General features: G+C 48.7%; 1 protein-coding gene across 3 annotated transcripts; it reads left to right on the plus strand.

Annotated features, from left to right (window-relative positions):
• Window positions 1-32,030: 32,030 nt before the first annotated feature.
• Znf516 (zinc finger protein 516) lies at window positions 32,031-121,486 on the plus strand. 3 transcript variants are annotated; one of them, XM_038329913.1, is made up of 6 exons: window positions 32,031-32,139; window positions 77,598-79,539; window positions 104,683-106,137; window positions 110,394-110,498; window positions 111,726-111,793; window positions 117,458-121,486. In XM_038329913.1, the coding sequence occupies exons 2-6, from the start codon at window positions 77,757-77,759 to the stop codon at window positions 117,515-117,517; spliced, it is 3,471 nt and encodes a 1,156-aa protein (XP_038185841.1). In that variant the 5' UTR covers window positions 32,031-32,139; window positions 77,598-77,756; the 3' UTR covers window positions 117,518-121,486. The 3 variants fall into 3 exon arrangements, with proteins under 3 accessions (XP_038185841.1, XP_038185840.1, XP_038185842.1); XM_038329912.1 differs by lacking the exon at window positions 32,031-32,139 and adding an exon at window positions 35,979-36,077; XM_038329914.1 differs by lacking the exon at window positions 32,031-32,139 and adding an exon at window positions 36,623-36,694.
• Window positions 121,487-124,418: the final 2,932 nt, after the last annotated feature.

The raw sequence follows: 124,418 nt of genomic DNA on the forward strand, positions 1-124,418 counted from the left end.
CAGAGGAGTATGACATGCTTCCTGGGACACCAACAACTCCAGGAACTTGTTCTCAGCCCTGGATTGCAAGGCAATAGCCCACGGGTGAATAGCTGAAAGGATCCTGATGGCTTTTTGCTGTGTCTCAGTCGCTGCTGGATGCTCTCCGGCATCTCTTCAAAGGACTTTCTTTCTTACACACCTCCAAGCCTAATTTATTTGGGGGAACGTTTAATTTGTGTTAAGCCTTGTCTCACATGTTTTAAAAAATGTTAAATCATGTTTTCTCTTGCTTGTAGATCCTAGGTTTTTTATAGATGTGTCTATGTACCACTTCCTCTTCCCTGCCCACTTCTCTCCACAGGACCCTCCCTCTACTCCCAGCGCCCGGGGCAGGACAGCAGTCCAGCTGGAGTGTCTTGAGCCCTGTGGCTGCTGCACATGGGCCACAGAGCTGTCCGGCTTCATGCTGGGCAGAGGTGGGGGAATCCCTGCAGCACTTTGCCCTGGGACAGGTGACACGAACAGGAGCAGTACCTCCTTAGACAGGATGGCTAGATTTCCCAGGCTTCCATACACCTGGAAACTTCCGGAACAGCTCTTTTCCTTGGGGCGTGAAACTGTGCAAATCTGCAACCACTTTGCCTACTGGGGACTCAGGCCTCCTGCAGAGGGCAGGTTTCATCCCCTACCTGCCTGTGTCACTGGGCTTTCCTCAGCCGCAGAGTCCCCTTAAGGTCATCCTTGCAAGGACCACCCGCTAGAGGTTGCTGGTGCATAAAAGCTTCACTGTGAAAGAGCAGAGAATATGATAACAGGGAAGAAAAGTAAGCAAATATTTATAATCTACAATGAGCATCAAAAGGAGGGGGTTATTAGGTGAGGTGTGGATGTCTGGGATGATTGGATCTGGAAAATATTCTGTTGACAGGTTTTGTTGTTGTTGTTGTTTATAATGGCATTTGTAATAAAACTAACCAATGGGTATGAGTATGTATCATCTCATAAACATGTCTACATACTTACATACATCATGCATGCAAACGGACAGAGATTTTGTGTAAGTATATGTACCAAGTTGAACACACAGGGATTTTTAGAGTTTGTTCTTGTTTTAGGGGAGGAATAGCAGCTAACTGAGGAGCTGAAAAGGCTGTTCTGATGACCAGAAAGGGAAGGGCTTGTCTCTGGAATATGAGCATCCACAGCCCTGTTGAGAGAACAGAGTATTGAAGCCCCGAGAGCACTAGGGCTTGGAGGAGGTTCAGGGGATATAACATGGCTGTGTGGGGTAAGCGTGGGGACTAGGTTCAAGGTGAAAGATGGAGGGGCGTGGGGTTTGCACCGGGTGGAAGGTATGGGGATGGAGTGGGATGGGTAGAAGGGTGTTCGAGAGCTGGAGGATGGGAGCAAAGGGTGAAGGGGCAAGGGCAGGCAGGGAGGGGCAGAGTACATAGGACACCAAAGCAGGAGGGGGTCATCATGAGTGCTTTAGTATTTCCATTGCTGCAATGGAACACCATGACCACAGCAAGCTGGGGAGGAAAGGGTTTGTTTGGCTTGCGCTTCCACATCACACTCCATCACTGAAGGAAGTCAGGACAGGAACTCAAACAGGGCAGGCACCGGGAGGCGGGAGCTGATGCAGAGGCCATGGAGGACTACTGCTTACAGGCTTCCTTTCCATAGCTTGCTCAGCCTGCTTCTTAAAGAGCCCAGGACCACCAGCCCAGGGATGGCCCCACCCACCATGGGCTGGGCCCTCTTCCATCCATTACTAATTAAGAAAATGCCCTACAGGCTTGCCTATGGTCCAGTCTTGTAGAGACATTTTCTCAATTGAGGTTCTTTCCTCTCAGATGACTTTAGCTTGTGTCAAATTAACATAAAACTGTCAAGTACAGTGAAGTATGGGGGTCCTATCCTGGGGGACATCAGTCAGGGTGACAGAGCCCTCATAGAACCTGGCTCTGATATTGATTTGCCACAGGCTCATTTCTGGGCAAGTTTTTCAGAATAGGAGGCAGCCCTGGTATTCCTCTGGTCTCCACTGGCCTGTCCCTTCTGTTCTGGGAACTGGAGTCGCCAGCCCAGCTCTGTCTAATGGTGTCGTCTGTTCTCCCTGCTCCTCTTCTCTGAAGTCCCAACTGGTCTTGTCTCTGCACCACCCAGTTCCCACTCTTCCTATCCTAGGCTGTTCCTACCTGGGATTATCTCCATTATTGGAATCCTAAAGTGATCTTCACTGATGCCACATCCTCAGGGCCCAGCCCCAGGGGGTAACAGAGCTGTTCATGCCCACAGAGGACCCCTGCTTCCCATACCATGTCCACATTCCTTGCGGCTCCCAGTTTCCACAAGAATCAGAGAAAATCAGGGTGAAAAGTGTAGCTTTAATCGGCAGCATGACTCACAGCCGCCCGTGAAAACCCTTCACGTGCCCATTAACTGGTGAACTCACGATGGGCTATCACTCAGCCGTGAAGTGAATGAACGAATCACTAATGCACCACACAGAGGGGCCTCGAGAATACCTGCTTAGTGAGAGAAGCCAGGCACAAAGAGCTGCCTATGGTGGGAGCCCATTTGTAGGACAGGTCCAAGGTAGGCAGACCCGCAGAGACAGAAAGCAGGTAGGCGGTTACTAAGGACTGGACGTGGGAGAAGGGATGGCAACTAATGACCGCCAAAGGGGTCTCCTTCACAAACTGTGAAAACGTTTTGAAATTAGGTAGGAGTTATGCTTGTATAGCCATGTTTCACTAAATTTTACTGCACTGCACAATCAAAAAGTATGTTTCTTATTATTTTATGTGCAGGAGTGTTTTGCCTGCATATATGAAAGTGCCCTGTGTGGGTGACTGGTAGCCATGGAAGTCAGAAGAGGGTGCTGAATCCCCTGGAACTTGAGTTATGATGGTTACAAACCTCATGTGGGTACTGCGAACTGAATGTGGGTCTTCTCCTCTGCAGGAGCAGCAAGGGCTCATAACCACCAAGTCTTCCCTCCAGCCCCGAGTTATACACTTTAAAAAGGTTTATTTGGGGGCATGAAGACCTGAGTTTAGGTCTCCAGATTCTACCTTAAAGCCTCCATATGTGACCATGTGAGCCTGTAACCCCAGTTCTGTGGGACGGAAACAGGCGGACCCTACATCACCGGCTGCTGGTCAGTAGTATAGCTGAAAAGAGATCCTGTCTCAAAAAATAAGGGGCAAAGCAACTGAGGAAAACATATCGATTTCAACTTCTGGCCTCTCCATGTGCCTGCACAGGCAAACACACCAACACACACACACACACACACACACACTCACACGCTCATCCATATGGGTTTGTTTGAGGCTGGAGATGTAGCCTGCTTGATTGCCAGCAAGGGGGAAAGGTTTAATTTGGAGTTGTTTGATTTTACTTCAATTAAACAATCAAACAAACAAACAAACAAAAACCCAGACCTGTGGGTAAGAAAGACTTAGTGACTGAAGGATCAGCTTTTAGGTGCAAAGGGATTGGTTAAGACTGGAAACCCGAAAGGTAGTTCTCATGCTAGTGGTATTCTGTAGCTCGCTTGGGCCGCAATCACAAGGATCAACTTAGTTTTGTGAGACAAAGCTGTCCTGTGCCACAAATGGCTTGCTCGTAAGCTGCCTTCTGGGATGTCGTCTTTTGCCTTTGAATTGTTAGGGAAATCCCTGTAATTCAGTCTCTGGAATATAGTTGATCTTTGGTGCTAGTTCTGAATTAATCAATGAAAAGTCTCATAACGGCACTCCTTAGGGAAGTGGAATTCAATGTAATCCATTTGCCCTATTTGTTAGCTCTTCTGGTAGTTGGTTAGATGGGAGAGAAATTTGAAGTTATTGGCTAAATAGAGATTTTGGGATTATCTCTAAAGTTCAACTATCTATGTTTCGCCTGGCCTCTATCAGGAGCGATATCTCAGCTAAATAGAAGTAGGGTCCCCATTGTATCTCTTGGATGGTGGGCTTATTAATTTCTTCAGTAATAGAGACCCCAAACATGAAGCCCCCCTTTCCTCCCCAAACCCTCACGCCCCGCGTCCTAATTTGTCAAATCAATGCCGTGTCAGAGCCCAGTGTAAGTGGGTAGTTCTCAACAGGAAACAAATGTTCTTAATAACGAAACACAGAGAGCCAAGAAGTGAAACTAGAAATTTCCAATATGCATTTGGTAATCTTCACGTTCGTAGCCAGGAGGTATTACAAAACGATTCAGCAATGCAGCCGGCAGTCTTCATTGGTGTTTCCCGGTGATGTGGAGGCCGTCACTGTCTTCATTTACTCCATTTAAATTAAGACAGCTTTTCAAAGTGCTGGTTAATCTTAGCGGTGTGCCCATCTTCAGTTGTGTTACTTCTGTTTACTAGCCACAGTCCACACGCCTTTTAAGGTCTCTTTTCTCGGGCACGTTTGTATTTATATTAAACACAATAAATATCTCCCTTTGCAAGAGCACCCCATGACCCTCTTTGATCTGAAGTCCCCACATCTCTTAACTTGACATATAAATTAGCCGGCCCCTCCCGAGAGGCCAGAGGAGGGTAGGGTTTCATCCTCCCTGGCCCCTCTTGAATCTCCAGCATCCTGTTTTCCCATTGCCATGGAGATGCAGCTATGCACACACTGCAACAAACGCCTGGAATGGGAAAAGTCCAGACCGAGATAGAATTACTAACCAAACAAATGCTGTTAGTAACAGGGTGTTGGGGAGGGAGGGACTCCGGGTCCCCTCCTTCCCCCACAATCAGATTACAGGTAGAAGTGCAGACAGCGAGGCTGAAGGCCCACGTGGCAATTCTCTTAAAGATACCACACATATCTGACACTCATGAGAACAGCACACGGTGCAGAGCAAACGGGCGTGTAAGCTATACTTAGTGGACATGGGGGATGCTCAGCTCATCGACGTCCCCTCTGTGGAAGTGTCCCTGTCCTGAACCTCAGCAAACAGTTTTGTTGTTATAAAAGGAAACACTAGAGCCACCAACCCAGAGGCCAAAGCCAGCGGAGTCACTCCCTGGAAGCCCTAGCTGCCCACCCCCCCCCCCGTGTCACGTGCGCCCCAAGTAACAACATGGCCTAGTCAGTTTCTCTGTGAATTAAAGATCAGATAACACAGAGGACTTGGTTACGATGCCCCGACGAAGAAAGTTGCCTATCCAAGCATCCAAGTTAGCCTGAGTTTTGCTTTTCTTCCACTCCCTTCTGTTTTATGTTTCTAGTGCTTTTTAATGGTGTGTTTGGTTTTGGTGAGAGAGCCCTGACCAGTCTCCAAGGGAGATTAACAAAACAAATGGAAGACATACAGACTTGATAAAGAAATAAATGGTGATTTTCCTCATTTAAAGAGGACAGTGAGATTTTTTAATAGGGAATCGGAGATGTTCTAAGCACAACAGTTACATGGCAAGGAAGTATTAATTAATTTTGTCATCCTGGTAAAGGCAGTGCTCACAGACAGATGCTTGAACTATGGTATTAATTAGGAAATTGCATTTATCCTTTTTACCCAATGTTTGTGACATACCAAAGTTTTCTTACAAAACGGAATGGATTCTGTCACATGAGTGGATTGCTGTGTTTGTACCAACTTTTCAGTGGCTTTCGAAGCTGTCTGGAAGAGCCTGCTGTCCAGGGAACACAGTCACAGCCCAGGAGCTTCATACCAGACTTTCTGTGACTCTGAAAAGTATCAATTTGTTGGTTTTCACAGTTGCTATTTTTTATATTTATGCTGAGTTAGAACTTGCAATGGCTTTAGCAGACAGTATGTCTTTCATCCTGGAGGATCATTCCCTACCTCCACTTTCCTTGGGAGTGGAAAACAAGGGAGCACTTGAGCTTCCCTCAGAAGTTGTTTCCAGGCAACAGAAAGCATGGGGAGAGGGCTGCTCAGTTGGCAGAGTACTTGTCTAGCATGCACAGAGCAAGCCCTGGGTTCAATCCCCAGCACCACATATGCTGGGTGTGTTAATACATGCCTGTAATTCCAGCATTCAGGAGGTGAAGGCAGGGGGATCAGAAGTTCAAGATCATCCTTGGCTACATGGAGAGTTCAAGACCTGTCTAGGATACAAAAAACCCTTGTCTCAAAGAAGAAGAAGAAGAAGAAGAAGAAGAAGAAGAAGAAGAAGAAGAAGAAGAAGAAGAAGAAGAAGAAGAAGAAGAAGAAGAAGAAGAAGAAGAAGAAGAAGAAGAAGAAGAAGATTTTTTTAAAGGAGAGAAGATAAAGAAATCACAAGGAAGAAAGTCCTAAATTCACCTCGTTTCCTATCCTAAATTGAACACACTCAGCGCAGTCTCTCAAGCTTCTCTTTTCAGTAGTGGACTTTGCAGGCCTGCCTACATGGATGTTCAGATAGGTTAATTGTCTGAATTATTGCCAATGTTGTTTATTGTCTTAGAGAAGTGGTCTTTTTGAAGTATGAGGTTCCCAGGGACTGGAGAGTTGTCTCAATGGATACAGCGCTTACTAAGCAAGTGTGAGTTTCTGAGCTGAGATCCCCTAAACCAGGAGTGGCAACCATATGTGTAATCCCAGTGCACTACGGTAAGACAATGGAAGGCAGGGGCAGCTAGGCTGCCGCATGTATAAACACAACACAGCAGCAAACAGCAAAGAGACCCCCTCCTCCTCAAACAGGGTGAATGGTGAGGACCACATTCAAGATTGCCCTCCGTGTGTTCTACATGCTCCCCATGCCACGGCAAGTCACGTATTCACACATATGTATCATAGACACATCATACATATATTATATGCACATACACGCACACAAAACATCTAAGGTTCCTGAGTCACTGTCGGGGACGGGGGGGGGGGGGGGGGGGCGGAGGCAGGCTTGAGGTAGTGTTGAATTGGTGCACCTGGGGCTTCCAGCATAAGATAAAAACACATCCCAAGGCAGACTCCCTGGAAGGCACTGACGTCACAGTGGCAGTGCCTTGTAGAAAGACGCAGGATGGAGGCAAAAGGGGCTGTCAGCAGATACTCATCTCTTCCATATACTATTACTCAACTGAAACACCTGTCTCCTAGCAACCTGCAAGACAAGGAAAAGCCCATGGCTGCTTTGGTTTTCTTCTGTAGGAGATGCACTGCAGAAGACAAGCACATCAATTAAGGAAATGAAGTCTCCTAACTTTGTCAGCGTTTGTCACCAGCACTGCTACGGAAGGATTGCTGGCATTGCTGCAAATCATACCATGTTTAAATGGACTCTGTCACACTGACAAGGATGTCTGGTGAGTTTTTTGTCTATCACAGGCCTCTCGTAGCCAGCCTTTCATGTTCAGCTCTCACAGGCTCCTACGCCTCAGGCTCCATGAACAACACACATTGCTTGCTTTTAAAACCCTGGGAAGCTGTCAGCCTTTGCTCAACCCTCCACTCCTACTTCCTGTTAACAGACACGGAGAACCTTGGCTAATTTAGTCCTTTTTTTTTTTTTAACTAGTTCCTTAAGCTGGTTAAAACCAGGGTGTCGTTTGAAGGTAGCTCAGTGTGCCTTAGCGCTAACAATGTCCGTCATTCTTCCCAATGCTGTCTTCATTTAAACCCCCTTTCGCAAAAATCTCAGCCTCCATCATTAGCCACGGAAATGCCCTAAGAAGAGGATATACGTCGTCAATTCACATGCCGTACAAGTTTCAAAGGGTTTAAACGATATACGGCTTGGGATGATCTGGAGTCGGCGGCATCCGCTGGTGTCGTCATTGTGGTTGACAAACGAAAGGAAATTCCTTGGGACTCACTTAGGAGTCCTTCCCTATTACCAGGGTTTCCTGTGGCCCGTGTGCCCTGATGCCGAGTGACAGGAATGGAGACTGCTCCCCCACACCGTAGAGCCATCAAGCTGCATCATCTCTCTTAGTATGAGGGGCAGAATGGCTCACAATGTGGGGTGCAGCTCACTCAGGTTCAGAACCTGTGTGTCTAGCAACACAGGTGACTCAGACCCAAGAACAATTTGAAACAGCATCAAGATTAAAAATAAAGCTTGCAAAATCGGTCCTTCATGCTACAGTAAATAAACTGGCCAGAGACATGGAAAAGTGCATCACGACAGTAGGAAGGAGGCTGCTTTAAAATTGCAAGCAGTGTTCCATTTTTATTTACCATGTTATCACTGTATGATGTGTAGATGAATTTGAGAGCGTGATGTGATAACTGTGTGGAGGTCAGAGGGCAACTTTCAGAAGGAGGGTCCCTCCTCCCACCCTGTTGTTTATGTCTCTGCTTTCTGCCATTCTGGTTGACCCATGGGCTTCTGGGATGATTCTCCTGCCTTCCCACAGAATGCTGAGGTTTCAGATCTGTGACTCTGTAGCCTACTTTTTGCAAGTGTTTGTGCCAGGGATTGAACTCAGATTATCAGGCTTGCGAGGCAAGTATCTAGACCTGCTGAACCATCTTGCCTACCTCAGCAAATAATTTTGTTAAGGGGGAAAAGAGACTTTGTTTACAAGGAGGGACATTAGCTGAGGAGTCTGTCTTGATAAGGTTGATAAAGCCTTCTGCGAAAGAAATGCCCAAGACAAGCAGCACACCGAAGTTTAGGACATCGGAGTTGAAAGTATTATTTCCAGGTATAAACTGCATAGACATTTAGGTATAAAAGTAGTGTTGATTAAAAAAAAAAAGACAAGCAAACATACAAAAATGAGCAACTGGAGAGATGGCTCAGTGGTTGAAAGCACTGGCTGCTCTTCCAGAGGACCTGAGTTCAATTCCCAGCACCCACATAGCGGCTCACAGCCATCTCTGGCAAAAGCTTATACACACAGATAAAGCACTCATATACATTAAATAAATAAATATCTTTTTTAGAAAAGAAACAAAATAAAAACCTTCTAGATAGGCAGCCTTGGAAAACTAGTATATGATCTCTAAGCTGTGAGGGAAAGGGGCTGACCTGGCCAAGGAGGGCAGCAGTCGGGCTGTGGTTTCCATGGAATGAGCTGCCTTCTCTATTTTCCCATCCTCGCCAGGTTCACCAGGACCTCACAGACCGCTTCTCTGAGCACCCAAGCCCCAGGTTGTCCTGTCCCCATCCCGTTCCCAGTGGACCACACACAACAGCCACAAGGAGGGGGCACTATTCAGGTTTCTTGGCTCATTTCTGCTTTTCTTCTAGGCTGAGATTCAGGCCTGGCAGTTTTAATGCTAATCATTAACTTCCGCAAGACGATGGCATTTCAGTGGGAATACAAATATGTCCTGTTCTTGCTGCGTTCTCTGTTCTCTGCTAAAAGTCTGGGGGTAACCTGTGTACTGTTGGCTGGAGCCCAACTCAGCCTGCACTTACTTCAGTAGATGATTTGGGCTAAATAAGAACAGTGAAGTGAAAGCCGAGCACTCACGTAGAATACTTAATTTACAGTAAACTCTCATCTTAGAGGCCAGGGAAATGCTCAGTTGTTAAGAACACTCTTTGTTCTCACAGAGGACCTGAGCTCGGTTCCCAGCACTCACAGCCAGGTACTCACAATGACTCCAGCTCCAGCTCCAGGGAATAGAGCATCCTCTTCTGCAGTCACCAGAGAGCCCATGTGTACACACACACACACACACACACACACACACACACACACTAAAATAATCTTTGTCCACGTGTGGTGGTGCATACCTTTCATTCTAGCACTCTGGAGGCAGAAGCAGGCAGAGCTCTGTAAGTCTGGGCTCCAGGCCAGCCACGGCTCCATAGTGAGCTGTCTAAAGGGGGTGGGCATTCTTGCCTTGTGGTCTCAGGTCCTCAGTGTTCAGTTACAAATTCTGGAATTAACTCTATGCCATGTGTGCTACAGGGCTTGAAGGAAATGAGGGAAGGACAGGTTTAGGAGTTCAGAGAATCACTACTTTGTTCTCTATTTCTGGGAACATGCAGGAGCAGAGCACAGGCTAACACACAGCAGAACACAGGCTAACACACAGCAGAACACAGGCTAACACACAGGAGAGCACAAGCTAACACACAGCAGAACACAGGCTAACACACATCAGAACACAGGCTAACACACAGCAGAGCACAGGCTAACACGCAGCAGAGCACAGGCTAACATACATCAGAACACAAGCTAACACACAGCAGAGCACAGGCTAACACACAGCAGAGCACAGGCTAACACACAGCAGAACACAGGCTAACATGCATCAGAACACAGGCTAACACACAGCAGAGCACAGGCTAACACGCATCAGAACACAGGCTAACACACAGCAGAGCACAGGCTAACACGCATCAGAACACAGGCTAACACACAGCAGAGCACAGGCTAACACGCATCAGAACACAGGCTAACACACAGCAGAGCACAGGCTAACACACAGCAGAGCACAGGCTAACACACAGCAGAGCACAGGCTAACACACAGCAGAACACAGGCTAACATACATCAGAACACAGGCTAACACACAGCAGAGCACAGGCTAACACGCAGCAGAGCACAGGCTAACACGCAGCAGAGCACAGGCTAACACACAGCAGAACACAGGCTAACATACATCAGAACACAGGCTAACACACAGCAGAGCACAGGCTAACACGCAGCAGAGCACAGGCTAACACACAGCAGAGCACAGGCTAACACACAGCAGAGCACAGGCTAACACACAGCAGAGCACAGGCTAACACGCAGCAGAGCACAGGCTAACACGCATCAGAACACAGGCTAACACACAGCAGAGCACAGGCTAACACGCATCAGAACACAGGCTAACACACAGCAGAGCACAGGCTAACACACAGCAGAGCACAGGCTAACACACAGCAGAACACAGGCTAACATGCATCAGAACACAGGCTAACACGCAGCAGAGCACAGGCTAACACACAGCAGAACACAGGCTAACATACATCAGAACACAGGCTAACACACAGCAGAGCACAGGCTAACACACAGCAGAGCACAGGCTAACACACAGCAGAACACAGGCTAACATACATCAGAACACAGGCTAACATACATCAGAACACAGGCTAACACGCATCAGAACACAGGCTAACACACAGCAGAGCACAGGCTAACACACAGCAGAGCACAGGCTAACACACAGCAGAACACAGGCTAACATGCATCAGAACACAGGCTAACACGCAGCAGAGCACAGGCTAACACGCAGCAGAGCACAGGCTAACACACAGCAGAGCACAGGCTAACACACAGCAGAACACAGGCTAACATACATCAGAACACAGGCTAACACACAGCAGAGCACAGGCTAACACGCAGCAGAGCACAGGCTAACACACAGCAGAGCACAGGCTAACACACAGCAGAGCACAGGCTAACACACAGCAGAGCACAGGCTAACACACAGCAGAGCACAGGCTAACACGCATCAGAACACAGGCTAACACACAGCAGAGCACAGGCTAACACGCATCAGAACACAGGCTAACACACAGCAGAGCACAGGCTAACACACAGCAGAGCACAGGCTAACACACAGCAGAACACAGGCTAACATGCATCAGAACACAGGCTAACACGCAGCAGAGCACAGGCTAACACACAGCAGAACACAGGCTAACATGCATCAGAACACAGGCTAACACACAGCAGAACACAGGCTAACATGCATCAGAACACAGGCTAACACACAGCAGAACACAGGCTAACATGCATCAGAACACAGGCTAACACGCAGCAGAGCACAGGCTAACACGCATCAGAACACAGGCTAACATGCATCAGAACACAGGCTAACACGCAGCAGAGCACAGGCTAACACGCATCAGAACACAGGCTAACACGCAGCAGAACACAGGCTAACACGCAGCAGAGCACAGGCTAACACGCAGCAGAGCACAGGCTAACACGCAGCAGAGCACAGGCTAACACACAGCAGAGCACAGGCTAACACACAGCAGAGCACAGGCTAACACGCAGCAGAGCACAGGCTAACATGCATCAGAACACAGGCTAACACGCAGCAGAGCACAGGCTAACAACACGCAGGAGAACACAAGCGAATATGCTTACACCATATGGTCCTAACTAGGTTTTCTTTTTGTCTTTTTTTCTTTTTTTGAGACAGGGTTTCTCTGTAGCTTTGGAGCCTGTCCTGGAACTAGCTCTTGTAGACCAGGCTGGCCTCGAACTCACAGAGATCCGCCTGCCTCTGCCTCCCGAGTGCTGAGATTAAAGGCGTGCGCCACCACTACCCGGCTCACTAGGTTTTCAATGATTCTCCTAACTCAGTGGACCAGGAAAGCCTTTCCTGAACTCTGAGAAGTCAGGAATTACAGACACCAACGAGCTGGCTTTAGACAAGCTGTAGCGTCTAACTGGAGTGCCTCCTGAATTGGAGCTGTCAGCTTACCAGGCTTTCAAACCATGGTTCAGGGATGCCCCTGGGAAAGGCCAAACAACTGCAGTCCAACCGAGAGGCCATGCTACCCATAAATTAATTATGACTAAGTTTTATTTATATAAATGACCTCTCAAAATGATTTACTCAAAAGTACACCCCTTGCTACCAAAATCACACTCTTCATGTTCTTTCTCAGAGAGGAAAAGCAAATCAAAGCCAGGTACCGGGAATGGGGTGGCGGTGGCAGTGGATTTTGTCTGAAATGTGTTTCATCTCTCTTGTTCTTCATGTGGCTTTTAAATTGTAGTAGGCTGTAGCACGAGTTGTAATTGATCTTAATAATAAAATCCCAGAGTCAAATATAGAGGTAAATGTGGAAGATCAGACAAGCAGAGCAGCCACTAGAGAGTTCTTGCTGAGCACTGGTAGCGATGGTCAGACCGAAGGAGCTGTCTGTCTCTACAAAACCTCAGATGACCGAATCCATCTCCACGAATCCTCAGACTCTCTGCTCTCTCTACGAAACCTCAGACTTCCCTGAGCTCCTGTCTCCTCCCGCCTTGTATTCCTCTCCCGGCCCAGCCATATCACGCCTGTCTCCACCTCCCTAGTGCTGAAATTAAAGATATGTGATCCCAAGTGCTGGGATTACCTTTGTGTGAGCTCTGTTTCTCTTTAAAACTGATTCAATCTCACTTAGCTCAGGGTGGCCTTGAACTCAAAGAGATCTGTCTGCCCAGAGGGCTGGGATTAAAGTTGTATACCATCACCACTTGACCTCTATGGCTGACTAGTGGCTTAGCTCTGCACTCTGATCTCCAGGCAATCTTCATTTGTTAGATTACAAACAAAATATCACAACAGTAGGCCCTAATAAAGTTTGCTAACATACAAATTAGTATGTTATATGCAAACTGCCTATTTGAAGCCAGAGTAGAAAAATGTAATCAGTTCCTCCCAGACATTAGATTTTATATCCTTTTAAATTTTGTCAGAATTTTGAGATCCTGCCTATTTGTTGACTATAATTTTTAAAAAGAAGGTATTGGTCATTTTCTTAGGTGGCTGCTCCAAACTCTGTGTTAAAATGGGTAACATGCCACTATTGTATGGAGTTGTCTACAGAGGTCAGGAATAGAGAGCTGTGGCCCATTTTAGTGTTTAACAGAGGCCATTTTCCAGTCCAGCATGGAAGGGAGAGAGCCCAAGCATTTCCTGCTTGGAGACTTTGTCTTCAACTTCAGCCTGTGAGCAGTGAGCTTGGGGAAGTGGTAGCTGTGAAGGCCCCTTTCCCATCTCCTCCCACCCAGAAGGCCTTTGTTTTCTCTGAGCTGAGCAAAGGGGCTACTGTCCTCTGCACGAGGGAGAGGTCGAGAGCATCACATAAACTTCAGCATGCTGAGGATTTAACATGTTCATCTCATCCCTCAAAGACTGCTTTTCTACATTTCTGCCAGTTGATCTCATGCACACAGTGCTAAGTGAATTTGGGAGCAGCAAATGTGTTTTGTCTGGGGATTTTTCATTTGTTTGTTTTGAGGTAGGGTTTCCTATTGCGGCCCAGAATGGCCTCCAACTCTCACTGATCCTCCTGCCTCAGCCACCTAAGTTCTGGGTTTATAAGGCATGAGCCATCACACCCAGTGTGACTTTAAATCAGTGTTCTTTCAGACCCTTACTTTAGGAGTATGTATGTGCGTGTGCGTGCATGGGTGTGTTTGTGTGTTTGTGTGTGTGTGTGTGTGTGTGTGTGTGTGTGTGTGTAATTTTAAAGCAAACAAGCACACAAATAAACACACCAAAAAAGGGACTCCGAGGAGAGCCATCCTGCCCCTGGCCATGGAAGGAAGGCGCTTTGCTCTGTGTGTTCTCTGGTCCAGCTGTGGAGAAAGGGCACCCACGCTCTCTGGAACAGGGCAGGTGGGAGGCTGGTCTGCAAATGGACCCCTCTCCTATGTGCACAGAGATTCTTACTAGCTTAAAGCCTGGCAGAACTTGGTGGAAATACTGCAACAGGTACTTCCTGTTCAGTTACCGTCTCCTGCTGCTGATCACAAGATTTTTGTATTTTTGAAAGATACATGGAGAATTATCAAAATCTGTTGTTGGGGGGCTGGAGAGATGGCTCAGAGGCTAACAGCCCTGACTGCTCTTCCAGAAGTTCTGAGTTCAATTCCCAGCCACCACATGGCGACTCACAACCATCTGTAATAAAATCTGGTGCCTTCTGCTGGCCTGCAGGCACACACGCAGGTAGAACACTGTATATATAAGTAAATAATTTTTTTTTAAAAAGACATGCTATAGGTCTGAGCAGTAATTATGAACTGTGAAAATCTATGCAGATTGTTTCCGGCTTCTTTTTAACGCATGTGTGGAGACTGGAGAGGGTACGGTGTATACACACATGTGTGTTTAGTGGGGGGGATGAGGAATAGGGTATATACACACATGTGTGTTTAGTGTAGGGGAGAATGAAGGATAGGGTATATACACACGTGTGTTTAGTGTGTGTATGGATGGGTTATAGGGTGTATATGCACATGTATGTTTAGTATGAGGAGGTTGGGGGATAGGGGCTAGGATATGCACATGTATGTTTAGCGTATGGGGGATAGGGGATAGGGTGTACACACACATGTGCGTAGTGTAGGGGTATGGGGGCATAGTGTATACACACGTGTGTTTAGTGATGGGGTTGGGGGATAAGGTGTATAGGGTGTACACACACGTGTGTTTAGTGTGTGTAGGGATAGGGGAATAGTGTATACACACAAGTGTGTTTAATGTGGGGGGGAAATGAGGGATAGGGTATACATACACATGTGTGTTTAGTGGGGTGAATGAGGAATAGGGTATATATATGCATGTGTGTTTAATGGGGGGATGGGTTATAGGGTGTATACATAGATGTGTGTTTACTGTGGGGGTTGGGGTAGGGTGTATACACACATGTGTATGGGGGATGGGTTATAGGGTATACATACATGTGTGTTTAGTGGGAGAGTTGGGGTTTAGGGAATATATCCACATGTATACAAGTGCAAATGCCTGTGCACACATTCAGAAACCAGAGGAAGACATTTTGGCTAGGGTAGCTGGCCAGAGAGCTCCCAGCACCCACCTGTCTCTCCTTCCCTACACTGGAGTTATAGGAGTACTTGGCTTTTGACTTAGGTCTAAGGATTTGAACCTGGATTCTCTTGCTTGCGTAGCGAGCACCTCTAAGCTTTTTCCTTAGACTCTTAGCTCTTTTTGAAGTCCTGAGAATGTTCTTCCCAGAGAACGCAAAACTGAGCTGTAGTTCCCCAAACTGAAATACACATAGCAATCTCCTAACAGGAGCCCATCTGTGTATGTGAAACTCGGTACACTGTTGGGCAAGCTTTTGTGTAACAGGCTTCCTGTCTGCACACTTTCACAACCGGACATTTAAATAACAAAGGCAATAAAGAAGCCATCCAAAGGGAGGTGCTCCTGACCCAACATTTGACACACATTTCTTCCTTCCCCAATCCCATCTATGTACTCTGAACCCCAGAAAACAGCAAGTACAGAAATACCCTAGTCTTGCCAGATAGCTTTCACCAGGTGCACCAGGGTCTGGTCCCGTCCTGCTGCAGGGCAGTTCTCCCCCAGGGTGAAGGACACTTGCCCTCCTCCCCCACCCCCAGTGTCAACCCATCTGGGGTTAGTGAGGACTTCAACCTTAGCGAACAGTCATAGCATGTGTGTGGGTGTCTGATTCCTGCATCAAAACACCTTGGGGCATTAGATCTATAACTGCCTGTTTGTTTATTTATTTATCTGTTTATTTCAGTTTTGAGGTTGGGTCTTACTCTTAGCTCAGATTTCTAATTCATGAGGGTGATCCTTCTGCCTCAGTCTCTTGAGTGCTGGAGTTATAGGAATGTGCCACCCACCAGTTCTATTCACTTCTTTAAAAACACTTTTTACATATTTATTTTGTGTGTATGAGTGTTTCATGTGCATGCACGTATATGCACCATGTGTGTGCCAGATGCTCATGGATATCAGGAGCATCAGAACCCCCCTAGACATGGAATTATGAATGATTTTGAGTCACTACGTGGATGCTGGGATCAAACCCAGGTCCTCTGCAAAAGCAGCTCGTGCTCTTAGCCACTAAGACATCTCTCTGGTCCCTTTATTTACTTTTTCTCCCTGTTTCATTTGGTTTTGCGAGAAGGGGTTTCTTTGTGTAGCTTTGTGCCTGTCCTAGAACTTAGACCAGGCCGGCCTTGAACCCAGAGATCACCTGTCTCTGCCTCCCAAGTGCTGGGATTAAAGGCGTGTGCCACCAGCCGGCTTCTTTTGTTTACTTCTTAAAGCGTACAACTTATAACTTTATTGATATAAATGGCCATGCTGACTATGTACATGTAATAGTCTTTAGTTTAAACAAATCTCATTGCCATCTAATCAAAGTGCTCCCTGCCACCCAGGCCCAGTTTCTTGGTGTGGGCTCCAAACCAAGAAGGACTACTGGCCGCCGGCACAGTAATCAACGGTAGCCTAGTTAGCCACACCTCTCCTCTGTTGCATAGTCAACACCCCAGGTTTTGCTTTTTGAGTATGAAGTCTTATTTCCCCCTTTTCCCTTCTGGGGGCCAGTGTCTTCCTGCTCCCCCACCCCCAGTGTTTATGAAGATCAGATCAGCATTTGTTCCTACATTATATGAATCAAAGCAAAGTGGTCTACGTTCAGTGTGAAAACCAAAACCACTTTTATACATTGCTTAACTTTTTCCAGAAGACTCCCAACTCGAGGAATGCCAGGGGCTTTAAATATCTCTACCTATTGCCCGCGAGCCACTGCTTTTGTTTCCCCTGGCCTTAGCAACCACACCAGAGCCTGCTTCTGCCAGGTTATCACATTTTAATCAATATGGTATAATCTTTTCTTTTCCCCCTTGATGAAAGGCTTTCCCAAGTACAAATTAAAAATGCTTCTTCGGGAAGAACTAAAAAGCACACAAGACAAAAAGTGAACCGCTAATGGCCCCGTCACACAGACAGCCACATTTACACATGGCTGCGTATTTTTAAAAAATAAATAAGCACATGTGTTTTGTTCTCATGGTTAGGCTCATATTTGCACATGAGAGAAGGGAGAGCCATTTAAAATATGGATCAAGGAATTATTATGTGAGGGAATTGTTTAGTTCTGGTCTCTCATTTTTGAGATGAGCTACTGAAGGCCCAGAGAGGTTAATGTAGCCAGTATATGACAGAGTAAGGTAGGAAGACATTCCTTCTAAATCCCCGCCTGTGTAGCCCAGGAAGAGCCATTGGCTTTCAGACCTGTGAGTCTCATTTTTGTGCGAAACTGAGTAAGACCAGTGCTAATGGAAGCAACATTAAAAAAATAACAACATAAGTCACGTACCGTCCACTCATTTAACATGCACAGCTCGGCGACTTTTAGCAAGCACACATTTTCTGCATAACTATCACTTATATCTGGTACCCAAACATTTTCATCCTTGCTACAAAAGAAAAGGAATCCCATATCCATGAGCAGACATCTCCCCAAGTCCAGCAACCCCAGTGTACTTAACAGTTTTTGTCAACTTGACAAACTAGACACCCAGAAAGAGGGGACCTCAGTTGAGGAATTGCCTCCATCATGTTTGCCTGTGAGTATGTCTGTGGGGGTCTTTTCTGGATTAATGGGTGATGTAGAAGGGCCCAGCTCACCATGGGCAGTGCCACCCCTGCACAGCTAGTCCTGGATTATGTAAAAACCAAACTGAGTAAGTTATGAGAAACAAGCCAGTGAGCAGCACCCCTCCATGGCCTTTGCATCAGTCAGCTCCTGCCTCCAGGTTCCTGCCCTGTTTGAGTTCTGTCCTGACTTCCACTGATGATGAATAATGATATGGAAGTATAAGTCAAATGTCTTAGTTGAGGTTTCTGTTGCTGTGATGAGACATACAGTTTCAGAAGTTCAGTCCATTATCATCATGGTGCGTCGTGGTGGCATGCAGGCAGATGCAGTGCTGGAGAGGGGGCCGAGAGCAATCCATCCTGACTCACAGGCAATGGGAAATGTTCTGAGACATAAGACAGTATCTTCAGCATATATGAGACCTCAAAACCCACCACCGCAGTGACACACTTCCTCCAACAAGATCATACCTATTCCAACAAGGCCACGCCTCCTTATAGTGCCACTCCCTCTGGGGGCTGTTTTCCTTCAAACCACCGCATCAAATAAAACCCTTTCATTTCTAACTTGCTTTTTTTTTTTTTTTTTTTTTTTTAGGTCCTAGTGTTTCATCACAGCAATAGTAAACCTAACCGAGACAATATTCCTACTGTATTCCCAGATTCAGATGTCTCTGATGGTAGGCCTAGGCCTGGAAGGACAGATCCTCTGCGGAAGCCCAGGGCACTTCCCTCCAGACGGGTTGGGTATTTACTGAGCACCACCTGTCCCCTCTGTGGGCCCAGCTGATAGTGCAGGATTTAACACTCTCACTGCAGGGGCAGCCAGCTGATAGTGCAGGATTTAACACTCTCACTGCAGGGGCAGCTGCTTTAGGCTGTGGGCTTCCTCAGTCTATCTGTGCTGTTCAAACAAATTCCTACCAGCTGGGGGATTTCTGAACAACGCACAATTATTTTCATGGTTCTGGAGACTGGAATGCCAGGACCAAGGAGCGTGCATTCCAGTGAGGGGTTTCTGTGTCCTCACATGGCAGAAGGGAAAGGGGCCTGTTCTTGACATCCCAAGTGACCACCACCTCAGATGACTGCACTCCAGGAAAAGTCAGAGAACTCACGACTCTGGACTCCTCGAGCCACAAAGAGTGCCTTGGCCCGAAGCCCTGCTCCTAGTGTTCCCTTTTATCCTCTTGCCAGAATTACAGCCCTCGCAGACATAGAGAGTGGGACCACCACGCTGGCTGAAGAGCTCTCCTCAATGTCTTCTCTGAGACTGAGGTTCCAGCTAGTTTCCTGCAGTCACCTGCCATACAACAGGTGGGCAACATACAGGATATAGGCGGGACTCTGTGGGATGGTAGGTGGGCCCAAGAAGTTCTCCAACCAATAAGATGGGAGACAATGGGAACCTAGTCAAGATGAATAGCAAAGCCTCTGGGCAAGGCATGCTATCCACGCTGGAATCTAGCTAAGTCACAGAGTCCTTGTCCACGGAAATAAAACCGGCACGGAGAAATTTACACTATATAAGCAACCAATCCTAGCTGAACGAATGAATGGCTTCATCTCTGCTTGTCATATGTGTTTAATGTTATCTTTGGGACGGGGCCAAGTGCCATGACTCAATGAACATTAGGCTATACACTGTCCTGCCTTACGATGCTATAGGCAGTGTTCCTTGTAGGCCTCAGCCTGTGCACTGTCTCTCAGCGTCACTCATTGTGTGAAGCATGCGTGCATCTGACATTAATTCATAGACTGAGCCTATTCAGCAATTGTCACAAATTTACAGCTTGCTGTAGCTACATTCTGTGGCAAAATATCTTGGTTTGACAGTCAACATTATGATAATTTTTTTCAGTAGGCCTTTCCACAAAGAATTATGAAGAGCAGAACAGTTGTTCAAGATGGTGTGCTATCTTACAAGGGAGCAGTCCTGGAGTAACCAGAAAGAGGTCCCCACCATTCACCCCACTCCAGCATACGGACAGGGCACACGGATTTTTAAGAACTGCTCTGAGACCCATAAATCTTGGAAATTCATATGGATTCAAAACAACCCGGCTTCTAATTGATAGTGTCACAGAAAAGCTAAATAATTGCCCCGAGTTTGATTTTTTTTTTCTCTTTTTTTTTTCTTTTTTTGAGACAGGGTTTCTCTGTGTAGCTTTGGAGACTGCCTGGCACTTGGTTTGTAGACCAGGCTGGCCTCAAACTCATAGAGATCCGCCCGCCTCTGCCTCCCGAGTGCTGGGATGAAAGGCCTGAAAGGACGGCGCTGTTGTGAGGACGCACACGGTTGTACGCATGGAAGGCCTTGCTTCGATTGCTCTTTCTGTCCTGTAGTTTGCCTCCTATTGTGTATTGCCCCTGCCTTTGCCATCAATGGCATTGCCTACACCTTATGTCTGAGTAGAGAATGAGCACCTTCAGGTATAAGGTTTGTAGACTTTGGCCTTTAAACTCCACCGCACTGTGAACGTCCATCACGTTTTTGACGGGAAAGACGTTTCCTTGGCTGGGAGTTTCAACTCCGAGTCTCACATATGCTAGGCAAATGTTCTGCCATTGAACTACACTCTCTGAAGTAATTATTTTGATGTAATGCTGAAGGTTTTTCAATCAAAACATTCTTTTTGGTTTCTATTTTTTCCTCTGACTTATAATTCTTAAAAACAAATAGTAGGTGAATTATTTGCCACAAAGGTATCTCCATGAAATAACTTTTTAATGAGACACTTTTAAAGCTTCTTAGTAAATATTTGATTTTCTTGTTTTTGTCTTCAGAGTTTAATAACAAAACTTTTTAGAATCTCCATGCCAGCTTCCTGTTACTGTAACAAACACAGGAGATGAACTTAAAAAGAAGGGCCGGAGTGATGGCTTGGTGGTCGAGAGCACTTGCTGCTCTTCCAGAGGACCTGGGTTCCATTCCCAGCTTCTCTGCTGTCTGTAACTCCTGTTCCAGGGCATTGACACCTTCACACAGACACATATGCAGGAAAACACCAATGTACGTGAAATAAACATCAAAAAACACTTTTAACAAAGGCCTATTTAAGTTCACAGTTTAGGAAGTACCTGCCAAGTGTCGGCAGGCCGCGTAGACATGGTGACTGGTGCTCCGTGGACGGAACTACTCATGTCACGGCAACTGGGAAGTGGAAGCAGCAACACCAGAAGGAGACCGGGTGTCTTCTTAATCAGCTTTTCTATTGCCGTGAAGAGACACCATGATGAAAAAGAAAACTGGAGAGGAAAGGGTTTATTTGGCTAGCCCTTCAGCATTGCTGTTCAACACTGAAAGAAGTCAGGACAGGAACTCAAATAGGGTAGGAATCCAGAAGGCAGGAATTGATGCAGAGGCCATGGAGGGCGGGCTGCTGCTTATGTGTCTCATGGCTTGCTCAGCCCACCTTCTTCTTCTTCTTCTTCTTCTTCTTCTTCTTCTTCTTCTTCTTCTTCTTCTTCTTCTTCTTCTTCTTCTTCTCTCTCTCTCTCTCTCTCTCTCTCTCTCTCTCTCTCTCTTCTTTCTTTTTTAAATATTTACTTGCCTGCATGTCAGAAGAGGGCACCAGATCTCATTACAGATGGTTGTGAGCCACCATGTGGTTGCTGGGAATTGAACCCTGAACTTCTAGAAAGAAGAGCCAGTGCTCTTAACATCTGAGCCATCTCAGCCACCTCAGCCCACCTTCTTATAGAACCCAGGACCAACAGCCCACGGATAGCCCCACCCACCATGGGCTGGGCCCTCCCCCATTGATCACTAAATGAGAAAATGCCTTACAGCTGGATCTCATCAAGACGGTTCCTCAACGGAGGCTCCTTCCTCTAATGGCTCTGGCTTGTGGACAAGTTGACACACAAAGCCAGCCAGTATACCACGGTTCCATAATCACTTTCAAGGATACTACCAAAGACCTAACTTCATTTCAGGCTTACCTCTTCATGGTTACACAGCGTCTCCATAGCAACAAGTTAGGGACTAGATGTTTAACAGGTGGGCATTTGGGGCACTCTCAGGATCCTAACCATGACACATTCTCTTCGTACAGATGTGAAGTTTCATGCATCTGAATTGGAAGGTTCCGAAATTCAGAGCTGTCTGCACCTTTCCCTTTCCTGTGACTCTAGACAGCAAGTCAGGGAGAAGTTAAAATTGTGCAACCCCGAATGACAAGGGAAGCAGCATTTCCAACAGAGGTAGCATGGTCATGTGCTTTTAAAAATAAAACACTATTTTATTTTTACATAAAATAAAAAAGTTTTGCTTATTTTTATCTGTTCTGTCTGCAAGTATGCTTGTATAGCACGTGTGTGCCTGGTGCCAGGCCAGGTCAGGGAGTACACCCAATTCCTTAGACATGAAGCTCCAAATGGCTTCAATGGGAGCTGGGAGCTGAGCCCTATTCCTCTGAAGGAGCAGTAAATGCTCTTAACTACTCAGCCTTCCAGCCCTATCTTAATCTGTTTTTTGTTAGTTTGTTTGTTTGAGAGAGGGGGCTCACTGTGCAGGCCTTCAAGTTCCAGTCCTGCCTGGGACTCCCAAGTGCTGGGATTATAGGCTTGTACTTCTCCCCCCTTTCCTAGGATTTTAGAGCCCTTCTGTGAGCCTACAGTTCCGTGGTTCAGTTTTTGAAATTCTCCTCGTGTTTTCGTGTGACAGACAGAAAATGTCAGGACAGGATGTGTGCGAGTACGCCTTTGTATTTAAGGATACAGTGGCGTTCCCTGGCATCGGGAAGGGTAAGGAGTTTAGCTACGTGTTATTTCATAACTACAGACTCTGAAAAACCTAAGGTGCTTTTGCAGTTAGTTGTTCCGAAGGACTGTTTTCTACAATCGGAAAGATCAGCAAAACTGTATTCGAAGGTTTCCTACAGAATACAAGATCTAAACCGGTCGCTTAGCTCCAGTGTGCCTAACACTCTCAGTTTCTCTGCCCCACTCTCAGAAGCCCACGTGCTAACAACCGGAGCAGCTCAATTGCAGCTAAAAAAAAAAAAAAAAAAAAAAAAAAAAAAAAAAAAAAGGTTGCGGGGGAGGGGAGGGGTTGAAGAGTAGAAGGGTCTCATTTCCACCCGGCTGGCTGGGGCGGGTAATTTACTCGCTGGGAACAAGGGGCACAGAGACCACCACTTCGGTTTAAGGCTCTTTTTTACTTTGTCAGTTCCCCTACTTAAGGCCGACGCCCCCACACTCTCTGCACCCCCTCTCCCCCACAAGAGACAACTGCCCAGCCCCTCCCCCTTGGCGCCTGGTGACAGGCCTGCTCAGCACTGCGGGGAGACCCGGGTGAGGGGCAGCCCCTCCTCTCTGGGGTCCCTGGCTTTTGTAAATTTGTCAGTCCATCCGTGAACTTTATTTGAACAGAGTTCGGCACTCAGCGGAGGATTGTTTTGTATTACAGCTCACAGCAAAGCACATCTTTTCTATATTTATTTTAAATAAAGGCTTTTCTAGAAGCCGAAGGGTTTAAGCCACAGGAAATAAAGAAGGAAAAGTGCGTCCCGGAGCCTGCCCGGACATCAGTTACTAGAAGGCCTCATGCTCTACACACCCAGGAGCGGCTGGGGAGGTAAGAGGCCAGGCTGGTCGCCCGAGATTTCAACAGCACGGAGTCAAAAGTGCTGACATACCCGGAGGAAGCTTCCCTGCTGGAGTGGCTCCGGGGGACATAAACTCAACCCATGCTGGCTCTCCCTGGGCAGTCCTCAGGGGAAAGGACAGGCCTCAAGGGGAACATGGGTGCAGTGTGTGTGGTGTGTGTGTCTTGCATCTGTGCTCAGGGACACAATCTTAGGTCTGTACCAACAATGTTTTATAAAGATAGGTAAAATTTTAAAAAATGGTTACCGGGAAAACCAGGAATGATTTCAAAAGTGATGCATGTTTGCAGAGCTTTATTGCAATCTAAGAGAGAGAGAGCAGTCGTAGGCTTTCTGGTATTTTCAGACATCTCACATTATAATACAGTTTGATAATAATGAGCGCATCAGCAATTACTTGGGGGTGGGGGGAATCTGTGTTGTTAAGAACATACCCACCTCCAGGCTGACATAGCCTGGAAACAACCTTAAACGTTTTCCACATTTGCTTTTCTTTGATTTCAAATCATCTTTCTCCCAGGGCCCACTGGAGGGCTCGCAAGTAAAGGTGCTTGTTGCTTAGTCCAAGGACCCGAGCCTGAGGGTTGTCTTCTGACCCCCACTGCAGCCACCACACATGGCAAGCACACTGCCCCCTCTCCAAAAACGAATATGTAAATGCAATTTAAAAATTCATTGGCAAATATTAATTACACATGGCTCTGGGTTCCATAAGGGCACTTTGATATCAGCATATAAGGTACTTGTAGCCTGCGCTCCACCCCCCTTGCCGCTCCTTTCCCCTCCTCCCAGTCCCCTTTGTTCTGTAGACAGTTGCATTTCTTGTTCATAGTAATTCCCACTTTTTACATAGTCAGTATCAATTTCTGCTAAATTATAAGTTGATTATTTTTGTCTCCACGCAGTAAAGAGGAGAAAGTAGGAATTTGCCCCTTTGGTAGCAGCGCAGGAATTCAGCCCAGAGTCTTGGTTTACAGGCAGCACAGATCTTGTGAAGAATGTGCTTCCATCTTGGCTTTGCCCACTAGCTGAACAGTGAGGGGAAATCTCCGTTATCTCTGACCTACCAGAGTATCTTGTGCTCACCCTGGCTGAGTCCACACCCGCCCTGCTTCGTTCATTTTCTCTTGTTTTTCTTGGCCTGATTGCTTTCTGAATTTTAAATATGTATGTTTTCCTGTTTAAAACTTGAGGCAGAATCTCAGTATGTAGCCCAGGTTGCTATCAGCTCACCATCCTCCTGCCTCAGCGTTCTGGGGCTGGGATTCCAGTGGTGGTACTGCCATGCCACGTGTATGCTAAACTTTTTTTTTTTTTCCAAAACTGGTTCAACTCCAAGAAAGTAAATAAATGAGATTTGCAGAGGGCACTGTGTCCACCACTGCAGAGGGGGCTCTGTCCACCACTGCAGAGGGCACTGTGTCCACCACTGCAGAGGGGGCTCTGTCCACTGCAGAGGGGCGCTCTGTCCACCACTGCAGAGGGCGCTCTGTCCACCACTGCAGAGGGCGCTCTGTCCACCACTGCAGAGGGCGCTCTGTCCACTGCAGAGGGCGCTCTGTCCACCACTGCAGGCAGCCTGATTAACATCAGATGCAAAAGCATGGGATGGTGGTAAAGACAGATGCTGACATAGGCCATGCTGGGGGTGGTTTCTGAAGACATCACAGAGTTTACATAAGCACAAATGGCCAATAAATAGAACAGCGGAAGATATGGGATTTGTGAGTATCACAGAAAGCCCAGGGCTGGCTTAGTCATTTCTAGAACTACACTTGGGTAGTGGTTTCTGTCAGGTGGGAGGGTACTGTGGCTATGGCCGAGACCACTGCATTCTGCCTCAGCCCAGTTGCTTGTCCGCTCTCCCCACTGGTCTCCTGGGTGAACTCTGAGACTCTCTGTTGGCATCTGGCAAATGGGCTAACAGCAGCCCCTTTCTTCTGTGTTACTGGAGCAGAGTAAATGGCATGAAACACAGCTGCTTGTGGGATTCTCCTCAGCTAAAACTAGCCTTTTGACATCAGCCGAGAACTGCACAACTGACCTGGGGGGGAAAAAATCACACACACACAAATCTCATAATGTTTGAAGCTTACAATTTCGTGTTGGACTGGATTCATAGCTGCACTTGGCACATATGGCTTGCAGACTGCAGGTTATTTGATAATAAGCATACAATCAATTCTGTTTTTATAATTAGCACTTGATTTAATGCCTGACTTCAAGAGTAAATGTGGAATCAATGAACAAAGATACAGTTGTGGAAAAGTAGCAAACGTTTGCTTATACTTTGGATATGATACTCTATTATTATTGTTGTGATTATTTATTATTATTATTATTATAATATGAGATTTTTGGAGCAGGATCTCCTTAGGTAGTCCAGGATGGCTTTGATCTTTGATCTTCCTGTCTCTGCTTCCTCAGTGCTGCCATTTTGCTTGGCCTTATTATCTGTCTAAATGCTTACGGCCGGCGTGAGATACTGTGAAAGTGTATAATGAGAGAAGTGTCTAGCAGGCTCGTATTGCTTCCCCGTTCCTCTCACTGGTCCCATGATGCTGTCACAAGGACCACAAGTGCAAAAGTGGGAGTCTGCGTTATTGACTCAGTAGAGATCAGACCATGTGTTTCCTAAAGATTCCATGTGCATCCCCAAATTTGTCTTCATGTCTCATCAGTACCCCTGGAACACCCTTGTTTGAAAGTGGGTCACCTCCACACTGCCTAGAGACCAGGCTGGGTTCTGGCTCCAGAGAAATCAGCTCTAGCTAAAGGTTCTTCTTTTAGGCCAGGAGGTTTGAATTTACTCAGGCCCCATCTGTGTTTCTTAATACATCACCAATGCTTGGTACATTAATTTCTCTGTTCCTTTATATTTATAGGCCTTAACATATATCCTCCATTTTTCTACCCTTTTTTTGGTAGGGGGCAGGGTATGTGTGTGTGTGTGTGTGTTTATTTTAAAAGAGGTTACTTATAAGTCATAAATAAACTACAGATTCTAACTAGAGAGAACTTGACTCAAAGCAGGCCTCGGATCCGTGCAGACACAGGCCTTCTGGTACCACGGGGTGGAAAGAAGGGCTGGATTCCTGCTGATGCTTATGAGGCTTGCAGAGACTAAGGCAGCCAGAGGGGGATCAATCACTGTGGGTCACAGAAAAATTCCTGAGGTTTGTTTTTAGCGAAGCTCTAGCCATTTCATTAACAAGTTTATTATTGCTTTTTCAAATTACTTGCTTCCGTTTATAATCATTTTCCCTAGTGTTGATAATTGAATTCAAGGCTTTGTGGATGCGCCAGGCAGCCATTGTAGCTGAGGATTTACCAACCCTTCGTCTCTAGCCTACTTGTCTTTCTTGAAGGAAGCAAAATTACATCCAGCTACATTCCCTAACATGGATGAGCCTCGAGGACACGATGGAAGTGAAATTATACTTGTTGAAAAGGACAAGAACTGGAGGAGCCTGGTCCCCAGAGTCGTCACAAGCAGAGACAGAAAGTAGGGTGATGAATGCCAGGGGCTGGGGGAGGGGAGGGAGATCCGAAGGGTTTAATGGCTTGCAGTTTCTGCTGGAAGTGACAGAAAAGTTCCAGGCAGGCACTGTGGAGACACTTACACAACTTTGTGAAAGGTGCCAGCAGTGTATTTAAAAATGGTTAAAGTGTCCATTCTGTGTTGTTATTGAGCTCTCCCCGCCCTAACCACTGCTCCCAGACTCTCAAAACAATGTCCCTTACTTGGGCAAGTCTCCTATATCCTGTGGCCACTGACTTTCCTCCTACTGATCCCTCTGAGCCACGGCTGCTGTCCTTTAAACTGTAACACAAATGTGTCACGTCTCAGGGAAGGGCCTTTCGGAGCTTCTTCCCCTTTCAGGAAAAGTGTGTTGAGCCTACCACAGTGAAGGAGACATGGCCGCTTCTCTTAGTCTCCTTTCAGTTCTGTTGGGAAAGTTTCCCGTCAATGCGCACATGTAATCAGTTATGCATGGCGACATCTAATGAGATTTGGGGGCTGAGACAGTCAAGGGTTTTGCTGTTGTAAGGGATGTGAGATGTTAATAGGCCACAACCTGCCTGCTGAGGCATTTACCGTGCTGTGGGGTTCGGACAGAAGTTCACAGAAAACAGCCTCCCTTTCCCAAACATGGGGACTCTTTCAGAAGAGAACACTTACTGAATTTGTCTCTCCTTTGATGAATTCTGCTCTGTAGCCCCATTCCTTTTATTCTTCAGCCCGCCCTGACCCACATCTGTGGAGCTCAGGGTCAGCTATTCTGAAGCCAGCTGTTGCTGGGCCTTTTAGTTAGGATGAAATTAGGAACAGACTTGAGGGTCCTCTACCTGCTGTGAAGTCACCAAAACCTGCAAATAGTGAGAAAATATCGCTGCCTGGCTTAAACATGGGATACTTTCCACAACATTTGTGCCTCAGTTGGGAATGGGACTCGCTTGCTCTGTGATTCATCAGTGTTGTGTGCTAAAGATAACCACAGCAAAAATCAGCCCAAGGAAACCTATGTGGCACTAAGGACAGTGTACAGGGCCAGTGTGCAGATTTCTTGTGTTTGTTTATTTGCTTGTTTTTCTACTCCTGTGAAGAAATCAGGGAAAGATTGTTAAATGATGATTCTGTGGGAAAAAAGTTTTAAGAATTCTGCATTGGAGGAAAACTGAGCAAAGCATTCTTGTCATTGCGCACATGGGTACAATTTGTACAGAATCCTCAGGCTTAGATTCGAAACGGGGGGAGGGGGGGATGAACAAATTCTCACAAGTGTTTGAAAGAACATGAAGATCTCAACTTTGATGGAATCATTGTCCCTGCATTATCTGGTATGTAAGTGACTACGGAAGAGAAGATGGGCCTTGGTGTAAACAGAGGGCTATCTGGGTACAGTTCCCATTAGAGGTGGTTGTGTCTAAATGTGTGTGTGTGTGTGTGTGTGTGCGTGCAAGAAGTACACCACTACGTTTCTATTAGCCACCCCTTCAATAGAACCGAGATGAAAACATTTCATACAACCAGCTTTTGATTCACGTAGGTGGGAAGCATTTCAGAGGACTGCCTTTAAAACACAGGCACAGCTTCCCCACCCTCCGGTGGGTGATTGACAGCTAATTTCCTACCAACATATCCAAGCTGAGGTGCTAGTCCTCGCTCATCTGGATTCTCAGTATGGAGAATTTTTAAACTCTAAGGGAAGGGAAGATTTTCCAAAAGAGCACCAAGTTAAAAATGGGGCACTATTTTTGAAATAACAGCAAATATCCAATTTCCATTTCTACATAAAGTGTTTCTTATTCCCAACAGTTTAACCCTGTCCCTCACATGGAACATCTAGGAATACCCATTGGCGATGTAAATCAAATTTAGACTGCATTCCCTATGAATTCCTGTTTTTTGACGTTCTCTCTGTGCACTTAAGTTAGTTTACAGAGCAAAAGATTGCCCTGGGCTTGGTCTTGGGTAAATAATGCCACCCTCCTTGAGCTATAATTCACACGGTCTTAATAAATTCAAAGCGATAGGATTAATATTTGTGTTCGTATCCTTCCCCCCCCCCCCCCCCCCCCCCCGGCCTCCACAGGGCTCACACTTAGAGCCTGGCTATCTAGTAGATCCCGGTAGTTTGCCTCAGATTTTATGCTCCATTGCAGAGTTTCACTTGAGGCTTTCAGACAGGCAAGGCCTTTTCTGGGGGAGGGGAGTGGTGCTTTTTGTTTGCTTTTTACTCTTAGCTCTTCTTTACTGGAACCCCCTAAGAACATTTCTTATCTAAACATCCCCCATCACAGAGCACAGCTTCCCCATCAAATCGCTGGAAGGAGCAGAGTTTCAAACACTGAACCGATCACTCATTCGGCGGCGGCGGCGGCAGCAGCAGAGGGGAGTTAGTGCTTTCTTCCTTTCCTGTTCATCAGCCAGAAGGATCAGTCGGGTTAACGTTATAAATATCCAAATGTTAACCATTAACATTGCTGCTTTGCTGAGCTACAGTATTCTAATTTACTTAAATCAGAACAGGAGGATCCCTGCACCCCCAAGGACTCCCAGGGGTTTGCATAGAAGGTGTCTTGAATCTTGAATGGCTTTTTTTTTTTTTTTTTAAAAAAAAAAAAAGATATTTGAAGAAATTAAACAGCTGCAGTATGGTTGTACCAACAACTCGAGAAACCTCTTGAATTCACTTTTATACCATAGTTCTTTGTATGTAGAGAAATCTAGTACTGTATGATGACAATAAATGACCGCAGTGGCTTTGGAGCAACAATTGAAAAACACATTTCAACTTAGTAACAAACAGGCTGGGCCTTCAGGCTGCCTTTCCTAGGTTTGTCACATGCGCTTGAGACTCTGACTCTTGACCATCTCTCAAATTTCACTCTCAGATTTCGAATGTATTGTCCAGAAGTGTGCAAGAAAACCATTTGGAAGCACAATATTATTGTAGACAGAGGAAGCACCGGGTAAAATCACATGGGACAGGCTGAAGGAAGGAGACACGTCATGTAAACTACAGAATTGTACGTAGAGGAGGTTTGTTTTTCTTACTGTTTACTACTCTAACTTGTCAAGTTTTCAACACATGGGAATTATTAATGCAACTTGTAGTCGAAAACTAGAGCAAAAGAGGTGGATAGATGCCTCGTGCATGTCGTGGGCTCAACTATGGAGCCAGTATCGATTTAAAAATACTAACCCCCCCCCCCCAAAGCCTCAATTAAAATTTGTGCTGTGCATATTTGAGTCTGTGTTGGAGACTGTGTACACACATGTAACATCTACACATGCTATTTATACTCATGTCATTAGCTGAGTTGGGTGAAGCTTTTCTTGTGAATTTTCGCAGGGTATTGTAATGAATTGTGGGCATGTCAATAGGTGTGTGTGTGTGTGTGTGTGTGTGAATCAGACTTAAATGTGATTGTTCAGGAATACATCCCACTTAAGCATTCAGGCTGAAACTAGCAACAATTGGCCATGACCTTTAACACGCCTGCTTTCCAAATTAGTGCCGACCATTAATCACATGGGGCTTACATTTTATGATTCGCGGGCCATTCCGAGCGGGCCTCCTCCCTCCGCGCCCCCTCCTCGGCGGAAACACAGGCTTGCACACGGAAACATCTCACTCTCAGCCAGGCCCCCGCCCGATTGCCAGCTCTGCCAGGGTACAAGCGCCGCCCTATGCAGCTCGTCCGCACAGGAGTTTCTATTGCAAAACCAGTGGCCAGGGAGGGCCCTGAGCTGCACTAGCAGCGAGGGCTAGGCACCGGGAAAAGCCACCGGGAAAGGTAACCGCCCGGATCTTGGCGCCGATTGTTAGGCTGAGCCAACTCCGGCGTCTTGGCCCGAATGCTTCTCCACTGCGGAGTTATCACGCGCAGCAGCCGAACAATATGGCCAAGAGCCTGGTGGGAGAAGATAGTACCCCTCCGCAGGCCACAGCTCCCCTGGCCTACGTCACCGCGGATCGCGGGGCGCGCTCCCCGGCCCCTCCTCCTCTCTCCTCCTTCTGCTCCCGCTCCCCTCCCCCCTCCCGCAGCCCCTCCCTGCCAAGTACCAAGAAAGCTTCGGGGGAGTCAAATCAAGGTTTTGATTCACAGACTCAATATATTGTCACCAAGTACGACCCACGGAGAGTAGCAAGGGCGCACGCGGGGGGGGGGGCACATAAATGAACTTTTCAGAACCAAAGCAAAATGAGTTGAACTTTGAAGACACGAGTAAACAGCCACAGTGACAAACTAGTCGAGCTCCACTCAGCCCCAGAGCTGTCCTGTTCTTCCCGCAGCATGCGGGACTTCTAGACTCGCTCTCGTGAAGTTCAGGGGACACGCGGGCAGGGTGGACACGGTTTAATCTGGGCTCCAGGTTCAGCGTCCAGGTGATTGAGAAGGCTGGACATGCATCCCAGGCAAGTCTGCACGTATGGATGTGTGTATGTGTGTGTGTGTGTGTTTGTGTGGTGTGCGCGCGCGTAAACAGCCTCTAGGAACTGGAGCTGCGGCAACCTGATACCTGAAGCTGAGGGGCGACCACTAGCCGCGGACGTCGTGATTCAGTGCTATTAGGGGAGGAATTATCTGAGTCTGAGTCATCGTGAGCCTCCAGACTTTCTCCGCAGTGTGGCAGAACTTTGTGCTGATGAGACAATAGTGGAGCGTGTGCGTTTCCTTCAGGGCAGACCATTCCCGGGCTGGGGGAAGCCTCGGGCCTGCTCCGGCCGTGGACGCCGGGTCCCGGTCTTTGCTCGGTGCAGTCCCTCCGAGCCCTGTCGGCGCCTAGGCCCCCGCGGGGCGGGTGCGTCCCGGGAGCGCGCGCGGCGCGCGAAGGGGGGCCGGGCGCGTGGCGGGTCCCGCGCGCCCTCGCGCGTCCCCCGCGCCCGGGCGCAGCTGGCGCGGTCGGTCTAGAGCAGCGCTCGGCTCGGCGCCGCGGGCGCTCTGCTTCACCTTCAGATGCGCGGGGCGTGCGCGTCCTCCTCCCGGGGCCCGCCGCCTCCCCTCCAAGGTAGGGGCCGTGGGGCGGGGGCGCTTCCTGGGCCGTGGGGGGGGGCGTATCGACAGGCAGGGCCGGGAGGGTCGGGACCCACAACGTGCCCAAGACCCTACTGTGCCCGGTGGGGTGGGGGCGTGCTGGGCAGGGGTCGCGCCCTGTAGAAGGTCCCTGGCTCCAGGAGGGCGATTTGGCTTTCTGTGTTGGTAGTTACTCCGCTTTGCAATTCCAGGAGAGGAGAAGATGCAACTTCGGGTGGCGGGGCGAACGCCCGGGAGGTGGCTTTTACCGCAGTGGAGGGGCGGGGTGGGGGCCGGGGTGGGAGCGCGGAAGAGGCTCTGGCTTTGTACACTTCGTCAAAGGCGACGCGGGAGGAGGGGAGCTCGGATGCGCTCTCATCCATTAGGAGACAAAGAGCAAATTGCCTTACTTTAAAGTAAAACGCTCTGGCTAATGAAGGTGGGTGATGGGCGGCGGGGCCGGAGGAGCCGCTTCAATTATTAAGGGTTTGGCGGAGGGGATCGATGCCTGTGGGCACAGAGCGCCGCTGCCTAGGGGACTTGTTTGCGTATTTGTGTTCGGTGTGTGTGTGTGTGTATGGGGGGGGGGGTTTCTCACTGTCCCCTCCCCGGGCTTTTGCCGGTCAGCGGGGAGATTTGAGTGACCCTAACACTAAAGAAGTGGGATCTCTAGAAAGGGAAGTTCGCGTAGGGGTGGGGGCAGGGGCGAGGTTCTGGAAGTGACTCGGAGTGGGGTGGGAAGGAGATCCGCGCAGCGGGGACTCCTCGGAATTGCGCTTTGCCTTGCTGGGGTATAGTAGAGTGGGGGTGGGGGCCTTATTGATAACCATATATATGTATATATGTGTACTCATACGAATTACACCCTGGTGTGTGATAGAGAATGCAGAGGGGTGTATATTGCGGGGGTGGGGTGGGAGTTGGAAAGGCGCCTCCTCTGCCATTTCCAGGGAGAACATACCGAATAGTTAAGATCAGTATTTATATTAAACCGCCTCGTCAAGTTTTAAAGAAACTTTGTCTGAATAAGTTTGTCAAAAGCCAGGCCAGTGGGGTCTTTAAGCCAGCGGTTCATGGAGGAAGGCTGGCGTGCGATGACTACCAGGCTTTGTGAGTTGGGAATCCAGTGGATCCCTGCAATTAGGACTCCAGAGAACCAGCCTTTTACCCGAAAAATGTGGGTCTGTAAGTCAGCCGCATCCATCACCAGCGTTAACAAGCTCTCCGCAGCCGACCAGCCCAGTTTCCCCAACCCCCAGCTTCGGGGTTGTGTGTGTAGCTAACTCATTGCCTGGCTTGCTGATGAAGAGTCACTTGGTCTCCGGGTGAGCACAGACCAACTTGCTCGCCCCCTCTTTTAAAATATATTCATTCGGTGTCTTATTAAATAAGATGCACAAAAAGCCATTTACGGCTTCATTGTTAGTTTACGTTTTTTTCTTCTTTTGAAAAGGCGACTGGTGTAACCTGTGGAATTTGAAATGCAAATAAAAGCCTGTGGGAGTTGAGGCAGAACAAATCGGTACTTATAAAGTGAAAAAGATTTAATGTCTTTGAAATCATTGCAGGAGAGAAAAACCGGAGGGGAGTGGGATTTTTTTTTTTTTCTTCCCAGGGAGTGGGTTGTGACGTCAGGTCTTTTTGGAAAAGATGTTATTTTTAAGGTCTTGAAGCTCGGGTATGTGAAGTGCTTTACAAGAAAAACAGATTACAAGATTAACATCTGTTAACATGATCGTTTATCTCCAGCCAAAAATAGGTCAGTTCTTTCTTAAGGAAACATGCTTGCTTCAGCATGCTTAAATAATAAAATAACGACTCCAAAAATTAGGGACGAACATATGTAATAATCCGATTAGTGAAAACATTTATTAATTATTAAATCCCTCAAAGGTCGAAGTCTCTTTTGGGGCGTTGAGAACACTCTACCCCGAGTCTACCCGCCCAGATACCCCCCCACCCCCTCCTTACTCCAGGCTCCTATTTCCCTTTTCGTCCATTGTGGACGTACGGGATATATTTAAATGGTAACTTCTGATTCTGGCCTCGTTAGGGAGACCAACTCCGCATAGATGGCTAACTTTCAGAGCTCTACTGTTGTTTTACCATTAAATAGAACGACTGGGAGGGGAGAGAGAGAGAGAGAGAGAGAGAGAGAGAGAGAGAGAGAGAGAGAGAGAGAGAGAGAGAGAGAGAGAGAGAGAGAGAGAGAGAGAGAGAGAGAGAGAGAGAGAGAGAGAGAGAGAGAAAAGAAACTGCCTTGCAAAGTCTCCCTGCCCCCTGGGTGTGAGTGACGGCTCTCTCGGCCAATCCGCAGCAGCTTTCTCTATCCCGGAGGTAATTTGGTGTGTGTGTGTGTGTGTGTGTGTGTGTGTGTGTGTGAGAGAGAGAGAGAGAGAGAGAGAGAGAGAGAGAGAGAGAGAGAGAGAGAGAGAGAGAGAGAGAGAGCGCACGCGCGTGCTCGCGTCCATGTGTCGGCACAGAGTCCGGCCAGCCGCGCGCATCCGCAGGCTCCCGCATTTGCACAGATGTGTGCTGTAGACGTGGACATGCTTTTATCCAAGTCTGTCCAGCTAGATGCGCACGCAGCAGTCCAAGTGGAGACCCTGGCCCCTCCCAACGTCTTCCTGCGAAGACTGGGCAGTAGAGGCACTTTCGGATTCAAGTCGAAACCTGCCACACGGGAAGGAAAGAGGAACGATTGATAATACTTCTCAACCATTGGGCAGTCAGGAGCAGCTCCATCCGCCTGGTTCCGGGCGCCAGTGGGGTCGTGTTGCAGCCCCTTGCCGATAACACGTGCCGAGGTCGTGGGTCGTGGAAAAGGATGTTCATTCACTGCGTATAAAACTGAAGGGCACCGTTCGTCTTCCAACTTCCGATTTCATTCTCTCGCGGGGAGTGATACTTAGTCCCTGGCAAATTGCGAACTGCGCCTGGCTAATCAAAGTTCTGGTGCTCACCGGTCTTACCGGTGCTCTGCCCAGGCCGTGTCTGCTCTGCACAACGGGTACATATCACGGGCAGAGTGTGTCACGGGCCACACCATGCTGCCTACTGTCTGAACCTGCGCCGCTCTTCTTAGGAACACCCATAGTGATGGGTGGCGAGTGCGGCACTCAATTCGGGACTTGAACGGGCTGGACCTGGATTGCCTAGTTTTGTGTTTTAAGTCCTGGGCCTTGGGGGCGCTTGGTGGTCTGCCTCGCGATTCACTTGGGGGGTTGGTGGTGACGATGCCATGTTGGGTTAAATACACGCGTGCGCCTCCCCGTTCTAGAGACCCCTGTAGGGCCACAGACCTTGGAAGGCACAGTGTCCACACCTTTGGGCAGTTCCTGGATGCACCGAGCTCATTTCGATGGTGTCCCTTCCACTCCTGAGATTTCCAACTCGGTTACTAGGTGTTGTCGGTCTGCGTATCTCCCTCCTCCGCGGGCCGTTTCCACCCAACCGGATCGCCACCCCTCTCGGCCCTCTCCCCAATCTCCGCGAGCTGGTGGCTTGAGGAATGGGTATGTCGTTGCATTAAATCATTCCTATTTCTGTGTGTCCCGGCCGCCTGGCGCCTCTGGGTGGGTGGGGGCGTGGGCCTGGGTGACTGGTGGGGGTGTAGGGGAGGGTGCGCGGGGGCGGGGCACCACCTGCCCGCCCTTGAGGCGTGGCGTGCGGCTGGGGGAGGCGGGACACCCACCTGCCTGTCCCGGGGGCGGGGGCGGCGGCCGCTTGTTGCTGGGTTGCGGGCTGCGGGGGGCGGGCCGTGGGCGGGGCGCCGAAGGGGAGGCCCCCGGGTCCGCCGCGCCCCCCTTCTTCTCCGTCGCCCGCCCCCCGCCCCCGTCATGTGCAGCGGACGTCACACGCCTGCACTGTAACCCAAGAAGTGAAAGAGACGGGGACCCGCAAGCCCAACTTCGCACCGTAACAAAGACTGGGGTCCGTGTGGGCCGCGGGGCGCGGGCCGTGGGGGAGGGGCATGGGTACGGGGAGCGCGGGGGAGGGGCGGCGAGCTCGTGGGGCTTAGGCGTGGGCGTGCGTGGGCGGGCAGGGGCTGGCCCGGCCGGGCGGGGGGCTAGCGGAGGCGCGGCGGGGCTTGGCGGCCCAGCCCCGCGGGCAGGCCAGGTAATGGGTTTCTATTTTCAACTTCACTTTGTTCTGTCGGAGGTGGGTTAGGAGGGGAGGCGTCCCCGCTTCGGGGGGCCGGTTATGTAAGTCTCCACACCTGAGTTGGGCCCTGCTTTCCCCGAGGGGCGGATTTGGGGCGGGAGGGGCCGGTGGGTAAGGGGTGCTGGCGGCTGCTTCGCTGGGTGCACGGTGTGGGTGGGGGCTCTTGTGGTCTACGCGTGAGACCTAATCGATGTCTGGGTGGAGAGGAGGTCCGAGTGGACGTTGGGTTGTTTCTAGAAGCCCAGATGTGCCCTTGGGCTGGGGCGGGCCTTCCAGGGTGTCCATTGAGTAACAAAGGACCGAGGGCTTGTACTTCTCTGGTCCACTCGCGGTGCCCACTTCACCAGCAAGTCTCGGAAGAACTTTAGACGGCGTCTTAATTAAAGGTACAGCAGAAAGTCACGTCCCGATGAACCTACCATTAAGTCTTGAATGTTGGTTAAATATAATTTAAAAATTGATGTGTGTTGACCGGCGGCGTAGCAGCAGAGAGGATAGCTCCTCGAGCAGGATCTTTACAGATTACGTTTTAAACCTCCCTATTAATATTATTGAAGTATTTCGGTTTAGGAATGTGTTACTTTAAGGAACTAGGCATGCCTGCTATTTGATATGATACTCGCTACTGCCCTGTACACAAGAGCCCATTTTTATCACTCCTTCATTTTCTCTTGCATTCTTTAATTGTTTCGTCAGAGTAGCTGTGTTATTTTTATTTACCCAGACCGGCTAGAATTAAATATACCACACTATTGTGCGTGACTTCTAAGCACCCCCCCCAGCAAAATTGGAGATGGAGTTGAGCTGCCCTGGTGTCAGGGGTGTGAGTTGGGTCACTGGAGAGGACAGCTTTAGTTCCAGGAGAGTGACCCCATAGCCATCTCGAATGGGTTCTGGGATAAACTGAACTCAGGGAAAGGCTCACAACTGTTTTGATAATCAAATTAGAATCCTGATGTGTTAAGATAAATACGTGTCTAATATTTTCTTAGTTCATTGGGAGAACTTGTTCCCTTACACTTGCTAATTTGAATATGCTGAAGCTTTCATAGCACATTCACATTCTAAAAAGGAAGCCCATGCCAGTGGGTCTGTAATCAAGCTAGCTGCAAGAGGAGTAGGCATGGCTTTCCAGAAGGGAACAAAACACCCCAGTCACTGACTGACTCTGGCTCCTCGCTGCTCCCAACAGTGGATAGAGAGGAGGGACTTTTGATTATTTGTTTGTTTCTGAGCTTTTAAAAATCTAGCATATGAAATGGTCTTGGGGCCCCAAACTTTCACTTTGGTATGTGCATCTGATACTAATTGCTGATGTGATCTCCTGGTAGCTCATCTGGGCAGCTGTTGAACACTGCTCTTTGTAAACACCTTGTAGACGCAACTCAGGTACCTCTGAAAGTTCTCCGGGGATGTTGAAATCTTATTTCTTAACTTCCCACTGTGTCCCAGAGACACTGTTAAAGTGAGCTGAGAGAAGCCCTTCCCAGAGGTCACAGGAGACTCCACTTTCATAAGTGAAACTTTTAACTCTGTTTGCCTTACTGACTCCTACCAGGAGATATTTGAGTTTTATAAGTGGAGCATTTGATGTGATTATGTTTAACAACAATTATGTGAAGGAGAAAAAGAGATTCTTAGAATACTTTGAAGTGGGGAATACTCTAACAGATGGCTCCCAGTCTTCAACTGGGGGAAGATGGTAATGTACCCTGGCAACTTAAGTGGAGTTTAGTCATGGCTCCTTCTTGGAAAAAAACCAGTCCTGGGTTTCAGGGGTTGTTGTAGGTTTTTGTGTATGCATATGCCAGATACATTTTGCCTTATTCATAGTTTACCAGAAGTAATCTTTGAGAAAGAGTTTTGTGGGAGTGGCGTTGAGTGGGACCGGCGGTTGTGTGTAGAATTTCAGCTGCATTCTACCTTAAGGCTGTGGAAATAGGAGCTGAAATGTAAGCTGATTATGTTGGGCAGGAGGGAGGGAGCATGCTCTAGCCTGTGTGCTTTCCTATCACAATGCTGCTTCTTTAGAGGGTCGCCTGGCCAGCTCACTGTTTTGTTTCTGATTCCACGAGAGAAGGACAGGTGTTAATATGGCACTAGACGATACCGTTCGCTTACACCATCCCCGGGTTCATAAACCAAAACATCACGGCTGGTACTATGCAGGGGACAGAGTGGCTTTCACTCTGTTGTGGTTGTTTCTTCTTTTTGACTGGCCACATTTATCCTCAAATCGCCTAGATTTCTCTTAGTGCTTACGCGGATTTGATCATTTTTAATGGAACTCATGGAAGAAAGGAGAAACAAATTTGTTTTGTTAGGTATTTGCTGTATAAACTTTTGAACCTGCGAGTAGCATTCCTTCCTCAAAAGCAGACAGCTTACCAAGTACGTATTTATATGTTTTAGTGCTTGGGAAAAGCTATTCTGATGAAGGCCTTTCTTAAAATGCATCTCTTTGTTAGTTCCCCCCACCCCCACCCCAAGTTCTGGAAACAGCAGGGGAATCCCCTGCCTCCAGGTCTTCCAGGCTTGTACCTCAGAGCTGTGTTGAGAGTCCATCGGAGTTTTGTTTGCTGCTTCCCTAGGCTTCTCCAGGCCGCTTACAATTGGGGACCTTTGACCTTAGCTTCCAGAATTATTCACGTGGAAGCTTGAGGGACTAATTTCATTACTCCGTAGCTGGCAGGGCAGGCAAGCGACCCCTCTGGTGCTGAAGGGAACTGCATCTCCTCAGGAGCTGCGTTTTCCCAGCAAGCCCAGCTTCAGGATGTAGGGCTCTGGTGAAGCCCGAGGAAGGAGGAAGGGGCTTTTAAGCTGCCAGTATCCCTGGCCTAGGAGAGGAACGTGGGGATGCTGGGAGGCAGGTGTGGATGTGCGCCCTGGAGCTGCTCGGGCTGTGGGTAGGGTTGTACTCTTGTCTGCTTCTGCTATGACTCGTCCTGTCGCCTTGAGTGTGGGGCTCGGATCCCAGGCCTGGAGTGTCGTGGCAACCACCTGTTCATGGTTTAGAGTATCAGGGGCATGCGCGGGGCAGCACTTTGCACGTTCAAGCCCTGGCCCCCATCCTCCCGTCTTCCACCAGGAGGGATTTTGCAGCTGGGGGAGGTAGGATCTTTTTCTCCTTGGTTCCAAGTGTTCCCTTCCCCTCCTCTCCTGCCCAGGAGGGTGGGCGGGGAATCTTCTTGTCATTGGGAGCCAGCTGTGATTATTTCAGAATTTTCAAGAATTTTTTTAAAGTTAACCAGAAACCCATTTCAAGAAAGGCATCCTATCTAGTATTTCTGTTATGGAGAATTTATTAATAAAATTAAATTTATGGAAGGAAGACCGAAGGGAGGCATTGAGTGTGAATTTGAAATGTTTACCTGGAACTTACAAAACAACTCTACTTTAAAGTTGATTTTATCCCAGGGAGCCATACTTGAGGCGTATGACCACCTTTCTGGGTCGGTCAGTGTCCTGGCCTGTCTGCTGAGGTAAATGAGGTATATTTCTGAAGGACTGGTGAAAATTGGCAGCTGCAAACTGCCCACTCTGCCTTCTTTATCCCTTGCGTCTGCCTACACATGACTCTGGCAGCTGTGGCCTTTCCTGCCAGATTGAGAGCTCTGATGTTTGTGGAGAGAAATACTTTCCCCTGCACACATCGGGATTGTCAAGAAGTATGATTTTGTGCCTTCTCAGCGTGCCTTCCAAGTAGTTTCTGAAGAAAGATCTGGCGTTTGCTCTTCAGCCCAAATGGTACTGGAAATTACTAAGCAGCGTAATTAGAACTAAGGCTAATTTTAGAAGGCAAACATGTAAATATATGTTAAGCAATGAGTAAGACACAAAACTGGAGAACAGGGAGAAACATCAATCTAGAAGGCAGTTTCATCAGGCGTGCCTCTGTTCTGGGATGTGTTCATCCTGGTGGATAGATGATTTTGCTCTGGGAGTTTGTTTTGAGTCAGGAATTTAATGAAGTCGCTACAGTCCAGATTATTTCTGTCCACGATAGAACAGAGGAGGTCTGCCTCCGCAGTGGGAAGAGGTGGGTGCCTGTCTTGCTGTTTTATTTCCAAGCTCAGTTGAGCAGGTGTTTTATTCCAGCCGAACAGGTAGATTGTCTCTCGCTGCCGCTCATACCCTGGGGACCTGCTGATGCTACTGCCTCTTGCACACAGCTGGCCTACCCTCTTCCTGCTTAGTTAGGAAACCATGCTTAGAGGTTACAGTATGGTGTTAGCGTTCGAGGCCTAGAGAGAGACTCAAAAATGGAAGTGCCCTGTTGAATCTCATGTTTGTTAATGGTGAGGCAGTGCCCCCTCCCCATCCCCAGCATTCTTAGCACTTCAGATATCCTTCTCATCAGCGCCACCCCTCCGGTGTGAAAGGGTTAGGGACAATTTGTTTAGGAATTTCTGTCCTTTGTTTCAGCAAAGGGCAACATGTGTCTGTCTTTACCATATGGTTCTGCTTAACCTATATTGCATGAGCTGACTTGGAGCTGTGCTGGACATTGATTTATTTTGGCATTCGAGAATGTTCTTTGAAATTGAGTCCAGTCACTGATGCGTCGGAAGTTGTGCCCAGAGGTCGCTGTGGCTTTCACAGCTTCTTCAGCTGGTATTTAGGCATGGAAAGCGAGGCTTGTGTTTATAGAAAATAGGTTGCCATCAAGTGCTGAGTGATTATGCCAGCTCTGGAAACTGGCATTCTATAGGCATGGCGAGACTTTCCTGTGGGAGTAAGACTAAGGATCCTGCTGGTCAGAAAGAGAATGTTTTCACAGTCAAGTGCGCGACTGTGCTGTTCTAGGGCCCCAGCATCTCTGGATGTGAGAGCGCTTCGTTAGCCTTCATCTTCCCGGTTTTCCTGTTCCAATGAAAGGAGTAAACATCCAGGCTTGGTCATCTGCGTGTCCCCAAGCCATGTTCTATGGACTTTGTAGGCAGGGCACTGCCTAGAGTTTGGAACATGGAGCTGTGCTTCTTGCACAAGTCACACAGAGATGACCAGTGATACAGCATTTCTGTGCCAGTATGGGGAGAGACCGCCACTCCTTGATAACCGTCTTCCCCCAGGCCCAGATGGGTCATTCCAGTCATACCAGTCCTTACCATGTCTTTAGCATGACCCATTGGCATGATGATGACGTTCTGTGCTGGAGTAGCACTTGGCATGCGGCCATAATGGTCATTGTGATGAGGGGAACGTATTACCCAGGCTCCCAATTGTCTTCCTTTTCCCAGAAATGGCTTTTTTACTCTGAAGAGTCTAAGAGGGAGGAGAATAGTCTTGTCCCTAAAACTGACTGACAGTAAGTGGCTTCCTAGTGCATGAGCACTTGCCATAGCAACGCAAACTTGGGGACGGTTCTGTGGAATCATGGGATTAGTGGTAGGATTAAAATTAGCCTCTGTAAATTACCCTGGTGACAGAGAAGTGGGGTATGTTAATGGTTTTCCTGGTGGATGGGCTTATCACTTTTCTAGGTTGGTGGAAGATTATAGGCTGTCCCGAATCTCAACGTTAGTCAGTGGTTGGCGCTCCCGAGAGGCACACATTTTTAAGTGTCTGTCTCCTTTGGAATTCGGGATCTAATTGTGCAGCATGTGTTTTCGCTGCGTCGTACAAGTGCAGGGGCAGCTGGAACATGTGGTGCGGTCCTTCAGTCCTGCTGGCTGCGAGAACAGGCACCCATTTTAGAAAGTGCAGTACATCTTTTGGCTCAGGGAGGCTTCCTTAGGTGCTGACGTGGGGGCGGGTTGTAATTAGTCTTTCTGCGGCTCTGAGGATGGAACCCAGGGCCTTGTGCGTGCGTGGGAGGTCAGTGTCCTGCCACTGAGTTGTGCTCCAAGCCCAGGGATAAATTATTAGCTATCTCTTCTTGGTCTGAACTAGTATGACTTTAGTTAGGCCTTGCTTTTCTCCTTTTTTGTCTGGTTTTCTTCTCTCCTTCTCAGTTCCTCTGCCTCCCATACTTTTTGTTTACTTTTGAGACAGGGCCTCGCTATATACCAGGATAGTGTTCTTATAATCATTTGCATTTCGTTGTGTATTTCTGTTATTTTTTTTTTTTTTTTTTTTTTTTTTTGTGTGTGTGTGTGTGTGACTTGACTGTATTTAGGTGGCTTAGAAGTGATTTTGGGTGAACTTGGGGTTCTGTAGGTGCTGAAATGCAGGAAAATCTGGTCGCTCAGTCAAGGCCACGATGGGGCGGGGTTTGGCCAGGGAGCCTAGCACCAGGTTAGTTTTCTTTCCAGGATCCTGGCACTGAACACGCTAAACTAGCCGTGCTGAAAGTCCACCTAGAGGACAAGGTTGCTATGCACGTGCTGAGTCAGCACCAGGCTGGCAAATCACCAGTTGCTAAGCACGGCCTATGGCGCGGCCCCTCTGCTCACCTGTGGTGCTTAGCACCAGCTCCAGAGAGTAGAAAAAGTGTTGGTTCAGTGTTCGCCTCTCTCCACAGTGAAGTGTTTGTGTGAGAACCCGGCCAGTTGTCACCATCTGAGGCCATAGCAGCTCTGCCGAGTGCAGTCCAGGAGGAAGCAGAGAGCCCTGTCTCCCGGCCAGCCAGCTGTCAGCATAGTTTCCAGGCCAGCCCTGCGGGCAAAGGGGTAGATTTTTCAAGGAAATCCAGTGATAGCTACCAATACCAATAGCAATGTGTGTGTGTGTGTGTGTGTGTGTGCGCGCGCGTTCATGCAAGTGTTGATGAACATGGAGCTCATTGATTAGGTTAGGCTGGCTGTCCACCAGGCTCCAAGGATCTCTTTGTGTTCATCCCCCAGCACTGGGATTCTAGAAACAACTACTGTGCCCCGTTTTTATGTAGGTGCTGGGATCTGAACTCAGGTCCTTATGTGTATATGGCAAACATTTAATTGGTTGAGCCATCTCCAGACCTCATTTTTACCTCCAGTATTGAGATCAAACCCAGAGCCCCTTTTGTTTGTCAAGTTCTCTACCGATCTGTAGGTTTCTAGCTAGAAGCAACACGTTTTGTAAGAGCAAGTTATTGGCATGGGATATAGACAGCCTTGGAGAAAGGAGTCAGAAGAGCCGTTGTGATGGGTCGTCAGTGTCCTGTGCCCAGAGCCATACACTGAGAGCTGTGACGTGGCTGTCCTTCCGTGGGGACCAGGTAAACAGGAGATGCAGGCATTGGCAGAGAGGCCTGGGTGGGGCAAGCTGGTGAGGAGTGTCCTGGGCTGGTGAGATAGAGAACTGACCAGGGAGTGGGGTACTCGTCTTGTGTACACACAGACAAGATAGCGAGAAAGAAGAGATGTAGAAGGATGGAGCAGAGGCCAGATACCTGAGCAGGGTCTTTTTCTCTTTGGTAATGCGTTGGTAGCCCACAGGCTTGGAGTTTTTTTTTTTTTTTTTTTTTTCCTGTGTGCCCCGGTTGACGTCTACATGGCCATTTGTGATTATTAATGACCTGTAGCGGTACCGTCACTTGTCAGTCCTCCACGGGCCTGTGAGCTTTAGTTTTTCTTTGTTGATAACATAAAAGCCCTAGCCGTTTTTGTTTGAGATACTCCTAGTAGACATAGCCAGACATTCTGGATGTTCTCTGAAAGGAGAAACAATGTCTAGATTGATTCCCACACTTAGAATGATGGTCACTTTCCAGAGAGGATTGTGTCTCCATTGTTGACCTGAAGCTGCATGCTTAGTAATTTTAAATATTTATTTAGTTACGTGTATGCGTTTGTGTGGGCACGTGTGTGTGGTTGGGATACCCGAGAAGCTGGAAGAGGATGTTGGAACCCCTGAGCTGGAGTTACAGGCAGTTGTGAGCCAGTTGACAAAAACTGAGAATTGAGCTCAGATCCTCTATAAGTGTAACAAGTGTTCTTAACTCCTAAGTGTGTAAGAAGCCTGTGATTGCCACAATACGTGTGTGGAGGTCAGAGAACCACTCAGAGGAATTGGTATGTGGGTCTTGTGTATCAAATCTGGCAAATGCTTTCACTGTCTGAGCTATTTCACTGGCCCTATTCGGGGCAATCTGCTAACTTCCTAGAAACTTCTCAAAATATGTTATGGCCAGTATAAACTGAGAGTTGCCCAGGCTTACTGTATTAGTGTCACAACAGGGTGAGTGTGTGTGTGTATGTGTGTCCCACCCGCTTGAGTATCTAGTGATTGAAATCACATTATGGTCACGTTGGTGTTAATAGTTTGTTTTTTTTATCTATCTGTTACCGTGAAAAGCTGAGAACTCTTTGGTTTTTCGAGACAGGGTTTCTCTGTGGCTTTGGAGCCTGTCCTGGAACTAGCTCTTGTAGACCAGGCTGGTCTCGAACTCACAGTGATCCGCCTGCCTCTGCCTCCCGAGTGCTGGGATTAAAGGCGTGCGCCACCACCGCCTGGCTAAAGCTGAGAACTCTTAAGGTCACATATTCAGTATGTCATGAAGTACAAATGAGACACAGGACTTGGGCTAATGAATTGGTCATGATGGTGGGAAGCTAAGTTCATACATACAGACCTCAAGATTCCCTCCAGGGGGACACATAAGCCAGAATTTAGGATCAGAACTTTCTGGCAATCAAAATAAAAGGCATGCCATGGTGATATGTGTTGCACCAAGTATTCTGGAAGACCCCATGTGGGTCCTTCCTGGGGCGAGCATTCTCTTTTAGTGTGAAGCACAGGATGGTCTCCTATCGGGCTCTAACGCTGCTGTTTATTTTACACACACTGGTGCTCAGTGAGTGTCAAGGCAGATGCTGTAGATGTTTTCAGAGGTGATCCCTTCGGGCTGCTTGTATACCAAAAAAGCCGAGGTCATAAGAATAAAATAGTGATACTTTTTAAATGTCTTAATAAAAAAAAAAAACTTGCCTGATTAGAGTGGAGAGTTAAGCCTCTAGAGGCCAGGGAGGGGTGGCACACACTTTTAATCCCAGCACTGGGGAGATGGGAGTGGGGGGTGGGGTGCGTTCAAGGTCACCCTGGGCTACACACGTCTGAATTTTGTCTAAAAGAGAAACAAAACACACCCAAAGGTGATCCCAGCGTTTGGGATCACAAGCCTTTAATTCCAGCACTAGGGAGGTGGAGACAGGAGTGCTATGGCTGGGCAGAAAGAGGAATGTAAGGCGAGAGGAGACAGGAACTCAGGAAGTCTGAGGACAGGATCGCCCCTTTGGACTGAGCGTTGGTAGAGGTAAGAACTCTCTAGTGGCTGGCCTCTCTGCTTCTCCGATCTTCAGCATTAACCCCATATCTGACTTTGGGCTTCTGTTATTAAGACCCACTTGAATTTGTGTTGCATCTGACGCCAAGGAGCTCCCGTTTATCTGCTTACTGTGTGTGTGCATAGGCCAGCGTGTGCCACACTCAGCACGCGTGTGGAGGCCAGAGGACCAGCTGTGGGAGTGGGTTCTCTTCTTCCACCGTGTGGGTCCTGTGGATTGAACTTGGCTTGCCAGGCTTGGTGACAAGCACCTGTGCTGGCTGAGTTACCCAGCGGGCCCTCTTACCAGTTAATTATTGTAGGCTTAAATTGGTGAGAGCCCGGGTCGTGTTGTGGGCCTTTTCTCCGGTGCCTGACCTGAGCAAGGCCCTGTTGTGAGCTCCTCTGTATGTATTATTTCACATTCGGAACGGCCGGAGGAAGTTGGCAGTTCTTTCTGCCTCTTTTCCCTTGCGGACGTGGAAACTCGAGCCCTTCTAGACTAAAAGCTGGCTTCTCTGGGCAGGCGACCTCCTTGGTCCTTGGTTTGTGACCCCGTCACCCGCTATTCCTGTTGAAATTATTGTAGAATGGATTTTCATCTTGGTCTGAGCCATTTGAAGTAGGGGAACTTTGGGAATCCTGACCCACTCCCCATTCCTACAGATGAATTCTTCAAGAGAGGCTGGAGGAGACCATAGCAGTGCATCTGAGTTCTGTTGGCTTTGGAGTCCTCCAGGTCCCCAGTTCTTATGTGTAGTGTTATTTCATTTGTAGTTTAGTAAATAAAACTTGCCTGAAGTTCAGAGAGTAAAACAGCCTTACAGACCAGGCAGTGGTGACACACACCTTTAATCTCAGTAGCCATACTAGTTTGCCATAGAAACTACTAGAATGCATAGTGGTGCATGCCTTTAATCCTAGAACTATGCATTGTTTGTCATAGCCAGAGCCTGGAAACAATCTGAATGCTCCTCGACTGAAGAATGGATAAGGAAAATGTGGTACATTTACACAATGGAGTACTACACAGCAGAAAAATATGACAGCTTGAAATTTGCAGGCAAATGGATGGACATCATTTTGAGTGAGGTAACCCAGACTCAGAAAGACAATTATCACATGTACTCACTCATAGATGGTTTTTAAACAGAAAGCAAAGAAAACCAGCGCACAGATCACAATCCCAGAGAACCTAGACAACAATGAGGGCCCTAAGAGAGACATACATGGATCTAATCTACATGGATCTAATCTACATGGGAAGTAGAAAAAGATAAAATCTCCTGAGTAAATCAGGAGCATGGGGACCATGGGAGAGGGTTGAAGGGCAGGGGAGAGGAAGAGAGGGGAGCAGAGAAAAATGTATAGCTCAATAAAATCAATAAAAAATCCCCAAACTAGAGAGGAATATAAAATGGGAGGAGACAGCTCTCAGTCAGTCTCATTCTGAGATTCCTGGAGGCGGGGTTGCCATTTTGGAGTGAGGTAGAGGTCAGAGCCAGTGGCTGGCTGTTTGAGTTTTCTGACCTTCAGGTTGAACCCCAATTTCTGTCTCTGGTTTTTATTAATCGTGCTGCACTTAAGTGACCATGTGGTCTGAAAATAAGTATGACAGGTAGCTAAGAATGAACTAAGGGAGACCAAATGCAAGAGGACTTGTGCTCTAGACATCTGGGGCCTTCGGCTGGGTCTGTCCTAGTGGCCTCATGCCCAGGGGGGCTGGTAGGGGCTTTTGAAACTCTTCCTCCCTAGCTGCCCCCTCCCACACCCAAGTCTGTAGGTGCAACATTTTGGGGAGCGCCTGTCCCCATCTTGCTCCCTCCCTTTCTCCTTCCTGTTCGTGTGTGTGTGTGTGTGTGTGTGTGTATGTGTGTGTGTGTGTCTCTTTCGGTGAACCCAGAGTTAGACTGATGGACAGACACCTCCAGTAATCTTCCTGTCTTCACTCCCCACACAGGATACTGGGGTCACAGGCATATGTAGCCATGCCTGGATCTTCTCTTCTCTTCTCTTCTCTTCTCTTCTCTTCTCTTCTCTTCTCTTCTCTTCTCTTTCTTTCTTTCTTTCTTTCTTTCTTTTTTTTTTTTTTTAAAAAAAAAAACAACACACGTTAGGAATTTGAACCAGGTCCTTATACTCACAGTGTGGACAAGCCCCATTTGGCAGCCTCCTGGGTTCCAGTGGCCAGCATGGTGAGGGAAATCCCCATGCCACATGAACCTGTTTCACTGTCTTGTTACCTGTTTTGGAAGGGAGAGTATATTACTTTTGAGATAGCTGAAATGGATTCTGAAGGGTGAAAGTTTCCCAGCTTTGTTCTGGAGACCATATTGGCAGTTCTGGTGCCCTGAGCACTGAGGGAGACAGTGGAGTACCTAGGAGCTTAATCCCCAGGAGCCGCCCCGCCTGCATACACTTGGAACACAGCAGTTCCTGTACATGCTTCCTGTACCATGGCTTCTACCTCTGCCACAGGTTTGATAAATTGCTGAATTCTAGCGTTATTATTACTCTAAAGAGACTCAGCAAGATAGGCTTGGTTTTCTGTCTTCAGATCCAGTATGTCTTTGGGCAATGTATGAACACCCCAATCTGCAAAGAGGGAAAAATGCTGATAGTGGTCAGGCTGGAACCCCTTGCCGGTCTCCACTGCTTGACATCATCCTGCAGGGAGGTGTGGCAAGTGTGCCAACATGCGTCTGTGTACTGTGAGGGATGACGTGAACACCAGGGTGCCCCTGTGCACTGTGGGGGATGGTGTGAACAGCAGGGTGCCCCTGTGCACTGTGAGGGATGGTGTGAACACCAGGGTGCCCCTATGCACTATGAGGGATGGTCTGAACACCAGAGTGACCCTCTGAGGGATGGTGTGAACACCAGGGTGCTCCTGTGAGGGATTGTGTGAACACCAGGTTGCCCCTGTGCACTGTGAGGGATGGTGTGAACACCAGGGTGCCCTGTGCTGTCTTTGAGCACCAACCTCCCGTAACCAGAGTGTTGTCTCCCATATTTAAAGACCCAGAAGGGCCCCCAGATCTCCAGGTGGTCACCGTACACTCAGCTGCTAGATTGAGGGATCCTGAGGGTGATTTTGCAATTTGAGGTGAATTAGTTTTTAATTTGGTATTTTGCCCTGAGGAGGTGTGGATCAAAGATGAGCCTGTGTCCTCTATCATTTGATGACAATTTAGCTCTTGGTCTAGTATAAACTCTTGTCAGGTGATTCACTTACTGTTTTTCCTAGGTTTAAAGACGTACTGAGCTGGCTGATTTGCTCAGTTGGTTCGAGTGTGGTGTTGGTAAATGTGATGCTGTTCAAAACAGCACAGAGATGTGACCTCACTCATTAAGTAGATGCTATTTGTATACATTAAACCTTAAACTTTTTTTCCTGCCATAGTTTGGTGTGTTTTTGAGATTCTCACAACCCAAGGTAATTAGAAGATTGATAAGCGTTGTCTCGGACTGAGGTAGACCAGATGGAAACCACAGGGAGGGTCGATGTACATTTCTGTGAGAACATTGCCCTGGTAGAAGATGAGCCCACTTTCTCCCCAGTCAGGGCCCCCTTCCCCTCCTCGCCCCTGGTCCTGCTGGCTTCCAGCATGGTTGTGGGGTTACAAGGCGGCACTCTAGAGTCTGTGAAGATGGTTAGGTTTGGGGTTTGCTCAGGGCGCACTGTGGGGGCAGGCAGACCACCTTGTCTCTTTGCTCAGGACACGGCAGTAGCATTCATTAGTCTTCTTCAATCAGACAGGGCACACGCTGTCACGTGGGTAGCAGTGACAGTGTCCAGGTCACAGTCGTGCTGGAAGCGTTGCTGCTCTGGAGAGGAGGAGTGAACTGAAGTTGCCCAGATGCCTGAGGCTCTACCACCCTGGGGAGGGGGCGCCAGTGTTGCAGGGCTCCCAGCCTTCCGATGGGGTCATTTATTTACTCCCGAGCTGCTGGGAATGAGAATGATGTAGAGGGACACTTCACAACAGGCCACACGAGACACCAGGTAGAAGGGAAGGGACTTAAAGGTGGGTGTAGGCGCCCAGCAAAGCCTCAAGTGGTTTTCAGGCCCCCTGGTTTGGTTAATATGGTTTCATCCCACTTTCAAGGCAAGATGTGAATTGCTTCCTGGTTCTGGGCTGGGCCTTGGGGACTCTTAGTTACCAGTTTTTCCTGCTTGTAAATGCAGATGTTCTGGTCAGCAGGTTTATTATTTTGACTGAGGGTCAAGTTCTGTTCCTGACTGTATCAGTCGCCGCTGTTGCTTGTTTTGATAAAGTGAAATTGTTCCTGAAACGGCCCGGAACTCTGTTTATTATCTCGAGGAATGGCAGTATCAGTGTTCAGGAAACTTGCTCAGCTTTTAAACGTGAGATTGACTTGTGTTCAGGTGGGGTCACCGAGGCCAAGCGTACATTGCTCACCGAGGACAGAAAGTGCCCGTCACCGAGGACAGAAAGTGCCCGTCAGCACGTATGCTGCTGTGGCCAACGGACATACCTGTTTAGCAGAAAGCTATGTCCTGAGGGTCCTTGCTGGTGGGTGCACGGACCTTGTTTGTCCTGAGGGTCCTTGCTGGTGGGTGCACGGACCTTGTTTGATTGCTGACTTGGGCTCATAAATCTCCTAGTCTCTGTGACTTTAGGCTTCATCACTGGGTTCTGGTCTTGAAAATGATTTAAGTTGCCAGAGCCAGTCACCCCCCCCCCCCCCCCCCCCCCGTTGACCGCACATCTGGGGGCTCAAGAGCTCAGGTTGTTTCTAACCAGTCATGTGAAATTTATGGTTATTCAATTGCCTTAGGATCTGCTGGTCAGACGGACTGCAGTATCACAGTAAGTTAAAGTGTTCTGATTATAACATCCCTTTCTTAGACAAAGCCTGACCGGTTTCAGAGGCTAGTGGAAAACAGATCTCCAGGCTTACAGTCAATCACTCGGGGCAGAATTCTTTCCAAGGCCTTTGAAAGGCACTTTGTTTAAGACACTTTAAGATGTCTGCCGTTGGGGGCTAAGAAAATGGGCTGTGTCCTATTTTTAAGCGGAAGGGATTGTGGCGGCTGAGAGGGAGTGGGCCCTGTCCCCACTAGGCTCGGAGGTGGACTTTGTCTCTTCTATATCACTTTCTTGCCTGGCAGTGAGGTGACTTAACGCTGTGGTCCAGGGGAAGCTGTTGAGGCTCCAAATGTGTTTTAATTACTCACCCGGGTGTTCACATGGTCTTACTGCTCACGGGGCAAAGACAGACTTTGTCCTGCAGACACCCAGAAACTTTCAAAGGTGAAGTCCACGAAGCTTTCAGGATGGCAGGAAGATCCCATTGCCCCTCTTCCATCAACAGCTTGGGTTCCAGCCGTCACTGCGGCTTTGGTTGCCAGCCACAGATTTATTTTAGTCATTAATAAATTATTTTATCTGTATGAGGATTTGCCTGCATGTAGATATATGTACCTTGTGCATGCTTGTTGCCTTTGGAAGCCAGAAGTCATTGGATCCCTGTGAACTACAGGGAGGTGGTGGGAACTGAATCCGAGTCCTGCCAGGACAGCAAATATTCGTAGCTGGGGAGCCATCAGCCCCTGTTTTAATATTTTTGTTTAAAATTGTTATTATTTTGTGTGTATAGGTGGATGTTTAGATGGCGTGTGTGTGTGTGTGTGTGTGTTTGTGTGTGTATGCAGTACCCACACAGACCAGAAGAGGGCATCAGATTCCCCTGGAACTGTGGTTACAGAAGATTGTGGGTGCTGGGAATTGAACTGAGGTGTCTGCCAGAACGATCAGTGTTCTTAGCCACTAAGCTGCTCTCTCCAGCCCTCCAGCATCTATGCTAGTAATTTAATTATAGTCAGATGGCTTGGGGTGGCATGTTCCATGCCCAGATTAAATGATTTATTTTTCAAATTGTGTGTTATCTTTGTCTGTATTTGTGCTTAAACAAAATGTGTATTTTAGATGACTAAAAAAAGTCATTGTCTTTGATGTTGGATATTTATAAAATAAAGGAGAAATGGCATTTGGATGAAAAAATATTAGACATTGTACAACATGGAAATAATTTTATGTGAGCAATTTTCTTTGTGCTAGTCTGATGGGCTTCTAACTACGTTAGCTTAGTTATGTGTGACGATTTTCCACATATATGCCCTCAGTGTCACAAATTCAAATGGTATCATGTTATTTGAGTTCTTTTATGACTACATTTTTAATAGTAAAAAAATCCTCTGTATACATATACATTACTATGTACATACACATGTGTGGTATGTGTGCACACATGTGTATGCAGGTACATGTGCACTCACAGCCAGAGAGTACCTCAGGGGTCTCTTCCTCTATATAACGTTCCATCTTGTGTTTTTTTTTTTAAATTTTTATTTATTTTTGTTTTATGCGCACCAGCATTCTGCCTGCATGTATGTCTGTGTGGGGTGGAACTGGAGTTAGAGATAGCAGTGAGCTGCTGTATGGGGGTGCTGGGAATTGAACCTGGGTCCTCTGGGAGAGCAGTCAGTGCTCTTAACCACTGAGCCGTCTCTCCAGCCCTGCCCCCTCCCCCCAGTATCTTGTTCTTTTGCTACAAAGTCTCACTGAACCTGTCCACCTGGCTGGCTGGCCAGTGAGCTCTGGGGAATCTGTCCATCTCTGCTCTCATACTAAGGGCACAGGCATTCATTAGTCATGAATGACTTCTGTAGGGTGCTGGGATTTGAACTCAGGTTCTCTTGCTTTCATAGCCAACACCATTACATTCTCTTTGTGTTTTTCTAAGTATAAAAATTTAAAGGCATGCATTAATCATGGCCCTGTGTGTGCACACTGACTCGAACACACTCAGTGCCCAGTGTGTGAAAAGCACGAACTATTTGGATGGCCTTGACCACAGATATCCCTCAGGGAGTGAGTGCCGTGCTTACCAACTCCACGCCCTGAGTCTTTTGTGGCTGTGGATGTTGGGTTGTTTCCGGAGTTTGTAGCATGGGACTTTCCAGATTCGCAGTGTATGTCCTTGTGGTAATTTTTGTTTAGGGTAAGTTCCCCAAGGTGTGGTATGTGGAACAAAGTGTCATTTTAATGGGTTAATATCCCAGTCTTCCCAACAGAGGCCCCAGTAGCATGGTTCCTGTTGGGTTTCTCTGCTTATGTTTGCTGTTATCAGTTTTTTAACTCTTGACCAGCCTGAAATACTATTGCATCATAAGATGATAAGTATTTCTTAATGTTTGAAGATCATTTTGATTCTCTCAAAAATCACTTGCTCAATTATTTAGTCAGTGTTTCCACCAATAAAATTTTTGCTTTGCAAGAACACTTTGGATAATAGCCATTTCTTAAGTGTTCTAAATTTCTTTTCTTTTCTCTTTTCTTTCTTCCCTTCCTTCCTTCTTTCTTTCTTTTTCTTTCCTTTCTTTTCTTTTTTTCTTAAGACAGAGTTTCTCTGTAGCTTTGGAACCTGTCCTGGAACTCACTCTGTAGACCAGGCTGGCCTCTAACTCACAGAGATCCACTTGTTTCTGCCTCCCAAGTGCTGGGATTAAAGGCATGGGCTACCACCACCCGGCAACCATACAAATATCTTTATGGAACATACTTAAAATTATTTTTATGTGTCTGTGTGTGCACACACGTGCGTGTGTGTGTGCGCGTGTGTGCGTGTGTGTGTGTGTGTGTGTGTGCGCATGTATGCAGCTGCCTACAGAGGCCAAAAGAAGGCATGAAATCCCCTGGAACTAGAGTTACAGGTGGTTGTGAACTGACCAGTGGGGTTGCTGGGAACCGAACTTGGGTCCTCTCCAAGAATTGTATGTTCCTAACTGCTGAGCCATCTCTCCAGCCTTGGTTTTATCATTTGAGACAGGAGCTCATTCTGCGTTTCAGACTGGCGTTCTCCTGCCTCAGCCCCGCATGTTCACATGGATGTGTAACCGTGACCCACTCCACCATATTCTCTTAATTTTCCTGCGGTGATGCCGCTGGACTCCACGCACTCCTTCTGTCTAGATGCTTCGCTGGGGTCATTAAAGGATCAGTAGTTGGTTTTTATCTGTCTATTTTGTTGTATTCCTCATTGTTACTAAGCATTTCTTTGGTCCTGTTTCTTTGTGGGTTAGCCTTGGGTATTTATTTTGCTTCTTTCTGTATATTGGACTTGCGGACCTGTTTGGCAGCCTAGTTTTGGCCTCCTCTGTTACTGTGGAGAATTGAGAGCCTCTCACAGGATAATACTGTTTGTGGATTCCTGGTTGACTTTTTGTCACGGTGGTAGCATGGAGCCCACGGTGGTAGCATGGAGCCTGCTGGCTTCTGAGGTGTGTGGGGCTTTGTGTATGGACTGTGGCATGTGATTGCTGCCTGTTAGGGGAGGCACTGATGTCCTTCCAGATCTATTTATTTTTGCTTTAATCACCCAGGGTTATGAGAGATTCATCACATTTCTTGGGTTGTCCTTTCTCTCCGTTGATGTTGCTGTGTTCATGAATTTGTGCTTTGCGTTTTATTCTGTTCTTTGTCTTAAAAGTGTAGTCAGTGATAACTTCATACTTTATAATTGTGTAGTTTACTTCTAGTGAGTGTTGTTTTTTTTTTTTTTTTTTTTTTTTGAAAGTAGGCATGAACTATTTTTCCCCATTCTTCAGTGCTGGGGGCGAAACCAAGACCTTGTGCATGCTGGGCAGTGCTCTGCCACAGGGCTGCTCTCCAGCCCTGAATTAAACTTGAAATGACATTTTAATTTTTACTGTTGGTTTTCTCTTTCTTTTGAGTATATTTTCGCCTACTATTTTTGCTCAGCTGTCCAGAGGTCTTTAATTTTAGGAATGCCTTATAGGGAACAAATAGTCCGCATTTAGCTGTTAATCCTAGTGTGGATTGTTTCTTTTGAGTTTATTCTGTTCACTTTCTTCCCTTTCCCTTCTCCCTCTCTCTTTGATAAGGTTTCACTCTGTAGTCTAGGCTGTGGTCTTAACTTAAAACCCTTCGTTCCACGCTTCTTTGCATTTCCCTCTACTTCCATCAGTGCATCAATTAATTCTATTTATTCCTGGCCAGAGGCATTGAGAAAGCACCTTGTTGGCTTCCCCACTGGATTACATGTGTAGCTTCTGAACCCTTGTGTGTGGCTGTTCAGCTGTCAGCTGATGCCGGGCAGCGGGGCTCCTGCTGTCTGCTGTCCTCTGCTCCCGCCTGTCCTCCACACCCCTCCATCTTCACCTTTTGGTGGTGGTTGTAGTATATAGTCTTGTAGATTTGGTTTTTCGTACATTGTCTAGGTTTTATTTGAGATGCGTTGTTATTGAATGTCTGTTTCTTGGATGCCCCACAGCGTCTGCACTGTGTACACTACTGCAGCTGCCCTGCATCGTCTGCACTGCTCACACTACTGCAGCTGCATTGCGGTGTCTGCACTGTGTACACTACTGCAGCTGCTCTGCGGCGTCTGCACTGTGGACACTACTGCAGCTGCCCTGCATTGTCTGCACTGCTCACACTACTGCAGCTGCATTGCGGTGTCTGCACTGTGCACACTACTGCAGCTGCTCTACGGCGTCTGCACTGTGGACACTACTGCAGCTGCCCTGCGGCGTCTGCACTGTGTACACTACTGCAGCTGTCCTGCGGCGTCTGCAGTATGCACACTGCTGCAGCTGCCCTGCGGCGTCTGCACTGTGTACACTACCGCAGCTGCATTGCGGCATCTGCACTGTGTTAACTACTGCATCTGCCCCGCATCGTCTGCACTGTGCACACTACTGCAGCTGGCCTGCAGCGTCTGCACTATGCACACTACTGCAGCTGTCCTGCGGTGTCTGCACTATGTACACTACCGCAGCTGTCCTGCGGCGTCTGCACTGTGTACACTACCGCAGCTGTCCTGCGGCGTCTGCACTGTGTACACTACCGCAGCTGTCCTGCGGCGTCTGCACTGTGTACACTACCGCAGCTGTCCTGCGGCGTCTGCACTGTGTACACTATAGCAGCTGTCCTGCGGCGTCTGCACTGTGTACACTACTGCAGCTGTCCTGCGGCGTCTGCACTATGCGCACTGCTGCAGCTGCCCTGCAGTGTCTGCACTGTGTTAACTACTGCATCGGCCCCTCATCGTCTGCACTGTGCACACTACTGCAGTTTCCCTGCAGCATTTCCATACCAGTTTTACTTACGTTTCTTATTCTGAAGAATGTTGCCAGTCTGGAAGGTGTTTTCTGATCAGCGAGCTAACACAGATCCTTTAGAGAAGATGTGCGAAGGGAGAAGGATAGGAAGGATGTTAATTCATCAGTTTTATTTACTCTTGGAACCAGCCAGGCGCAGACAGAAAATCACAGGCAAGGAGTCTGGCTTGCGTTAGTCAGAAATGGTAACAAGCCTCAAATGGATTGGGGCTAGAGAGGTGGCTTGGGGGTGGGAGCACTTGCTGCTCTTGCAGAGGACCTCTCGGCCTCCGTACACACCTGAGCTCAAGTGTACATGCTCCCCCATAATTACAAAGATAATAAATCTTAAAAATCAGTGATTAATAAGCTGCATCCAAAGTAAAAATAACACCGTTTACTTGGTGCAGTTTTGTAAATTTAGTTCCTCTTTTATGTTGTAGGTTGCTGGAGAAGTACATAGAGCAGAATATTATATAAGAACTCAAGCACTTAAAAATCTTTGTTTTGTATTTTTATTGTGATAATATGTGCATAGTATAAAATATGCCATTTTCACCCTTTAAATGTCCTGTTCAGTGTCCACATTAAGAACACAGGCCTATTAGGTGAGAGCGCCTAAATGCGCTGACTGTTCCTGTGTCTCCGGGTTTCTGTTGCTGTGAAGAGACTCCGTGGCCACGGCCACTTTTATAAAGGAAAACATTTGACTGGGGCTGGTTTACAGTACTGGAGACTTAGTCCGTTATCACATAGTGGGAAGCCTGTACGCAGACATGGCACTGGAGAGGTAGCTTAGAGTTTTATGTCTTGATCCGCAAGCAATGGGAAGTGAGCTGTGTGTCTCAGGCAGCCAGCGTAGCTTGAGCGTAAATGAATCCTCAGAGCCCATTCCACAGTGACACACTTCCTCCAGCAAGGCCACGCCTACTCTAACAAGGCCACGTCTCCTAACAGTGCCACTCCCTATGGTCCAGGCATTCACAAACAGGAGTCTGTGGGAGCCGTTCTTATTGAGACCACTGCAGCCTGTTTTTCAGGATAGTGACTTAACTTTTAGGGCTCCAAGCTTGGAAGAAGGCAAACCTGGAGAATGAAGTTTCTGTTAAATCCCTACATTTTGCTCTGTTCAGAAATGTCGAGGGCTTTGGTAGGAAGGCCAGAGTTTCCATGGCTCCTCTGAGTTCCCACCTTTGCTGCAGCCCAGTAGTTTCTGACTTTTTCTTCCATTGAGAGAAACCATTTCCCCCCCAGGCAGTAGTGGAAACTGTTACCAGGTTTTTAGTTATTTTGGAGTAGAAGGGCAGGATTGTAGTTGAGAATTCCGAGTGTGTTAGCTGTGTTGTATGGCCCGTATGCTCAGAAGTCTCCACGGAAGCCTGTTCTTAAGCAGCCCTGTACAAAGATGGAGCTGTGTGGTTTGTTCCAACCTAGGGAGGAGCAGGACAGCAGATTCTTAGGAAGTAGTAGTTTGGGGGTAATTGTGACCTGGTGATCTCACCCTGCTGACAGTTTACTAATTTTACGTTTTGCTGGGAGAAGGCAGAAAGTTTCTGCCAGGCAGCAGAGGTTAGCGTGCTGGGTTCCACCCCACTGGGCGTTTCTGTTCAGGCATTCAGAGCCACATCTGGGAGGGGGACCATATGACTTCATTAGAACAAATGGGATACTCAGGAGTGAGCTTGAAGCTTCTGAGGAGTGGGTGTTGGGCCTCTTCTGGGGTGCTGGCCCTGCTGTTCATGCTCTCTTGTTTCTGGGAGGTTCAGGATCTCTCCTCACTAGGAGACAGATGTACGAGGGTGATGTAGGCCTCATAGCAACGGCTCCTCCATGACCAAGCTGGGGAGGGATGGTTACAGGGATGTGTGTCTTTATCTGTGGCCCTGGAGTTGTGTGGTGTGTGCGTGTGTGTGTGTGTGTGTGTGTGTGTGGGCATGTGTGTGTGGACGCATGCCTGTGTGTGAGGGGCATGTGCGCATGTGTGGACACATTTGTATATGTGGGCGCACCTGTATGTGTGGGGGCATGTGTGGGCATGTGTGTGCATGTGTGTGTGCGCACATGTGTGTGGGGGCATGTGTGTGTGGGGGGGCTGGGGCTGCTGATTGGGTGAAGCTTGCCTCAGGATCCTACGTCCTCTTCTCTGGCACTGGCGTTACAAGTGTGTATACCATGTGGGCTCTGGGGAACTGACTGGGGTCCCGTGCTCACGATGTAATAAGCATTTCACAGACTGAATTCTTGCCTCCACCTAGTTGAGTTGAGTGGTTTATCTCACCTGGTGACCGCAGGCCTGTCCAGGCTGTACAGGATGAATGATGAATGAATATCTGTGATTTTAGATAAATACAACACACAATGCAATTCCAGTTTCTTGATCTCTATAGTCCACTGGATCATCTCCCAGGTTACCTCTGCAGGGAAATGGGGTGTGCAGCAGGCTGGCATGTTGACTTGGTGCAGTCTCTCAAGAGACCTCTGTGCTCCAAGCCAGTTTTGGGTGGATTGTACCGATTTGTGAGGCTGCCCATCCAACAAACTTGTAAACCGGTGGGTAGGGATTAGAGGGACTGGTTTCTGGTTTGCACTTACGCATTGTATTGGTTGCATAAAGAGGGTAAGGTGCATGCTATTGTTTTATGCCTGAAAGTGGATTTAAAGGGAAGCAGGAAACCAGCGTGCTTAAGTCGCATGTTAACATCTACAAGAAATGACTGTGCTCCTGCTGAGAAGACCGAGCTGCGTAGGCAATGGAACAGTATTTCCTGTGGAACTTTGAGAGGGTTTCCTGTCCTGTCTCCATGTATGCTGTCCCCATGATCACACTGGGAGGGAGCAGGGTATCCTGGGACCCTGATCCAGGGCCCCTGGGTGGTGAGTCTCCATGATCCCATTTTCCTTTTCTGGTAGGTGGTGACCAAGGGAACCCCATGGGAGATGGTGATGACTTTTCTTGTCCAGAGGTGCCGGTACATTGGCTTTTGTCCATTTATTGAATCTCTTTGGAGACAGTCCTGCAAAGCTTCCCCACACACTGTTGCTCAGAATCACGGTTGCCTTTGTGTGCTCACAGCCCAGTCTGTCATAGCTCACCTCTTCAGGTGCTCTCTGGCTTCCTGTTTGTTTTCTAGTTAAGGGTACGGATATCTAGCATGAATGGCTTGGCTTGCGCTGTCCCTCAGTCCCCCCGCCTGTCCTGGTTTCTGAGTTAGAACTCAGCTGCCTGGTACTGGGGTGACATCCCTCATTGTGCTCCTCCAGCTGTGGATCCTGGGGTCTCCTGGACCACCCCATCTCTCTAGCTGTGCAGTTGTGTCTTCTTGGTGTTCTGCACCTTCTGGCTTGATTATTTTGGGCACACCAGAGTGTTTACTGACTGGATCTGTTAGGAGGTGGACCTGCCTGCCACACACTGGCCCGCACTCGTGACCATGGGTAGCTGGCTAGGCTGGGCAAGAGTACATCCTGTGCTACAGATAGAGTGTTGAGGGACACCGGTGGGGACAGTTAGGAAGGGGCAGCAGTCATGGGACTCCAGAGAGAATGTCATCTCTGGCTGTTTTGGCCTCTTTGTTTTTTTTTTTTTCCTGTTTCATTCTCTCCCAAAATTATCCAGAGCTTCTGGAAGGTCCGAGTGGAGTGACCCCTATGAGCGGGTCTCCCTGTTGAGTGTTTCCCAGCAGGAATCGAAGTCATTAGTGGCTAACTTATCTCACAGGGCTTGGATTAGTAATTCTGGGAGAGCCTGGCAGTTTCTCCTGAGGCTGGAGGAGAGTCGCTGATGTCTGAAGACCTCGGGGGAGCTCGTGGGTCTTGTGCCTTTGTGTTTCCTGTGTTTGAGTAAGGGTGTGTGTTGCACATGAGTGTACCTTGCCTAGTCTTGTCCTTGTAGCCCTGTCTTCTGGAGTCCTGCCCTTGTATCTCTTTCCCACCTCATCTCTTTCTTCACACAGCCTCTTTCCGAGGGGATAACTCAAACATCTTGGCATGGAACTCCACTCTCAGCTCCCCAGATCCCGTCAGCATCCCTCTCTCAGCCACTCTGAGCTGGGTGGCACAGAGCAGTGTGTGTACCCTCTCTGGGCCTAGTTCCTGTATCCACACACTGGCAGAATGGTAGTAATTGCTTTCAGGGCGGTGCACACTGGGCTGGTACATAGTGTGTTCATTTCGACAGTTCTGAGTGGCAAACCCACGGTGTCACCTGTGTCAGGCAAGCATTCTGTGACTGAAGTCCATCCCAGCCCCGTGTGTTTAAAAGAGCTTGTGACACATGGTTCTGGCTGTTGGCTCTTGTGTATCTTATATGCAGCTTCCTGAAGGGGTCAGATGGTGCCGTAAAACCTGGGCTGGGTGTCCTAGGTAGGAAGTCAGCTGTTGCTTTGGGTTCTGGGGCTGTTAATGAGCAGGAGGCAGAGCTGTTTAAAGACCAAACACTAAAGATGAGGAAACAGTAGCCAGTGGGTCACAGGGCATGCCACGCATGAAGCTGGAGAGCGTTTGCAGAAGGGAGACGGGTTCTTGCCCCTTGTCTGGTTCTTGTGGCTGGCGTCTCCTTGGAAGTGATCTAAGGTGAGGCCACAATTGTCCTCTGTGATGTGACATACACTTGTGAGTGACCTGTAGCATAGATTCTCTGTCACTCTTGTTAATGCAAGGTTTGGTTATCCTGTCCCACCTGGCCCTGCCCAGCTTCCCAATATTGAAAGACTTGATGCCAGATCTTACAAAATACATAGACTCCAGGATAGGAAAGCAATCTGTTTAAGCGTCTGTGTGGATGCCCACGTGCAGGGTTCTGGAGAGGCCTTTGAAGCCAGCTCCTCATACCTTCCTCTGGGTTGGGGGTTACTCTGCCATTTCTTGTTAGTGGTGGTGGGGGTGTTTACTTTCTTCTGAGCCTTCGGGCTTTCCTAGAAGTGCTGTCTGGATTCTTGGCTGTCTTGAGACTCTGCAGAGCCGGTCCTGCTGCCACTCAGTCCAGGGGTTTCCACTCTCGAGTCCACAGAATCACCTTGTGATCATTCAGAGGACAGGCTGTCTTGATGGTCCCTGCCTTTCTAGTCAACAGACACATAAGCAAATAAACAGACTGTATAATTTTATCACCAAGAAGTTAGAAACGTCGTATCATATCCTTGGAGGTTATGCTCCCCTGTCATTTCCCAGGCTCACCACCGGTGACTTCTGTGTGGGTTGAGGACAGGGACACCCCTGTACAGACGAAGATGGAGGCATTCCCATTACAGTACTGGGTTTATTTTGATAGACAGGTCTGTGTCTCGACCACAGATTGGCCCTGTAATCGAGTGGTTTGCTTTGTAAATGTGGATGCTGCTCTGTGGGGCTGCCCTCAGGAAGAGGAGGACATGTTTGTCAGGGGCATGAGGTGTGCACAGGAAGCCAGCATAGGAGCCCAAGGCTACCTGTTACAGGTATCCTTGGTGACACTTCCACAGTCGCATTGGCAAAGGCTGTGACCAGAGGTGGGATATTAGATGCCCGCGTGTCTGCTCTGCCATTGAGCCTCTGTCCAGCGTGTTTCCTGTGCTTGCTGCCTGCATACACATGAGAGGTCACATCCTCACCTGGTGGCTTGCCGGAGCCTATATTGGAGTGCTTCAGTGTGTCTTGAAAATGTGTATAGTAGCCTAGGAGGCTGTGTGTCTGTATTGTAAAATTTTCTGCAGCATATTTTCCTTCGATATGTGCTTTCTTAAATATCCGCCTCTGATCACAACTTGCCCACAAGACTAGTTGCTTTTTCTTCATGTTATCACAGCTCTCTGCATGTTTGGTCAGATCCAGATTTTTAGGCATGGAATATCTGTATTGTGGGCTGAATATGCTTCCTTCTGGGTGGTGTGTCCGAGGGGCAGAGAACAGCAGCAGGGCTGGAGGTGGTTTGAGAGTTGATAGCTGCTCCTCTCACACCTCCAGCATCTGGGGTGTGGACTGTATCTGCCTGGTGGGTCTTCAGCAGCCTGAGCCACCAGCCTTCTCACCTCAGGCTTCAGGTGTGCCATTACCAGGTCTGTCTGAAGTGATGTTCTGGGACAGGTATGTACGGCTTTTTGGTCCTTTTTCCAGGACTATATTGATTGCAATACTGTTTGGCTGATGTCTCAGACGTGTTTCCAGCTAGTTTTTACATCTTAAATTAACCCGTTTCTGTCAACCTGTTCATCACCACAAGGCTATGGCTTACCTAAGGTTCTGATTGGCATCTTTCTCCTTTGGCAGCTAGGTGGCATCTCCCTGTCTCCACCTACTCTTTCTCTAGATCTCTTCCAGCTTGGCTATCTTCTGCCCTGCCATAGGCCATAACTTTATTCATTAACCAATACAAGCACCACATATGCAGAAGGATATCCCACATCATCTCCCTTTTTCTGTCTAAATAAAAAGGAAGGTTTTAACTTTAATATAGTAAAATTGCCTATACAAAATAGTTATCAAGCAATAATTATAGTTGAACTATTTAGTTCATTTACATTTGGCAAATTAAGGAAAATACTCTATCATCTATCCTATATTTGTGAGTCTAAAGTTTATATCTAATTTATCTTTTATTATAACTAAGGAAACAATAACTATAACTATCTGTTTTCAACTCTTAAAAGACTCCAGAAGGATATAATGTCACCTAAATAATCAGAAGTGCATTGTAAGCAACTTGCAGAGTTCTAAAATCGACAGAGATATCTTACTGCCTGGACAGTCACCCAAAGTTCGCTTTTAATGTTGGGGCATCCATCTTCAGCCTGTAGGCCCATAGTATCTGGCAGACTTTTCCATGAAGCAGGAAATTTCAAAGACTGTTTTGCGTATATTTGCAGTTTGTCAGTCACTTTCTTCTGTGTCCTGCAGTCTGCAGTCTGGCAGACTCTTTCATGAAGCAGGAACCTCGAAGGACTGTCTCACCTTTAGGCAAGTTCAGCAGTCATTTCTGTGGGTCCTGCATGTCTAGTTCATACAGCATATCATTAAACAGTCCAGGCGAGAGCAGTTTTTTTCCCCCAAATGGCTGGCAAACTCCTTAAGGAGACTCTTCAGTGCCCATCTTCCTCTTGAAGTAATTGGTGCTTCCAGGAGCAGACATATCTCACTGCTGAGAAAAGTCTGAGTTCTTAAAACCTTTTAAATTTTATATTCTATAGTTCTTTGAAAGGTTTGAAGAGTACCTATCCATCTAAAGTATATCTTTTTGCATCTAGAAAACATAACTAACATGACTACAGCTTGACTATTATAGATGACTATTAATCTGTATTTCTTAATTATACATTACATTTTAAATGTAATGTTGCACAAACACAATACCTTAAACAAGAGCAGAAATACATATACACAGAGTAAGAAAATCAATCTTAAATTTATATCAATAGACCAAGATCCATACCAATGCAAAGTATTAACCTCTTTATCATATCCCCATTATTATTTTTCTCTAGACCTTGGTTGTAACCATTAGCCGTTTATAATCAACCTCCTTTAAATGAAAACAAACATTTATAAGTAATCATTTTGGGAATTTGGGCATGATTTCCTTCAAACTGCTTCCTGCTGTTTGTTAGACGAGGTATTTTGAGGGTTCGTGGAGACCTTTCCGGGGGGAGATCCTGTTCCGCGAAACCACATTAGCCTGGAAGGAATTCACAGGCTTCTATCCTCTGTGGAAACAAAAGTAGAATCTCTTTTCCAAAGCAACATATTCTTAGACCCAAATTTTGAAGTCAAGATACCTTTATGTTGGTTTAATTTAGCAGCCTCCAGAATCAAATGTTTCTCTGCAGTCAAAAAACTCAAAGAAAACACAATAATATACATAATCTAGACTCTGTGTATTTTCTATCTTTTTGTGGCTTTTTAAAAACTCTATTACTTTTTAATATCTTTACTCTTTTAATTTATATGTCTATCTGTACATTTTCTGTGTTTTCTCTTTTTCCTCTCCCAAGCCTGTGTACATTTCTTAAATACACTATGACCTGTTCTGTCTGAATCTACCTTTATTGTGTATACGTAAACATTTTCTGACCAAGAGTTACCTTTTATTTTTCCTAAATGTTAAGCGGTGGGCATGACTAGGACTAACTCCTGCCTCTTGGCTCCGCCCCCAGCATGATGGAGATATATTCACTGCCTCTGCAAGCGATGCTCACTGCCCCAGCTCCAGGGACACAGCAGGTCTATGTTGCATAAAGCAATTTGTAGCACGATGCTCACAAATTCCATTTAAGCGCAGAAGCTCCCCAAAGGGCCAGAGTTCCAGCGTAAACCATGAAGCTGTCTCTCAGAGAAGCCATGCAGTTTGTTACTAATGCTGAATCAGGAAGCCTTCTCTTGAAGGAGCTGTGCCTCTGCTCGCTGCCAGCCAGCAGTGCATATCTGAAAAAAATGTGGCAACCAGGAAGCTACACTTAACTCCTGTTTTTGTGGGTCTAGATGCCTTCTTTATTTTTTCTTAAGCTTTTTTAGGTCTCATGTGGATCCTTGCCCCAGATGGTGGGCACTATTTGTCAACGGAGACTGCTCATCAAATCCCTGTGGTTTCGTCTTGATTTACAGTTGTGTTCATATGCCAGCCAGCCATGGCCTTCTGCTTCTACTGCGTGAGTCTGGGGTCTGCAAACTCTGTGGCCGTAGCATGCTTGGTTGATGACCGGAGTGGTGATCCAGTCCAGGTGATGTTCTGTATTCCGACCACATCTGTGTGTGCCCCAGGCATACTCTTAGCACACTTGAGTGGGTTCAGTGTAAACATTCAAATTTGGAGATTCTGGAAGGGTGAGATGGAAGGGACGCAGCCCAAAGAGATGCTTCCAGACTGTCCGCTCTGAGTGTTGCCATCTGAACTAGGTTCAAACCCAGCAGACATGAGCCTTGCATTGCATGCTGCGTGCTGGGCACATCTGGTGACAGCAGGGAGGTCGAATTCTCCTTCTGGCCACATGGGGGAGTTCAGCACCTCTTGTTGGGTTCTCTAGGCACAGGAATGGTTGGTGTGATTCAAATGGAGAGCTCAGCACGGGGCTTTCTAGGCACGATGCTCATGTGTGAGTGTGTTGGCTCACACTATTACGTCAGCAGTGGTGGAACGATGAGATAGCAGTGATTCAGACACTATGGTGTGTGGACAGTGAGAACCACCTGCAGGATTTCAGTAAGGTCCTTTGCAGAACAGACCCCACCTAATGGATGCCAACAGCTCATTCCTCTCCCAGTGGCTGACCACGTTACCTGTTGCTCGCATGTGTTGTGGAAGGTTGACAACTGTCCTAATCTCTTCTTTATGGGACTGCAGCACGTCCCTGGATCACTCCAAGTTGTAATGGGAACCACTGCTATCCAAGAAAAATACCTGCATGCCATCCTAATTCCCGTGCTTTCTTGTGGGAGTGCTGTAGAGGCCCTAGGGCGGGCTGCTGCTGTTTGCAAGTACTCTGAGAAGCATGGCTGGTGGTGCATTGCCAACAGAAGGCACCTCAGCACAAGAGAATGGATTCTCTTCTGAATATGTTTTGCTGGATTGTGGGAAATTTTGCCCTTTGTGGTCTCAAGGGTGTGTGCATGGACTGTGCTTGCTAAGAATCCACATTGGGCTGAGCAACAGTAGGGCTGCCCTGGCTAGGGTGGAGGCCGTACATTTCTCTGTGGTGGGCTGAATCTCTCTCTGGGAAGGGAGCACTGCTCTCAGGGACATTGGAGCTGTGGAGGAGACATAGGAATGCTCAGGATGATTGTCTCCACTGTCGCAGTGGTGAAGCCAGAGCTGCCTACTGAGGGACAGGACTGTGTTGGTAGCAGTGTGTGTGTGTGTGTGTGTGTGTGTAGTGTGTTAGAAGGCACCAGCATCCTCCCACAGCCCACAGTAGCCGCCGAGCAGATCCACTAGCACGTGACATACTCAGGTTGTGCTAACACTTACTCTCACATGGGACAGGTGCACACACTTAAAATGCAGGCGCACTCTACAGGTGCCCGCATATTCCATGGCTTCACATGCTCATGCACGGGCAGGAGCACACGTGCTCAGTCACCGCTCACTCTCATGGCCGTTCTTCACACGTGCATAGTGGCTGCTCTCAAGGTCTATGGTTGGGTCCACAAGTCTCTTTCCTCTGCGGCTCTAGGACCCGCTTCTCTTCTGGCTTCTTCAGTGGATGTGATTGCACGTGGGCCTCCCTTGGTAAGGACCATGCACAGGAGTGGCTTGCCCATTAGCACCACCAGAAGAAGGCAGCCTGGGCGCCTGTGACCCCCCATCACGCTGGCCTTTTGAAAGGTTTCCTTTTAGGGTGGCTTTTCTCTAAGGACCTGGGCGCTTCAGGAAGAGCAGCTGCCAGCGGCGCCTGTGTTGTGACGGAGGTGACCTTTACACGTTTAGCCCGTGTACTGCTCCTTGAGAGGGTGTCCGCGGCACTGATGCTGTGTGGACCGGCAGGGTGGTGAGGGGAACCTCAAGCTTCCCGTTGGGAAGGCAGCTTCTTTCTGGAGACCAGCTCTGGATTCATGTGTCTTCGGAAAGGACACCTTCAGGGTGAGGAAGTGGAATGGTCAGCATCTTTCCATGCAGAAGACCCAGTAAGGGGCAGGTTTCAGTGGAACTGTGTGTGCGTGTGTGTGTGTGTGTGTGTGTGTGTGTGTACACATGCATATGCTGATGTGAGCCCATGTAGAGGCTGGAGGTTAACTTTGAAGACTTCCTCAAATGCTCTTTGCTTTTTGAAACAGTGTCTGTCCTTGCATGTGGAGCTCCCCACTTTGCCCAGGCTCTGTGGTGAGTGGGATCCAGCCATCTTTCTGTCTCTGTCTTCCTCTGCTAGGATTATAGACAACATACTACTGAACCCAGCCTTTTTCACATGGATGCTGGGGGTCCGAACTCAGGCCCTCATGCTTGTGTGGAAGGCCCTTTACTGGCTGAGCTGTGCTCATGGCCCTTGGCTCTGGTTTTGAAAGATGCCGTCTGACTTAGTTTCTCATAGAGATTTGAGAATGGATTTAGGAAACCACCTTGACTGTGAAAGCGTATGGTTTGTGTGTCTGCAGTGGAGATGTCTGGTGAATGAAAGAATGAGGAACGCAGTTTACCGTCAAGAACATGTCTCCTCTCTGTGTTAACATATGGTTATCATACCTGCTCTCCTGTGAGGACTCGAAGATCTTTGTCTGCTCTCCGTGGTTACACGGATGGGCTGTTCTCTCCTCTGGTGTTCCGTCAGCTTAATTCATCAGGGATAAACCTGAGAGAGACCTGTGGCTTTCCTTTCTGTGGCTTTCCCTTTTGCAGACAGAGCAGGCAGGGCCAGGCCCTATAGCACTCTCTAAAGGACACAGACTTAGGGCAAGAAAGTGATTTCTGCAAAGCAAAATCAACTCAGCAGGAAATGAAGCAGGAAGCTGAAAGCAGTGCCATGATACATGTGGGCAGGAATGGCTTGACCTTGGGGTTTTGGCGCAGAGCTGAGAAGCCCACAGCACGCGTGTGAAATCACGGTTCCCAGACAGATGCGTTGAATTGTGTGTCTTTGGTTGTATTCTTGCACAAACATGTGGTGGCTCAGTTAAAACTTCATGTTCAGTACTGGTGGTTCACGCGAAAACACAGTTGGAGCATTATGGGCTGGAAGCCTTGCTGGGGAGAGCCACCTGAACATGGTCTGCATGCGTGGTGTCTCCTTACAGATGAGACCGGCTCATCCTCCTGGAGACAACCCTGCACATTCATCCCGGAGCCCAGGCAGGGAGGAGAGTCTGCAGGCAGAGTGGCTTCTTCTCCTTTTGCTTCATGTTTACTGGAGAATCACATGTGGTAGCTCATACAGATACTCAGTTTGGCAGACGCTGGGCGTTGGGTGCTTTTAGTCTCCAGTGTCAGGTTTGGCAGGTTAACTGCCCATTGTCTTGCTTCTGTCTTCCATAGAGAAGAGCATCTCACATAGACACACAGCATCTCTCCATTCAGCAAGTGCCTGTATTGAGTGGTGAGCTTGAATGACTTTCTCTGTTACCAGCTAGGGGTGTGTGGTTATTCCTATAAACACTCGTGCGTTAGTCATATTCACAAACCACACAGAATCATGCCTGTGAACAGGCATGGCCTGTTGAGTATGGCAGAGATCCAGCAGCTCCACCTCCAGGCCCCACCTTGCCGGATGCAGGATGCTTCCATTTAATCTCTGCCTGTCTCCTGGCAGCACCTTGCACATCTGCTCACAGCATTTGCATTGGACAAATTAGAGAGGAGGAACCCAGGGCTGTGTGTTCCCCTGCGTGCAGGGAGGGAAGTGGTGTCCATCAGATGTGTGCACCGTTAAATGACATGCTTACAGCAGTCCTGACCTTATGGCAAAGGGGCTGTCCTTATGCAGTCACACGGTTGACGACATAGTTTGGGGTTCTTGGAAAATGTTTGCGAGCCTGGTGTGATTGACATGAGCCGGTGTCATCCTGAGATACACGATCTAGCCTTCCGTGTGTCAGCTCCTGCTGCGAGCCCACAGAAAGCACTTCTCTCTAGGTCCGTGTTTGTCAACCTTCCTAATGCTGCGACCCTGTAATACAGGATGTTGTGGTGACCCCAACCATAAAACTACTTCCGTTGCTACTTTATGACTAATATTTTTTACTGTGAGAAATTGTAATGTAATCTGTGCTCTCCCATGGTCTTAGGTGATCCCATGAAAAACATGTTTGACTCTCCCACCCCCAAAGGGTTTGTGACCCACACGTTGAGAATAACTGCTCTAGGGGCTCACAGGGTGGAGCTCAGTACCTGGAAACTTAAAAAAAAATGTTCGCTTTCACTAAGAAACTGTTACTCCCTAGAGCACAGTCTTACTTTTGCAAGGTCAGTGGCCATTCTGTGTACAGCCTTGCTGTCATTTTCATGGAGAACACAGCGGAGCCTTCCAGAGAGTTAAGGCAGCATTTGGCTTGCTGAGTCTTTGGTTCCTAGCAAGGAACCACATTTCGTCCCCAATGCTAGAGCTTTCTGCAGCGCCAGTAAACGTGTCCGAAGGTGTATTTTTGGACAGGGAGAGCAGGGTAAATCCCATAAAATGTGACTTCGCGTTCTCCTCAGGAATCAGTCTTTAAACATTCTCTGAAGGATCACCCTCCCGTAGGCCTCCGGCTGCTTTGCAGAAGGGCTGTGCATGTCAGTGATAAACCCGGTCCTGTTGTTGCCACTCTTGGCCGTCAATCTGGAACATTTAAGTGGGTGTAGTGTTTGCACTACATGTTTAGCTAAGCGTTTTGGGAGATCAGTCCTTTGGTGATTTCGGGGTATATTGATTGGTGTTTGCAGCAATCTTAAGACCTTTTCAGCCGTTTTACCCAAATGCATTTAATTAAGAGCATTGCTTGCTTGCATCAGGTGTCTGAGTTCTTTCTTTGATGTCAGTGAAACTGATTGCCGGAGTGTTTATTTTTGCCATGGGGGGCGTCTCCTACACACTGGCCTGCCTCCTAGGTAATGGTTAGCGGGAAGCTCAGCAGTTTGCTGCACGTTGTCTGCTTCCTGCTCCAGCTGGTCCTTTCCTGAATGTGGTGGTGACAGAGGCTGTTCCCCACACAGCTCGAGATAAGGTCAGCTCGATTGTATCAGCAGCAGCTGCGTGGTGTTCAGGTGAGAGGCTGCAGCTAGGACTGTGTCTGTGAAGTTGGGCAAGCGCCTGTTGCTTGGGGTAAGTGACATAGTCCCATTGTGGAAACACTGTAGCGAAAGTGCATTTTACGCTCCACTGATAGGAAACGGGGATTTCTGTGAGGTTGTTTGTTTTCACCGCTGACAGTTTCAGAAAGAATTTGAAGATGTTTGTTAGACACCAGGGTGGGGAGGGTTCTCTATCAGTCAGTCTCGGTGAGAAATCTCTCAGCCACGTTTAAACTGGAATATTCCTGAAGTTTCGTGAAGGCTTCCTGAGTTTTGACACTGGTTTTAAAAATAGAGGTTTATGGATTTTCACGTTTTTTCTCCCTACTCCTCCAGTTTTCAGCTCTCCTGAGGTATTTGCAGCATTGGTCTTACTGGTGGTGAGGGAGGATGCCGGAGTCTGAAAGACTGGTCGGTGTCACAGTGCAGGGAGCCCAACTGTCTTAGGGACGCTGTTGAACAAACAGCGGATGCTCTATCCAGGCTGTCCAGAGAGGGTGCTGGTGTGGGTTTCAGAGCCAGGAAGTGGGGCACGTCACAGAGACCTCTAGAAGAAGGTCACTTTGCTGGAAACTGCTTCAGGCTATAGGCTCTGCCTTCAGGCCACAGTGCTGCCCCGTGTGGCCTGGGAGAGGACAGACACACGTACTTACTTATCTGGAGAGCCTCGCAGAGCAGCCTGGCGCCTGCTGCCCTGGCGGTGCTAGCTTTGAGGTGTTTACTTTCCTAGTGACAAGTCACTGATACGAGACCCCCCCAAACTAGCAGATACTGCACAGCTAGTCCCAGGAATGTGTTAATTTCAGAGCAGCACAGACAGGTAGATGATCTTACACTTTGACTCAGAGCTCCAGCCCTGTGTCCTATGAAAGTCTCTGATTGCTGTTGTCACGTGGTAGGTAGTGTTAATGACTAGGGAAGGGTGTCCATTGTCCTTTACTCTTGAGCTTCTCTGGGTATGACCCTTGACCTTTGGTTCCTCAGCTGTGACTACCCATCTTCATATTAATTAAGGGAAAGAACCCAGAGGTTTCTTGCCTTGCCTTGCCTTGCCTTGCCTTGCCTTGCCTTGCCTTGCCTTTCCTTTCCTTTCCTTTCCTTTCCTTTCCTTTCCTTTCCTTTCCTTTCCTTTCCTTTCCTTTCTTTTCCTTTCCTTTTTCCTTTTCTGACTTATTTTTTTTTGTGTGTGCATGTCCTCAGAGGCCAGTAGAGGGCACTGGATCTCCTGGAGCTGCAGACAGCTTTGAGCCACACTGTGGGTGCTAGGAGGACTTGAACCCTGGTCCCCTGCAAGGACAGTAAGTGCTCCCATTTGCTGAGCCATCTCTCAGCCCAGATGCTCTGTTTTGAGACGGTGACTGCAGTTACCTTTGTCCTGAGCAAAGGCTTTCTCTCGGACTTGTGTCTGGAAGATGGAGTGTTTCTTCTGTTTGGAACAAGGACTTTATTTGGCTTTTTGTTTGTTGAAGGGTAACTTACAGGCAGAGGATTCCCATTTAGACCACATCGGATCGCACTGCCCTGGTCTGAGGTGCAGAACTTGCTAGAAATAGAAAGACCATGGATTCATAGACAGTAGAGTGGATGCTTCTCTGTATCTGTGGACTGGTGTGATGGTACTTGTTTTAATTTGTTTGGGGTTTGCTAAAATTTAAAGGAAAGTCTTGTTGAAGACAACTACATTCTATCCCTCCACCCCTCCTTTCCAAACGAAGCATAGCTGAAGTGCACTGGCAAAAAGAGTTCTGGCTGTCCTGGAACTCGCTCTGTAGACCAGGCTGGCCTTGAACTCACAGAGATTCATCCGCCCCAGCCTCCGGAGTGCCGGGATTAAAGGCGTACGCCCCCGCCCCAGCAAAATGAGCATTTTTTTTTTTTTAAACATAAACGCCCAGGCTTCTTGTTCTCCGATGCCTCTAAGCATTGCGTTGCTCTCCGTGGTTGGCTGTGGGTCTGTGTCCTTGTCCTGAGGGAAGGAGGTAGGAGGAGGGCATTCGTGAGCTCAGCGGCTGCATTCAGGTCTTCTGTTAGAATGGAAAGGGCTCCTGTTCATAACGGATTCTTGCTGGTCTGAGGACACAGAAGCCCGCAGACCCTGCCCTGCGGCCTGCACACTCTGGAGCAGTGAATGCATCCCTTCATGGACCTCTGAGAGACCCTAGTCTGGGGACACTGAACCACAATTGTTAATCTGGTGCAGACTGGTTTGCAAGGAGAGGGACTCTTCATTGTTGTTGGAGACTTTCCCCCATTTGTTCGGATAATACGTGTTTTGTCTGCAGGAGTCAGATAAGCTTGCCCAAGATGTTAATGATGTATTTTAATTCATGGCTCATAATTCTGCAGTGTGACTTGCGAGGCCCTTCCATTGTCTTCGGGAGAACAAGCCCACAGTGTCCTGTGGTACAGACCGGCAGCTCCCACATGGTGTGTGGGGTGTGCTGGGCCCTGCACCCCTCCAGCTCCTGGAGTTCCCGGAACTGCCCAGAGGCACGCCAAGCATACCTCCCTGCCGTGGCTGAACCATCTCCCGGAGCCTCTGTAGACAAGCTTATTACTCTTCAGCCTTCTCTAGGCTAAGCTGCGTTACAAACTGATAGGCTGGTGGGGACATTGCCCTGCCCCTCTGACCCCCCTGCAGCCCACGTTCCTGATGCTTTCCCCTGTCCACAGAGGAGGGAGCACACAGTCATGACCCCACAGCAGGCCTTTAGCACTGGCAGACACCAGTTCCTCTTAGAAGCCCAGCTTCTTTCTGGGAGAGACTTCAAAAGCACACAGACAAGTCACCTGGCCTTGGGGAGGCCAGAGCAGTGTAGAGCCCAGTGGGGTTAATGAGTGAATCGGAACTGAGCGAGTTTTAAACTAGACAGATCTTTGAAGGCAGCAGGCTCTGGCTTCATCTCCAAGCCAGTGGGTCTAACAGAGTTCCAGTCTCACTTCCCAAGTGAGCAAGTCAGATGGAGTCTTGAGTCTTCTCCCCTTCAGAGTGGGTCAGATGGAGGTCTAGTCTCCCTGTCAGCAGGTAAGATGGGGTCTTAGTCTCCCCCCACACACAAGCAGGTCAATTGGAGTCCTAATCCACCCCTCCAAGCAGTTAAGATGGGGTCCTAGTCTCCCTGCCAAGCAGGTCAGATGGAGCCCTAGTCCCCCCCACAGAAGGTCAGATGGAGCCCTAGTCCCCTCCCACCATGAAGTCATATGGAGCCCTTGTCTCCCCCCCAGGAAGTCATATGGGGTCCTAGTCCCCCCACAGAAGGTCAAATGGAGCCCTACTCCCCCCCCCCACAGAAGGTCAGATGGAGCCCTTGTCTCCCCCCCAGGAAGTCATATGGGGTCCTAGTCCCCCCACCAGCAGGCTGGATGGAGCAGGTCCTGATGCACAGAGCCCAGCCACACTGTAATCTCAGATGTAGTCCCTCAGAGAGCTTGTCAGTGCTCACAAATGGTACATCACTCCATCTGGGCCTTCTGGAAACGTCTCTCTGTCCTTCTGGCACATGGCAGGCATGCTGTCTGTAACTGGGGTTTGTGGTTTGCTGCACCTCCCAACCTCGGAGCGCCCTCTCTCACCTTGCCTTGCACAGTTCCAGTCCGTCCCAGCATGCTCAGCTCGCCTAGGACCTCTTCTCACGGCTGCCCTAGATGGGTGCTTGGCAGTTGGGGAGCACGTGATCAGTCCTGGGTGCTGGGAGTGACTCCGCCTCTCGTGTTGTTCTGTAACTGGCCTCTATCATATTCCCTCTTCGTGGGCATCTAGGGGTTTACTTTGGGGCGCTTACTCCCCGTATCCGTAGAGTGACCCCAGGCACACTGGTGTCACTGATGCCCAGAGCAACGGTGAGTGGGGGGGAGATGTGCCTGTGCTGTGGGGCTGTAGGGCTCCTCATCGGGAGGATCCATAGTTGGCATGGTGTTCAGAAGTTAACTCTGTTTCTAGTCTGTGGAGTTTGATACCCAGGTAGTGCAGCTACTTCACCTGATGGAGCCGGTTGGGTGACATGGGGAACTAGAGAAACTCTCTATGTGGGGTGTTGCCGCCTGGTGGCCTCAGATCCAGAGAGAGTTACTTGACCTACCTATGTCACCTGGGTGATCGAGGGGCAGAAGAAGCTGTTTGGGGTGTGACAGCTTGGTGCTGTCAGGCCTGGGCTGTGATGTTTATGTAATTTTCTTAAAAGTTCAGTCATACATTCCCGTTCTCTCCATCTCTAGCATATCTAAGACACATTAATATTTTACTTTCCCCTATTTAAAAAAGTAAATCTGATTATTCAACTTTAATAAAGTGAAACACACTATTTAGAAATTATAAACAGCTCTCTCTCTCTCTCTCTCTCTCTCTCTCTCTCTCTCTCTCTCTCTCTCTCTCCCCTCCCCCCTTTCTCATTTTGGTTATTCAAGAAAAGCTTTCTCTTGTCTGTCCTGGAGCTCACACTGTAGACCAGGCTGGCCTCAAACTCGAAGATCTGCCTGCCTCTGCTTCCCAAGTGCTGGGATTAAAGGCGTGCACCACTACCACCCGGCTACAAAGCACTTTCTAGAAAGCAACTCCCCCCCCCCCCCAACTGGTTCTCTGCACCTTGGAGAAACTTGCACATAGAGCAGAAACCCACTGGAACTCAAGATGCCAGAACAGCCGAAACAATTTGCTAAAGCCTTGCCTGTCCAGTTCTGAGTTTCAGCAGTGGAAAAATGGGTATACGCTGTCCAAAACCTGCAGTGTTTCACGTGCGCCCTGGTGTCCTCACAGCAGCACAACACAGCACCCTGTGCCCCCTCCTCATGCTTGTGTGGCTCTGGACACCTCTGTCACCCGCTCCTAGGTAGCCAGTTAGCATGTATCGGCTGGTTACTTGCAGGTTGATGTGCTTTATGGAAACCCCAGCTAGCCAGATGGTGCTGACTGTCTGGTCACAGGGTACCACGTGTGTGTGTGTGTGTGTGTGTGTGTGTGTGTGCCACTGCCTGTTGGGTAAGAATATGGTAGGTAAATCACTGGAGACTGTCCTAGCTGTTGAGGCCTTGGGCTTTAAAGACAGAAGGTTGGTATGGGTGTTTGGACAGCCCTGTGGTTGCTTCGTCTCCTCGTCAGGGTTCTGAAATCAGTTTCTGTGGTCAGTTTTGCAGCTGACATTCTTGATTAATAGCAGTTTGCACCTGTAGCCAAAGGAACAAGTATAGTCTGTTGGGTTGGCCCCTAAGGGACCCTATGAGGGTCTGTGGTGGAGTTAGTTCTGATGAGGCCTACAGTAGAAGGAACAGTGACTGAGCCTCTGGGTCAGAGCAGCTAGGTCTCCATGCAGCTTCTTAGGTAATGGTGCCTGGTCTCGGCTGTGTGCACCGCGCACTGTGCACTTCATATGACTGCAGTTTCTCTTCAGCGCCATTAGTGCCCAGAAATCCAGCCTGGCTGGTTCTCCTGGGCTTTGTTTCAGGGCTGCTTATTGAGGGCCTGGTGGGCAGTAGGCAGAGGCTGTACTGTCTGCCTATGGTCCTGAGGTCCTGCTCGGGATGAGTGATGTTCTGTTCATTACAGTGCCTGACTTGATAGAGCTGTAAGCTAGTTTTGGAGATGGCTAAGTAGAAAATAGTAGCTGCCCATTGCCTGCCCCAGTCTCTGAGGGCAGGGTGTCCCGCTGTGACGGGTTGGGGTGGTTGGAGTCAGACCAAGCTTTGAGACGATAGGGAGGAGAGAGACGGACACATGTCAGTGGCTGAGCAGAGCAGCACAGATCCCTTTTGGTCCTCCGGGTACACATGGCTCTGTCCTGTCATTCCTTCCATTTTCAACAGATAGATGTCCTGACAGGGTGGGGTACGGGAAGAGGTGAGTTGGAGAGGACGGGGCTGGCCATGCAGTGCTGTCGTAGAGGCGGGATTCCACACCACACGTCTGTAGCTGAGGCTGCACGGGTGTTGTCTACAGAGGGCATGTGGGTTACGACATGGGCACTTCAGGCCTTCTTCCTGTAACTGTTCCCTGCGGGCTACCTCTGTGGTCCCTGCTTGCCTTGTGCCTGTTTTTTCTGTGTCCTTTCTGAGGCTGTGGCATGTGACTGTATAATTCTCTTGGGTAGCTGCATGGCATTGAGCACCCTTGACAGATGTGTTAGTTAGTGTACGGAGTCTGAAATACCTTCAGGCCCATTCGCACCCAGGATTTGCTTTCTTCCCCATAATTCATCACCATATAATTCTTTAAATGTACAAGATTTTTATACCCTATTTGGTCCTTAAGTTACATGTAAATAATTTTTTATCTATATTTTTATATTTTCTCATTGAGCATTTTCAGGCATACTGAAGTAATATCTGAGAAAAGGTGGTACTTCCTAGGTATTATTTGCCTTTTTTATTAGTTTATATATAACATATCATTGTAAATAGCAATACAGCCATATAAAACTTCTGGATAAAATCATTTAAATACACTTGTCATTGAGACAGGGTCAAGATCACTTGTTTATCCATTTTGAGAAGTTTACTTTTTTTTTTTGAGAGCTTTACTTTTGGGGCCAGTGAGCTTTGGGCTTTGTCCCTGCAGTTAGGAAGTCTGTGGAGGAGCCAGGAAGGCACGCCTTGCAGGAGGCTGCCAAGCTTAGCCTGCTTATGTTCATTTTGTCGTCCTAGAGATCTGTAGCGGGGGAGCTTCCCAACCTGGCCTGCCTGTGTTCATTTAGGTTGCTAGGGGACCTGTAGAGGGCGCTGCCCAGCTTGGCTTGCCTGTGTTGGTTTGGGTTCCTTCTAGACCTGTAGGGGGCGCTGCCCAGCTTGGCTTGCCTGTGTTCACTTTGGTTCCTTGGAGACCTGTAGGGGGCGCTGCCCAGCTTGGCTTGCCTGTGTTCACTTAGGTTCCTTGGAGACCTGTAGGGGGTTCTCCCCTGCATGTTTAAGCATGTGCTCTGACAGCAGGCCCTGGAGGGGAAAGCCCTTCCAACAGACGCAGCAGCTGTTCTGTGGCAGGCAGTCCTGTCCCGGTCCATCTCACAGTTCCTGCCAGCCCTGGGTGGTCTGGGCTCTCTCCTCAGCTCCATCTGTGCTTTAAGGTCACTCTCAGATTTCTACCTTGTGGAGTGTTTGTGGTCATGTCGTACTCAGAATCCCCAGTTCCTGAGAGGATGCCTGGATGATGCTTGCTATATCCAGTGGCTTGCAGCACGTGCTCCCTCTGTTGGTTGATAGTTTCCTTCTGGGCTTATCTCAGCTAATGGGTTCAGGGGATGCCCAGAGCAGGCAAGGAACTGGTACCTAAGGGTCTTTGGAGTGCTTGATTAAGACAGGTGTGAGCACACCGCTAGACGGAAATGGAAACTCGGCATGTCGTTTGTGTTCTGTAAAATGCTGCAATTGTGAAGTGTGTGTGTGTGTGTGTGTGTTGGGGGGGGGGGGTCTCGGCACCATATCCCTGTCTGCCCCAGACATAGGTGGCCAGGTTTGGGTGGCTGTCATGTAGTGGGTAGGACCCAGGGAGGAACCTGTTTCTTATTCTCTGGTGGGTGGATGGGTGTGGAATTGGTATGATCACACAGTGTGTGGACTTACAAGGGTTGGGTACCTTTTGGTCATTGTTAGGGCTAGAGTTTGAATCTGACCCATGAGGACACAGTGAGCCAGGAAGGGAACCACACAACCTTTTGGTTGAAGGGGTCCTTCCTGCAATTAGAACTCAGTACCGTGGCTGCAGCTTGGGGTTCCTCGGAACATGGGAGCAAGGAGTCAGGTGGAAAGGAAACTGTAGGCTGGGCCAGCTAAGCATGGTAGCATGATCTGTGGCTGTGCTTGTGACCACACAGGGACAGGGAGCTGCCACAGAGCATCTGGTTGCCGTGGCCTCCGGATTTGAGCGTTCCTGCGTTCCTAGTGGGGGGCTTGCCTCTCCAGTGGTGAAGCCAGCTGTGCACTCTGCAGCCCTGAGGCGCGGGGACCGAGGGCTCCAGATTCAGCCGGACTCCGCCTCAATCTTTCACCCTGACCCTCTGCCCTTATTGCCTTACATCCTCTTGTGCAAAAATCTGCATTTCTCCATGCCTATAAATGGTGTTCTGTAGTTTTTCTGAAACATTTACTCTTTTGGTGGGGTTGTGGTAGAAGTCACTTACTGTAGCGTGAACTATTAGTTTTAATTACGGGGCGAAGGGCTCGGCATTCACCTGTTTGCGTTTCCATGAGCATCCTTTCTCTTTGGTTCAGAATGATTTTCATGGTGGAGTATCCAGAGCTTACCACAGGCAATACTGTGTGTTCGATTACACAGGATGCTGTATTTACGGGGCTTTGTCTCTATTACAGGTGCTTGCTGCTGTCTGCTACATCCCAGAATATGCACCCACTCATCACAAGTACCTCTCTCCCCTCTGGGCAGCAGGAGCCCCTCTGAAAATGGAGAGATAAGACCCACCTCCAGGCCCTCACGACACAAGGCTGTGCTCTGACACCCGCATTGTCCTAATGGATCGCAGCAGAGAGACCGAGATGGAGCTGAGGAGGGGACCCAGCCCACCCAGGGCTGGCAGGAGCCATGAGGTGGATGCAGACAAGGCTGTGTGCCACAGCTGCTGCATCTGTGGCAAGAGCTTTCCGTTCCAGAGCTCGCTGTCACAGCATATGCGCAAGCACACGGGAGAGAAGCCCTACAAGTGCCCCTACTGTGATCATAGGGCTTCCCAGAAGGGCAACCTCAAGATTCACATCCGCAGCCACCGTACGGGGACTTTGATTCAGGGGCACGAGCCAGAGGCAGGCGAGGCTCAGCTGGGTGAGATGCGTGTCTCCGAGGGCCTGGATGGGTGTGCCAGTCCTACCAAGAGCACCTCAGCCTGCAACCGCATGCTGAACGGGGCTGTGCCGATGGACAACAGCAAGATCCTGCTCAGGAGCAGCCGTAAGGAGGCGGAGGGGGCCGCCGGCGCCCAGGAGGACGCTGAGGCCATGGTGCAGTGTTCCTTCTGTAAGAGCCGGTTTGAACGGAAGAAGGACCTGGAGCTGCACGTGCACCAGGCCCACAAGCCGTTTAAGTGCAGGCTGTGCAGCTTTGTCACCTTACGGGAGGAGTCTCTGCTGAGCCACATTGAGAGGGACCATATCACCGCACAGGTGCCCAACGGCAGCAGCGAGGCCTGTGTGGAGAATGGCAAGCCCGAGCTGAGCCCCGGGGAGTTTCCATGTGAGGTGTGTGGCCAGGCCTTCAGCCAGACCTGGTTCCTGAAGGCGCACATGAAGAAGCACCGGGGCTCCTTCGACCACGGCTGCCACATCTGTGGCCGGAGATTCAAAGAACCTTGGTTCCTCAAGAACCACATGAAGGCACACGGACCCAAGTCAGGAAGCAAGAACAGGCCCAAGAGTGACCTGGACCCCATTGCCACCATTAACAATGTGGTGCAGGAGGAGGTCATCGTCGCTGGCCTGTCCCTCTATGAGGTCTGCACAAAGTGCGGGAACCTGTTTACAAACCTGGACAGCTTGAATGCCCATAACGCCATACACCGCAAAGTCGAAGCCAGCCGGACACGAGCCCCGGCTGAGGAGGGGGACACAGAGGGCCCCCCGGACACCAAGCAGTTCTTCTTACAGTGCCTGAACCTGACACCATACGTGGCTGGTGACGTGTCCCCCAGCGGGCAGGCTGGGCAGCGGGTGGCTGAGTTGGACCCCGTCAACAGCTATCAGGCCTGGCAGCTAGCCACCAGGGGCAAGGTGGCTGAGCCGGCCGAGTACCTCAAGTACGGGACCTGGGACGAAGCGCTGGCTGGGGATGTAACCTTTGACAAGGACAAGCGTGAATATATACTGGTGAGCCAGGAGAAACGCAAGCGTGAACAGGACACCCCTACTACCCAGGCCCCCCCCAGGAAGAGGGCCAGTGTACCTGGGGACCCCGTGCTTTCTGGCCACCTTGACCCCAGGCCGGCCTCACGTCCCAACCGCAGGGCTGCGGCCGCTACTGGCCAGGGCAAGTCCTCCGAGTGCTTCGAGTGCGGCAAGATCTTCCGCACCTATCACCAGATGGTGCTCCACTCCCGTGTGCACCGCCGCGCACGCCGGGACAGGGATCCTGAAGGGGAACAACGGGCAGTGCGTGCCCGCTGTGGCTCACTCAGCGAGGGGGATTCAGCTTCCCAGCCAAGCAGTCCCGGCTCAGCCTGTGCCGTCGCTGACTCCCCAGGCTCTGGGCTGGCCGAGGAGGTGGTGGATGATAGTAGTGAAGAAGCCGCGCCTGAACCCGCACCAGGTGAGCAGGTGGGCGTGGGTGGGCCAGGTTCAAGTAGTCCTGGAACCCTTCTCTCAGCTGCCCTTGGACCCAGGCAGTCTTGCTGCAGGAACTTGCATCCTCGGGTGCGCCTATACTTTGGTGACCTTGTACCCTGTTTCTGGTCCTGGCTCAGAGTTCTGTAGCCTAGTGGCCATGGATTCGGGCATCCTGCACCTAGTAGTCCTGGAGTTTGCAAAGGTGCAGCCGACACTGTCAGGTCCTCTTCTCTCTCCTTTTTGCTGCTCACATACAAATGCTACAGTAATGCACACAATTGGCTTCTTGAGTCTATGGTCTCTTCCGGGTGTCTGGAATCTCTAAGGCGTGAATCCTAGACTCCTATGAAATGACTTTCTCGTCTCTGCGTCTATCAGAACAGAGTTCTCACTGTATGACACAAATACACACACGCTTGTGCATGCTCCACATGCACACAGAGAGACACTACATATAAGCACTCAAAACATACACATACTTGTTCATGTGCAAAACATGCACATACACCTGCACATGTGTATATCATATACATACATGACACACATTGCTGGAAACATGTTATAGGTAGCGTGGCCCCCACAAGCTCATATATTTGAATGGTCAGTCATCAGGGAGTGTCACTATTTGAAAAGGACTAGAAGGGGCGGTCTTATTAGAGTGGGGGTGGCCTTGTTGTAGACATTGTGTCACTGGGGGTGGGCTTTGAGGTTTCAGAAGCTCATGCCAGGCCTAGGCACTCGCTCTCTCGCTCTCTCTCTCCGGCCCGTGGCTCAGGATGTAAAGCTCTCAGTTCCAGTGCCATGCCTGTCTGATTGTCACCATGCTCCCCCTATGATGGTAGTGGATGAGATCTTTCAACTGTAAGAAAGCCTCAAATCAAAATAAGAGTTGCTGTGGTCATGGTGTCTCTTCACACAACGGAACAGTGGCAAGACAGATAGACACTGCAAACACACATATACAGGCACACATGTATATACATAAACAAGGATAATGTCCATGTGTACACATCACATCCAGACATACCATACAGTCTGCACAAACAAACACATACAAATATACATAAATATGGACATGTATACATCATACAGGCATGGAGACACTACACATAGATACCTCAGGCACACATATAAAAACACATGCATATACACAAGCCTGCATGTGCACATACAGACATATATATCACACAAATTGAAGGAAGCACAAATAGACACAGAAATACACATATTACACATAAACATGCACACATCACAACACATGCACAAACATGGTGAGATCATAAACACACAACACTTGTTGATGCATAGTCAATACACATATTACTTGCTTATGCACAGTATGCACACATGCATAAGTACACATAAACATGTACATATCACACCACATGCACAAACATGGTGAGATCATAAACACACAACTTGCATTACATGTAGAGATCATAAACACACAACACTTGTTGATGCATAGTCACACATGCCCACATGTCACATATTTAGCATGCACCGCACACGCCATGAGCTTCTTCTTGCACACACACACACACACATACACACACACTACATGCTCGTGTACACACACTTTCCTCTTCTCCTCTTTTAGTGCCAGACATCTGAGTGGAAGACTAACTTAGAATCTCTGTGTAGTTATAATTAATCCCCTCGGATTCAGGTAACCCTGTGGGCTTAGAAACTGTTAATTGGAACAGATTTCTTTTCAAATAGCAGCCATGAAACTGTTTCCAGATCCCTGCCTTGACATTTTCGTAATTTTCCCATTTTTAAAATAAACTTTAAGCATTTTGGTGTTGCCTTTGTTGTTTGCGTGGAACCTGTGGCTGCACACAGCCAGCATGCTCTGTTGTCTCACACTTGCAGTTGGGCACTCACAGTCAGAGGCGCCAGGGCAGAGCTGTTGTGTCTGCAGCAGGGAGGAGGGAGGACCTGCATGCCCTCCTTAGACAGATGCTACTTTTACCTGCTCGGGGCTCAGTTGAGTCTCCTTATTAGATTTATGTACTGTGCTACGTACCCGACTGCTGCACTTACATCCACCGAGGCATCAGACCTGTGCACAAAAGCCATTTCTCTAGCCCTTGGGGAATTGTGTGGAGTCTGAGCATCCGCAGGGACTAGAGAACCAGGACGCATGCTGCCTGTCAATCTCGTCGTTCCTGGAGCTGGTCACTCATCTCGGGGTGGGGTAGGGGGACAGGTGTTGGTGAGAGGGGAGGGCTCATTACCGAGGCTCTTCTGTATTCCTCTGGCAGCGTAAGGTACAAAGTCTGATAAGCTGATGGCACCCCCGGGTTGGCCTTTTTGAACTTTAACCTCTCCCTTTTATTTTGTATACCTATGGATTTTACTGGCAGTGTTTTGATAACACCGGCCATTTTGTCCTGTGCATCTTGGGTAAAATATTAGGGAATCATTGTATCTTTTTTCCACCATGAGGAGAAAAATTTGTTTTTGTAGCATTAGGGATCAAACCCATGGCCTTGGGTGTGAGGTGAACACTTCCCCAGTGAGTGACGTTGCCAGTGTCTTTATTTTTTTGAGACAAGGTCTCACGGAGTAGTGGAGGCAAGTCTTGAACTAACTCTGTACCCAAGCTGCCTTAAACTTTCAGTCCCCTTGTCTCAGCCTCCTGAGTAGCAGAGGTTACAGGCTTTCACTGCCCCATCAGAGAGGAAAGCTTTGGACTCTAACCCCCATGCTCTGTGAGGACGTGTGCTGTGGTCTGTTCAGAGCCAGGCGGCTGCTGAGCAAGATGAGCTTGGCTTTTCAAAGGTTTAAGTAAATACTTAAAATAATCATCTCTGTGTGCCTGCTTGTCTGCATTACACCATGCCCACAGAGTCCAGAAGAAGCTGTTAGATCTCCTGAAACGAGTCACAAGTGGTCGTGAGCTTGTAGGATGCTAAGGGCCGAGCTCTTGTCCTTCGTAAGAATAGCCTGTGCTTTTAAGTGCTGAGCCATCTCCGCAGCCTTACTTAAAGTCATTCCCCCCCCTGAGATTATCAAGTATCAGAGGCCGTTGCCTTCTTTATGGAAGACTGTGAGAATTTCCTTCAGTAAAGTGAGAGAGTGGCTCATGCTGGCCCTGAACTTAGCACGTGCCTGAGGGTGAACCTGAGCTCCTCCTTCTGCCCTTTACCTGCTCAGTGCGGCCATGGCAGGCATTCACCTCCACAGCACGTCCGTGCATTACTGGGTGTCGAACCCCGAGGGTTTGTGCATGCTGGGCAGACACTCGACCACTCAGCCACATCTCCAACCAGACTCTTACTTAAAAAAAAATTAGCTATCTATTATCTGTCTGTCTGTCTTTCTGTCTGCTTGTCTATCAAGCTATATATGTATATTTTCACATTGTCCTATAAATAGCATGTTGTATTTGATTTTAGCTGTGGGAGCAGAGAGATGAGGTTGCACCCATTAGAAAGAAGAGAGATGTGTGTCAGTGTCTCTGTGGGAGCATAACAGTGTTGTAATGTCTCGTGGACCTGCTGATGTCACTTCCTGTGATTCCCAAGGACAGTGTCTTCCCATCTGAATGCCCAGGATTCTGCTCATAGGAGCACTTGGTATGTAACTGAGTTACGGGGTCTTGGCTGCTCCTGAAGGAGACAGCTGTCACCTGGCCATACCATGTGACTCCTCTCACCCTGTTGGGAAGGTCTGCTTTTGGACCAGCTGTTTTTGAAAAGAAACCTTTGAATGCTGGGGTCTACATGGGGCCCCTTTCTTGCTCTCTTTTTTTTCAAACATGTACAGAGTTTTGGAAAATGCTCACCTATCTTGCTATTAGGATTGCAAGTCTTTAAGTAAGGCATTTTATATTCCCATAAGACATCGATGGGATGTCCAGGTACAACTGTTGGAGCTAGTGTTTAGAAATCAATGAGGCAGAGAATGAAACTTTGAACGAGAGCTAGTCTATCATGGCTGTGTTGAAAATGACATCTAAATCTCTGTTAACGAGAGCCAGCCTAACATGGCTGTGTTGAAACTGACATCCAGATCTCTGTTAATCCCATTAAATACCATTTGCTCTGTAATTTTACCTGAATGGTAGTTTTGACATCCAGGAGTTTATGTGGGTGCTGCTTTCTGGATCTGCCTTTAGGGGGCTGTCTTGCTCATGGTGGTTCCTTCTGAACATGAGCCGGACCAGACAGCCAGCATCCTGACGCCGATGCATGTATTAGTGTGTCATCTACACAAAGAGTCATGGAAAGCTGCTGAGCAGGGCTGTTAAGAAATGACTCAGCACAGGTAGAAACCGTATATTTGAAAATCACAGAAGTTTGTATTTTTAATAAAGAGAGGTACAGGGTATATACTTAACTATCTAAAACCCCAATATTTATATGCACAAGCACAGCCAGGACCTCAGAAAACCACCATTTAGAATGATAGACCTCAGGTCAGTAGGTGAGCAGGACGCTGGGCAGAGCACAGTGACCAGCAGCCCTTGAAGGGATCGCATGAGTGACAAAGGTCCTCTCTTCAGGAGCGTTTTGGAGTTAGGCCATCCTGAGCTGAGAAGTGGGCCTGCATGGACCAGTGTGGTCGTCACAGGTATTTAACATGCTTATCCTTTGAAGCAGCTATGATCCCGCTGCTGTTCACACATTACTACATTAGAACGAAGTTGACTGCCCTCCTTCTCGTCCGTGTCTGTTGCACTGGACGTGTGTGTCACCTGCTTGGAGCACCTGTCCTTGTATTGTCCTTGGATCATCATAGGTTGGATGTGTGCTGAGTGTGGAGGTGGCAGTTAGAAATAGGCCGTTGGGAACTCGGCTGTTAAGTTCCTATTTGATCTGAAAATGCAGCTGTGTTCTCCCACCCCGTGGGCCACCCACCCCTACCAGTTTATACAGACTGGGATTGCACATGCTTAAACTGCTGCCTCTGGCTTTTCTGAGGACCCGCAGTCAGGCTGTCAGGCTTGTGTGGCTGGTGCATCATCCACTGAACTGTCTCCCATCCTGCAGGGTTCTTTAAGGAAAATTCACTGGCTGTTCCTGGTCCTGTCAGGAGAGTGCCTACTGATGGCGCTCACAGTGATTGGTTCAGAACCTTTGGGTGGAGCCTAAAGCCTGTTCCTGTCAGGTGGATCCATCTCTTGGATGGGCCACACGCTGCAGAAATGTTGTAAAGCCTGCACGTGCACTTTGTCCCTTGGTGTGATGTGTTGTTCAGAGAAGCCCCCACATCTCCATCAGAACCGAGGGTAGGCCCTCCTGAGCCCACTGGGGCTTGTGCACGGGAGCAAGGCTTCCCCCAGGTGGCTTCCTTCCTGCAGGGTGTGGCTCTGCTATTCCTCAGCTCTGGCAGGAATTGGTGGTGTGCGGTTCGATTGTGGTGTATGTTCATGTGGGAATTATGAATTATTTATTAGGTTTGGATTTTGAATGCTGGAACATTGACTCTCACTGAGTGTTCCATGCTCATGTATGGTCCAAGGTCTTTATTTGTAAGTTTAAAGGTTGGTGTGGGGGCATTTTTAACTAATTTCCCATGTGCCGGATCTAATCCGAAGCTGGCTTTCCATGAAAGCTTGTAGGAGGCTCCTTTTGTTTATACCATTGGCGTATGTTTCTGCATATTAAAGAGATTGACAAGCCAGTGGGGGCATATACCTGTAGTCCAAGCATTTGGGAGGTAGGCATAGGTGGGTGTCTGTGAATCTGAGGCCAGCCTGGTCTACAGAGTGAGTCCCAGGCCAGCCAGAGCTGTACAGTGAGTCCTGTGTTTTATCAAGATTGAAAAAGGGGCTAATTATAGGGCTAGACAGTAGTACATTTTTTCCTGGCCTCTGCTCGATTCTGTTTGTGAGGTTAATGCATTAATATACCGTTTGATCCTGCGTTATTTACAAGGGGAAGCCATTGATTTGAAAGAAGTATTTTCGCAGATTAGTAAGACATTTGGACTGGCTGTGAGCTGCCAAATATGCTCATGTAAAGACGTGCCAAGTCTGGGTGTTACTCATGCGCTTGCTTTAACTCCAGAATGATTACTTTCAGCAGTTATGAATAAGCTGTATTCCAAATCTAATGTGGTTTCACTTAATAGCCTAATTGGTTATTGAAATGTAGTGTGTGAATGGCAATTCGGGGCTGTCGTCTGCGAGCTCGCCTCCTATGGAAAACTGTATGTACGCAGGAATCTGACACCAGAGACCGGATGAGAGTCCATCAGAGTAAAATCTAGTTTTCTGTGCTCAGCACCAGTGATTGAGTTCGTGAGGGGACTGGGCAGTTAGAGACTATCTTTGATACCGAAGTGATGGCTAGCTGTCCAGTCTGAATCTGACGTACAAAGGGATTCAGGGCCAGTGAGATGACTTAGTGGGCTAAGGTCCTTGTCACCAAACCCGATAGCCTGAGTCGGGTCCCTGTAACCCACATGGTGGAAGGAGAGGACTGACTCCCACAGGCTGTCCTGTGACTTCCACGCGTGTGCCGTGATAAGAATGTATGTGGACACCTACAGAGTAAAGGAGAGAAATACGGGGACTTTTAGCGTCTAAGAACTGACAGCTACAGGGTTCAGGAGAACACGGTTTTCAGATCATCATCGCGTTGAACTTGATGGGGACATGGTGGGAATTTCTCATTTTAAGAAGTATCAATGGGCATTCCCTTTTCCAAAATGGTGTAGAATCGCAGGAGAAGGCTCCTAGGTGAAGTTTGAACGCTACCATTGTGGGCCTGGATTGCTGAGAACCAGAAAGTTGATGAGGAGCAGGGTAGGAAGTTTTACATTCGGCCGTGAGGAAAGTACTGGCTGGACTGAGGAGAAAAGGAGCCAGAGCACCGGCGATTTCCATGGCAATACGCCGCTGAGAGGTTCCCTCTGTGGGTGTGAAGGTCTGCGCTCCAGGGGTAGATGGTGTGATGTCTTGGTCTGAGCAGCTCAGGCTTCCGAGGCCCTCTGCACGCCTTTCTTTTGGCACCCTGTTGTCCTGGGGGAGGTCTAGTTTGTGAAAATAGTTTTGTTTGGATGTGAAGGGGTGGTGCTGTTGGCGTTTGGGGAGGTTTGAGCCAGAAGCTCGGCACATGTCTCTAGAGAGACCGGAGGCTGGTCCTTCCTGTGGCCTCTGGCCTTTGCCTCACAGTGACCACAGTGGTGGTCCAGCGCAGCATCCTCACCGCGTCCCTTCCTGCCATCCCTGCATCTGTTGCCACTGTGCTCATCCTTGCCCCTGTATCTTCTCGGCCCGGCCCTGGCCTAACTGGTTTCTTCTCAGGGTGGTGTCTTGATGTCCTATGGTGGGAGAGGGTCTTCTTCAACAAGATTAGGGTCTCCAAGTCTGCCCTCTTCCCGGAGGACTCTGCACCCCTCACCAGGCATGCCTGACCCTGACCACCCTAGAGATGAAAAGGAAGGACAAGGGAGTGGTCCCCGCTCACCTGGTGAGAGCTGGGTTGACATTCAGGACTGCGCCCATTTCTGGTACTACAGCTGGTTTTAGGATTCTGCTCAGTCATTCTTTAGTTCATGTGTGAGGGCTGCTTCTGAACAGTCTGAATCATGTCCATGTTCTCAGGCAGGAGACTGTCACCCTTGCTGACTTTTTTCACCTACTTCACAGAAACATTTTATTTTGACCCCACCTCCACCCCACGTCTTTAGAAGGCATTTGTGTAAAGATGTATTTATGTGGATTCTGTGTGTAGGTCTTGCTGCTTCAGGAGACCAGTCTGTCTTGCTCTTGAGCTCCTGTTTTCAGCATCTCAGTGTGCCTTAGGGAATTTCCCACGTGGGTGGGATGACCTCTGCCTCCCTTGCTCAGAAGTGTAACATGAGGGCTGGGGATCCGATCGTGCACTGGCATCATGGCTAGGAGTTCCAGTATCAGCCAGATGGGCTTGGTGGCCCCTGTCACTCCAGGCTCAAGAGGCAGAGACACACTGAGCCTGGTGGTACACACCTTTAATCCTAGTACTGGGGAGGCAGAGGCTGGCAGATCTTTGTGAGTATGAGACCAGGACCCTGTTACTGAGACTGTCTCAAACAAACAGCAACAAAAGAAAGGCAGAGCCAGGATCCCTGGGACAAGCTGGCGCACAGCTTGATTTGAATAGCCAAATCAGTGAGCTCTGGGGTCCATAGAGAGGCTGCATTAGAAAATTAAGTGGGGAGAGACAAGAGGGCACCAGACATCGGCCTAGGGATTCCACATATACACATGCATGCAAACATGCAGACAATACACATGCCAACTATATAATGCATGCGCACAACACGTACATATACGTGTGCACGCATGCATGCAGTATTACAAGATACTTTTTTTTTTCACTTGCTGACTCACGCTCAGGTTCTTTGCCTTCTAGTAGGTGTTGGGCTGTGGTCATCTTGCCCCAAATGCATGCAGCTCATGGGAACACTCAGGAGTCTGCTGTGGTTGATGCCTTTTATTAAAGTTGCTGCTTTCTGGTGTTTCCACCTTTTGTGTCGGGACAGACACTGACACTTGAACTTAATAATTCTCAAATGCACCATCCAGCCACCTGTGTCATGTTGGTGACACCCTGGCAAAAGTAGTTGAGGATGGAAGTGCTCAGTTCGGTTCACAGTGTAAGGTACAGCCCATTATGGCTGCCTGGTTGAGGCAGCAAGCGCTTGAAGCAGCTGGTAACATTATGTCCACAGTCGAGGGGAAAGAGCAGGGAATGCTGGTGCTCAGCCTACTCCCTCCTCTCTTTGTAGTCTGGGACCCTAACCCAGGTTTTCAAATGGTGTCCTGCCTAGGGAATGGTGCTGCCCACGCTCTGGGTAGGTCTTTTTTTATCACAATCAACCTGATCGGGATAATCCCTCATAGGCATGCCCAGTGTCCACGAGTCTGCGTACTCACTCCAGGTATGCGTGGAAGCTTGTCCACAAGGTGATGTACATACTGCCAACTTGACAGTCTATACTAATGGTCTCCTCCACCATATACATCACCACGTACACCTTCATGACAGTGTACACTGTCGCCTCCACCGTATACATCACCATGCTTTTTGAGAGCATGCATTTATGCTTACTGACCCTTTATATTCCTTAAGGGGTTTTCTTGGTCATGGACTTGGAGCCAGTACAGTCTTCTAGTGTGTATCGTGCTAGGAATTGAGCCTAGGGCCTCACACATGGGGACAAAGTGCTCTACTAAGCTATATCCTGAACTTGGTCTTTTGCCTTTTAACTTGCAATGACTCTTAGAGATTTAAATATTTTGTTTAGTATGTTTCAAATACTTCCTTCTAGATTTTCATTGTTTAAAATTTTATTTATGAAGTCTTTTATTGTGGGATCTCTAAAAAGTCAGAGCTATCCTGTTTCCTTTTAGTGTTCTTTAATTTTCATATATGACTTAGAAAGTCATCTTTGTCCAGCTATGAAAATACTTTCATTGAATAAGTCAAACTTGGATTGTTACATTTTCTTTATTCCGCAGTGTTAAGCCTCACTGGACTTTATATGCATTCTGTGAGGAGTCCTAAGTTTCCCCACATTGTTACCTAGTGTTCCCAACCTTTCCTATTCCTGTTGGTCTCCTCTCCACTTGTCTGAGCTGTGGACTGCATCCTTTGTGACGCTCCCGTTGGTTGGTATGTTGTGGGTATTGTTTGCCAACGCTGAGAGGGTTAGACAGATTTTCTCAGGGTTACACCGTCGTGAGTATGAGCTAGGATGTAATGGCAGTTCTCAGTGCTCACTTTAGTCCCCCACAGGCTGTGGAGCGGGAGGCAGGACAGGCGGGAAGCAGGCTCCTGAAGTTGCATGTCTCTTCCTTCCATGCCTGCCCTCTAGCCTGGTTGCCTTGTGCAGCCATCCTAGAATTGATTTGCTCTAAAGCCCAGACAGCAAATCTCTTTTCTCTGCGCTCTGGAGAGACAGATTTCTCCTTTATATAGTGTTTGTGTGCTCATACCAGCCTCTGCTTGCTTCTGGCCTGGGTGTTGAATGCACGCAGGTCCTTGCTGAAGTCATTTATCCAGACAATGTGTTTGTCTTCGGGAGTCGAGGTTGCCAGATTTGTTAAGTGAAAATACAGCATGCTTGATTAAATTTGAAGTGTAGATAAACATAACTCCTTTGAAGAAGCATGAATATATCCCATGTGGTATTTGGGTGTAAGAGCAGGGTTCTCCCAGAAGGAAATGGTTCGGCTTCAGGCAGTGAGTCCTGCGGCTGCTCCCCATTCCTCCACCAGTGTCAGATTGTCTGGAAACCGTGGTCTCCTGCTTGTCTTCTTTTGGGAATCAATACAACTCGCAGTTTTTTTTTTTTTTTTATCTGAATCCTTTGTTTTTGGGGTAGTGCTTTCAGCTGCTGTCACATTATGTGGTATTCATATGCGCTAATCCCGGGAGAGTCAGGTCTACATGTGGGCCTGGCTGGGTAAGACGTTCGCTCAGTGTTCAGTTTTTCTGGTAAGAATGCAGATTTGTTTTGAGTAGTTTGTGTCCAGTGGATGAGACCTGGGGGAGACCTCCTGCGCAGGGAGGCCTGAAGACACGAGGAGGTATCACCGTCCCTGTCTGGCGCTGAGGAAGGAATTACTAGCTCTGCCCCTGTTTCTTTGATCTTCTCTTGTAGTTAGGATTTCCCAGAAGTGTCTACCATTTGCAGCGAAGTATCACAGCCCTCTTTTCTGTGTCGGATGAGCTCATAGCAGCGTGCGTTCACATAGTGTGAAGCGGGTCTTTGGCCTTAAGTCCCCCTGGTGGGTTCTCTTTCTGTCCGGAGTTTTACTGATGTCGGGCCTGACACCACTCTTTGAGGCCGTGGGTGAAGGTGGAGTCCGAGAAGCAAAGCGAAACTGGGCTAATGGTGCTTCACTGTGTCTTTGCCGATGGTCAGAAGTCAGTGCGCTTTATCCTTCTATTACCCCATATCCGTTTTAACGTCTGTAGAAGACGCAGATAAGGGATTAAAAAAAAAAGAGGATACTACTTTTCAGAAAACTACTGCTGATTTTTTTTGACAAGCTATACCAGACTAAGCCTGTTCTGTATTTCCATGTCTTAAACTTGTTGGTATGTGTGTGCACGTGTGTGGATGTGTGTTCATGTGGAGGTCTTAGTTCAGCGTTCAGTGTCTTCCTCTGTAGCTCTCCACATTTATTTAGCTTTCTTTGTTTTTTTGAGAATTTTATAGATGAGTCCTTTTTATGCCATTTGTTCCTCCTTTCCCTCCATCCGGCCCTCCTGTGGCCTCCCTAGCTCCTTCTCGTGTCCTCTTGTTCTCTAACGGATGTCACAGGAAAACGGGGAATGTAATAGTACAGCATAGCAGTGGGAGTTAGTATTTTCACCCAGAGCTGGTTCTGGCATCATCTGTTCACCTCGCTGTGGGTACCAAAATCATCACGGAAGTTAAAGCCATTGTTTCTTGGTCTCTGGGGTTAGCACTGTGTTTCATGTGTTTAAAGGGAAAACAGATCATAATTACACTTAAAATGAAGTTATTGCTAAAGGGTTTTTTCTGTTTTAATTTGTTTGGGATTTGGGGCTGGTCTAGCAAATACAGTCCTTCTTAACTCAGGTCTCAGGCCAGCCTGTTCCAGTGTGTGACAGGGTGCTACATGCCTGGAAGTGGAAGAGCTTTTACTGGGCCGGCGTGGGGGGGGGGAGCAAATAAAGAAGAAAGAGGAAACTAAAAACACCCTTTGATTGATGTAATTACTTTCCAGAACCTGCTTGTTCTTTACTGTGAAAATTCCCAGCTGTGCCTGACACAGACTGAGAAAACTCATCGGGTTGGTAACTAGTGAAATTGTGAAGTTTCACGTTTTGTAGTGGGTGGGCACGCTGACCCTTTGAATATTTAGATTTCGCTTCCTACCTGGGTCGAGGTGATACACAAGCCCGTCTGCCAGCCCGTTAACTTAGGCTTCCTGAGGCTTCTGTGTGGAAGCTGAGTAAAGGGCAGCTACCCTAACGGAGGGGAGGGTGTGTGTTGTGTGGATTTGGGGTAGTGAGACTCCTGCCCGTCCACTGTTTTCTGTAATCTTAATCTTGGCATCACAAATGGAAGAGGAAAAAAGTTCTTTCTAGTGTTATTATTTCTCAGCTTTCAGCGACCAAGACATCCCGGGTGTAAATTCAGATAGGTTTTTGTGGAGGATTTCCTTAATTGATATGCTAAGGTAAAAGAAAACCATCTTGTTTGTTCCCAGTTAACTGCCTTACGAGGCATTGTTGGGAAACTGGACTTGTGTCCTACAGAACAACCCGGTAAAGACAAGCTAGGCCCTTCGGTTAGGGGAAAGTGGATGAGTTGTCGTTTACATCTTAAATTCTGGAGATCCCTGGTGTAACTCTGAGGGCTCCGGCTTCCTCGTCTTTGGGGGGGTTCATAAAATGTTGGAAGAGTGGGCGGAGTCCAGAGCATCCCATTCCAGGACTCTACTCCGCTCTCCTGGCTCTCCCTCTCCAGGATGGGGAGCCTGATCTTTGAAGTGGAGCCAGAGACTGGAACCCTTGGTGGCCACTGCAGTCAGGCCTTCCCAGTTCAAAGCAGTGCATTGCCGCCTCCTGCCAAGTTCCTTTTCAGAACCTTTCAGCAGCCCTCCGCGGCAGCTGTTCACCTCTGGGTTCCCGTCCTCCTGGCCCGTGTTCTCCTGTTTATGGAAAGTTTGCAGGTTGTGCTTGCCACACCTGAGGAGGAATAAGTAATTCTGAATTAATTTCTCTTTCTCCTTTGTTTGCTTATTATCAGCAGCCATAATCATAAATGAGATTAAGGCCTTGCTGCCCCTTTAATGTTTAGGAGGGAGCCATGGGGAAGCAGGGGCTGCTCTTTATCTGGGATCCACCAAGAAGGCAGTAAGAGGAAGGGTAGCGTGTGTTTTGATTGATTGATTATTGATTTACTTATTTTACCAATCCTTGAGCCTTTGCTCAGGTACCATAAAGACCAGATCCCTGGGCCTCCTCACTTAGGTCTTCAGATGAAGTGAGAAATCTTTTCCTTTTCTTTCTTGAGACCCACAAGAAAATCAGAGCCATGATTTCCTAACACTGGGCTTCGGGCGGCACTCTGTATTTGAAGCACTGTTACTTAAGTTAACTATTTGCTCCTAAGCACACATCCCCAAACAGTAATAAGTGCGTCTGACGGTCACCTCTGTGGTCAGTGGGAAGCAGGGACGTGCTGGCCTGGAGTGTCTGCCCCCATTCTGTCCCAGTCTTGGTGGGCTCCGGACCATCGCCGATTCTGCCTGAAAGATGCAGAGGCCAGCGTGATGCAGAATGAGCGCTTTGAACTGGGAAGTGCCTCCTTCCGGGAAGGACTGATGTGCGGCTTCCAGGGAGGAGGCTTTGATTATTTCCTTAAAATGCCTCTGCACGGGGCCTGTATTCCGAGGTGAAGTTTTTTCCCCGTCAGTGAGGTCTAGGACACAGTTTGCTGCTCTAGAACTTCAGCCTCAGTCTCGAGGACTTGTGTAGCTGGCGTAGGATCCGTTGTTAGGAGCTCACCTGATAGTACAGCGAGCAAATTCAATCTTCAGTTGGGAAATGGTCGCAGTAGCATGGTGCCTGGTTGGTAGCCAAGCAAATTGGCAATGGGACCAGAATTGTCCACTAAAGGAATTGTGCTGTGGGTAAGACAGGTGTTGGCCTTGGGAGAACCACTCTGGTAAGGTGCTAGGCTCCACCGCTGAGCCAGGCGTCCGAGATTGGTCAGAAGCATACAGGTTGCCAGCCTTCATCACAGACAGACTGACTTCTTGGCCCATGCTCTGTTCTGCACATTTGAAATGGAGGAATGTTGTTGGTTGGTTTTACTCTTTACTCTTTTGGCTCTTTGGGGGCCCGCCACCCAGCTCCCAAATAAAGCACACAGAGTCTTGCTCTTTCTTGTGAAAGCCGGGCCTTAGCTTGACTTGTTTTCAGCCAGCTTTTCTTAAGTTAAAAAATCCCATCTTCCTTTTGCCTCTGGGATTTTATCTTTCTCTATTCTGTCTACCTTTCTTTCTCCTTCCCAGATTTCTCTTCCTATTTGTTCTCTCTGCCTGCCAGCCCTGCCTATCCTTTCTCTGCCCAGCTATTGGCTGTTTAGCTCTTTATTAGACCAATCAGGTGCTTTAGACAGACAAGTTATTACAGCTTCCCAGAGCTAAACAAATGCAATGTAAAAGAATGCAGCACATCTTTGCATCATTAAACAAATGTTCCACTGCATAAAAGAATGTAACACATCTTAAAATAATATTGCACAACAGAACATGCTCGAAACTCTGAGCTCCGGCAGCACCCTTCTTTCGGGGCAGGTACAGGGTGTGAGGGCACCCAGTTTCTTCCCATCTGCATGAGACTACCCGACAGCACAGGGCAGGCTGGGCTGTGGAGGGACGGAGCTCTGCTTGCTGAGGCTTAACACTGTCTGTATGGCTGATCTCAACACACTGAAGAACTGTATGCAATTTAACCATATCTTTTTGATGGTAAGGTTAACATGTAGCATTTTATTAACGTTGAAAATACATTTAAATTAGTTTTGGTAATGAAACTCCATGTCATGTGCTTGATAATGAAAAATGGGTCATCAGAAACAGTTTCCATGACCAGCGTATCTAAACAGAGGAAGTGGAGTGGATAGTCTCACTGAGGATCCCTGGACCTTGGTGTCCTGAAGCCTTCCTGTTGGTTTTCTTCTGCTGGGATGGATGGGTGGATGGGTGGGTGGGAGGGTGGGTGGATGGGTGGGTGGGTGGATGAATACCACATGTGTATTTGCATGCATGTACACCACACAAACACATGTGCACATGTGCACGCACGCGTGCGCATACACACACACACACACACACACACACACACACACACACACACACCAGTTTGTTCTTCATCTTCCTGGGCTCTCTCATGGATTCAAACCAAGTGTGGATTGCAGATGTTTGGGAAAGTGGCAGATCATCACATTGGGTATGTTAGGCTTCTCGTCATCCTTCCTTGAGCAGGTAGAACATGATGGGACTTACAACCTGTCCATCTCATCCACAGCGACCAGCCTGCTGGAGAGACTGCGGTACACATAAGGACCGTGTGGGTTCCATGCAGGTCCCTGGCTGTTTGACATAAGGGACTTCAGTATCCATGGACTCTGTTATCTGTGGGATGGGCACTGTCCCCCATGGTGAATGCAATGAATCGTTTGTAGCCTGTGCCTCTTAATTTTTTAATTCTGATGGTGTTTTCTTGGCTCTGCTGTGTCCTGGAGGCTGTGTAGATCCTGGATTGATTAACCTTTGCGTGTCTGTCTTGGGCTCAGGGATAGGGTAGGCACTCCACCAGCTGTGCTGTGATCTTCGTCTTGATTCCCCCTGGCCCTATGGCCTCTGGGGTCTTCTGACACTGGTGACAAGGCCAGCACCATGCGAGCTCTGTGTTCTTCAGAAATCCTTGTCTCTTCGTCTCCACGAAGTCCTGCTGAATAGCATGGGTGACTTCTGGAGCAGGCTGCCTTTCTCTGCTTCCTCGGAAGGGCCGCGGTGAGTGGGCTGATACCTGACAGGAATTCACCTGGAAACTTAGATCGGGCCTCCTGATTGGCCACTGATCGCTGGGAAACCACCAAAGAGACTAACGTGCTCGGAACAGGATTAAAGGGTGGAGGGGGTCTCCAGTGATCGCTGCTGTCCTGTGCTGTTCTGAGGCCTTGTGGGAATCTAGCATCTGTGGTTTTGACTTGCAAAATTTAGACAATCAAAAGTGGCCTGCCAGTTGGAGTAGCGATGGATAAGGAAGGGGAGCTAAGGGTCACCTGCCAGGAGAGGCTGACCTCACCCCAGCCCCTGCACTCTCAGGGCGGTACTCCCTGGGTGCTTCGTCCATGATGCTCACTCCCTCCGTGGAAAGTCATGCAGCAGCTCCACCCCACCAGCTTCCATTCTCTCCAGACTTTATTATCCCTTCATGGTGACTCTCATTCCCTCGGGGACTTCCTCATTCTGTCCCCAGTGGCTACTGCTGGTTTGTCCAGCTCAGCACTGTGAGGGGGGAGTGCAGGTTTCCTAGGGCTGAGGAGCTTTCTTAGGTGAGGCTGGGTGGCATGGGCAAGGTGTCTCCCCTGTTACGCAGTATTGGGATTTGGACCTTGTAGCTGAATCTACAGGCCCTGGAAGATCTCGGTCCCTGGCCATCAGGACTGACTCTGGGGTGCCTGTGTTCTAACTTCTAAGGAACTGTGTTGAAGTCAAGGTAGTAACACCTGCTGGGGGAGACATCTTCAATCAGTTGCTGAATCATTAGGGTATTTAAAGCAGGTTGCTACCTCATCAAATTGGATACCTTTAAAAATACCAGACACCTTTGAAATTGAATGTACAGTCTGTAATCTAAGTCTTATGCCTGTAGATATATTATTTTGCTTAGATTAATTTTGTCAGATAGTTCAAGTCCATTACTAAAGTCCCCTGTGTTTCATGTTTGATAATATTTAGGAATACTGAAACCAAAACTAAGATGTTTTAAGACCTTTGGCTGAAAGTCCACCTAGTGCATTGCAGGATTTGCGGATAGGTTTCCAAAGAAGTCATCATGTCTGACTAATGAATACCTGCTAATGAATACCTGCTTAGAAGTAGTCTGTCCTGTGGTGTTCTAAACAGACCACACACGGAGCCTAGGGCTAGGAAATGGATCATAAATTGGGCACAGGCGCCACCTAGTGGCCATGCCCACACGCTGCGCTGGCTACGACACCGTCAGGGCAGCTGTTGAGTCAAGCACTGTCTGCCTCTATTTCCAGAACACAGAAGGCTTGTGTTATGAAACAGCCTTTGTCTGCCAGTAAGGCACGTGCTGGACCAGTAAGCCCCAAGGTTCTGCTAATACATAATTCGGATCCTTTTTTTTTTTAATTTTTAAAAGAAGGATCATTATAGTTTTTTCGTACAGTATACAGACTTGGGATTGATTTTGTGTTTGGATAAGTACACATTGCTACAGGAAACCCTTCTGCCACATTCATGCTAGGCCGTGGCCGTGTTGCCCGTGTTGGTGAGACGGTACAGCCACACCTCTCCTTTGGAGCCTTAGCAGCCTCTTCCCTTTTCTCCCCAGTCATCTGTGCAAGCGCACAGGTGAGCTGTTTATTGATAGTGTAGCTTTCGCAGCTGTGCAGTGTGGTGGGCAGTGGTGACGCCAGGGTTGCACGCCGAGTTTTCACTGGGCTTTTCTGCTCACTCTTACTGACACTCTCCTTTCTTCCCAACAGTTCCTGGGGGAGTTCTCTCTGGGGGAACTCCCTCTGTTTGAGGAATAACACATGCCCAGAGCCAGCCTAGCTTGCGTTTGCAAGTGAGGATCTCTCTATCTAACCAGGAAATGGCCTTTAAACTTATTCCAGTTTCTTCTTAGCTTCATGTCCTCAGACATAGTTGGTCGTTAGTGCTGGAGACCCAGGAAGATGCAGAAGACCTGGGGTAGCAGGGGAAAAAAAACCAAATTTCATCACTCTAGTGATAGTCCAATTTAAAACAAAGCTGTGTGAGGTTTTCATGCTGAGTTCAGAGGACTCAGGAAATTCTGGGTTGCTGGCATGGATGGATTCTGTGGGTAAGGAACTGCTATTTAGTATCAGAAACCCTCGCTGAGGCCAGGGACCTTTGATTAACCTTCAAACTGTTGCTGATTCTGCCCTCACTCATGAGAAAGCCTTTGAAAAAAAATTCTCAGACTTTTTTGTGTGTGATTTGGTAAATTTGTCTGTTCAGAAACCCTGCATTTCCTTGGGAGTCAGTTTTTCTCTGCAGTACAGGTCAGGGCTTCTAGAAGTTGCTATGAGAGTTCCTACCATTCTGTCAACTTCCACAGACCATTTGTGTTAAAGATCATAGTAGGTCAAAGTATGTTCAAACCTAGCTAGAGACGTGGGATGTGTGTGTGTGTGTTCTTACTGTGTGCGTCCCAGTCGGGAGAGCCTCTGTGGGCTCTGAAGCAGATCTTCAGACCCAGGGCTGGGCGGAGCTCCAGAGGCAGGCTTTTAGTTTGTGAGCGCTGGGTTTTACGTCAACTTGACCCAAGTTACAGTCACCTGAGACAAGGGAATCTCAATTGGGGAAAAAAGGCCTCCACAAGACTGGGCTGTAGGCAAGCCTGTAGAGCGTTTTCCTAATTAGTGATTGATGGGGAGGGCCCAGCCCATGGTGGGTGGGGCTATCTCTGGCCTGGTGGTGCTGGGTAATACAAGAAAGCAGGCTGAACAAGCCATGAGGAGTAAGCCCGTAAGCAGCACCCCTCCATGGTCTCTGCATCAGCGCCTGCCTCCAGGTTCCTGCCTCACTTGAGTTCCTCCCCAAGGGCTTTCTGTGATGTATTGTGTACAGAACCGTGAGTGAAATGACCCTCTCCTGCCCAAGTTGTTTTTGCTCAAGGTGTTTCATCCCAGCAATGGTAACCCTAAGACAGTCTGCATGGAAGAGCGTGGGGCTCAGGGAGGTTGTAGCTTCCACTCTCCGGACTGCTGTGCCCTCCCCCCCCCTTGTTGTACTGGCTTGGTTTCATATCAATTTTATTCCAAGCTGAGATTCCCGCTTGTTGGTCATCTTGTATGTTCTGTCCAAGACCCTACCATGTTGGGTCCCAAGCCACCAGGTCTCAATGGTGTCCTCTCTTCAGGAATCAGGATGCCTGTTGGTTGCTCTTTTCCAGGGTGACTCTCCCCTAGGCTCCTTGCCAGGTCTGGTACCCATTGTCCCGAACAGTGCTGTCTGAGTGACTTAGTAGTTCCGGGGGCTCTTCCATACACTGTTTAGTGGTCCCTACCCATCTTCCCTTGACTCCACCCTCCAGTTTGTATCACTATACCACTATTAAAGACATGGTAAAGACAAACAGAAGGCCCTTGGGAGAAACAGTCAAAGATTCAGGAATTTTGCACTCAGATTGCTTTTCTACAGCTAGGAATGTTTGTTATGAAGCTTGTTAGAAATCTGCAGTGCTAAAAATAATTCTGGCATCTTAATGTTCAACACAGTACCTCTTAGGTACAAGACTCGCTGCTACCGCAGCCTCACAGAGTCCCTGCTCTTAGTGCCCTGTGACAAAAGGCACTGGCTCAGTTCCTTACGGGCCGTCTTCTGTCGGGAGCCCCTGTTCCATTCCTGTCTGCACATACTCAATGGGCTTAGATTGTAGACCCTTCCCTCTCAGTCAGCAGGATGTTCTAGAAAGGGGACCGAGTCTGGGTGTACCTGTGTCGCTGGGATGGAGGCCCTGCTGTCTAGACACCCAGTGCGCTGTTAGCTGTGTCTTCAGGGACAGAGCCAAAGCCGGGGATGGAGGAAGCCCCGCTGACGGTGACAGGAATAAAACCCCGGATGTCAGGGAACCCTGAGCACCTCGGTGAGGAAATAGCTCCTGGAGGCAGCAAGCCCCAGGCTTGGCAACAGGAACAGCTGAGAGCTCAGAGCTTCAACCATAAGCAGGAAACAGAGGGAACATACTGGGAATGGGGAGACCTTTCCCACATGGACATAGCTCTTCCAATGAGACAGCACCTTTCCAAACAGTTCTACCAACTGGGGACTGAGTATTCAGACGTGAGCCTCAGGGCTGTAGGAAGCCCTGCAAGCGTCATGGCCGGCAGGGAAACGTATGCACAAGGTGAAGAATGACTCGAGTCGGCACCATTTTAGCAGAGTCTGACTTCGTGGTTTGTTTCTCTCATACACTGAAACACAGTAAAACCTTAGGAAAAGGTTTTCCATGTGACAGCAGCTCTCGAGAAAACAAACAAACAAAAGCAAACTCTAGGCAGAGCTCCCTGGAAACTACCTAGCAGAGTGGCAGAGCGACCTTTACAGCTAGTTTCACTGACCAATAAGCAGCGTTCCAGGGCAGGCTCCAGGGAGGAGGGAGTGTCTAGGAAGCACAAGGACAGATTCTGTTGATGGAGGTTGCAGAGTTTATGGGGCCTCTTCCCTAAGGATGGGTTCTATTTGCTGAGACTAGGCTCAGGATGGGGACCTAAACAACGCTCAGGGTTTGAGGGGTTAGGTGAAGGCTGGCTCCATAGAGTAGCAAAAGATCAGCATCTTGTTAGACAGCATCCAGTCCAGCCTTCCAGGCAAACAGGTGTCATGGTCTTCCCTTGAAGAAAAATGCCTGCGTAGTTAACAGATTGTTCTAATGCCTTCTGGAAGCCACATTTCTTACTGGGCATGCTCATTCAAACCACCACAATCCCCAATGTCGTTTAAAATCCCAAACCCCTTCTTAAGTGTGACTCTCCTTGATGCTCTGATTCTCAAACCACCACCTTCCCGGGACAAAGCTCTCTGAGGCGCAGGAACCAAGTTGTGGAGTGGGACCAGCTGTTCCGGCAGCTGGCCATGTGAGGTGGGACATGGACTTCCTGCTGGAGAAGGCGGTTACAGGTCTGTTCTTATCAGTAGTTCAGAAATAGAAACTCCTGTAACTAGCGGTACAGTAGGGCCGGTCTCCAGATGGGCAGCACCTGCTCTGGAAATCTGACTGCAGCCAGTGTCTAGGTGTGAGCATGGAGTTTAGAGAGCAGAAACCCAGAAGGCCCCCCCCCCCCCAACACACACACAAAACAAACCCCAAAAGGCCAGTCTGCTCTGTAAAGCTAAGTTGCAGGACATCCAGGGCTATCCAGAGAAAGCCCTATCTTGAAAAAGAAAAAAGAAACCCACAGAGAGGGTACAGGGAACTGACCCGGCAGAGGACTGCTTACCTCTCTGCGTGTCTGCCTGTTTACTCTGTTACAGCCCACTTAGCAGGTGTGTACCATCAGAGACTCAGCACCAGGGCCCTCAGCGGCTTCCAGAAGCAAAGGCAGGGGCTGTACAGCCTCAGCCCTAGACAGTATAGCTACCAGGCTGGAGGGCAGCATGTGTGCCAGCCTTCTTCAAAGCACAGTGACTCCAGGAACAGGGCTGAGTGGTGTATACACGAGTCTGTCTTCTGCTCTGAGCCATGATCTTCAAGTGAGAAAAACCCCGTATGGACTCAAGAATTGGCCAGCTTTTCATGACTCTGTGGTGGGATCACCCAGAATCCACTCCGCTGATTTATAGATTGGGTTTTCTTCTCAGCTTTTTTTCTTTTGTGTTTGTTTTCCCCTCACGATTTTAATTGCCAATATTATTTCTAAGTAATTCACCACGCTGCGTGTGTTTCATCTCCACATCATTTCCATTACTGGATATATAAATCATATGAAGACCTTTATGGAATTCATATGTGTTCCGTGCAGTTTTGCAAAGTTGGCAAAACTACGTTATTGCAAGAACACTGTACACATCGGGCATGCACGAAGGATCTTGGCTGATGCTGCTGAGGGAAGACACGGTTGTGTGTGGTCTGTTTCGTTAGAGCCACTGTCTCTCCAGACGTGCTGTTGGCAGCTGCTGATGCCGTGCTGACCGTTGTGGCAGTTTCTTGATTAACATGGTCTGTCCGCTCATAGCTTCTGTCTTAGTGTGCCTCTAAGTTTATGCTTACGAATTTACATATATTCTGATGACTTGAAGTAGCATATAAAGCTTATGAAGTGTTCATGTTTTTATATGACTTACGAATAAGTCCTCCTTTTAGGGTGTAAGGAAATGTCTTTTGGGCAGTTTTGTTTGGTTTTAGAATTTTTAAGGGTGTGTGTGTGTGTGTACACATGCGTGCACACATACGTGCTCACGTGCACCTATGCACATGCTAGGAAGCTCACATGTGCTGGTCAGAGGGCAACTTCATGAAGTAAGTTCTTTCCTTACCCTGTGGGTCCCGGGCATTGAGCCCACCGTATGCTTGGCTGCAAAGCACCCTTACCTCACACTGATCCATCTCACGGGGTCTTGGAAATTTAACCCAGAACTAGAAGGTTTAGAATTTTGATTGTTTCAGAATTTTAAGGAATTAGGAGTTTTTATAGCTTAGAGATTCTGATATTTGGATTTCACTGTTTGAGATCTTGATGTTTGGGATTGCATCCTCCAGGATTGTGGCCCAAATGCCTTTCATTTGGTCTGACCCTCAGGGCAGGTGTCTTGTCTCCTTGGAGTCAGAGTCGTTCACATGGCACGCACTTGGTCTTCCCTGTCTTCTCGTTATTTCTACTTTGTCCTTTTTAGTTTTGCCCTGCCAGGCTTGTGTCTCTGTGTTGTCTTTGTTCTGGCCTTTGTCCCTGCTGTGGTCACGGATGACTGTGCTGGTGGTGTCCTGTGCGTATAGAGACCATACCATTCTCCCTCCTCCTGTAAGGCACTGTGGACTTGTCTCACCTGGCCTTATAGAGTCAGCCACATTGTCCTTGTCCCCAAGATGAGCACCTGCCTGTGCAGTCATTCCTCTGTCTCCTCATGAATGCTCTCATGAAGGGAGTCACGTTATCCATGGGCTTTTATAATATATTACAAAACCCAGCATACAGTACTTAGAAACTATTTGTATCTCAGGAAGAACACAGCCAGGGTACATGGGATGGCCTGTTTTGCTTTCTTAGTAAAGGCAGTCAGCTGCTGATTGTGTTTTTATCTCTGTGAGCCACTGCCCCTGGTACTCTGGTCGTTCAGTATATCTGACAAGCTAAGCCCACACATGTGTCGAGGACTCAGTACACAAACATACCCAGTAGTCCACTTAGGGGCCTCTGTGTGTTCTGTTGTCTTGGAGCATGCTCAGAGGCACAGTTGTGTCCCCAGCCTAGTGACATGAGGTGACTCCTCCTGCTTGGGAACCCATGGCTTTCAAACCCTTCCTGTCTCATATACCCTGAACTCCATAGGGGCACTGTGGGAAGCTGGAGCTGCTTCCCCCACTTTCTGCCCTGTGTTTGAGCCGAGCAGCTGGGGTGTGACAGACTGCACACTCCTGTAGGGTTCTCCCCTGATGTCCTGTGGATGGAAGGTTGCGTGGGTGGAGCCAAATCACTGAAATTGCCCAATAAACTATTCAGAAGTGTTTGGCTACATAAAGAAAATGTCATTCATTCAAGATGGATGCCCCAGTCTCAAAAATGTTAAAAAAGTTATGTTCTTGGCTTTCTTTTGGAAGAGAAAGAATTGAAAATTTCAGAACTACATCATTCTGGTTTCATTTCTGCTGCTTTGATAAAAACTACCTCAATGGAAATCAGTGTAGGGGAGAAAGATTAGGTTTGGCTTGCTAGAAAGTGGTGTGATTAGAGGATCTATCTCTTCATGGTCCTGGTTCCAAAGCCCTCACTGAGGAGCCATGATTGGGACCCCTGAGAAGAGCCGTGGTTGCCGGATGTTGGTGATGAACATCCGCTTCCTCCAGGGCAGCTCAGTGTTGTGAGTTCTTATGCCATTACTGCTAGGACGCATGGTCCCACCCTACTCATGTTCCCTTTCTTCCTCGTTTTCCAAAGTCTCATGGTGTCTACATTCCAGGCTGTGACTATGGTGTCTGCCATGTGGTTTCTAAGTCACTCTAGCATGGGCTCAGAACAGACAAGTTCCCTGACTCTCAGTCACCTTCAGCGTCTGCTGACCTCAGCATTCTGTCCCAGTTGTTAGGAGACTGGAGTTGAGAATCATGCCTGCTAGCCCCCTTCTCCTCGGACAGGACTATTATCTCTGTTCCCCCTCTCAGGACGCTGTCTGCCACAGGTGCTTTCTTGCCCTGACAAAGGGGCCTTTGAAACAGTTTGTCTGATAATGTTCCCTAGCCCTATCTCTCTAACCTACAGAGAATACTTGAGAAGAACTCAGTAAGTCAACACCTGCAATCTACCCGATACTCGGATCTCTGGAGTCTTGGGAAACTCCTGGCCCTTTCATGAGTGACTCTGGACATCTCAGTCAGTACTCTAAGGGTCAGGGCTGTGAGCCAAAGGCCCTATGTTTGGTTCATCAGTGGTAAAGAGTCTTTGTGTTCTCTAGCGAGGCCTTGGGCATCTCCGGGGCACCTCCTGCAGATTCACACCCAATTGTGAATAGTCCCAAGACATAATGAAAATTTAAGGTAGACTTTGCCAAGGTATGTCCTGTCCCAGGCTCAGACCCAGGTGTCAATCAAACCAGGACATCAGTACAAATTTAAAGGAGACTTTGCTGAACCATGTGTTCTGTCCACCTGTAGCAATGCAGAGCCTAGCCCTTCCTTACCAGCCGGCGGTGCAGCCAGCGCGTACTCCTTCTAGGCGAGGAGGCTGGGAGTGGAACCCACTGAATACCCTCCCATCCGCACCCACCTCCACTGCACTGAGACCCCCACCCCCACACTTGGGAGCCCAAGCTTAGTGAAGCAACCAGGATTCAGACCTGTAGGGGACATTGTAGAGAGACCTAGCATAGCAGAGCCGGGGTACATAGGCACAGGCCTGGGAAGGGAAACTTAGTATCGAGGTTTTAGAGTTAAAAGTGGCCTTCCTGATGAGGAGGATTCTAAAGGCTGGGCTGAAGTTTCTCTGTAGCCTGCAGTTTCTGAGGTGAGCCTGGTGGTCCCTACTGTTCAGTGTGATCAGGGTTATGGAGGCCTCTGTGCTGGTTTTTACCACAGAATGCTCTGTGGTGACCACAGATTGCATGAATGCCTTGCAGAGAGTTCTAGAGCATGTAAATTACCATGTGGTCACAGTTAAGCCCCCTTCCCCATTTCTTTTAAAATGTTATTACAGTTGTTTGTTTGTGTACATGTAACATGTGTGGGACTGCATTGCGTGCTACAATATGCACATGGAGATCAGAGGGTAACTTGTGGGGGTCTGTGGGGGTCAGTGCCTTCTCTGTTCACAGCGTGGGATCTGGGGATCCCACTCGTGCCTTCAGGCTTGGCAGCAAGGAACAAGTGCCTTTCCCCAGTGAGCCTTCTTGCTAGCCCTCAGTTTTTTAATTATAACTGGCCACCTTCTCTTTAATCAGTAGCGGTGTAGTTACATGGTAACAAGAGATTGTGATTTCTTTGCCCATCTTCTGGTCATTTCAGTGGGTTGAAAGCTGACAGCCGGCCTGACAGAGCATCACCTCTCTCTGTGTAGTTCATGCCAGACCCAGTCTCAGAACGCCCTGTTTGCTGATACCAGGCCGTGGTCCTGATGTGAGGCAGGCAGCCTCTCGATGCCCCGTGTCTTACTCTGCTCTGATGAGAAGTGGTTAACGTCCCCTCTTACATTTTGCATCCTGCAGGGGGCCAGCCACGGCACTGCTGCTCTTCTGGAGAGGTGGTACCCACCGTGGTTGCTAACGGAGACCAGAGTCACAAACTCGGAAATAACCTGCCAGAGAAAGACATCAGCGAGCCCAAGGTGGGGATTGCCACGCCATCCGTGCCCATACTTGAAAGCAGCAGCAGAGAGACTGCCAAAGGTCCCGAGCAGCATAGATTTTCTCTTGACTTAAAGATGCCAGCATTTCACCCCAAGCAGGAGGTGCCCAGCACGATTGACCGGGTCGACTTCCCTTCGAGCATGGAAACATCTAGCCTGCAGCTCACCTTGGACAGCCAGGCTGGGCATTCAAAAGAAAAGCTGTCCGATTTGCACAAGGAGCACTGTGGGGCAGGAAAGCGGGCACCCGCCCCTGACTTGGTTCCGCTGGACTTAAGTATGAGGTCGAGCCGGGATGACCCCAGCAGTAAGGACGCATGCTCCCTGCAGGCGGCCCTGGTCATTCACCCGTGTCCTTACTGTAACCACAAGACCTACTACCCCGAGGTTCTGTGGATGCACAAGCGCATCTGGCACAGGGTCAGCTGCAGCTCTGTGGCGCCCCCTTGGACTCAGCCCAACGGCCACAAGAGCATTCGCAGCAGCCTGGTTTTCCTTGCTCGCAGTGGGCGCACAGGTCCTCCGCCTGCTCTTGGGGGCAAGGAGTGCCAGCCGCTGCTCCTTGCTCGCTTTACCCGCACCCAGGTGCCAGGTGGAGTACCAGGATCAAAGAGCAGCTCTTCTCCCCTTGGGGTGACCACAAAAGCCGCTAGCATGCCTAAGAATAAGGAGAGCCATTCTGGGGGCCCCTGTGCTCTGTGGGCCTCCAGTCCCGATGGATATCGGCAGACCAGAGCTGGCCATAGCCAGGAGCCTCCCGGCGCTGGTGTGCAGGGACCCCTGACCAAACCCAAGCAGGAGGCCAGCTCCAAGTCGGCACCTTCCCCAGGCAGTGGGGGCCTCAGCAGAAGTGCCACCCCCACACCCTCGGTTATAACCCGTGTAGGTGCCCAGCCCTCAGCCAATAGCAAGCCGGTGGAGAAACTCGGGGTCCCTGCAGTGGGGGCTGGCTTTGCCCCTCCGAATAAGCACAGTGCCCCAGACTCTCTGAAAGCCAAATTCAGTCCTCAGCCTCAGGGTCAGCCTCCCACGAAAGGCGAAGGAGGCTCTCCTCTACCTCCCCGAGAACCCCCTGTGAAGGCGGCCCAGGAGCTGAGAACGCTAGCCACCTGTGCAGCGGGGTCCAGAGGGGACACAGCCTTGCAGGCCTCACCTGGTACACCCCCCATCTTACACTCCATCAAGCAGGAGCCGGCAGCCGAGGGTCAGGAGAAACGCTTGGACATCCTCAGTATCTTTAAGACGTACATTCCAAAGGACTTCGCTACACTCTACCAGGGCTGGGGTGTCAGCAGCCCTGGGCCTGAGCACAGAGGTAAGAAGGGTGGGCCCTCTCCTCCCTGGCTGCGCTAAAGGTCATGAGTATACATACCTTCCTGCCTGAGTCTTCAAGGCAGAGACCAGCAAGGTGCAGGCTCTTCCTGACCGGGCTGTCCCGAGCTCAGCAGTTCCTCCTTGAGGCTCTGTGTCTGGGTCAGTCTCAATCTTTGACTCCCCTTCCTATGGACACTGAATTAGAAACCCACTTATTCACTCTGTAACATTGCAGCTTGACAGGAGCAGACGGGTCTGACCACACTTCATGTGGGCACGTTAAACAAAGCATTGGTCCACGTTCACTGTGGTTGCTTCCTAAAAGAGAAACTGTCCATTGGAAGTGATGATTACATCTTATATTTGTATTTAAATAATATGAAAGGTGCATAAGCAAGGCCCTGCAGGCAGGCCTTGGATGTACGGATGAGGGCTGGAGGACTGAGCTGTCTCTGCTTCTCAGTCTCCAGTCCTCCTTGACCTTCTCGGCAGCTCATAGCAATGCTGGTCCAGGATCTCATGCGCTTGGGGCCAGGGTGTTTTGGATTTTGGATCTTTTGAGATTTCGGAATAGTTCCCTATGCATAGATAGTATCTTGGAAATGGAGCCCAAGTTAAAGACAAAATTCATGCAATCTGGAGGTGTTTGTGGCGGGGCAGGGGACGGTGGTTTTTAGTAAGTTTGTTTGTGAACTGATGGGCAGTGTGAGTGAGGTGGTAAGTTTTGGGGCGTCACATGGATGTCTGGAGTATCAGTCGCTGGTAGCGCCCCTAAGAACCTGCCTGCAGATTTGCCATGCCGGTCAGAGATGCCTTCGGGCCTGGTGGCTCTGAGTGATGGCACTGTTCTTGATTGTAAATCAAAGGTCGCTTTCACTTTAACATAACACCAGAGAAATAGAGAGCTTGTTACCTGTTAGAACAACAGCAAGAAGACAGGAAGGCAAATTCAAGGCCAGCCTTGCTCCCTAAGTGAGCCTTTGCATCAAAAAGTCAAATTCACACCACTCCCAGTTGGCATAACCATTTCCTTGAGTAGCTTCGTATGTCATGAGCCCATAGCTTCTTGAAGCAGTTAATCCTTGATGTAGCTGTCTTTGTAATCTAGTACCTCAGATCTGGGACCTTGGCAGTACCATTTAGGGTACTGCAAGGCTGTGGCACCCGTGCAGACCTGGGTTGGTAGTCAGTGCTCTGTGGCAGTGGATTCCTGGTGAGGTTGTTGGTTTTCACTTGATTTGGGGCTGTGTCTGCTAGTGAGGTTCCTTTTTCTCGGTCTCGGTTTTGGCTGTGTGGGAGGTTCTTGGGCCTGCAGTCCTGTGCTGTTTGTAGATTGCCCTGTCGTGAGGTGCCAGAAGGGCTGGCTGTGGGTGGGAGGCTGTGCTCCATTCCCCCGGTGCGTGTCTTCTTGGGCCCCACAGTAGAACAGCCACCTGTTATGGCTGTCCAGTTCTCTTTCCCCTGTTGTTCTGACCTTTGGTGACTGACCCGGATGTCCACACCATGTTCTAGTGACTGACTCTGATCTGCCCTTTAAACCAGTTACTGATGGTGGCCTCTGTGACGGGTCTGGCTCTTTACCTGCCAGCGTATACCTTGGTGAGCTTGGCAGTCAGGGATCCCACACTCAGGAGGCTATAAAAGTTTCAGTTAATCAGAACTATCTGCTATGTGAATGGGATACTAGCTCGGGAGCCAACAGCTCCGGTGTGGAGACAGGAAGAAAGAAGATGGCCTGCTTTGAAAGCCCCTCTCCCTCACTCCTTCTGGCCCATGCTGCTCCTGCCCTGTGTGTGCCTTATGTTAATTTGGGTTAGTCTGGATGATGCTTTTGTAGGGATGGGTTGTGGGCCCCTCCCCACTTTTGTTGCCATCTTAGGGGCCAGGACTCAGAATAAAGCCCGCTGTCTTCACTGTCTTTCTGCAGAGTGACTACGTACTCTGGAAACCCAGGGTGTACCTGAGTGGTTTGTTAATACCGTAGTCGTGGAAAGTCACTGTGTCCTCAGTCTGCCCTGCCTGTGTTATATGACAATATGGATTGCAGACAGGGAAAAGAGAGAATTCTAGATAAAACAGTGTGCCTGTGCTTCCTTATTGGAACTTAAAAAAAAACTACAACCTGTCTCATTGTTTTGAGTAGTTTATAGCCTCGTCTTTCTTCTTGCAGATCACACCTAACAAGGTAATGGTGAGAAACCCTGCCATCTGCACACGTCTCTGTGCATGGCCAGAGCTGTGTCCTCACTGTGGAGAGCCTGTCTGTCTCCTCTCTCTGCACGGGCAGAGCTGTCTCCTCACTGTGGAGAGCATGTCTCTTCTCTCTGTGCATGGACAGAGCTGTCTCCTCACTGTGGAGAACCTGTCTCCTCTCTCTGCACAGGCAGAGCTGTTTCCTCATGGTAGAGAGCCTTTCTCCGCAGTCCAAGGCTCTAGGCAAACACATTGCAGCTGTCTTGTGTTCCCAAGGTAGTCTTCCATTCAAATTGCAGAGATTTTTGAGTAACTTGGAATTCTCCAGCAGCTTCGGGGTGGTATCATTGGCTGTCCTGGGCAAATGTCCTTTCTTAAAACGTAGAAGGGAGGTGCTGTGGTGGATGTGTGTCAGCTCAGCGAACGCGCACACTGCTTGGACAGGAAGTAGACAAGAATAGTTAGGGAAAGATAGTGACTTAGAGATGGGGGCTGTAGGGCAGCTGTTGTCATCTCTTGGTGTCTCTGGTGTGGCTGGACGAGGTGTTTTGGTGCCAGAGAAGTATACCTAGGAAGGTTCTAGAAGAGCTGTGAGCAGGCCGTTGTCAGGCATTCAGCTGGGTAGAAACTGAACGGGACGGATCCCTTTTCAGATGAGCGTTCCCAGAAAGGAGATCGCTCTCCACAGGCTTCCTGTCAGCACTTGACTGAAGTGGAAGTGTGCCGTTGAGCCTGCAGAACCCAGGGGATCTGGTTGGGTGGCTGAGTTGTATTGGCACCAGGATTCTCTGTGCTCTGAAGTGTCTGGTTCTGCCTGTTGTGAGGTGAGATGCGGGTCACACACATTCCCCTGCAGGCGGCCTTGTCAGTGTGTGGGTTGCTTTCCCATTGTCTGGCTTGGTGAGGTCTGATGGCTTTTCCTTTCTTCCCGGGACCCATTGTCCAGGTCATATGTTAGAGAGAGGCCACATGACCATGAGACCTGTGGTCTTTCCTACCCGGTCACCCTCATTTTCCACTGTGAGTGTTAGCTGTGAGCATTTGTCGGTGGCTTCTCATTAGTTCTTAGCCATCTTTGTGTCTCCAGGAAGTCTACAGGAAATGAAGTGCCTTAGTCTGCAGGGTCTCACGGTGCAGACTCATTTCCTTCATTTGCTCAGAAGGAATGGAATGCAGTTGTAGCAAGTTCTTACCGGTTGATTATGGAGACTTAGGGGACAGTCCTGGAGTTGGGTATCCTCTTGCCATTCTTCCTGCTTGACTTGATGGTCACCTTTCGGATGTTAGGGACGTCAGCATCCAGGTAGACGAGACATTTAAAGGACTCGTGGTACAGGAGCAACTTCCAGCTCCTGTTCAGTCGAGTGCCTGGGGAAGGACACACAGTGGAAGAAGGCTCTTTGCAGCAGGCCGTACAGGAAGCGGGAACCTAGGTGGGGGAGTCCCTCTCCTGGCAAAGTCACATGATGCCTCTAATGCTGAGGGAAGCCTGGAACTCAGGCTCCGGGTATATAGGTGCCTGTTGCTCTCCTGCCTTGCTGAAGGCACAGCCTACACTGGGGGCTACCGCCTGCTGCTTGCTGGCAGTCAAGCGCTCCAGAGGCAGACAGGTGGGGGTCATAGCTGCGGCAACTGCTGGTGGCCACTGCTCTGCCTCTGTCTCCTGGGATTGCAGCTGTGGGCACAGTGGGCCCTGTTCCTAATCACCTCCCATTACCTCCAGGCTCTGTCTGTCACACTGATGTCACGTTTGTTTATTACCCCACTTGATAGAGCCAGGTGACATCTGGGCGGCGTGTATCCAGCTGCTTGGAGCCACGTGCCCACCACACAGTCTGGCAGTGCCACCCTGTCCCTGTCCTGCTCCTGGAGCGTATGCTTAATTCCCTGTAATTTATGCATTCTTGCAGCCCTGCGTGTGCTCGGCTTGACAGCCAAGCCAAGACTGACAGTTGTTACCAGGGCCCAGAGGTGGCTTCTCACATTGATATGTCACATAGACTAACGGTGTCTTCCTCTCTTCCTCCCCTCCCTCTTTCCTCTTCATCTCCACATCATGAACAGGGACGCAGCGGACACAGACCCGCCAGGGAGACTTTGTCTGTGTGGAGTGCGGCAAGACTTTCCACCAGCCCAGCCAACTCAGGGCCCACCTTCGGGCACACACAGGTATAACAACCCTGTGCCAAGTGTATGTGTGTTTGTACGTGGGGTGGGGGGACAGGGGATATGTTCTAGTTTCATTTTGGTGTCCTGACAAATGCCATAACCAAAAATGACTTGGAGAGGCAAGGGTTTATTTTTGTGTGTCCTTCCAGGTCACGATCTGTCACCAAGTCAGGGCAACAGCTCAAAGCAGGAACCGTGAAGGAATGTTCCTTGTTGGCATGCTTTCTGGCTCACTTACAGCCTTGTGCTTAGTTAACTTTCTTATACAACCCAAGAGCACTGTCTGTGCTTAGTGCTGCCCACAGTAGACCCTGCCCTCCGAACAGACCTGCCCACAGGCCTCTCTGCCCTAGGCATTTCCTCAGTGAGATTCTTTCCTCCAGATGACTCGAGGTTAAGTTGACTAAGCAGCACAGAGACATTTCTATGACCCGTTCACTGTCACAGTGGACACATTTAAGGTTTCAGCCTTGCCAAAGCTGTTACTGCGATAGTCACCTCTCAGTTGCTCTTATTTGCCTATTCTCTCACTTCGGGGCATGGCTGTGTGTATGTGTCTCTGTCTGTATGTCTGTCTGTGTGTGCCATGCAGTTTAGTTGGAGAAAAACACGTTTGCATATGTTCCCTTTAGTGTAGACCTTCAGAAATGAGATGACAATGAGTTACCATGTCACCGTCATCAGGAGCAGCAGTCAGGGCACTATTCTTCCAGCCCAAAACTTGGTGACTTCCATCCTTATGGGAAGAGCTGGTCTGTGAATATGTACAAAAACCCCTTGGTTGATCAGTGGCATCCTGAAGCGTCTCCAGCTTTCTGTGTAACTCAGGCCTGAGACCTGCTTGGCCTGCCTGTGTGTCACCGCAGAGCAGCAGTCTTGGGGAGATGGGGACACTGTCTAGCCGTGAGACACACACATACACAGGAGCTCAGGGACACGGGCCAAGTGGCCAGTAGAGCAGAAAACAGGCCCCTTTACTATGCACTGATAATTTATGCAGCTAGTGGTTGCTCTCCCCAGGGTGGATTCTGAATTAGGAAGGGTGGTGGCCCCAGGCATCCATTATTGAGGTTTCTCGGTGTGTTAGGGGAAATTGGTGTTTTCCAGCTGCCGGGCAGGCGCCGGTGTCTTCCTGTGAAAATGCTTCCTCCATAACGGCCTCCCTGATTCGCACTGAGGAATCTCACCGGCCCTCTGCTAACAACCCCCCCGCTTCTTTCCCCACAGTGGTGTTTGAATGTGATGGTCCACGAGGTTCTGAAGTTCACACAGCCTCCACGGATGCCCCCAAACAAGTATGTCCTATGATGCATGTCTGGGTGTCAGTGTGTCTGCAGAGACATGGGGTATAAGGCACCTGTGTATAGTGTGTGCTGTGGAATAGTTCTGTGTCATTGGAGCCCACCCAACCAGGACTGTCTGGGGGTGAACAGCGAGCAGGAGGCCACATAGCTGCCAGCTGTTGCAGACCTGCCTGTAATGGCCGCTGCTAAGGGGAGGGAGTTGGTGCTGACCAGTGGGGACGAAGATGTTAGAAATTCTTAGTCTGGGTCTGAGCTGTCGTGTGGATAAATCACATCTTGTCTCCTTTAAGAGCACTTCTGTAAGAGATGCCCGTCAAAGATGCTGGCCTGGTGTTTCACGGCTGTGTGAGCACCTGGTAGAGCAAGGCCCCTGTGCACTGGCATGCCTGTGTACCTGTCCTTGCACACCTCTCCTCACACGCCATTTGATGTGCAGGGGGTGCGGCAAAGTTCCATGTCATGCTTGGTTCATATGGGTCTGAGGGGTGTCCGTGCTTCAGGTTGCTTTTCTGTTATTCTGAGCTGACGGCGGGTGGTGTAGTCAGCTGCTCCTACTCGCCACCCCTCCCACTCTCTAGTCTCCTCGCATTGCTCTGGTTATCAGGTATTCTAGGAGCCCTCATACCTGCGGAGACTCTCCCCTTTGCCCAAGGTTTGCCTGGAGGGTTGGACTCAGCTCTGTATGCCTGACCCTAACATGTCCCATGCCCTGTGATGACAAGAGTAAGGCCTCCACTGTGGTCCCGCCATAACGAGACCGCGGGGCACTCTTGAGCTTTGTTTTAAGCTCATTTCAGTAAAACCTGTGGTCTAAAAGCATAAAGTCGTTCCTTTGTGATAGTGAGACAGTTTATGAAATAAATGTAACCTCTCCTGAATACTGAATAGAAAGATTTTCCAGCACAGGGCCTGCTCCTGAATCAGGTTAGTGCTGTTCGCTCTGACGGAACTAACAGCCGCTTGCTACAGAAGGACCGTTGTATGGAATGCATGGGATGTATTGACAGGAAGGTCATGTGGCTAGGATTACATTTGGGCATCACGGCCAGAATGAACCCTAGGCTTTCCTGCTCACAGGCCACCTCCAAGGCCACCAAGACTCACTCCTTTTAAGTGTATCTGATGGGGAGGGATGCACTAGGCAGATCTGCCAATAACCAGCGAGTTTCTTAGAACTGGGGCACCTGCTTGCTGTGACTCATCCTTCCCTAGTTTGTTCCCAGGCTTTTGTCACATGGAAACAGGAACGTGAAGGCCGAAGTCGCCAATATTCAAATTGGGCTTTAGAGGCTCTGGGCTGTTGTAGATTGCACAACACTATTTATGCTAAAATCATTTCAGGTGATATTCAAAGTTGATGGGGTTTAACATATGTACATAAAAGATGTCAAATTACCCAGTTGAGGCAATATTTGAAAATTAAGTTTTATAATCATTTCACTTATTGACAAATGTATTGACAGCTCCCATGTGCCAGGCCCTGTGTGGGTTGGGGAGATGAAGTCTGTGGGTAAGGCTGGAAGGTGGTTTACAACAGGGAGTAGGAATGGTGTCTGCCAGAGCAGAAGCTGAGTGCCTGGGAGCTCCTGCTGGGGCGGAGGACTTGAGCCCAGCATGGGGGAAGAATCAAGGAGAAAGAACATGAAGAACAGTGTGAAAGTCAGCTGGCTAGAGGAGGGCTTGGTGACATGGGAGGCAGAAGTGTGGGTGCCTGTCTGGAGAAATCAGAGCATCTGGTCACCATGTGATGTTGCCATTCAGAGGGAAGCAGAGCTTGGAAGCAGAGGGGTGACATCCAGATTTCAGCTCTGAGGCTGGACGTGGAGACAACCAGGAAGATGAACCCTTGGAGGCAGTGAGTGGATCCCAGTGAGAGATTGTATAACCTGGTCAGCATAGGCATGGAGGAGAAGGGGTCTGAGAGACGTTAGAGAGGAGTCAGGGAGGATGTAGGTTGTGGATGAGGAAAGACGGGGATCTGAGTCAGACTGGGGTCCTGTCCTATTCCTAGGCCTGGGTAGGGGAGTGGGGTGAACCCATTTTCAGAATAATTCATGTTGTTTTAAGAAGACTTTTAGCAATACTGGAAAGAATACTTAGTAAGCAGGTAGCTTGGAGAAAAACAAAGATCTTGGCAGCAATCTTTCTATTTAATAGCTATCTACATTCAGTTTATTCAAGGTCAGCTCATTCGACTCTGAGATATGAATAATTAAGTTATTGGGTACAGTTTGGAGAAGGCTCTCACCTCAGTGGGGTAATTTCTGGTCCTGTGCAACGGTGACACATTGGTCCCCAGGAGATGCCCTGCACTTGGCATGGAGGACATGCACTGCATTGTTGTGTGATATTTTGATCGTGTTCTGACAAATAAAGCTTGCTTGGAGTCAGAGGGCAGAGTTAGCCACTAGCTAACCAAACTTAACCACAGAGGTTTTGGAAGACCGTGGACAGAGAGAGGAAGTAGTAAGGCACAGGGGTTGGGATGTGGGGGTGGGAGGATAGGGAGTGGGGTGGGCTGGGGATCTTGCTGTTTGGAGGAAGGAATGGAGCAGGTAGTGAGAACTGCTGGCTTTTCTGCTTCTCTGATGTTTCAGGCTCTTACCTCAATGTCTGACTCCTGAAATTTTATTGCTAAAGAATAATTAGAATAACGCTTCGTCTAATGGCCAATGTCGGGCACCATATGTAATTCCTGTCCCAACTGCCTGTTCCCAAATTACTACACAGAGGCTTATATTACTTATAAATCAGCCAATAGCTCAGGCTTATTACTAGCTAACTCTTACATTTAAATTGACCCATTTGTATTAGTTTATGTGGTTCGTGGCGTTTTCCTAGGCAACTGGCTAGCATTTCTGTGACTCCATCCTTCTTCCCCCTAGCATTTTCAGTCTGGCTTTCCCAACTAGCCTTGTTCTGCCTTACTCTAGGCCAATCAGCTTTATTATTAACCAATGAGAGTGCTACATATTCACAGCATGCAGAAAGATTATTCCTCGCACTGTGCGGGAGCCTCTGTTGGCAGATACTCTAGTGATCAGCTGTCTTAAGGAACTATCCTGCAGTGTGAGTACACCCAGGACCTAGAGCACGTCACTTGTGTCTCTCCAACGTGTACAGGCCCCAGTAGCTTATGCTAGGGACCAGCCTGGGGCTTCTGATCTTCACATCACCCAGCCTTTGTGGGGGTGCTGATGGACTTGAGAGACCAGTCATTGCTTCTTTATAAAAGGGAGAGTCCAGGAGAACCTCTGGTTTGAGTCATCTTGACAGCATGGACTTTCCCAGCAGCTCTTCTTGCGAGATGGGGCTTTGAGGTTTTTGCATTGACAGCCACAGAACAACTGTCATGGCTAATACTGTCAGCTTGCAGGTCTAGACCCCTGTGGGAGACCCACCTTTGGGTATGTCTGTGAGGGTTTCTAGGTTAGGCAAGCTGTGATGAGAGGACAGCAGTGTGTGTGGGGAGCACTGTCCCATGGGCTGGGGTGCTGGGTTGAGCACAGGCATTTATTTCTTCCAGCCGCTTCTTCGGTTCCCTCTCCCCTCTTCTCTTTGCTTCCTGAGATGAGAGACTTTACCCTTGAGCTGTGAGCTCAAAGGTCCCTTCCTTCGCTGAGTTACTCAGCCTGGTGTTCTGACACAGCCGCTGGGAAAACATTTGCACATCTGCTTTTCCGTTTCTCACATCCGATTTAGAAAATCAGATCTGCTGCACTCCCTGGTGGCATGATCGAACAAGTATGGGATCTAGCAAACCTCTGAAGTGATTGGTTTAACCCTGTTGTCTCTTGAGCCCTTTTGATACATGAACTCAGAGGAGCAGGGGAGCTAATTTGCTGCTGTGCCTGAGGGTAATCTTTTGTCCTGTGTAGGCCTGCCCTAGAGCCCAGAGCCCAGAGCCCAGGGCCTTCAGAAAGCCACTTCACCAGTTCACAGGTCTCTAACAGGAAGTAAGAGGCTTGTGGCTGTACCTTGAAAGTTACAGGAGCGTTTACAGAAGGCAGCTCTGGCCACGTGACCTGTTGTCTGACCTGCTTGCTATCTCTCAATTATTGTAAAAAACAATAAAAACACAAACTTAGGCAATGATGAAGGGTCTTAGCCTTGAGTTTAGGAACTATTTCCTCCTCAGTGGAAGGGCATTCAGGTGCAGCCTCCTGATTGGAGGGCAGGCCCTCACAGCCCACTGTCCGTCTTTGTTTAGTGTGCTCTGTCACAGGGTGGACAGTGTTCCAAACCAAGTTTCCAAGGAGAGTTTTTACTTAAGGATAATGTATCATATCCATGTTTAGGTTCTGGTATTCCTCAGCATCTATCCTTAGGGAAAAAACAAATACTTTTTGAAAATTATATGCTAAAGTTCTGGGTGTTCCTGATCCGTGGTAAAGACTGTCTAATATTTTAGAGAAACTGTTTTGATCATGATTTTATTGTTCAACAACTCAGAGTTAAACTAGTAGCTGGGGAGAGGCTTCGTGGGTAAATTGCTTGTTGCCTAGCCTGAGGATCTGAGTCATGCATGAAGTTTGGAAGGGCTCTTGCGCATTGTCCCCTGACCTCACACATGCACTGCAGTGTGCGTGACCTGAGTCATGCATGACATTTGGAAGGCCTCCTACACATTGTCCCCTGACCTCACACATGCACTGCAGTGTGCATGCCTGTGTGCACACACTATGACTACATACATGGAATAAGATATTTTTAAAAGGAGTTACAAGAACTTTTGAGACCAACCCAATCCCCCACCCAACTCCCCAGTTTAGAGTTTCTCTGTAATGTGAAATAGAGCATCTTGAGTTGTTTGGATTTATTGTCAGAATTTAAAGACTATAATTAATAGGTTTTTCTTTATTATTCTAAATGTTAGCTTAAAATAGTTAAGCTGGAAAAATAATTCCATTAATCAAACCAACAAGAAATGTAAAAAAAGAAAAGGAAAAAAAGAAAAGGCAACCCATGCTGCCTCTCTGTCATCCTGTGCAGATGGGCTGTGGAGCTGGTGGCCTTGTCCCTCAGACATTCTCCGATTCTCTTTCTGGTTTCTGCTGTGTCTTGGCCAGTAGACATTCTGTGTGAACCTTGAAACTAAAGCCCCAGGGTACCCACCTCACTGGGCAGCACTGTCCAGGCTCACACCTGCCTCCCACTTGTCTCTGCTCATTTGACTTATAGCCTAGCTCTTCTGCTCTCCACTGTGGGACCTGTTTGTGCAAACCAAGGGAAGCGTTACCAGGTTCCCACAGATGGATGTGGGCTTTTCTTTTGCTGGTGTTTGGCTCCATGTTCTCCTGGAAGCTCTGTTGTTCACCTGGGAATGTGCTCCATTCCGTAGACGTGTGCTTTTTAAACCTCCATTCCTCTGCTCGGAGCCAGGTCTGCCATTGCTGTTTGCTCCCTGAAGCCCCTGATGCTGTAACTCTGGGGACGATTTCCTAGTGCTGCCCCCTGGAGGACAACAAGGTGAAAGCACAGTATTCATGCTGGTGTAGAATGAGCTCCCCTAACACCAGAGGCCTTGGTTGCCTCTGCCACTTTCCTTGTGAAGGGTGCCCTGTGTTTCTGGGTCTTGCTTAGGAAATTCATAGGATAAACGCTCTAGGGACTGGAAGACAACTGAGCTTGCCTGCTGTTTTCTTTCTTTTGCAGGGGAGAGACCATACTAGCCCAGGGACTGTGCCAGCGGGGCCCCTCCGAAAGGGGACCTAGAGACATGCCTCCAGCGCTCCGTCCCGTGATGGTGTTGACCTCGACCTCACGGGCGATTGGAAGGCTCCCAGCAGTGACCATGGCCACCTTGGAGAAGAAGAGCCAGGGTCTCCTGACCAGATAATCTTAGACCCGGGAGCTGCTATGCTAGAGCAGACCAAGGGAGATGCCTCCCTTTGGTCACAATTAGGGACAGCGAAGATGCTATGCCTAGAATTCCGTGTAGCTCTTTCACACACATGTATGTGCTCATAACCATGGCCTGTGTTTCCTCATGGTAAGCAGTGGTACTGGCAGGCACAGTGGGAGCTCAAGGCATTGGTATTACTCAAAGACAAGCATGAGACACTGGAAAAAAGATACTGGGTGTGTTTTGGATGGAGGGGCAAGCCTAGCGCAGTAGGAGAGTGCTTCAGTGCTTGAAAGGACAGGTGACAGGTGACGAAGTCAGGACTTGGGGCGCGGAGGGTGTGGAGGGTCCGCACTACCGCCTCTCCCTGCCTTGGTGGGTGTTCAGTAGCAGGTAAGACGGAGGGTGGTGGTCAGGAGCTGTACGGCTTGGTGGTGCTCACGCTTGGTAAGGCAGGGTGATGACAGACAGAGCCTCACAGTCCAGAGGTCTGGCCATGACCCCCTCTGAGCCGCTCACGGCCCCCTCTTGCTCTGTGTTTTCATCACTTGGGCCGCGTCTGGCTCAGGAAACATGGCAGAGGCCGGAACACATCTAAACCTACTTTGGAAAAGAGAGTTAGTTGAACACTAAGAGCAGGCGTCTTTGTTTATTCTCAGGACCTTTTTGTAACAGGGCTACATTCTGCAAACTGCTCACAGGAGAAGACTACATGTCTTAACAGATGAAGCCACTGAATCCTCCCAGTTTGGGCCTGTTTTAGTGATGGCAGAAGAATCCTTGAGCAGAATGGGGGCCCTAAATCATTAGGGTGCTATGCTCTGGAACCTTCTGCTCCCCTCCCCATCCTAACCTCTCCCCTACACCACCCCAGCATATAGATGTCTTTCCCCCTTGGGCCTGGTGACCACCATCGGACGAGTGACTTGGTTCACAGGTTGGTGGGAGGGCACCAAGCCCGAGGGCGAGGACGGCTTTATATACCTCTTCCTTAGTCACGCAAGTTCACGCTTCTGCAGTGGGGTGAAGGCCCTAGCAGAGGCCCTGAGCCCACGCAGCGTGTGCGTTCGGAACTGTACTCCGCAGGTAGCAGCGTTTCCTTTCCCCGTTGCTATGACACTGTGTGTGATGGCGATCCTTCTGCAAGTTCCAGATGTTTGCACATATGATTTTATGCATTATCGAAAGTTACTGCTGCCTTGAATGAAAACGTTCTGTGAAATTTTTTGCAAAAGCTTTACTAGTTTTTTTTTATTGTGAAATTTTGTAAAGGCAGGAAATGGATTAAGACGAGCATGCTAAATATATTTTTCAAAAAAAGCAATAATTTTACATGTACAGAAATTATCCTAACCTTTAATATACTGGTGAGAGCGACAGTTTACTTAACACAATAGTGGATCAGTGCAGTTTTTGTAGGAAATGGGCTTCTGATACAAAGACTTGTTCAAACACACATGTATACATGAACCCTGGCGTGTGGTTTCTCTGTTCTAATGATCTGTTGGATTATTATTATATTATTATTATTATTGTTATTGTTATTGTTAGCTAATGTTTGATTCTGGATTCTACTTGTTACTGTTTTAATTACTTGACCGTTCAGGTGACTGCGACACTTGCAAGCAATGCAATGTTAACTGGCTAGCAGATACATATATATGCATATATATGTATATATATAATTATTTTTTTTTACTTATCTTTTTTCCTGATTTTCCTACACCAGGTATGTATGAGAAAGGCTTGCCACGTCTGAGTGTTTGGGAATGTTGATGGTTCTGAGACGTTACCTTGAACAGGTCGTAGAGACACATTCCTCTCTCCGCCTGAGGCAGCAGAGTACCTTTCTGTTGATCTGTGTTTGATCATTCTGATAGCTTCCCCCCATCGTTTCTGCATTCTCTGGCTTTTTGTTTTCTTGGCTGAACGTGAAGGTGGCAGTTAGGATGTGCGGGGCTGTGATGCGGCCCCATCTCTTTCTGTGTTTTAGTTATTAAAAGTTCTCTACACAAAGGGACACAAAGGTGTCGTCTGCGTTTTTACTGTGTCCGAAGCTACACTTGGCATCGAGAGCTGGAAGGGTCTGTCTTCCAGTGGGCCTCCTTCCCAGTTGGGTTGGGGAAAGACGGGTGCATGGGGTCCCTGCAGCCAAGTGTCTGTCCGAAGAGCGGCCAGGAGAACAGCCAGTCCCAGGAAGGCCTGGTTCTCAAAGCACAGAGACAACAGTTTTCATCCCCGCCCCCTCCTGCCCTAGCTCACACTCTCTCCAGGACCAGCTATGTGCTGGCCTGGGTGTATGGCCTCTTTGTCCTGCTGGCCATCGGTATTGGACTGGTTTGTTAATTCATTTATGTTCAGCTCAGCCATAGTATTTAATATGATTCATGTTTTCTTATTTATTTAGCCAATCTGTTTTGATTTGCTCCCCTGCGATAATTTCCACATTTCTGACTGTTACAGAGTTCCTACTACCTCTATGAATCTGCTGTCTCCTTGTTTCCTAACGGGATTTTTACAGTGTTGCGTCTAATGTACCTTAGACAATAAAGGGTTTGATTGTCTACACTGCAGCTGCTCTGTGTGTCTGCCCTGCCCTTCCACCCTGCGCTGTCCCTGATTCCTGCCTTGCTCACTCCCTGCCTTGCTCAAGTCCTCCCTTGGCCTCTTTGTCTCCCCTTTCTCTTACCTCTTCTCTTAACACTTCTTCCTCCTTTCAAATGCAAATAACATATGGAGTTTCTCAAATCTTTTAGGTGATTTAGTCTTTCTTAATTCAGAGAATGAAGATTTAAATTCACAAATAATAAATAAATAGTGGATTCTAGCTGTCTCCCCTGCGGAGTTGCCCAGGGTACTGTCCACACTTCTGCTGCCTATTATGATTCTCTTCAGTCTTAGGAGGAGACAGTTCTGCCTTCCTGGCATAGTACAATTTCCCAGTCTAGTGGACTTTGCCTTTTTGGTTCTGACAAGTATTTGATATTTTAAGAAGTTTTCCCCAATATTTACTTATTTATTTTTTAAGTCCTGAAAGACACTGGTTTCTGAAAATTAGGTGCTCCAGGCAGCACAAGGTCACTCCATCAAAATAAGAGCGCCAGTGTCCCAGTAGGCTGCAGGGAAGCCTCTTCTGATTGGCTTCTGCGAGGCACCTGGACAGGAGTCATAGGCCTTCCAGGTGCCCGTTCATCACAGTAGGTGGCCAGTTCTACCTCCAGCCACTCAAAGGCTAGCAACTGGTGATTGATTTACCACCTTGGACCCATGAGGATTGGCCACTCTCTGGGCAGGTCATGCGGGTCACCCAGGGGGTGCCCTTCTCTAGGGAAGAGGCACCCCCTGGCCCCATGAGAGACTTTGACCAACCTCTGTAAGACAGGAGGACCCTTCCCTGCCACCACCTGCAGAACGTGATTTGTTTTTTTAAGGCTTACAAATCTAGCAACTTCTAATAGCAACTTGTATTTGCTGAGAAAACAACAACAACAAACAAAGCCCTGCCGACAAGGCCTTCTAGGACACTGGTCATTGCTGCAGTGGCTGCGCCCGGGGACAATGTCTGCATGAGTGACCACCAAGCAAATGTTCCTCCTTCACCAACTTCACTATTCTTTGAGGTGGTAAGACACAGAAGACCATAGAGTTTGTATTTCTTTTTAAAAATACAGTTTATAATGCTATATTTTGTACTCTTTATATTAGAATTTGTAACTAGATGGATGTATTTAACTATTTCTGAGAAAAGATTCAATGTTACAGCTGTGTGATAAAGATATTTAGATAAAACATTCGCTCTATTGGAATTTGAAATAAATAAAGACGTCTTGGAGCTGTAAGGTATTTGCCCCTCCTTTAGAAGGTGGCTCACATCATTTGACAGCCTGTCTTGACCTGTGCTTATTTCTTTTTATTGGCTTACTGTTCTTGATCTGTATAGTTTTACAACAAGCCACGGGACGATTCACCTAAAAAGATGCCAGATGGGCCCCTCCCCTCCTCATCTTTTGTGGATTCCGGGATATGCCTTTTTTGCTTTGTTTTAAATGAAAAGCCTTCTTAAAAATTTATTTATTTATTTATTTTTGCTATACACCTTCTCTTCTGCTGCATGAAAACTGCTTTAGTATTTGCAGCAAAATTAGACAATCCCTTGGTGCAGCGAGAGTCGGAGTGGGGGAGGGGCTCTGGGTGCTGCCAGCCGTGCTGGTCTCTGCCTCAGACTTTGGGCTTTTGGCAGGCAGCCTAGGGCCTTTGGCCCTCTGATTAGGCAATAAAAATGGAATCTGCCCATCAGATGTCTAACTACAAAGCATGTCTTAAAATTGAAAGAGGTACCCCCGAAAAAGGGATGCACAAGTCCTTGGGCATGGCTTTTGACAACACGAAAGTGGCCATCGCTGCCTTCAGTTCCCCTAACCACAGAGCTGTGGGCAACCTCACTCTCACCTACTGCTGCTGTGCTTCAGTCGGCAGTTTCCAGGGATTTCCTAAGAGGTCTCAGGACCCAGCAGAGGAAATTCAGCCTGCTCTGGCTCAGGTGAGGTGTGTGGCTCTTCTGGACCTCCCTGCCGCTGGATGGCTGGTTCGTAAAAGGATGCGATGTGGGTGGAGCGAGGAGATGGGAATACCAGGTCCTCACAGGGCCGCTGAGGTGGAGCTGGGCTGAGCTGCAACAGCCCCTGAGATGCAGCAGAGCCCAGCTCAGCCCAGATCCCCGTAATTTGTCGACTGGTGACTCGCGCTAGCTCCCAGACTGGTGACTCGCTCTAGCTCATAGACTGGTGACTCGCTCTAGCTCATAGACTGGTGACTAGCTCTAGCTCCCAGACTGGTGACTCGCTCTAGCTCATAGACTGGTGACTCGCTCTAGCTCATAGACTGGTGACTAGCTCTAGCTCCCAGACTGGTGACTCGCTCTAGCTCATAGACTGGTGACTAGCTCTAGCTCCCAGACTGGTGACTCGCTCTAGCTCCCAGACTGGTGACTCGCTCTAGCTCATAGACTGGTGACTCGCTCTAGCTCATAGACTGGTGACTCGCTCTAGCTCATAGACTGGTGACTAGCTCTAGCTCCCAGACTGGTGACTCGCTCTAGCTCATAGACTGGTGACTCGCTCTAGCTCATAGACTGGTGACTAGCTCTAGCTCCCAGACTGGTGACTCGCTCTAGCTCATAGACTGGTGACTAGCTCTAGCTCCCAGACTGGTGACTCGCTCTAGCTCCCAGACTGGTGACTCGCTCTAGCTCATAGACTGGTGACTCGCTCTAGCTCATAGACTGGTGACTCGCTCTAGCTCATAGACTGGTGACTCGCTCTAGCTCCCAGACTGGTGACTCGCTCTAGCTCATAGACTGGTGACTAGCTCTAGCTCCCAGACTGGTGACTAGCTCTAGCTCATAGACTGGTGACTCGCTCTAGCTCCCAGACTGGTGACTCGCTCTAGCTCATAGACTGGTGACTAGCTCTAGCTCATAGACTGGTGACTCGCTCTAGCTCATAGACTGGTGACTAGCTCTAGCTCATAGACTGGTGACTAGCTCTAGCTCATAGACTGGTGACTCGCTCTAGCTCCCAGACTGGTGACTCGCTCTAGCTCATAGACTGGTGACTCGCTCTAGCTCCCAGACTGGTGACTCGCTCTAGCTCATAGACTGGTGACTCGCTCTAGCTCATAGACTGGTGACTAGCTCCCAGACTGGTGACTCGCTCTAGCTCCCAGACTGGTGACTAGCTCTAGCTCATAGACTGGTGACTAGCTCTAGCTCCCAGACTGGTGACTCGCTCTAGCTCTCAGATTGTTGACTAGCTCCCAGACTGGTGACTCGCTCTAGCTCATAGACTGGTGACTAGCTCTAGCTCATAGACTGGTGACTAGCTCTAGCTCCCAGACTGGTGACTCGCTCTAGCTCTCAGATTGTTGACTAGCTCCCAGACTGGTGACTCGCTCTAGCTCATAGACTGGTGACTAGCTCTCAGACTGGTGACTAGCTCTCAGACTGGTGACTAGCTCTCAGACTGGTGACTAGCTCTAGCTCTCAGACTGGTGACTAGCTCTCAGACTGGTGACTCGCTCCTAGACTTGACGCTGCTCCAGTGTTCACGTCTGAGACACACATCTCCTTATTCTGCATGGAAACATTTCTTCCAGGAAAGTAGCCCCTACTACTTTCACTGTTGCCTTCTCTGCGTGAGAGAAAGGACGTGCATGCAGCCACAAGCTGCCTGGGACACTTCCTGACTCTTGGGGATGACGGGAGAGGTCCACTCAATGATCACCATGTGTCGGATCTGGACGTGAAGGCTGAAAATGGTCGTGTCGCGCATCCACACATCTGACACATTGAAAGGATGAAACTCGTGGTGCCAGTCAACATAAATTCCTAATTTGTGGTCAGTTTTTTTTTAAAGGTAAACACTACTAGATTGAAAAGTGAATTGTGGCCATATTTGTTTACTGAACTGACACAAAAGTTAGGACGTCTTAAAGGGAGTCCTGCAGGGTGCAGGAACATGTGATCTCACCGTCCGTCAGATTCCCATACTCTGAACTGATCACAAGACCTAGGACGACTTCCAGGGAGTACTGCAGGCTGTGGGAACATGTGATCTCAGAGTCTATTAGTTTCCCGTACTCTGAACTGAACACATGGCGTAGGATGACTTCCAGGAAGTCCTGTATGGTATACGGATGTGTGATCTCGGCATCTGTTAGATTTCCCCATTGGAAGAGCAAAGCTGATAACAAGCAGGGTTTCTCTTGGGGACC

The sequence above is a fragment of the Arvicola amphibius genome, chromosome 5 (genome assembly GCF_903992535.2).
Source record: "Arvicola amphibius chromosome 5, mArvAmp1.2, whole genome shotgun sequence".
In the NCBI taxonomy this organism is placed as follows: Eukaryota; Metazoa; Chordata; class Mammalia; order Rodentia; family Cricetidae; genus Arvicola; species Arvicola amphibius.

What these genes read in the sequence shown, in the direction of transcription:
- Znf516 (XM_038329913.1), top strand. Translation starts at nt 77,757, where the DNA reads ATGGATCGCAGCAGAGAGACCGAGATGGAGCTGAGGAGGGGACCCAGC. An exon ending in CGCGCCTGAACCCGCACCAG is followed by an intron (nt 79,540 to 104,682) that starts GTGAGCAGGTGG and finishes TGCATCCTGCAG; the next exon opens with GGGGCCAGCCACGGCACTGC. An exon ending in CCACCTTCGGGCACACACAG is followed by an intron (nt 110,499 to 111,725) that starts GTATAACAACCC and finishes CTTTCCCCACAG; the next exon opens with TGGTGTTTGAATGTGATGGT.